General features: G+C 32.3%; 7 protein-coding genes and 1 long non-coding RNA gene across 12 annotated transcripts; 3 read left to right on the top strand and 5 right to left on the bottom strand.

The window, feature by feature from the left end:
* The first annotated feature begins 8,857 nt into the window (after positions 1-8,857).
* On the top strand, positions 8,858-13,953 carry LOC139523241 (NADH dehydrogenase [ubiquinone] 1 beta subcomplex subunit 9-like). The gene is made up of 4 exons (XM_071317090.1): positions 8,858-9,016; positions 11,546-11,688; positions 12,174-12,229; positions 13,725-13,953. The coding sequence occupies exons 1-4, from the start codon at positions 8,904-8,906 to the stop codon at positions 13,857-13,859; spliced, it is 447 nt and encodes a 148-aa protein (XP_071173191.1). The 5' UTR covers positions 8,858-8,903; the 3' UTR covers positions 13,860-13,953.
* A 5,594-nt stretch (positions 13,954-19,547) lies between these two features.
* LOC139523240 (PSME3-interacting protein-like) lies at positions 19,548-29,937 on the bottom strand. Its single transcript, XM_071317089.1, has 7 exons — positions 29,864-29,937; positions 26,708-26,820; positions 25,958-26,050; positions 24,011-24,132; positions 22,629-22,750; positions 22,001-22,044; positions 19,548-20,065 (listed from the first exon to the last, which is right to left on the bottom strand). Exons 1-7 carry the CDS (start codon positions 29,920-29,922, stop codon positions 19,857-19,859), a joined length of 762 nt encoding a protein of 253 aa, XP_071173190.1. The 5' UTR covers positions 29,923-29,937; the 3' UTR covers positions 19,548-19,856.
* A 325-nt stretch (positions 29,938-30,262) lies between these two features.
* On the top strand, positions 30,263-32,003 carry LOC139523239 (guanine nucleotide exchange factor MSS4-like). Its single transcript, XM_071317088.1, has 2 exons — positions 30,263-30,434; positions 31,664-32,003. Exons 1-2 carry the CDS (start codon positions 30,279-30,281, stop codon positions 31,901-31,903), a joined length of 396 nt encoding a protein of 131 aa, XP_071173189.1. The 5' UTR covers positions 30,263-30,278; the 3' UTR covers positions 31,904-32,003.
* A 3,403-nt stretch (positions 32,004-35,406) lies between these two features.
* LOC139523238 (uncharacterized) lies at positions 35,407-42,518 on the bottom strand. Its single transcript, XM_071317086.1, has 13 exons — positions 42,383-42,518; positions 41,966-42,089; positions 41,354-41,556; positions 40,750-41,015; positions 40,291-40,485; positions 39,909-39,980; positions 39,609-39,663; positions 39,169-39,288; positions 38,737-38,816; positions 38,233-38,413; positions 37,441-37,544; positions 36,971-37,077; positions 35,407-36,776 (listed from the first exon to the last, which is right to left on the bottom strand). Exons 2-13 carry the CDS (start codon positions 42,078-42,080, stop codon positions 36,712-36,714), a joined length of 1,563 nt encoding a protein of 520 aa, XP_071173187.1. The 5' UTR covers positions 42,081-42,089; positions 42,383-42,518; the 3' UTR covers positions 35,407-36,711.
* Positions 42,519-48,348: 5,830 nt separating this feature from the next.
* Positions 48,349-51,172, bottom strand: LOC139523237 (uncharacterized). The gene is made up of 2 exons (XR_011664582.1): positions 51,096-51,172; positions 48,349-48,806 (listed from the first exon to the last, which is right to left on the bottom strand). It is a non-coding gene; the product is annotated as an uncharacterized lncRNA (long non-coding RNA).
* A 3,261-nt stretch (positions 51,173-54,433) lies between these two features.
* Positions 54,434-71,920, bottom strand: LOC139523236 (solute carrier family 66 member 2-like). 2 transcript variants are annotated; one of them, XM_071317084.1, is made up of 6 exons: positions 71,837-71,920; positions 67,953-68,260; positions 67,228-67,364; positions 66,451-66,513; positions 58,998-59,214; positions 54,434-58,021 (listed from the first exon to the last, which is right to left on the bottom strand). In XM_071317084.1, the coding sequence occupies exons 2-6, from the start codon at positions 68,186-68,188 to the stop codon at positions 57,847-57,849; spliced, it is 828 nt and encodes a 275-aa protein (XP_071173185.1). In that variant the 5' UTR covers positions 68,189-68,260; positions 71,837-71,920; the 3' UTR covers positions 54,434-57,846. The 2 variants fall into 2 exon arrangements, with proteins under 2 accessions (XP_071173185.1, XP_071173186.1); XM_071317085.1 differs by lacking the exon at positions 66,451-66,513.
* Positions 71,921-82,504: 10,584 nt separating this feature from the next.
* Positions 82,505-110,336, top strand: LOC139523234 (15-hydroxyprostaglandin dehydrogenase [NAD(+)]-like). Of its 2 annotated transcripts, none has more exons than XM_071317083.1 (7): positions 82,505-83,042; positions 96,626-96,749; positions 101,198-101,307; positions 103,555-103,651; positions 106,636-106,712; positions 107,484-107,632; positions 110,001-110,336. In XM_071317083.1, exons 1-7 carry the CDS (start codon positions 82,953-82,955, stop codon positions 110,134-110,136), a joined length of 783 nt encoding a protein of 260 aa, XP_071173184.1. In that variant the 5' UTR covers positions 82,505-82,952; the 3' UTR covers positions 110,137-110,336. The 2 variants fall into 2 exon arrangements, with proteins under 2 accessions (XP_071173184.1, XP_071173183.1); XM_071317082.1 differs by lacking the exon at positions 82,505-83,042 and adding an exon at positions 88,378-88,579.
* Positions 110,337-111,385: 1,049 nt separating this feature from the next.
* On the bottom strand, positions 111,386-139,546 carry LOC139523233 (regulator of G-protein signaling protein-like). Of its 3 annotated transcripts, none has more exons than XM_071317080.1 (20): positions 139,432-139,546; positions 138,105-138,187; positions 137,737-137,814; positions 135,641-135,773; positions 133,558-133,809; positions 131,392-131,922; positions 128,929-129,473; positions 128,271-128,333; positions 127,083-127,323; positions 126,096-126,206; positions 123,100-123,277; positions 120,553-120,746; positions 119,523-119,640; positions 117,716-117,845; positions 117,300-117,450; positions 116,985-117,114; positions 116,377-116,506; positions 114,535-114,659; positions 112,717-112,886; positions 111,386-111,874 (listed from the first exon to the last, which is right to left on the bottom strand). In XM_071317080.1, exons 1-20 carry the CDS (start codon positions 139,448-139,450, stop codon positions 111,402-111,404), a joined length of 3,855 nt encoding a protein of 1,284 aa, XP_071173181.1. In that variant the 5' UTR covers positions 139,451-139,546; the 3' UTR covers positions 111,386-111,401. The 3 variants fall into 3 exon arrangements, with proteins under 3 accessions (XP_071173181.1, XP_071173180.1, XP_071173182.1); XM_071317079.1 differs by having other exon boundaries at positions 138,105-138,211; positions 139,432-139,493; XM_071317081.1 differs by lacking the exons at positions 137,737-137,814; positions 138,105-138,187; positions 139,432-139,546 and adding an exon at positions 137,636-137,730.
* Between the last annotated feature and the right edge of the window lie 4,633 nt (positions 139,547-144,179).

The raw sequence follows: 144,179 nt of genomic DNA, 5'->3' as shown, positions 1-144,179 counted from the left end.
GATTGCTGATATGTATGTGGTATAATTACTGACATGTATAGTGTATCAGTACTGATATGTATGGTGTATCCTGACTGACATGTGTTTGGTATATTGTTGACATGTATGGTGTATCATTACTAACATGTGTGGTATTATTGTTGACAAGTATGTGGTATTGTTGCTGACATGTATGTAGTTACATAGCTGACATGTATGTGGTATTATTGCTGACATGTATGTGGTATTATTTTTGACATGTATTTAGTATCATTTCTGACATGTATTTGGTATCATTTTTGACATGTACATGTAAGCTGTATTATTTCTGACATGTATGCGGTATCATAGCTTACATGGATGTGGTACTATAACTGACATTTTTTTGTATCATTACTGACATGTATGTTGTGTTATTACTGACATGCATGTGGTATAATTGTTAACATATAAGTGGTATTATTGCTGACATGTATGTGGTATCATTACTGACATGTATGTGGTATCATTGCTGACATGTGTGTGGTTTAATTGTTGACATGTATGTGGTATTATTGCTAACACATATGTGGTATAATAACTGACATGTATGTGGTATCATTGCTGACATGTGTGTGGTATAATTGTTGACATGTATGTGATATCATAAATGACATGAATGTGGTATTATTGTTGACATGTACTTGGTATCATTACTTACTGGTATGTGGTATTATTGTTGACATTACTTACATAAAAGTATATAAGTGACCTCATTACTGAGATATATGTGATATAAATGATGAAATATAAGTTGTATTATTACTGACATGTATGTGATATTATTGCTGACATGTATGTGGTATAATAGCTGACATATAAGTTGTTTTTTTGCTGACATGTAAATGGTAACATTACTGACATGTATATGGAATCATTGCTTACATGTATGTGGTATCATTGTTGACATGTATGTGGTATCATTGCTGACATGTTTGTGGTATTACTGTTGACATGTATTTGGTACCATTAGTGACATGTATATGGTATTATTACTGACATGTATGTGGTATCGTTGTTGTTATGTATGTGGTATTATTGCTTAAATGTATGTGGTATAATTGTTGACATGTATGTGTATTATTGTTGACATATATGTGGTATCATTACTGACATGTATGGGGTATCATTACTGACATGCATGTGGTATTATTGCTGACATGTATGTTGTGTTATTGCTGACATGTATGTGGTATTATTACTGACATGTATGTTGTTTTATTACTGGCATGTATGTGGTGTTATTGCTTACATGTATGTGGTATTATTACTGACATGTATGTGGCATCATTACTGACATATTTGTGGTATCAATGTGTTATGTATGTGGTATTATTGCTGACATGTATGTGGTATCATTGCTGACATGTATGTGGTATTATTACTGACATGTATTTGGTATTATTGCTGACTTGTATGAGGTATCATTGGTGACATGTATGTGGTATCATTGCTGACATGTATGTGGTATTATTGTTGACATGTATGTGGTATTATTGTTGACATGTATGTGGTATCATTACTTGCATATAAGTATATAAGTGACATCATTACTGATATGTATGTGACTTTATTGCTGACATTGATATTCAATGTCTGTGAAGTTTTCATACTTATATTGCATACTTATCATAAAAGCCTTTCATAAACAATTTTTTTGTTTTCCAACTATTTAATTTTATTTATTTTAATTTTTTTGGGGGTGGGGGGGGGGGGGGACTTATGTGGCATTATCATTAAATGTTTAACAACAAACCGGTGCGAAATAAAATATAATCCAAATCAATATTTCTAAAAACTTTTAAAAGATTTGGCAATGACTCATGTGATCATGTTTGATCAGATTAAAAAGAAAATTTTGCTTTAATGATAACTTTCTTACCTGTACTTTGTGTCTTTTATTTTTTTTGCAAGTGAAGTATAAATTCCCTTAAGTTATACCAATCTGTCCGTTTTCAACTTTTATCAGATGTCTCTATAGTTTTCGGTTTGATCATTTCTGGTTTTGCTAAAGCTAGAATGGTGACATGTATGTGGTATCATTGTTGGTATAATACCACATACATGTAAGCAATAATACCACATCTAATGCAAAAAAAAAATGTGTGATGGTTATATATATAGTGTGATGAATTTTATGCGACTATTATACAAATGAGAGGTTTAGCTAGCTTTAAACCCAGGTTTAATCCACCAGTTCTACATACGAACATGCCTGTACTAAATCAGAAATATGACAGATTCGTTTGACGTGTTTGAGCTTTTGATTTTGCCATTAATTTACGGGCTTTTCGTTTTTGGATTTAATCGAAGTTCGTTATTCTTATTAGACTTGTTTACTTTTTATAGGGATGAGTTAATTTAATCAACATATCATATCGTGGTGGAAAAGTATAGATTCAAACTTTAAATTAAATATCATATTTAGTAAATGGTTTTATGTGTCTGTCCCAGACAGGTGCCTGTAATTCAGTGGTTGTCGTTTGCTTATGTGTTACATATTTGTTTTTCGTTCATTTTTTGTACATAAATAAGGACGTTAGTTTTCTCCTTTGAATTGTTTTACATTGTCATTTCGGGGCCTTTTATAGCTGAGTGACTATGCGGTATGGGCTTTGCTCATTGTTGAAGGTTGTACGGTGACCTCTAGTTGTTAATTTCTGTGTCATTTTGGTCTCTTGTGGAGAGTTGTCTCATTGGCAATCATACCCGTGACATCTTCTTTTTTTATATTATCTATATAAATGACTTTACAATGTCCTGAAGACATGCCATCGATTCAGAACGATGTGAAAATGGGACACCCTATATGATCATATGTTACCACTTATATTGGCTCAAGGCATGATCAAATCATAAAAACATAAAACACATTTTAGAGAACAAAATCAATCTCTGATGGCAGAATTTTAGAAAAGTTATATTTACTAAAAACTTTTCACATGAAGATTGATGGTGCTATAGAAATTTTCATAGAAGCAATTTTGTATGACCCTGGGCACAGTCAATAACCGACAAATGAAATCGTATACACGCTGTTCTTTAAATTTGTTTCAGTCATTAGATGTGTTAAAAAAAATCACCGTATTCATGGGGATTATTTTCAAATGTCCTGTGTCCTTTGAATAAGTACTTTTCTATTGTATTTTTTTGTATCATAGTGATAAATTACATCTCGTGGAAAACGTTAACGCATATAGACAGATCAAAATGTAGAATATAAATATTTTCTTTTTCTTACTCAACAGAGCAAGTAACCATACCAGGTTTATTTAGAGTGAAAATGTGGAATGTAGTCGGTTACATCAAAACAATTAACGCTCTGAAAAGTAGTTCATACGTTTCAATTACCGCGCTGAAGTAACCGGCCTTTTTCTCCCAACAAACGATCACGTTTTGACAGCAATTGATTCTGTAAAAAAAAAATAGATAAGAAATTCTTTACTTTTGTGCAACAAATATATTTCGTGTTTTGGCACAAAGATAAATACCGTGTATAAAATTGTAATTTTATTTTTATTTTTTTCATGAACTATTTCAATTTTTGATTTCGTTTTCTGTCAAGCGTACTGAAGGAGGATGTCGATGGGGTTAACAGAAATTCAGAATAGACAATATTAGTACATGTAGTAATGGGCAAACAAAACAAGGAATAGAGAAAAATGTGTAAAATATAAAGAGTAGAGAATATTGGGGTGATATGATATAAGGAATAACTGCAACAATTAAAGAATTTGGTAGTAAAACTAAAATGATTACAAAAAATAACACTGTCTAGAATACGTTATTAAGTTATTACAGAAAAGCATTTTTTTCAAAGATACAGAAAATTGAACGAAAAACAGCAACGAATACAGAAACAAAAGCCCCACATTCATTCTCTCATGTAGAATAACTCATCTTTTGTAGACTCGGGACGATTTAGAGCTTGACATTGTGTTTAGATACTTGTCTTTTTTCTATGTTGCTTTTATATGTCCTATTGGTTTTTATGTAGTTGGTTTGCTATCTTATTGACAAATGGACACATCTCCTTTCACTAATAATCTAGACATATTCCATAAGCACGTGTCGTATACACGGAAGTCAGTTTTACCCTTCCAAGGTCAAATTGTTTTCAATAATATACCATGACTCCCAAAACTGTTCTATCTTTCCATCATGAAAAGAATTTTCCAGGCTACAGGCCAAAGATTGAACTATTCCTTTCATTCATGATAGATTAAAAATCTAAAACTCATTATTTAAATAATTATTATATAAATTAAAAGAAAAAGATACTTTTACATATAACTAACAACTCAATTTAAGTTATGAGACAGTTTATGTATCTCTGAGACTGCTATTACAGTATTCTCAGGTTACGGGATATGTACTGGATGGTTCGTATTCGTATTCTTTTACGTTCTTTAGCACATGGTAATTTTTAAGTAATCGGTTAAGTAAAAATGTCTGTAAATGGTAACAGGTCACACGTTCTATTTAATCACTCTTCCCTTTGTCAATGTCGCCTTCATTGCAACAAGATTGCTCGTGCACTAAGTCGCAGTTTATAAAAAAAAGTCTCAACTTTGTTAGTTAGCAAGTAATGAGTAAAAGTTAATTTAAGAGGGTCACACAGATCAACACAGTTATCACACATCTTATCTCCTCTGAGGCCCGTTGACAAATCAATGTAAAATACAATATAACATACCTGTAAAAAATGTAAAGTTTTTAAAATTGTAAAACTGTTACAGTTAATAAATTGATACCCCTCTATAAGCCAATACGTTTTATACAACATCAGGAAACCAAACAGAACTAACGTTTGATATGTCATAATCTGCAGATGGCGTGTATATCGTGTGAAACTATAACAGCTTCACATAGCGAAAAATATGTATATTTGTGTGTTTCTTTATTCTACATTGGCTAGAGGTATAGGTGGTTGAGATTTCACAAAGCGTGTTTATCACCGCCGCTTTTTGCGCCTGTCCAAAGTCAGGAGCCTCTGTCCTTTGTAATGGCCGCGTCACACTGTCCCGATTTTTATATACGATGGACACCCGAATGCGAAAATTGTAAGTTCGTACGAAGTTGGTCCCGATCTCGTTAAAATACCCAAAAGTGACCGAAGCAAGTACGATGAATAACGAAGTCTACACGAGGGTGCCGAAAGTATATGCGATAGCAAAAGATGGACATACGAAGGTTAACCGAAGACGGTATTTAAGCTTCATATCTCAGCCGAAGCCTACAAGATGGATCACGAAGGCTACACGATGGATTACGATGATGGCGCGATGGCCATACGATGTCTAAAAGACGTCCGTGTACAGCTTACGATGCATTTAAATTATATGCCGAAGGCATCACGCGTTTTAAATTGTTTGATCAATATTGAATATATATTATATTGTACATTTAATTTTTGGTTTAAAGACTGTGGGTATTTCCAGTTACTGAATAATTTGGTTGATTTCTAAAAAATAGTTTATGTATCAAATATGCGTATTCAATTTACAATTTTCTGCATGTGTCATATACAAATATAGTGTCCATATTTGTCCCCAATATGTTACATACGAGGGGATGCCACGCTCGGCATTGCCTTCTTTGAACTGTAAAATGTGTGCACTAGTCTGAATAATCACCCATAAGTATGCCCATGTTTACTGATCTATCTTAAAGATAAGGTAATGGGTTCGTTGATCCCTTTTATTCAAATAGAGCTCTTTCCAGGAGAATATCATAATAATATAGACGAAAGGAAGGATGTGGGGAAAGCAACTAATGCGGCAAAATATGACATATAGAAAACAAAATGTTTATGGAGTAAACATTCGTGTGACAACAACTCAGACAATACATAAAAATCAGAATAATGAAGAAAAATTTGGTTTCACTATATACGTGTACCTGCAGTGTTGGTATACGAGGCGCGTTTATGATTTTTATTATGTTATTTGATATGAAAAATTGACAAAAAATAATATTTTATTTGTAAAAGTAAATCCTGAGCCTGTAATACCTGCTCTTCTTGTTCCATTTGAATTAATAGAAACAACGCTGTCGCCTTTCTTGTTCTCATAGAATCATATGATATGAGGTCAATGTTTTGTGAACGTCTTTCTTAACTGTCGTATTAGACTGACCAGTGCATATCGCGCATGGCACTTTAAATGTATTTAAGCGCGAAAATTAACTTACATTTAGTTGGATTTATTGCCGTCGTAGTTCCATCTTGTCACCTTCGTACTTTTATTCGATGGCATCACGACGGATTAACGAGGTCTTCACGAAGTCGTGTTGCCATCGTAAGACCTTCGGTTAGCTTCGTGATTCATTCGTGTAGACATCGTAATGTAAAAACTGCCCGATGGAAACGATGGAAACACGAATGCAATACGATGTTCAAAGATGCATTCCCGGTGACATTACGATGGATGGTGATACGAACTCAATACGAACCCTAAACATCGGACGCACCTTCGGGGATTTTTTAACATGTTAAAAAATTTAGAACCCTTCCCGAAGTTGTCCCAGAAGGCTAGAAAAAGTGGCCGATGGTTCTACGATGGCTAAAGATGGCACTACGAATAGCCCGATCTGAATACGATCAGTCCCGATTTTGAAAATTTCTATAATCGTGTTGCCATCGGCGTAAAAATCGGGACAGTGTGACGCGGGCATTAGTCTAGTATCTTTTTTTAATTTTATTTCATTTATATGTTTTGGAGTTAAGTATGACGTCCATTTTAGTACACATTTTTATTTAGGGGCCAACTGAGGCCCAGGTGCGGGATTTCCCCGCTGCGTTTAAGACCCATTGGTTGACTTCGACTGTTTAATATCTGCTCTTTGGTCGGTTTGTTGTCTCTTTGACATATTCCCCATATTTTCATTCTCAACTGTATATATACAATGCGTTTTAGCTAAATTTTGGACAAAACAAGTCTTCTTCTTTTTCTTCTTCCTTGCTAAGGACTGGATTCTTTAAAAGAATGTTATAAGTCCACTAAACGGAGAATTAGACAGCAATTCTCCTGTATCTATTTACAAATAAAACATTCCGAATATATACAATTTTAAACTATGTACACTTTGTTGCTGTCTATGGTGTTGGTTTCTTGGATGCACTATTGTTGGATAGTGCAATCTGGAACCCCTCTATTGTCAAATTTTCTGTTATAGCTGTTGGGAGGTGGTTCCACTCTTGTATAGTACGTGGAAAGTATGAGTACTTATATATACTCTCTGGTTTGCTGGTGGTTGATATAGGCGTTGTGTTCCTCTAGTTGGTGGATCGTTTTGGACGTAAGATGGAACTGGCATCCATGTCCACTAGCTCATGCTGGATCTTGTAAAGCATGACGAGTCGATGGTTACTTCGTCTGTTAGCTAGTGTTTCCCATCCTAGTTTCTTGACCATAGTTGTAACACATCCAGGTGTTTTATCAGTGTAGCTGTTTGTTACAAACTTGGCGGCCCTCCTTTGCACTTGTTCTAAACGGTTTATGTCCTCAGTGGTATGAGGGTCCCATGATGCACTTGCATATTCTAGGGTTGGTCTGACCAGTGATGAACATATTAAATAAACACTTGATAAATCACACGTGAAAAAAAAGTGTATTTGGAATTTTAATTCATAGACAGATATTCATGACATTGTTTATTGATAAATCCACAACGAAAAGTTGGTGGTAGATTGTTCCATGAAGTTATACGTGCTTGAATTATGAAATGTTTTCTTCGTAAAGTTAAGTTTTATTACAGGCACAAATAGATTTTCATTCGTCGGAATAATAAATTTAAGTTTGATGAGATGATAATCTAGAGAATGATTTTCAATACATATATCCCCTTATTCACCTCTATGGCATTCATATTTTTTTAAATTATGAACCAGCCAAGTTATTGAAATATCCAAGCAAACGAAACCACATGTTTTACTGCGAGCTTCTGCTCTCTGATGATACCCCTGCCGAAATATTTCGGTATAAAACAGGAAGTTGTTGAGTGATTAATCTGAAGAGCACCACACAGTATAGCTGACTTATATAAACCCTGAAACCAAATTTAAGAAATCCTTCAATTGTAGTTCCTGAGAAAAATGCGACGAAAAATATCCATTGGAAGGACGGACTGACGGAAGGATGGACAGACCGAGGTTAAAAAGTTTACCCCGACTTTTTTAAAGAGGGGTATAATTGTATTTGCAGCGCCTCATTTTGCAGACCTAGCTGAAAATAAATAATCTTCCGCAATACAGGATGAAAGTAGTTACAACACAAAATCACAGATCTACATTTATTGTCCCTTTATTTAAGAATTGAATGCTCCTTTTTATAAATTCATTGGGAGGTAAAATCGTTGACCAAAGTACATTTTGGCGCATCATTCTTAAAATTTGCGCAAGGTCAACGCTTTTACAACCCTGTGCAATTACTGAATAGTAATCTGTTCTCATGATCATAGCGAAAAAATGTAACTATAAGTATTGAATGCTTCTTTTAGTTATTTCATAGAGTTGTAAAAGCATTGACCGTGTGCAAATCTTAAGAATGTAGCGCTTCTGCGCTTCATACAAAATGTACTTCGGTCAACGCTTTTACACCCCAATGAATTTACAAAAAGAAGCATTAATTTCTTAAATGAATAACCCTTACATAGATTATTTTCATTCTTCTTTTATTCTGAGTCCGATAACTTAAACAAAAATATAATGTTAAATATAAATGTGGACCGTTTACGGGATCACTGCAACGTTGTTATACATTAATTTAAACCAATCAAAAATGTTGTGCTATAATTTGTTCGGTTATTCCAAATGTACTGGTTTTCGGTTTCTTGATATTTTTCTTTGTTTAAATTGCGTTACGGTTACCAGTCGCCTGTTCGCGATGTCCTTTCTGCAAACAGAGTTGATTTCCCATGCAAGACAAGTCAAAACTCTGTACAAGGAAGCACTCAGACAGTTAGAGAGCAAATATTCCGAACATATTACTTACGGAAGGTTGAAATTCTTTTAAATATAATGCTAACATTAGCCTAAATAAACAAATCACACTAAACACTGCTCAAGGACAAACAAAATTTGTTAGTTGACACTGGACTACGATGGTATCCGGTCCATTCGCCCTGTGTTGATTCTCCCTTCTTTCATTATAAAATAACAGTATTATGGGCATTAAAGTGTAATAAACTTTTTCGAATAGTTCTATGCTGGAAATTAATGAGAAAAACATGGAATATTTAAAAATTAATTGCTTGTTTTGGAGCATAATTTGTTGTGAATAGCTATGGATGGTACCAGTGAGATTCGAACCCTCAATCTCGGGATCTAAAGGCAGCGCTCTTACCAATTTAGCTGAAGAAGAGCTTCCCTAACTCAACTAGTTAGATAGTCAAGCTGGGGCTGTGTAGTCCAGGATTACTCTGACGTGCTACGCTGTTTTGCCAGACAAGCTTGGGCCGTGGGACGTCAGAGCTCGTCTCATATCAAAAAGTGGATATTTGCCCACCCAAAATAGATGCACTGCTTCGTCGCTTCTGGTGCCGATTGAGGGCCTCGGAATTATATAAATCAGGCATCAATCTGTACATTTTTCATTTATCTCTTCATTTATGTAAGTTTCACCTACCTGCCAACCTTTATTTTTCCATATTTTAACAGTTTTCACAGAGACCCATCGATTTCTGCATTTTGACTTTCATTTTCAAAGATTATCACGTGACCACGAGAAAACAGTGAAAATGACCATAATGTAACACCTCGTTCATTTACGACGCAAGTTATCTAAATGTCTGAGAGCCTCCGATTGTTATTGTGGTCGGAACTACATGCTTAATACCGATCTCCTGTAAAGGAGGTGAAAAATAGTGGTTGGCTTCTAAATGTTAAACATCAATCTCCTATAAAGGAGGTGAAAAAATATAAATATTTGCATATTTGATTCTCGAGGCCACGAACTCTCTCGTATCTTGACGTCCATTTGAATGTGAAAGTCAAAATTGCTGTGGGACGTTAGAGCTCGTACCATATCAAAAAGTGGATATTTGCCCATCCAAGTAGTAGCCAACCACGATAACAATCGGAAGGTCTAGGACATTTAGATTACATTGTACTTGCATCGAAAATGAACAAGGTGTTAGATTATGGTAATTTGCATAAATCATCACTTTTTTCTCGCGGTCACATGCTAATCTTTGAAAATGAAAGTCAAAATGCAGAAATCAATAGGTCACTGTGAAAACTGTTTAAATATGGAAAAATAAAGGGTGGCAGTGAGGTGAATCTGACAAAAATGAAGGGATAAATGAAATATGAACAAATTGATACGGGATAAATGAAATATGAACAAATTGATACGGGATAAATGAAATATGAACAAATTGATACCAGATTTAAATAATTCCAAGGCCGTTAGCTGGCACCAGAAGCGACGAAGCAGCGCATCTATTTTGGACGGGCAAATGTCCACTTTTTGATATGGGACGAGCTCTCATGGCCCAAACAGCCGTTGGACATCAGAGTAATCTCGGACTACTAGTTAGACTACCTTTATATCTCCAGGTCTACAACAGCATTAATTGTTCAATGACATAATAATAATTTGGTCCATTCACGCCCAATACACTTTTGCTGCCTTCACGTTTGCACCTCCCACATTCGCACCAAAGGTCTGTTCGCACCCTTCACGTTTGCACTCAATTTTAAATCAAATTCCAGTTGAATAATCAGAAAATCATGATTGTTGTTTTAAATTGCTTTGATGTAAATACTGCATGTATTTAGCTTGGTATGAGCATGGAAGTAATATAAATCCATGGTATGACATGAGTAAAACATTGTAGACTTTAAATGAAAAACTCAAAAAATAATTGTTTTTAACGGCTTGGTCCCTTTGATCTGAAACAATGAAAACAAAAATTATAGCAATACACTGACGGGTAAACCAAAACATGATTAAAATCTTTTTAACACACACAAAAAAACTGTCAGAATCTTACTTTATTTTAAAACAATGAAAAAAAATTATAGCAATATAAACATAAACTAACCAAAACATGATTAAAATTTATTCAAAACCAAAAATAAATCGTCTATTTTTATTTAATAATTCAATATTATTTCTATTGAACATTATTTAATCTTGAGGTTACATGGTGACTAAACCTTGTACACAGATAAAATAAGGGGAGAAATTTGATTGGTTAATTTCCAGTGATGGTTAATTTCTTATATGCAATGAAATATTATGTCATTTTTTTTCTATAGTACTGGACAGAATAAAACTTTACTCGTGCCAAGTATTGCTTTATTTGAAACAAAGATAAATTCTATAGATTTTTTTGAAAAGTGCAAATTTAACAAAGTCTAATTGGGGAAAATCAATGGTGGTATCACACCTATACAGAAACCATGTCTACCATAATAAATTTTTGTGTACAATAATTTTAGCTTGAAAGCTGTGTAAGTAACATTTATAACAGTGTGACATGTATCATTTAATCATTGTCTAAGAGTTGTTATATTTTACAGATTACTTTATCGCTATCAAGCAGTGTGTCTACGTGCTGAGTTCGATAAAAATAAAGATGAAAAAGATATTATGAAGTCAAGACAACTAGTGAAAGATGGAAGAACAAAAATGCTTGCAGATTGGCATTCTGTACCATTAAAGTGTATGTATATTGTTAAATTGTAATATGTAAACTTTGGAAAAATTCTAGTGGTTAAGTCATTTTAGTGTTGTATTGACATGATTGAGGGGATATGTTCATAAACATGATAAACTCTCTATATATTTCTGCTTTTTCCAGTGATTTCCAAACTAGACTTATTTTCCTGAAACAACTTTCCATCAAGTCTGATATAAAAAATTAACATAAGAAAAAATATCATCAACCAAATTTTTGTAGTTCTTATAATTTTATTGTCGTAAACATCACTGTTTTAAGGGTATGCTTCAATATTGCTATTAAAATCTTTAAAGTTTAAAGGATGTATGAAAAAAGCTATGATGATGCAGCTTGGTGTACTCACAGTGTTACTTTAGTTGGTTCTTTTGGCATTTCTCACTATATATCAAGACAAATGGATTTTACTGAAATACTAAAATTTAAAACAGTGAATCCATATTGAAAGTAATTATCTTTGTTTTTTACAGTTGCCCATGCACCAGGTGGAGCAGCATATGACAGAGTTCCAGTCCAACCAGATGCTGTAAGTTGATAGGATTTTTTATCTGATCTGTCAAAAATGTATACCTCACCATTAGGAATTGTAGAATTGTAAATAGAAAAAAGAAGATGTTTTATGATTGCCAATGAGACAACTCTTTATAAGAGACCAAATGACACAGACATTTATAAGGAACTATAGGCCACGGCCTTGTTAAGTCAATGAGCAGAGCCCATAGGAGTAAAGTGCAGCGGCATAGTCACCTATAAGCATGATAAAATTTTAACAGTTCTAACAAGAAAAGTAATGGCCTAATTTATGTACAAAATACTGAAAGAAAAACAAATATGTACTTGAAGTTACACAGCAAAAAATGACAACTACTAAATTGCAGACTCGTGACTTATGTCAATTTAGATCTACATGATCTACACAGAGAATATTGTTGTTAATCGGACAACTAATTCTTGTTAATCCGACAGGTAATTCTTGTTTTACATTATATGATGTGGTATAAGATCAATGTGAAACTAAAGAGATGTTGATTGAACAATGCTGACACACTTTTAATTTTCTTAAGGAGACTCGAGGACACAAAAAATTAAACTTTTTTTTTTTATTAGAATTTTATTTATTACACTATCAATTGTTTCTTTGTCATATGGTACAAAAATCAACCACAAAAATTGATTTGTTTTGACTCCAGATGACTTTTAAAAATGATTATATAATTGAAAAAACTTCAAATTATCTCCCTTTGGTGAAAAAATGCATTTTTTTTGCATTGAAATTAAAATTAAAATCTTTTTAAACTCATTGACATTGGTGACCTATATATTTTATTATTATTTTCAAATAAACTGTACTTATATTAAACAAATGTAAAATTTAGGCGATTTCTTTAATTTAGTACTTTTTTTATTTCAATATTACTTACAGCATGTATATTTCTACTATTAGTTTAACAGGGAAAAAAAGTACCTTATCAAAAATGCATGCTTCTTTCGAAGGCAGATTGTGAGCTTAAATGAAAGGTGACCCCATTTTTTAAAATTTTATATATGATATAGTTCATTTATACGAGAAAATAGTGAAATCCTATATTTAATAAAAAAAAAAATCATATATACATGTACCCGCGAGCCCCCTTAAGAGTTAACTGGTTATAAGACATTTTTAATAAGCTTCATTGAAAAAAATCAACAAATTGACACTTTTTCATCTTCAGAAAAAAGGAGAAATTTTTTTAAATTGACTCAAGGGTAAAAAAAGACTTGGCAGGGTTAAGAGGAAAATAAACAATAATTTTTGCATGGACCAATGGCTAAATAGACCCTGCTAATTCTAGGTATGTAAAAATAAAGCTGTCTGACAGCCTGTTTGTGTATCTGGAAAGAACAAATCTTCCATAACATTTATATGCATAAGCAATGTTATCAGGCTTGGTCATGTTAGATTTTATTCAACTAAAAAATCAGTTTTAAGCTATGAAATTAGAAAGTCTTCTATTAAATGATGTATATACTTTTTCTTTTAGTTATTGGACATGTGGCACCCAAGGGAGAAGGCACTTTACCCAGATTATTTTGCCAGACGTGATATAAGAAAGAGAGAATTTGTAGAAAGATGGGTAAAGAAATATGGCGGCGGCAATGCTACAGAACAGTCTTAATTATATATTTATAGAATACTGACTGAAGTATTGAGAACTTTTAAATTGTTTTGTGTTATGTAAAAAATAAAAATAAAATCTTTATAGAAAAGAATGGGTTCATTTAATTATAGTTATGTAATTTCACTTTTGACTACAGAAACATAATGTGCTTGACCAGACCTAAACAAGTCTTAGTACATATTGAAATAAATAAACAAGATGTGGTGATGAAAGTGAATAAAATAAAAGTGCACATGTCATTACAAGTTAGCATATTGCTTTCAACAATGAGGAAATAAGCTCCTGGAAATGAAATGAGTTAGTTTGAAAGGATTAAAACTGTTAACATATTTGTGGATGCCAAACTTCTCCCTGTCAATCAAAATGGGAATGCTTTAACATCTAAAGAAATAAAAAGTCATTTACAATGAAGATTATCTTTCTCATATGTCAACTTCTAGAATAAGAAATTAAAAATTCTTACCTTCATAGACAATAATTTATGTTGTTTCATTCACTTTTTCTATTAAACCAATTTAGAGAACCATTCCTATATATTATCAATGTTGGACATATACTTTATTGAGTGTGTAATGATAGTCCAGTAACCAACATATAGCGACCCTACATTTAAATGCCAGGGTCATCAAAAATTTAGGTCCAGTCTCTAGTGAAATATTTTTAGACATCATTTAATGAGGTTTTTTTATTATCAAAAACAGTATCCAGAGTACTTTAATTTCATCATTATTTTATGTATTTCACTGATAAGTGGACTATCATAGTGTTGGATTTTTTTGCAGTAAATGTTTTAAGACAACAATAACTTTATCAAACCTTTTGGGAACTTTTAAACTCTCCTAAAATCAAAAAATACACAGGGTTCTGTGGAACCCATTCCAAATATTTTTGGTTTAATTTTTAAGCAAAAAATCTTGAAATAACAAAAAAAAATAAGATTCATTTATCACAGACACAATTTTGTTCTCCTTTCATTGTCTAAATTTGGCTTTCTACCAGATATATTTCCCCTGGTTATAGACCATATGAGCTTTTCACGAAGTATCCAGGTTAAGTTCGTTAACTTTTCAAAATTTTATCTTCTTGGGAATCATTGAACTGAATGATACAGGAAGTATAAATTAGAATTAATTGAGTGCAAACAAGACAAATCTCCATCCAAGTCACAATGTATAAAAAATTCACAATTATACAGCCTTCAACTCAAATCTTGGTTTACACTGAACAGAAAACTATAATGGGCCCCAACATGACTTGTGTAAAAGAATTTACACAGAAAAACAAATGGTCTAATCTATATAACAAACCAGAAATGTGAAACACTTATGAACCATATCAACAAATTTACAACCACTGAACAACAAGCTCCTATGTTTTCATATGAACTACTTTCGAGGACCTATATTTACAATTTGGGCAAAGTAAATTCAGGCTCTAGTTATTCTCATGATCATATTTAGGTAAGTAGGAACGGCTTACCCCTTCAGGAGCACCTGAATTTTGTCTCACCTGCAACCATATCTAAAGGAAATGAGACGTTTGGGTTTCTATCAGGTGTCATTATTTGTATTAAGCTTTAAATTTCAAAAGGTAGAAGACCTTGATGCTTCATACCTTGTATGTAGATGTCTTATATGTTATGAAGTTTCTGTCAGTCATATATATCCATTCTCCTTTACCTCATTTTTCAGAAACTGTTTGAAAAAAAAAAATTGTCATGTGATAAACTTACTTGTGATGAATATCAGGATAACTATATTTGGTATATGGCATCTTTGCAAGGTCAGACAGAGTTCATGAATAAAGGTTTAGTTTTTAAGGTATTGTCAATATTTCAGATACTACATTTGGGGTATTTATGTATGCATGGCTGACTGGCAGGTTTCTGACCTTGAACTCGTGCATGGTTCATTGGCCAATATAAAGTTTTTTTGCTATGTCTGTTTCTAAAATACTTTTAACAAGAATGTGTCCAAAGTACATGGATGCCCCACTCGCACTATCATTTTCCATGTTCAATGGACCATGAAATTGGATAAAAAATATAATTAGACATTAAAATTAGAAAGATAATATCATAGGGAACATGTGTACTAAGTTTCAAGTTGATCGGACTTCAACTTCATCAAAAACTACCTTGACCAAAAACTTTAACTCGAAACATGCACTTTCATTTTCTATGTTCAGTGGACCGTGAATATAATTAGGCATTAAAATTAGAAAGATAATACCATAGGGAACATGTGTACTAAGTTTCAAGTTGATTGGACTTCAACTTCATCAAAAACTACCTTGACCAAAAATTTTAACCTGAAACATGCACTTTCATTTTTTATGTTCAGTGGACCGTGAAATTGGTGTCAAAAGTTTAATTTGGCTTTAAAATTAGAAAGATCATATCATGAGGAACATGTGTACTAAGTTTCAAGTTGATTGGACTTCAACTTCATCAAAACCTACCTTGACCAAAAACTTTAACCTGAAGCAGGACAGACGGACGAACAGACGGACGAACGAACAGACAGACGGACGAACAGACGCACAGACCAGAAAACATAATGCCTCTCTACTATCGTAGGTGGGGCATAAAAACTTCATTTGGTGTATGGAAATATTGTAAAGTTCACATGTCTGTCTGGCAGGGTTTATCTGACCTTGACTTCTTTTTACGGTACATTAGCCAGTGTCAATATTTGATAGTTATATAAGAAAGAAGATGTGGTATGATTGCCAATGAGACAACTATCCACAAAAGACCAAAATGACACGGACATTAACAACTATAGGTCACCGTAGGGCCTTCAACAATGAGCAAAGCCCATATTGCATAGTCAGATATACAAGGCCACGATAAGACAATGTAAAACAATTCAAACGAGAAAACCAACAGCCTTATTAATATGTAAAAAAATGTATGTTTCTCTGATACTTACTAAAAGCAAAATGTCAAAAATATTTGGACACATGTTTAAAACTACTAACATTGATTTTGTGGCTGATAAATTGACACATAACTCACCAACAATGTGTCCATAGTACACGGATGCCCCCATTTTCTATGTTCAGTGGACTGTGAAATTGGGATAACAAGAGTGCACATGCTGAAATGTCTTGCCTTCTTTACTTATCATTGATATTATGTTGATAGTCCTAAATAAAAATCTTTATTACAACTTATAACCAGGGCCTTAAATTGACGGCCCTGTAAGGGGAGGCAGTTTATTATCGCCGAGCAGAGTGAGGCGAACATTTTTTGGGCCCATGTAGAAAGGGACATTTTTTGGGGGCCTTTTCCTTGTATGCAATGTTCATAACAAGAATACACGAATTGTTAATTATTTGTTACATTTCAATAAATATGCGCCTGGAATATATTAAAATAGTTATAAACCAGAGTTAGATTACGTGTCCCGGTAGAGTAAGATTTGTTTTCGCTTTATCCTGCTTTGTGACTCTATACAAGCTATTTTACTTAAGTTCAGGGAAAAATTTGCAAAGACTTAAAATGAAAGTCCCCTGAAGTTGGTCATTTTTTGTGGTTTATCCGGCTTATTTGGGTGTCCAAATCGAACTAATTTTGACTTTGTTTCAAAGGCACAATTTTCAAACCTTAAAATGAAAATTTTATTTATCAATAACTCATAACTTTATCTATCAAGTTCAAATTATTAAAACGTAGCAATGTTTGTATACACCAAAAAGTTTTATTCTGGCTTTGTCAAATGCTAAGGTGATTTTTTCTGACTGGACGAATCCCATCTTTTTAGCACTTCTATGCATTCAATATTGCCAACATTGTCACTTCTATGAATGCAGATGCAATAGTATTAGGTGGGAAAATTATATGTGTGCAAAAGAGTTGAGTTGGGTACCGACCGTTCAGATCTAAATATTGAACACACCTGCATGCCATTATGATTAACCACCTTGTTGTTTTAACTAACAACCAGTGCTATAAAAATAATGCATGATTTTACACAATTTTTCTTTTCAGTGTTTTTTTTTCTCCATTTATTATTTTTTTTGTCAGCCCGCAATAGGAGGCCACTGCCTACATGCCTCTATGTAATTTACGGCCCTGATAACTGTCACTAAACTTCACATTAACCAATAAAACTAAACATTGACCAATGCACCATGAACATGAGGTCAAGGTCAGATGGACCATGCCAGGCAGACATGAACAGCTTACAATTCTTCCATACTTACAAATATAGTTGACCTATTGCATATAGTATTAGAAAAAAAAACCAATACTCAAAAACTTAACTTTAGACAACTGAACCATGAAAATGAGGTCAAGGTCAGATGACACCTGCCAGCTAGACATCATATGTACACCTTTCAATCATTCTATACACCAAATATAGTAGACCTATTGCATACAGTATAAGAAAAACTGACCAAAACACAAAAACTTAACTATAACCACTGAAGCATGAAAATGAGGTCAAGATTAGATGACACCTGCCAGTAGGACATGTACACTTTGAAGTCCTTCCATACACCGAATATACAAGACCTATTGCTGATAGTATCTGAAATATGGACTTGACCACCAAAACTTAACCTTGTTCACTGATCCAGGAAATGAGGTCGAGGTCAAGTGAAAACTGTCTGACTGGCATGAGGACCTTGCAAGGTATGTACATACAAAATATAGTTATCCTATTACTTATAATAAGAGAGAATTTAACATTACAAAAACTTACAACTTTTTTTTAAAGGTCAAGGACATTGGACATGTGACTGACGGAAACTTCGTAACATGAGGTATCTATATACAAAGTATGAAGCATCCAGGTCTTCCACCCTCTAAAATATAAAGAAGTTAGCTAACGCCGCCGCCTATGTCAAGCTTTCTGCAACAAAAGTCGCAGGCTCAACAAAAACTAAAATTGGCATTAAAATTAGAAAGATCATATCATAGGGAACATGTGTACTAAGTTTCAAGTTGATTGGACTTCAACTTCATCAAAAACTACCTTGACCAAAAACTTTAACCTGAAGTGGGACAGACAGACGGACATACAGACTAGAAAACATAATGCCTCCCTACTATTGTAGGTGGGGTGTAAAAATGTATTGCTATCCAATTATGCAAACTTGTGGTCCTACATCCTTCAACTATTTATGCTCTCTTAACACTATCCCCATTGGATGTGTACTGATTCATACTTTGGTCTGGGAAAACATTATAAACTAATTAGTTGTTATTGAATTAGAAAAAGCTTCCAATAACTGTAAATTCCTTGAAATCAGAACTATGTCTTTTGTTTTTATACTTGGGATTTTGTGCTTTCAACTGGTTTTTGCAGACTATTCTTATGTTGTGCTGTAATACCACTGTCTCAGGATAGCAAAGAGTTGGGTTATCAAAACATGATTAACCCCACCTCATTCAATATGTGCCTGTCCAAGGATATAAGCCTGTTATGCAATGGTTGTCATTTGTTTTGATTTTGTTTATTTCTTATTATAAATCAGGTCTGTGGTTGTTTCACATTTTTCACGTTGCGGCTTTACAGTATGTGTTTTTTTTATTATTCTTTAAGGTGTATGGGGACCTATGGTTGCTTACATCCATGAAAATTGGGCTCTGATGGATACTTGTCTCATTGGCAATCATACCACACATGTATAAAAAAAAAAAAAAAACGTTTACAAAGCAAATAATTTAAAATAAACATTAAAACATTTAATGATCAACTAATTTATGTTTTAACAATTAAAATTAACATGCAATGGTCAGCATAAGATAAATATGTTGAGCTGTGGACAATGTCGACACCATTTTTTGTCTGATGGTGGATAACGTTTTCTATTTCACTGAAATCTGAACAAGTGTTTCATATTCTTTGCATATAAGAATGGTTCTGCATAAAGAAACAAAAACAGCTTGTCCTTTAATATAGGCAGTTTCAATATTTTAAACCACTGGTTTAAATTTGGAACCTTGTGGAACATTTAAAAATTCGCAACTGTCATAACTAATCACTGTGTATTAACTTGAATCTTTATTTTTTTCTGTACACTGAAATCACATTCTGAGTCACTACTAGAGGTTTCAGAATCACTCGTATCATTATCATAAGCACCAAGTCCTGGTAAAACTCCAATAATTTTGGCTCTTTGATTCAACAACTGCTCCCTTGCAATGGTATTTATTGCCCCTGTATTGCTACTGGATTCAGGTTCTCTATCTGAAAAAATGAGATTGAAATTAATGATAAATGGCATTAGAATAGCTATAGTAAACTTAAGAATGTTTGCTGTAATCCACATAAAGACAAATACAGGATTGTTAGGATGGAAATAAATGAAGATAGACAAATCTTAACCATTGTGAAAACAGTTTTAAATTGTGTGAATTTTTTCTTTCTTTCTACGAACTTTACACTTATATATCATACCCAAATGCATCTTTATTTAAATGTAAAATACATGAATGTAAGGGTCATTGCTTGCTGTATGTAATGATGAAGCTGGAAATCAGAAACTATGGTGAGAATTAGATTTATGCGAATAAAATGACTGAGTGAATATTGCAAAAATAAGAACTCACATTCTGATAACATATTCCCTTACGCAGATTTTCTGATAATCTCGACAATTAATCTTGCAAATATGTCCATTTTTTTTAAATCCCAATAATAAAATGAAGTAATTTACAGTAATCGAAATTGAAATGTTAGTAGAAAATTACACAAATACTTACTGATCTTTTAAAATTGAGGAGAACTTTAGTAATATGTTTACATATTTATATAAAAACATCAAATAAAGAAAAGTGTAACATTTTATTGGATTTTGACATGTAAATTTGTGAACTAAAAATAATTTTGAGTTTCTGTTTAAAATATTTCCTGTTTTATTTTTATTTTAGTATATCTTTTGGTTTTCAATTCTAGAGTTTATATTTAATAAATGTATTTTATCTCATACCTGGAATTGTTATTTATTTTCTGTAGTTGATCTGCAAACCCAGAATTAGCCAAGGCTTATCTGCTCACAGAATATGATCTGGTATTGTAAATGTCTTAATTTCTGTTTATAGAGGCCATTAATTGTTTGTCAATGCTGGTTTTGTCAGTCAAGATATGTTTTACCAGGATTTACACATAACTTGTCAGTCATGTTCGGCATAAAGCTATCAGTTGAATAAAATGAACATTGCTGTCATGAATAATAAAGATGAAAATAAATTTGGAGACTATTTGGGAATTTTGCTACAAAAATTGGCAAAAATGTCGGTTTTGGAAAGGGTTCGAATCAGGTGCATACTGGAACCTGTTGCATCAAGTAAAAAACATCTGTATGAGTAGTTGCAATTCATTGCAAATAACCATTAGGAAGGAAGTTTAATCCGAATTGCTATTTGCAGAAATCAGAGTTTGGTCAGACAAAACAAGAATGTGTCCATAGTACACTGATGTCCCACTCGCACTATCATTTTCTAAGTTCAGTGTACTGTGAAACTGGGGTCAAAACTCTAATTTGGCATTAAAATTAGAAAAATCATATCATAGGGAACATGTGTACTAAGTTTTTAGTTGATTGAACTTCAACTTCATTAAAAACTACCTTGACCAAAAACTTTAAGCTGGAGTGAGACAGAAGGACAGACAGATGCACCAGCACACAGACCAGAAAACATAATGCCCCTCTAATATCATAGGTTGGGCATAAAAAATAAAACTAGAGGCTCTCAAGAGCCTGTGTCGCTCACCTGACTCTACTTGGGGTTTTTAAATAATATCAAAAAAAGATAAAAATCATAACAGATACTTAAATAATGATTGAGGCCAAATTTGGTTTAATATTGCATTCCATTCAGTGGTTCTCTAGAAGAAGACTTGTGTATGCATTTTCCATAGGATCCTTTGTTAAACTAAATCCCCTGCTTACAGCCATCTTGGATGATGGATCGGCTACAAAGTAACAACACTTGGTCAATATCTCATGAGAACCATTCATGCTATGTTTGGTTTCATTCCATTCAGTGGTTCTCTAGAGTAAGACATTTGTATGTATTGTTTGAGTCTGCAGCCTATTTTCCAGTTGGTTGGGGCATTTTGTCCTTAGACTTTGTGACATTATAACCAAGATAACTGTAACTTAGTCTAAATAATACTCACTGTCAAGGCTTTTTCTTTTGTTACTATCTTCATTTTCACTTGTTCTGTAAAATCATAACATAAATTGTCTATTAAGTTTTATGCTTCATGCTCTGTATTTCACTGAATAACTTATTAGCCAAGTTAAGTGTCTATCAGTATATTCATGATATGACTGAATTAAGTTGTAAATTAATATAAATTCAGCATTCCAGCATTTTACTTTAACAACAGGAACCAAACTATAAACATAAACAAAAGGAAAAATTGAATAGACAGCATTGCTTTTAGAGAAGATTTCAATTGTATAAAACCATTCACATCATCAAAATCTTATATGTATTATAATTTATTGTATTGCTTGCATGCATGCATGTATGCATTGTAAATATTCTACCATTAGAAACTGTTCATAGGGAAGACTTTATAAGTTTTATTTACTTTCGTCTCACCCTTGTTGCATATTAATCAAAGCCACACAAATAAAATAACTATTTCTTTTTCATCAGCTAGCCGTTTTATTTTTCAAAATTCAAAGAACTACACATTTATATGGCCTTCTTCTCCTTCATTGTTTGGATTGGCCCCTGGCTATTTATTCTTTTATAAAAATAAATTATAGTTTTTATTATTGCTAAAGAATTTATACCCCTTTCTTTTGACTGCTCCTGCCAGTAGTGCTGTTTGTGATCTTTTATTAGTTTGTACTGCAGGTTTGGTAGATTTTTTCTCCTGTGATGACGAGGGTTGTACTGCTGATACTGAAGATTCCTGTAAAACAATACAACTGATTATCATATCTAGCAAATATACAGAACAAAATTCCATTGAGAGATTTGTATGTGTAGAGGCATTAAATTTATGAAAATTGAATTTCCTATCAGAATTTTAACTAGAGGCATGACAGGTTAGCAATACTTAAAGTACATGTACATGAAATATGAAAACCTTAGTAATTGGCAAACTTGCTCATAGAACATTTTCATTTCTACTTCTTTAAAATAATTTAAAAGGAAGATGTCTTTACTCCTTCTTGTTTTCTAAATACAAGTATTGTATTGAAAATGTAAATTTAGTGATTTTTGCACATAACCAGTTGAATTATCTCCCCTGAATTGAGCAATTTTTGACCTGCTTATCTCCTCCTGGCCAAATGTCTCATAAATGGTCAGTATTTACAATATATTGTGTATAAATGTTGAAAATTATATATCAAAATATTTATTAAAAGAATTAGATAATTTCTTTTTAAACCAATAACATTTCTAAGAAATAATAGTAAATTTTCCTTACAAATCATATGATATACCATGAATACAATGTCAATTCAGAAAAATTAACTATGCTTTTGTTATTATGAAAACTGTGAGGAATAGGTTTCCTATATTATGTATAATGTTTATATATAATATGAATTACATGACAATTCAAAAGTAAAACTGAATTATTACTTTTTGTATTTACCTTTTAGATAAAATTAGCACAAATCTATTAAACAACTGGACCAAATATTTTAAAGTATTTAAATATGAAAGGGGTCAGCTTATTTTCTGTACAAAAAAATTGATCCACTGTTATATATAATCTAATTGATAAGAATATCAAACATATCTAGTGTAAGTTAAAAGCAGTAAAAAAAAAAAATATCTTTTAGTCTACACATCATGTAAGTTTTCTTGTGGCACTTGCTCTCATATACAAAGAGATATGTCCCCATTGTCATCAGAAAAATCAGAAAAAGACAATCTAATAAAAAGCAACATTGCCAATTAACACAAAGATGCTGGACCATCACATAGAGGGCAGCACATCAAAATGATCTTCAAACTGAGATGTACTGATAGTTGTGAAACCTTGCAGAGAATATCATTGGTCTATCATGAGTTTTACTATCAAACTTACTCAAGCAGAACAATTATTGATGCCAACAAAGACGACAACTCTACCAGCAGAACAGCAACAATTATGTACTTTTGTCGCAGAAGGGACAAAACGGCTGAAAACTGAATCTATAGATACTGATATACAAACCTTTATTTCTTTGAATAAAGACTTCTCTTCATCTGACCTGGCCTTTTCTATTTCCATTTGTTTGTTTGACACAAATTCTAGAAAATGAGCTTCATCTTCATTTAACCCCTTTACACTGTTTTCTGTTTATAAAATAAATGTGTATTTAACAAATTGAAAACAAATTTCAATTACTTTTTACAGTGAGTTGACTGTTAGTGTTGCTCTCCACCAATTGCAACTCATTCAAAATTTTGACCAAATTGCAATTTGTTTTATTAAACCAAATTGTTCAACTGGTCAGAATATTAAACAAATTGTTCAGATAAAACGTAAAAGTGCAAGGTGATAAAATAAAACATACTTACAATCCTATAAGACTTTACCTCCACTTTAATGATGTTGTGACAAAATTAGTTTATCAGTTTGTATAGTTATATTATAGCCATTTCCATGCTGAAGAGGAACTGTTTATTTTGAATTGCTATAAAATTGTCCAAACTACGCTTTCATATAGTTTTTCTTTCTAAAAGTATTCTATATTTATAAGAATCAGATATCATTTTAAATAAAACATCCTATATTCAGTAAAATATGTGTGAAATAACAATATGCTATTGATAAGTTTTCAGGGGAGATAACCTAAAATATTATTCTTTTGAATAAAGACTTTTTGAAAGAAAAGTTATTATCTCCCCCATGGAAACTTCCTACAAACATATATTGCAATTTTACACATATTTTACTGAATATGAAATGTTTTAATTCACATAATGTCTGATTCTTATAAATATAGAATACTTTTAGAAAGAAAAACTATATGAAAGCTTAGTTTGGACAATTTAATAGCAATTCAAAATAAACAGTTCCCCTTCAGCATGGAAATGAATATAATATAACTATACAAACTGATAAACTAATTTTGTCACAACATCATTAAAGTGGAGTAAAAGTCTTATAGGATTGTAAGTATGTTTTATTTTATCACCTTGCACTTTCATGACTTGGCTGTGGTTTTCTACAGCAGTTGGTTCAAATTTCTGACCAGTTGAACAATTTCATTTTATAAAACAAATTGCAATTTGGTCAAAATTTTGAATGAATTACAATTGGTGGAGAGCAACACTAACAGTCAACTCACTGTAACAAAACACAAAATGAACTTACAACACATAGTTGATTATCATATTAACTTCAAAGTCTGTTACATATCATGTACAGTATCAAAATAACTCTTTGTATCAAAATAAATCTTCTTATTGTGTAAAATCACTGCTGCAAAAATCTATCAATGATACTGTAAAAGCAATTTGACAAGTGGCAAACAATTATACTGGTAATAAAATGAGCTGTAACACTGATCAGATTTATAATTGGCGGCAAAAAATATCAAAACTTTAATGTAATGTTTTCTTCCTTGTATGTGACACATTTTCTAGTAGTGGTGAAGAATGCTGCTAAGTTTCACTACCAAACTTTCATTGGTTGAACAATTAATTTGAGTACATATGCACCATTGTGCACAAGGGTGAGTTGAACAATGTTTTAACCACAACTTACTGTTTTCATCATTGTATCAATCATAAAAGTGAGAATGGCAGTTTGTGGTAAAGATTAACTATTTCCAATGAAATTACTTAGTTTTTGTCATTTTTCATTCTTTTTCAGATGATCTGAATTATTGTCATTAGGTTTTTCTTTTTAGAGATGCTATGCATTATTAGAATTTGTCACTATGTTCTTTCTATATGATCTGATTATTTCAGATAATCTTGCTTAGTTTTTGGTTATTTAGATCTCCTTTTTCAAATGATCTGAATTATATCAGACTTCAGATAATTTTACTTAGTGTATGTTATTTAGCTCTTCTTTGATTTCAAATGATCTGCATTATATCCGATTTCAGATGATTTGAATTATACCAGATTTCAGATGATTTGAATTAAATCAGATTTCAGATAATCTTACTAAGTTTGTGTTGTTCTTCATATTCTTCATCCTTCTTCATCTTCTGTTCCTGAAGTTTATCATACAGAGACCTATTATCTGCTTCTGGACATTCTGTTTAAAAAATCTAACAGGTTAAACAATTGCAAATATTTCTAATGTTTGAGGTCTATTCAGCATCAATGTATTTTTATGAAAATTTTATTCTTTAATGGGCCATGTCAATGATGTGTTACCATGCATTGGAAGAAACAGAGAAAAAAAAAAGAGTTTATTTCTTCAATGTAGAAATTAACCCTTAAAATTGAAGATTGAAATCTATTTTTAAGTACATGTAATAGCTGCCATGCTTGTTGATCAATATAATTTTGTACATCCTGATGACACCTTTAGCCCAGAAGTTCCACAGAAAAACTTCAAAATTTGAACACCAGACTATCAAGTGACTGTAGAATAGTGAATGATGGACACACCATTATCTTACAATGAAAAAGGTAAACTGAAACAGGGGATGTTGGTGGAAATCTACATATATCAATATATTGTACAGTTTAAACCATATGTATGTTAGCCTATAATGGTTTACTTTTACAAATTGTGATTTGGATGGAGAGTTGTCTCATTGGCACTCATGCCACATCTTCTTATATCTAAGGTACATTTTGTAACAACACAATAACACAGTACATTTTTTTGTAATACAAAAATCCATCTTTTTTTAAGTAAGATTATATTTGACAATATGGACATGATGGAAATAAAATAAAATACCCATAGGATCATCTGGTTTTCTTTTTTGTTCCCATTCTTCTTGTTTTCTTTTTCTTTTATCATCCACTTCAGATTGAGTGATAAACTTGTTTGATAAATCAGCCATTTCAATTCTAAAATAAAAGAAATTGGTCTTATTTTGAGAACACTTAAACATCAATATTATATATGTTTACATTGTATTGCAGCAAGATTTTGTTTTTCATAATTTTTTTCATTTACATTTACGTGAACATTGTACATGTTATATGATCATGATGATGGAGGGAGTTCGAAATAGATCTAAAATTTTAGCATCTGATTTAATTCATTATTCATGTTATTCATGTTATTAGCTTCAAATTTGTAAAGTCTTTTCTGTATGATCTTAGTTTAAATTGTCAGACTGCCAAGCAATATATGGTTCTAAAATGTAGCTTAAAAAATTTATCTTTACTCTTTAATAATCTTATTTTATTTTTGAAAAAAAAACCTAGACATTATAAACATCCATAATTCAATTTTGAAATCCTTAGTTTGAGAATAGTTTTGAACAATTGCAGATAAGAGTTATAACACTGATATGGTGTTGCTTTCATAAGCTTAATAAATAAAAAATTTGGAAGTGCCTCCTAGGAAATTAATATATATATAAATATTAAACAAAATTAATAAAAATAAAAATATGATTCGAATATACATGTATGTGTTTAACAGGCAGTCATATTTTTTTTACTTCTTCAAGTAAATAAAATACACTTGTACAAGTAGTACCCCTGACTGACAGGTTGGGAACAAACCCCCTGTATGGTGATTATACCTGTATAGAGGGGTCTTTTTGTTTACACTGGATTTAAAGCAAATTAGGGCAGAATAGCATTTTCTAGATATATTGGCTATAATCTCTAGCATTATATGCATCAGCATGCACTTTACTCAAAGTTGGGATGACCAGTTTTCTGCTAAAGTGACAAAACTTGCAATCTATTGTATACCTATCTGAACACCTGATCAACAACAAAAGGAATAGTTGACCTTTAAATTTCATGTTAAATCTAACAATAGAAAGTCTGTTCAGTGAGGCATAAGTGAGTGGAATTTACCTGATCATCACAGCTTTCAATCATGGTGAACAATAGATTGTATATTTAGTCAGATAAGCAGCAAACTGGGCATGTGCATATTAAAGTAAAACTAAGGACATCAATTGGTGCATCAACTGTTGCAGGTTACTGCCATAATAAGAAGAAAATGCCCTTCTGCCCTATTTCGATTTAAATCCAGTGTAAACAAAAATACCCCTCTATAGAAGGATTATCCCTCTATACACAAAGGTATAATCTAGAGGGTTTGATCCCAAACTGTTTAACTTTCATTTAAAAATACCCAAAACAGAGGTAGGCTGTGTTCTAGAGCACTTTTCCGAGGCTTATCCTTTAAGCTATTCTATAGACAAGATAATATTTTTAAATAAGTGATTAAGCTGAGGGTTTAACCGTTTTAATTCCAAAGACAATAACCCACATTACATAAAATAGGTATAATTTGGTGTTTAAATTTTTAAAATATTTAAGCGTTTTAATTTTTTGCTACATTTGTATAATGCGTTCCTACAAACACAGGAAAGCATCAAAGCAACAAAAAAAAAGTTGTTCAAGACGTCACAAACATGATATGGGGACGAAGCATACATGTGATGGACTGTAAAATTCAGATCAGGAGATTTGGAAATTTTGGTCAGGAGATTGGACCTCAGATCAGGAGGTTTTTTATCGACATATTTTTCGTCGTAAAACTAACTGTATGATGTGTTTTTTTCTTCAATCTTCCTTGTGAATGGCATTAGTTAAAGTCTGCATTATAAAGGAATAATTGAGAAGAATCTTTTTTTCTTTTATTTTACGATGAGAATATTTTTTTCTTTTATTTTACGATGAGAATATTTTTTTCTTTTGTTTTACATTGTTGATTGCTGATGAGAATCTTTTTTTCTTTTGTTTTACATTGTTGATTGCTGATGAGAATCTTTTTTTCTTTTGTTTTACATTGTTGATTGCTGATGAGAATCTTTTGTTATTTGTTTTTCATTGGCATTGGCTGGAGATATAAGAGAGATTTATGCTATACATTTATTACATAATAAATAAATAATAAATTAACAAACATTGTTGAAATTTGTCAAATATTTCTGTTGTTTTGAAACTGGTGTCTTTGAAGACGGAGATAACTGTCGTTTTGGCATTTTGAACACATAATGGTGTACAAAATAATCAATTTGCTTATATAATTTTTCAGTCAGCTTGTGTACATGGTGTAGCAAACAGCTCACATTGAGCTGAAACCATTCCTTTTTCCAGTATTTTCATCTCGAGATTTTCATATTCAATAAATGTTTTTCTCGGCATCAAAAAACTTCCGATAAATTTTTGGACAACAACATTCCATTTTCCATCAATGCCGGTATTTATCGATATTTGATCATTTAATCATCCTTAGCGTGTGCAATAAACAGAAGCCACATCGAGTAATTGATATACAAACACCTTATGATTGTTCAATCAAACTATTATCACTTGTTAATTAGCCTTTAGCAAGAAATAAAATCTCCACATGTTGCGTAATCAGGTAATGTCAGTTACACCGGATACGTTCGATAAACCTCATGTTTTTACGACTTCAAAAATCTCGGGTTTTTACGATCTCAATGATAAATTTTGTAAACAAAATAGTAAAAATGGCGACTGAACATTTTCATTCATGAAATTTTTTCTACACGGGATTTTTTTCTCTTCGACGGGAGGACGGGAGGGGACCCCTGAAAACGGGAGTTTTGTACTCCCGTCGGGAGGTTCACATGTATGACGAAGTCCCCAATTTCGGTAGTCCAAATAATTATGACGTCTTGAAAAGCTATTATATTTTTTTTCTTTGACGAAAATCTTTTCACAGGTCCCCATTCACAGGTAATGCATACCTCATATATATTAAATGTAATAATTAATTGAACTATTTTTTTAAAGTTCTTAACGTGTCTTGATTGCCACTGTTTCTGAATCTAAAGTATGAATTATAAAGTGAGGCCGAATCGGCTAAGGACGAAACAACTGTTTAAGCGTTTTCTGTGGCCGAAACGACTATGGCAGAACTATTAATTGAACAAATTTTCGGTGTACAAACATGGTAATCGAATGGGGCGAAACGGTCTTCGAAAGTAATCTTATTTCTCCATTACACATACCAGCTATAAGGCAATATTTCGTTCACAATTAATGATTTATTCTGCTTTCATAAAGTTTGTTTCTTCAGCAAAAATAAATTGTTCTGAGTCAGTTTGTTTCTTTGACAATATATTAATTTGTCCCTGTTTAAAGCGCTTTTAAGACTTTATAAAAACATCTAAAATAAGTGCTACATTCCGATATTTAAAATTATTTTGTCTGATGCTCATTTATTTGTTATCGATTTTTTTGTTGAATTTCAGTTATGTTGAAAAAATTGATGTATTTGCTAACATGATTTTTTTGTTTTGAAGAGTATTGACATCAAGACAAAATGGTGATGATTCGAAATCGGAACAATCAACCTATGTTTTATGCCTTTTGAAAAAATGGCAGAATTTGACACGAAGAACGATCCGTCGGAGCAAAATGACTTCAGCGAAGATGGAAAGAATCGAACAAAGATTTTTTGTGAAAGATGTTCATCTTTAATTCTTTTACCAAAAAGTGCAATGTTCTGCAAATCTGAGGTAATGAATCCTGTTTTACACAAGCACTTGTTTCTATCCATAATTTCTGGCATTCACCATAAATTATGTATTTGTCAACAAATGTATTGCAAAAATCAGAAACTAAGAAGTGACATAAATTTGACTATCCACACTTTGGCACCTGGTTATCCTGAAGTGTATGACAAGATTTCAAATAAGCTACCATAGCCGAATCTGTCAAACGAATTATAGTTAACCCGTACCAATGTAAACTCGTACCAACGTCAACTCGTACCACTAAAAAAAACTCGTACCACTGCTAACTCGTACCAACTTATTTAAATGCATTTGATTGGTGTTCACTTTACCATGTTTACGTTGGTACGAGTTAACTTTTTTGGTACGAGTTAACATGGTACGAGTTTCCGTTGGTACGAGTTAACTTGCTTCCTGTCAAACAACTCTTAACTGTTTATATGCCTAGGTTTGAGACAACCCATCAAATGGGGAACTGTTCCTCAAATGTCGTTGAAATGATTAGAAATTTGATATCACTTAACATTCTTTAAAACAACTAATCTTTGCATGTTACAAAGCTGACTCCATATGTTCGACAAATACAAATACAAAGCAGGCTTTTGAATACATGAAAAAAAATATAGCTTTACCTTTTCTTACACATGACATGTTACATGTGTAACTCACTGACTGGTTTTTATTGTTGGGGGCGAATGCAACCAGATAGCATGATTTATATGACATTATCACTTTGTCTCCTTTTGGTCTCAAACTGGGACCTCTGAGTTAAGGTTTGGCTCAAGCCAGGAAAAGTGGGGTATTCCCTGTTTTTAGAGAACACCCCAGTTTTTTTGGGTTAGAAAAAAACAGTTTACCAGGACTTCTTTTTTTCCTTTTCAATTTATGGTATGAAAACTGGGGGTTTTTAACCCCAGAAAACTGGGGTGTTCTCTGCAAACAGGATATACCCCACTTTTTCTGACTTGAGCCCAACCTGTACATGGCAGCATGTTTAACGACCTACATTTAGATAAAGAAGTACTTCCATAGCTCAACAGCTTTCAAATGGTTAAGTACAAAATATATCTAATACATATATACAAAGGGAAACAGACCTGTCACACATGTATTCGCTTTTACCACTGTCAGGTTTTCTTGGTATATATAACATGTACAATGTATAAGATTAAAATCTTCAATTCATGTCGTTAAAATGAATGTAAAATTATGAATTTCTTTCTATTTTTCAGTTCTTTATGCCACACATGAAGAAAAAGAAGGAAGGTATAGACTCAAATGGAGAGAAGCTATCAGATTTCTGGAAGGTTGGAGACATGTTTACATTTGAGAATGTTGGATTCTGTAATACAGTGGACAATATTAAATACTTAGTTTGTGCTGATTGTGAAGTTGGACCAATAGGATGGCATGATATTAGTGATAAAACAGCATATTATATAGCTCTAGATAGAGTTGTACACAAAGATTAGAAACATGTGTAATTTGTTATATTTTTAACTTTTTTTAATTTTTATGTACATGTGCAATTTGTTTACCTTATCATTCCTAATAAAAGGTTATATCTTTTGATGGAAGTCTGGAACTTTTACACTGTTACTGCCTTTTATACCACATTCGGTGATAGTGATTCCCAGAAGGTTTTTAAATTAAGGTTACTTTAATCACAAGAAAAGAATTGTGGTCTGGACATTTAACACCAACTCATCCATCATGTACATTTGTATATGTCTATCATTGACCTAAGACTATTTTGGCATCTCTGTTCAAGTTATGTAGATTTCAAATGTTTTACATATTTGACATTCCAATCTTCATGGTCTTTGGTCTCAATAACAAAAATGACTTCATGACTAAAGTAAAAAAGTCAAATGAGAAAACAAGGTCCTGATTTATGTACAAAACAATTAATGTAAAACAAATATCATATACAACAACAAATGACAACCACTGAATTACAGGCTCCTGACTTGGAACAGGCAGAGTATACAGAATGTTGTGTGTTGTACATGTTAGCGGATGTCCAACACTCCCCTTATCTGGGAGAGTGGTGTAACAGCACAACATATGAAGAAACCATGAAAATCAGTTAAAAAGGGCAACTCAACAGATTGATACAAAGCAGTAAAACAAGTATCAAAAACATATATAAACATATACATATATTTTTATATAGCCAACAACAAAAAAGACACTAAATTTACAGATCTGTATGGGTCAAAAACAAGTCTTTTCTAATACTTTGTTTAAATTGCTATTTCATGGTCAATTTCGCTAAGGTTTAATGACAAATCTTGAAATCTTGAACAGTTTGGGCAAATATGGACACAACATCTAAGCTTGATGGCAGATACAAGTCTTGATTTAAATTGTGATAAAATATATCACACAGCATACATACAGAAATTGAGAATTAATGATACATGTGATATCTGAGAACTGAATAAGTTGAAATTGGACATTTACCTTTCATGACCCAATATCCAAAATACATGGGTATATTCAGCATACATGTATGAAAGAACCACAAGAATTCATTTTTTATGAAATCAAACAAACATGCTAAGGAAACTGATGTTCAGTGGTTGTCGTTTGCTGATGTGGATCATAAGTGTTTGGCCCAAAAGTGGTCAAAATAAGTATTATTCTTGTTTTGAGACAATAACTTGTGTGTAAGTGTATGGAATATTCTGAAATTGTACCACAAGGTTCTTATAAAAAAAAAGTAGGTTGGGATTGATTTTGGGGGTTATGGCCCAAACTGTTAGGAACAAATTTGCGGTCGAAGATTGGCATCACGTAGTCGTCCGAGTTAGATGGTTTCCGGATAATAACTTTAGTATAAGTAAATAGAAATCAATAGAATTTTAACACAATGTTTATAACCACAAAAGGAAGATTGGGATTGATTTTTGGGGTTATGGTCCCTAAGGTTTAGGAATTAGGGGGCCAAAACAAGAATTTATCTAATGTTAGTACAAAAAGTTGTGTATAAGTATTTCAATTGTTCTGAAATTGTACCACAATGTTTAATACCATAAGTAGAAGGTTTGGATATATTTTGTGGGTTATGGGGCAAACAGTCTAGGAATAAAGTGCCAAAAAGGGGCAAAAAATAAGAATTTTTGTAGTTTCAAGACTATAAATTGGAGTTATCTTTCTTTGTCCAGAATGGTTGTTGAATCACCTAAAACCAATGCTTTATGAAATCTACTTTGAAAATTGGAGTTATCTTTCTTTGTCCAGAATAGTAGTTGAATCAACTTAAATCATTGCTATTATATATACAATATACAATGCAATATTCACTTTACTACCAACTGATAAATTAAAGCAGTCCTTACCATTCAGTGATTACAAGCACTTTGATTACCATACTAGGGTTATGCCTCTTTACGTCAAATGGAAAAATTGAAGAATTTTTTAGTTTCTGTTCTCTTAACTTAAGTTTGTCTCAACTAAATTTTATGAAATGTGTATATAATGCTTATTACCTCTAACTCAGTTTAAAGTCAATTTTTGGCAGCTTTACTTTTACAGTTCAATTTTTCTTATTTCAGATTTCAGGAAATAAAAATAATTTCTTCAAATATTTTTTGTTGTTGAGAGGATTAATATTCAACAGCATTAGTGAATTGCTCAAAAGCAACAAAAAAATTTAAGTTCATTAGACCACATTCATTCTGTGTCAGAAACCTATGCTGTGTCAACTATTTAATCACAATCTAAATTCAGAGCTGTATCCAGCTTGAATGTTGTTTCCATACTAGCCCCAACTGTTCAGGGTTCGACCTCTGTGGTCGTATAAAGCTGCGCCCTGCAGACCACTTGGTTGAGTATGGGCCCAGTTTTCAAGTTGGTCCATAATTTATTATGGATATTGGACCCCATAATAGGTAAATTTATTTGAAGTTCATTAGACCACATTTATTCTGTGTCAGAAACCTATGCTGTGTCAACTTTTTAATCACAATCCAAATTCAGAGCTGTATCAAGCTTGAACTTGCCCCAACTGTTCAGGGTACGACCTCTGCGGTCGTATAAAGCTTTGCCCTTCAGAGCACCTGGTTTTTATATAGATTAGACTTGGTTTTACAGTTTGAATGGTTTTACACTTGTCATTTTTGGGGCCCTTTATAGCTTGCTGTTCGCATTGAATGAATGTTTCGTGTTGAAGACTGTACATACTGTGACCTATAATGGTTTACTATTACACATTGTGATTTGGATGGAAAGTCTCATAAGCACTCATATAACATCTTCTTATATTTATTAAACATATTTTTTACATGATACCTAGAAGGTAACACTAACAACCTGCAGGAAGACAAATTCACCTGTCCAGTCAAACCATGTCCTCTATCTCTCCAAGGTAGTGATCTGTTATGTGACATGATCCGAGGTAGGTCAATCTTTGACTTCTATAATTGATAAGGACATTCTCTGATTTTGGTTTAAATATAAACTAGGTTTTATAAAATCGATGTATGGATTATGCTCATTGTTGAAGGCTATACAGTGATCTATTGCTGTTTTCTTCTAAGTCTTTTGGACCTAGTGGAGAGTTGTCTCATTGGCAATCAGATCGCATCTTATTTTATTACTAGCATTACTACATTGTGATGGTCTGTGACTTGTCAACAAGAAGTTTTTTTAAATGAAAATGTAAGAAAGGTAAAAGTACTGCTTATTTTTTGTCATAACAAAACTTGGTTCCCACATCTTTTAATTCTGGAAAAGTAATTTTGTGTCTACATGTAGGAATCATCAAATATCTCTCCCAGCAACTTCATTGATGGTATAATTTAGCACTGTAATAGCATTACCAAATAGATGATTGGCTAACAATCTCTGAAACAACAGATATTTGACCAATTTGGAATGATAATGATGTTATTTTTTTGGGGTACATACTTGATCATAACCATTTGATTTTTTAAAAATGGAACAAATATGAATACACAACAATTGGCAATGACATTTGTAAAACATTTTAATTCTAAAAGCATTTGTATGAATGTTAAATGATACAACAATGAATAAATAATATCACAGAAATGGTAAATTTAGTGGTCTATATATATAGATGTAAGTTAACAAATAAGTTAATATTAAAAAGTATGTTAAAACATTGCACAATGATATTGTTGTAAACATAAACATTCAAAATATAAAAAAAAGTAGGCAAACAAAACATTTAAAATCTTCATCTGACACATATATTATAAGTAACAAGATATTCTTATTATATCTGAATTATTGGTATTTTTTAGCGTAACATTATACATACAAAGTAGAATTAATGTAATATATATATATATATATAAAGTACTATAAATAATACAAGTAGGTACTAAACAAATCTGGATTTCATTGATGGTTCCATAAGATTGAACATTATATTTAGTGACTAAATCATCTTGACTATTTTTTTTACAAATTGTACAACTTAATACTATATGACTATGTAGTACACCAAGTATATTATTTAATTTCTTTTAGTGATTGTTTATGATAATGAGATCAAGAAGTTCTGATACATTTTCCATTAAAAGTCATATAAATTAAAATAGTATATAGACACTGTTTGAGCAATGCATCTGGAGTATAGTCTTCCCTTAAATCAAATCAGGGTTAGAATGTTTGTAACATGATATAAGATTATCACATTGAAATATGGCACTTGAAATAATTACGTAGTACCTCATGGCACTATAAAAATGACAATATTTAAAATGTCTAGTATTAAAAAAGTTATTTGATTTTAATGTAAGACAAAATATAAGAAAAATGTTTAACAGTACAAAAAATAAAATATGCATAAACAGATTGTCAACAATAATCACCCATCAACTAACAACTCTAACAAATGTATGATCACAACTCGTACGAGTAGATCTCAATCTACCCCACTAAAATAACCATTCTTTATAAATATAACAACAACATCGATATCCTGCTTAACCACACAATCTTACAATTTCATTTTCTACTGCACAAACAAACGTATTGTGACATCTAGTATTAGATGTACATTTCAACTCGGAAATGTAAACCACTCTTCATAAATAACACAACCATATTGCTAAATCACACAATCTTACAATTTCATGTTCTACCACACAGACAACACATGCCAGTACATACATTATATAAATATTAGTCACATTCTAAGTTCGGTCTGATACTCTACAAACAAGTCAGTCTAATTGTCATGGGAGATAACTCTGTAAATAGTCAAATGCTGCCTTGATGTTTATACTTCATTCATAGATGTTATTTATATATCATCTGGAAGTTCAGGGAGCTCTGCATCTTTTGGTTCTGTTGCATCAATTCTAACACCTGAAAAAAACAAAAGTTTTTGTTGTAAGCAGATTTCATGGATGTTTTATTTGCATATGGTACTCTCAAAATATAATTTATGTTACTCCTCAGAGAGTAGAAAAGTTAAATATTGTCTCCTTATTGAATATTCCTGGATTCCCAACTGATTTATATCAACAGAGAATGACTCTAAAAAATAAAATAATACTTACCTAAATATGTAGGAAATCTAGGACTGCCTGAGTTTGTATATTCCTGGAATTTGTATGTAATAATGGACCCAATTTTAGGTGGTCTTTTGCGGTCTTTGTCTGTCAAACTGAAAAAGTTATCTTCAATTATTTTATATGCATAATAGTCAACAGCATTTATTAATAAAACATACAGAAACTATCAAGATGTACATTATAGTAAATAGTTGATTATCTTACTAATGGTTTGGGACTAAAAACAGAAATTACCAAATCTTTCAAAATCAGTATAAAATTTCTGTTTGAAAAAATATAAGTCAATTTCAATAAAATTGTGAATGGTGACCTGGTTGCTGTCTCATAGACCTTTACCACCCCACTGTCACCTTTTACTCATATACAAAAGGAAAATAATACTCATATAAAAATCTGATATGCATTGGTAATATTTACAAATTACTGTAACAAGAAGATAAAAACATCATAGTTACCCAGATCCAACTTTAAATTCTTTCCCACATTCCATCCTGCATTTTAATGCTCCAACTGCTCCTGTAACACGACCTTTTCCTGCGTCGTAACCAATGACAACTGCCTGAAAATAACAGAAATAATGAGTATTAAATATTATAAACATTTAGATATAATTAGTTTATCATTAAAACCAATATGTGTCTATTTGATTTAATGCCAGTTGACCTAAATATAACTAAAAATTTGAGTTCATTAATTATTTCTGAACATTAAATTTATATGAAGTGTTTCATGGCTATGTGTTGTTCATTTCCATGGCTATGTGTTTTAGTGTTTCATGGTCATATGTTGCTCATTTGTTTCATGGTCATGTGTTTCTCATTTGTTTCATGACTATGTGTCGTTATTTTATATTATAACTATGTTTTGTGCATTTGTTTCATGGCTATGTGTTGTTCATTTGTTTCATCGCTATGTGTTGTTTATTTCTTTTATGGCTATATGTTGTGCATTTGTTTCATGGCTATGTGTTGTTCATTTGTTTCATCGCTATGTGTTGTTCATTTCTTTTATGGCTATATGTTGTCCATTTGTTTCATGGCTATGTATGGTTCTTTTTTTCCAGGCTATGTGTTGGTCATTGGTTTCATGGCTATATGTTGTCCATTTGTTTCATGGCTATGTATGGTTCTTTTTTTCCAGGCTATGTGTTGGTCATTTGTTTCACAGATATATGATGAAGGGTGCTGCCTCATCAGCATTTATAATATTGTAAATAACTCGCATCAACTTAACAAAATAACATATACCTCTGCATCATAAAATTTCTTGAGTTTGAGTAATGTTTTAGATCTACATCTCTCATACACAGATCCTGGCTCTCTTATCATCAGACCTTCTCCTCCCAGTTTTATCATCTTCTTCAGATCATCCTCCAATTGTTGTTTACTGGTACATTTATACTGATCACAAAATTCAGCATACTGAGGCCTGCAAAAAGAGCACCATTTTAAGAATGTGTAAAGTAGCAAATTAAGTATTAAATTAAAAAATGATCTTTTTATTTAATTTAAATAATAAATATTTGTTTTAAGATGCTTAATTTAGCAATTGTATACAAATGCAAAAAAAGAAAATAAATCAAGGTTTGTCCTGAAAATCCATGTTTACCACTTTTCATGCTAGGCATTTTCAAGTTTTGTTGTTACTTTAAGGTCTACAATATCTTATTTGTTCTGTTCATTAGCTTGAGGGGGCTGGAATTTTAGTGTTCTATTACTTTAAAGGATTTATACTTCAATGTGAACACTTACTTATTTGCATCAAACCAATCTTTCACTGTCTTTGTTCTCTTCTCAAAAGTATCTTTCCCCATATTTGGTGAATCAAAAACCTATAAAAAATTTATACCAATATTTATCAAAATGATACCTTAGACCTTCTGTAGAAAGAAGTATTTATATTTCAATGAAGGCAATACATGTGGAAATGTATCACGGATTAGAGAATCAGACTTAATGTCTTTCTTTAAGCCATTTATAATCCTGGTTTTATCAATTTGTACATATAATGAGTGCATTCCACATCCCTTTATATTCCCTGGCATTTTAATATGAAAAAGCTGTACTAATAATTTGTTATTTACATGTACTTAACCTTAAAGTACGTTAACTTATTATTATTTTCTCAGAAACATTGATATCCTGTTTAAACTTGAATAAATATAACCAAAATACTAAACCTACACAGTATTTGATCTTATTCCAGTCAGCACACTCAGCATTCTTCACAACTTTTATTGTCTGCTGAAATTTCTTTCGTCCTCCAAATAATTCACCATCTAAATGGATGTCTTTTGGAAGATCCTAAAAATAAAATAACAAATAAATGTACAAATAAAAAAAAATTTACACTTTTTTTGGGGGGGGGGGATTCATGTATCCTGCATATTATAATAATAATGCTTATAATTTCATGTGTCCAGCTTGACTTTCTTTCATGTTTTCATGCTAAGTGATATGTAAAGTAACAATTAGAAGTAGTTGCACAAGAATATTACATGTATCCCCAGCTTATAAATGATAAAAAATAATCTTATCCATTAAATGACTGTGCAACTAACCAAAAATTAAGGAGTGTGTTAAATGATCTTCTATAATTTTGACATAGTGTATTTTATTATTACCTTTGTAAACCACTTTGGTGCATAAAATGGGTTTCCTAGTCTTGAATAGAAACATCTGAAAAATAAATTAAAATAATATTAGTTATATACTAGGTGATTATTTTAATTTGATATAAGTTTATTTCAGTATATTACAGCTTTCATCATTATTTAAGTTGGTTGTTGATGCAATTTAAATTTCTTAGTTAGTTTCCAGTTCTTTTTCTGAATTCTACCCAAAAAATCTTTTGGTTTTGTGTGTATAGCTGAATATTATTTTTTTTAATAAAAGATGATTAACTGAGTATTTAATTTTCTTACTTTCCATTCCAAAATGCTCTGACCCCATCTAACTTCTCACTTATCCACCATCCAACTGGATTACTACAATTTCTAAAAGTAAGAAAAGCTCACTTTAAATTAGTGCCATTATAAATTTTACACTTCACAAGTTTAATAAAGAATATACAAGAAGTGATTCCTTTTTTATATTAAACTGTCACTTAAGACAAAATAATATTTAATGCATGTGTAAAATCATTACGAAAATATATTGTCTTTAATTGTTGTTTTATGAACAATACCTTTCCGTGTATATGATTGAATTAAACAAAAATCATTTCTGTCAAAAAGCATATCAGATAAATTATCTCCCCTTCATTTATAAAATTTTATTACCTGCTCTCTAATAATAAATACTTACTTTGCCTCATATTTATGAGCCAGCAGCAGACTAATAGTTATATGTTGGAAACGTTGACTTGGTTCAACAGGTTTTCTTTTTTCTACAGGAAGTTGTCCAATTCTGGCCTTTTCAAAGTTATCACCGAGATATTCCCGTAAATGTTTGCATGTTCTCTTATTTGTAGCATTTTTCTGTATTTTCCATCCAATGCACCTGATAATCAGATAGAAATTAAAAATAAAATGTGTAATTTAAAAAAAATCTAATCACTATCATGTAGATTTGGATAAACACATTAGAGAAAAAAATACACATTTTAAAAAGCAACCATTTCAACTATGAGTTTCAATACTTCACAAGTTCAGCTTTTTATCAGGTTAGCCTTGATTTTTTTTCTTCTATTCTTTAGTGTACTGGCACATATGTTTTTTAGTTTACAATTCTTTGACCACAACATGAACAGGTATAATAACTTACGTGCATGTGAAATCACTTCCAAGTCTTTTCAGTCGATAACCACCAGTTAAACTAACTTGAACTCCTTCCTCCAGTTTCTTTGCAGGTTTTGGACGGGAACTTTTTCTACCATCGCCAGGATGTCTGTACTGTTTGCGATGATTTGGATCTTTTCTGTAACATTCATCCCAATACTGACATTTTGGAATATAAACATCTTCACTTGAACCTGAAGCCACAGCATCATCATCATCTGTGTCTTTCTTTGAATCCCCACTTCCAGTTTTCTGTACAAAATAATTTATCAAACTTGTGAATTTAAAATAAGTCTATTTTGTGGTCCTCAAAAAAGTGATCAATCCATGCACAACATCTACTATAATGAAAATTTAATATTTGAACAGAAATACAAATAATCATGATTTTTAAGTTTATTGTTACTTTAACTCAACTGTTTATTCTAATACAACGTTCTACTTTTGATTAGATGATCCGTCTTTCACCAATTCTACAGTTGACAGTTTTAAATTTATAACTCAATTAATGACAACTGGCAATGAATATTCATGTCAAAACATGATTGTATAGCTATCATTATAATAACATAATCTGATTTTGAATCTACCTTTGTAACAGAAACAGTCTTTGATCTTAATTTCTTCACGGGTGGTGGTGATGGTTCATCATCATCTTCATCATCACTGATAACGTGTGTCCTATTTCTCTTTAATTTAGGTTTTGTCTCTTTTGTTTCATCATCCATCAAAATATCTGTGTCACTTCTCTTTAATGTCGGTTTGCTGACTGTCTCATCTTTCATTTCTACATCTGTATAAAATAATTTTATAAAATGATATGGTAAGGGAATAAAATATCACTCTTTAAACAAATGATACTATACATTCCATGAGGATGTTTTTCTTGTTTCCTAAGAAATGGGTATTATGTTGACTCCAAGGACGTATAACTAACATATACGTCCTTGGTTGACTCATTGGTCATTGTGACCACCCAGCACTAAAGGAAAAGTTATAAAGCCAGAATAATTCATATCATTTAAAAATTAACTTGAAATGTTTGATGAACCCTGCATGTTTTTAAATTGAACGTGTCAATATATATTAAAGAGCCTATATATTTGATAACCACACCAAGGATTTGTATAGTCAGATCTTTATACTATACAAATCCTTGACCACACATAACAATTTATACATATTATATATGAAATACACACCAGAACTTTTTGTGTCCTCTTTATCACCAGGATGGATGAAATCTCTTTTGTGAGCAGGATCTTTTCTGAAACATTTCTCCCAGTATTTACACTTTTCTTTTTTATGTGGTGCCATCTCTGTATTCTGCAAAAAGCATTATACTTCCGTTTTATAGAATGTAAAAACTGTTTTATATAATCAGATAAAAATCATATTTAGGTAAGTAAGTTTTAATTGTAAGTTTTGGAACTGATCGCTCTACATGCTTGATTCTACCGCTGAGATCAGCATATATTAAAGTGTGTGTTTGTGTGAGGTAAATTGTACTAAATTTTAATATGATAAACGATTAAAGATCATTAAATGTGTATTGATTAAATTGTAACATATCAATGCCCTCAAACTAATTGTTTAATAGTGCAGATGTTTTAGTATACCGTGAGTTAGTGTTGTCTGTTTCACAGGGTCGTCAATTATGCTTTCGTTTGCAAAACTTTTGAGATATATAGAAAAAATAACGTCATGTTTGTACTTGTTGACAACGCCCACATTATTTAATGATTGAAAAATCTAAACGTAACTCGAAAAACCGGATCTTCATTGTAATTTGGAAATAGGAAACAAACGATGAAAACGCCACAATATTCCGAGTGTACTCATTCGTCAGCCTGGGGTCCTGGTTATTAGCTCCGTAACATCGACGCACAATCTAATTAAAATTAAATCTCTCACTCGCTCATTTTTAATGCTTGGTCGCTGCGTGAGAGATTTAATTTTAATTAGATTGCATCGACGCAGTATGATTGGGCCAGGTATCCAGGCTACTCATTCGTTTTCTTCTAACTTCAAAGTGAATTTCTCCCAACTTAGTTAAAACTCTGTTTATCTCCAATATAAACTCGATAACTCCTACCTTCAAAATTTTAATGTTCTCGGCTGAAATATTTCAATCTTCCACATATTTTCTAATAAAAAATTCCAAGTGTACTAATACGTTTTCTCTCAACTTCAACTCATTTTCTCCCAACTTAATAAAAAAATTCCAAGTGTACTAATACGTTTTCTCTCAACTTTAACTCACTTTCTCCCAACTTCTCCCCCCCCCCCCCCCCCCCCCCCCCCCCCGATTTAAAAGTCGTGAACTCCAATCTTCAAAAAGGTAAATGTACCTCTGCTAAAATGTTTCATACCTACCAGAAGTCTTCCTGTAAAAAAAATCCGTGTGTAGTACTAATTCGTTTTCTCCTATATTCAAATTAAATTTCTCTCAACTTCTAACTCGATTTCTCCCAACTTTAAACTCTGGTTTCCCCAATTTAAAACTCGTTAACTCCGAACTTTAAAATGTCAATGTACTCTGCTAAAATGTATCATTCTAAACCAAAAGTCAAGCATTTCTAGTTCCAGATAAAAACTTGTGGAAACTCTCAGATTTTGTACATTTTCTCTGAAAGGAAAATAGTCTTTAAAATTGAAAATTAAGAACAAATCTTTCTTTTTTTTTGGGGGGGGAGGGGGAGGGGGCATACCTTTTTAGGGAGGAATTGTTTCCCCTAGATTTCCATTTTTACATTGATTATTACTGATAAATATATAAAAGCAACAAATACTGATATGGCAGGAGATACACACACCCTGCCCTGCTTTCCAGGTTTGAAGGGTCCAACATTGATATTTGTTTGATTTCATCTTAAATTATAATAATCAAAATTATAATACTAGCTAAATTAAATGGCTCATTTAAAACTTTTAGGACCACATTTATATTGTCAGAAATTAACCTATATCATGTCAAAAACTTGATCAAAATCCAAATTCATACAGTATCAAGCTTGAATATTGTGTTCAAACTTACCTGAACTGTTCAGGGTTCAACATCTACAATCGTATAAGGCTGTGTTCAAAGAAGCATTTTATCAAAACTTTATATCCCAATGATGATTGTGGCCAAATAGCTTAACCTCAGCACAGGAAGATGACAGTCATCATATGTTGGGCCATGTCAGCTAAAAAATAAGTCCAATAAACTAGAGGCTCTCAAGAGCCTGGTTCGCTCACCTGATTCTACTTTGGTTTTAGAAATCATGTTAAAATATACCAAAATCATAACAAACACCCTAATAATGACTGAGGTCAAATTTTGTATAGTATTTGCTCCGTAATTTAATTAAAAACGAAAGACTTTTGTTAAGTTTACAGAAATTACCAATAAATTTACTGAAATGGTAGAAAATTACTTTATTTAAAAGTGCAATAACTGCAAGCAGATGTCAATTGACAATTGTGTATAAAGTATAGATCTTCTTTTCTGGTTTCAATCTATTCAGAGGTTCTCTGGAAGAAAACATTTGTATGTCTTTCCCATACTATGTCATACTATGTTAAACTTACTCCCAATTTACAGCCATCTTGGATGACAAATCAACTACATGTACAAAGAAACAACACTTGGTCAGCATCTCAAAACATTCATTCCATGTTTCAATCCATTAATAAGTTTTCTAAAAGAGGACATTTGTATATGTTTACCATAGGGTCCTATGTTAAACTAAGTACCCTGCTGACAATCATCTTGGTTATGGATTTCATCTTGGTTATAGATTTGCTACAAAGTATCACCACTTGGTCAGCTGCTCATAAGGAACATTCATTCCATGTTTCTGAATCAATCAATTAATTGGTTTTTTTAGAAAAAAAAACCCATTATATATGTTTGCCATAGGGTCCATCGTTAAACTAAGTGCCCTGTTGGGAGACATCTTGGTTGATGGATTTGCTACAAAGTAACAAAACTTGGCCAGCTGCTCATAAGGAACATTCATGCCATTGAATGTATTTCCTATAAGGTACTTTGTTAAACTAAGTCCCTCTCTGGCAGCCATCTTGGATAATGGATTTGCTACAAAGTAACAAAACTTAGTCAGTTCCTCATAAGGAACATTCATTCCATTCAGTGGTTCTCAAAAGAAGACTTTTGTATGTATTTCACATATTTGTTAAACTAAGTTCCCCTCTGGCAGCCATCTTGGATGATGGATCGGCTTCAAAGTAACAACACTTGGTCAGCTGCTCATAAGGAAAAGTCATGCCATGTTTGGTTTCATTCCATTCAGTGATTCTCTAAAAGAAGGCATATATATAATGTATTGTCCATAGGGTCCAATGTAAAACGAAGTCCCTGCTGGCGGCCATCTTCGATGCTGGATCAGCTACAAGGTAACAACACATGGTCAGCACCTTCTAAGAAATATTCATGCAATGTTTGGTTTCATTCCATCCAGAGATTCACTAGAAGAGGTTGAAAATGTCAAAAATTAGAGACGACAACGAACGCCAAGTGATGAGAAAATCTCACTTGGCCATATCGGCAAGGTGAGCTAAAGAGAGAAAAACACCATGACCAAACTAGAGGCTCTAAAGAGCCTGTGTCGCTCACCTTGGTCTATGTGAATATCAAACAAAGGAAGCAGATGGATTCATGACAAAAATGTGTTTTGGGGATGGTGATGTGTTTGTACATCTTACTTTACTGAACATTCTTGCTGCTTACAATTATCTCTATCTATAATGAACTTGGCCTAGTAGTTTCAGTGGAAAATGTTAGTAAAAATTTACAAATTTTATGAAAATTGTTAAAAATTGACTATTAAGGACAATAACTCCTTAGGGGGTCGATTGACCATTTCGTTCATGTTGACCTCTTTGTAGATGTTACTATGCTGAACTTATTGCTGTTTATAGTTTATCTTTATCTATTATAATATTCAAGGTAATAACCAAAAACAGCAAAATTTCCTTAAAATTACCAATTCAGGGGCAGCAACACAACAACAGGTTGTCTGATTTGTCTGAATATTTCAGGGCAGATAGATCTTGACCTGATAAACAATTTTAACCTGTCAGATTTGCTCTAAATGCTTTGGTTTTTGAGTTATAAGCCAAAAACTGCATTTTACCCCTATGTTCTATGTTTAGCCGTGGCGGCCATCTTGGTTAGTTGGCCGGGTCACCGAATACATTTTTTAAACAAGATACCCCAAAGATAATTGTGGCCAAGTTTTGATGAATTTGGCCCAGTTGTTTCAGAGGAGAAGATTTTTGTAAAAGATTACTAAGATTTACGAAAAGTGGTTAAAAATTGACTATAAAGAGCAATAACTGCTAAAGGGGTCAACTGACCATTTCGGTCATGTTGACTTATTTGTACATCTTACTTTGCTGAACATTAATGCTGTTTACAATTTATCTCTATCTATAATAGTATTCAAGATAACCAAAAACAGTAAAATTTCCTTAAAATTACCAGTTTAGGGGCAGCAACCAAACAACGGGTTGTCCGATTGATCTGAAAATTTCAGGGCAGATAGATCTTGACCTGATAAACAATTTTACCCCCATGTCTGATTTGCTCTAAATGCTTTGGTTTTTGAGTAATAAGCCAAAAACTGAATTTTACCCCTATGTTCTATTTTTAGCCGTGGCGGCCATCTTGATTAGTTGGCGGGGTCACCGGACACATTTTGAAAACTATATACCCCAATGATGATTGTGGCCAAGTTTGGTTTAATTTGGCCCAGTAGTTTCAGAGGAGAAGATTTTTGTAAAAGTAATGTGTTCTCAACTAAAATTTGTAATTCTCATATGCTTAAAGAGAATTTTTTGACAATTTTTGAATTTTTAAGGTAAAATTATGTTGTATTCTAATAAATTTTTCAATGTCCAGAGAAAATGTTACGGCCATGTTCCATATTCAGAATATTTCTACTATATTGCATTTGTTTAAGTATCAACATATGCTCATTTTACCAAAAATCATAAAGATTCATTTATTTCTATGAATAGTAGATGTTACATAATGAATTTTATTGGGTCTTAAAGATTATGGATGCTCTCTCGATTATATTAACAACTTTTGTAGTTGTGAAATTGTTTTGTATAAAAAGCACTTCTTATTTCTGTACATAGCATATTTCAAAAATGTGTCTGCGGATAATGAAGAAAACGATTAAAATAGCATCTTCGCCTTTGATAGATGCTGATGTAATTCTTTTAATTTCATATTGAATACCTCAACGTTTGGATGCCGGCTTCCAATTATTTATAGATTCTGGCATCCCAACATATCCGGAAACTGACATCCCAACATATCTGGATGCTGGCATCCCAAAATATCCGGATGCTGGCATCCCAATATATCTGGATGCTGGCATCCCAAAATATCCGGATGCTGGCATCCCAATACTTTTGGATGCTGGCATCCCAAAATATCCGGATGCTGGCATCCCAATATATCTGGATGCTGGCATCCCAAAATATCTGGATGCTGGCATACCAAAATATCTGGATGCTGGCATCCCAAAATATTCGGATGCTGGCATCCCAATATATCTGGATGCTGGCATCCCAAAATATCTGGATGCTGGCTTCCCAAAATATAGGGATTCTGGCATCACAACCTTGCAGACATGTACCATTTTTCCATTATGACACGAATTTAAATGCTGCTTTCTAATCAATTGGATTTTAGTATTAATCCACCAGTATATCACGCAGTACATTTCCTAAGGTTTTGATGTGTGTTGAATGCATATGAAAACAATCAAGTAAACATAAAAAAAAAGCTACTGATGAATGCCGGGAAGATTATATTTTTAGTCTTTGTTCATGTCCAGTCATGCCAGTGGCCAGTTTAATGCATATTGAGAATGTGACATCATAGGTCAGAGTGTGAAATGTATACTTGACCAACAAACTGAGTCTGAATTGTAAAGTTCTAGTTGACCATGTGAATGCTGATGTCAACAATTTGATATTTATAAAACTATGTCAATGTACTACCGGTAAGTTTCCAATAATTAGCCAATTTTAATGTTATTTTTCTGAATTTGATTACCATTATGTAAGACATGAGGTATACATGTTATTGACTATTGTGGTCTCGAGACAATACATTTATATATGATGACATCAGGACTATAATTTTCAAATCTGATATGCTCATGTTTCGAATGTTCATAGATTTTTTTTTTTTAAATAAGCTTAATGCAATTGCCAGCTGAAATCATATCAAGTTTAGTAGTTTCCAAGGCTTTCAGAAATCAACTGGAATTTTTTTTTTAAAATGCTGCTCATCTTGTATGGCATTTTATCAATCAAATGAACTTGCCCAATGACCATCAACCTTGGGAATTTCTGATGAACTAAGTCATCCAGGACAAACACTCTACAAAACGGATTGGTGACTGTACCTTTATTAAAATGCTAAATATGAGGTGCGTTATATTTAAACCTGCATAATAATTTTGTTTTGTGTCTATGAGAAACCCCATTGGCATCCAATGTATAAATTGAGGAGATTTGTTTCCTGCAATTGCCTGTATACAATAAAACGTGTACCACAATGCAATATTTAAAAATAATCTATTATTGATACTAGTGCACAGTGTCTATGATCTGTACGTACTGGATATTGTCAGTATCTCTGGACTTGCTGTATTCATCTTCCAATGAGTCAGTACATCATGTCAGGATCTTCTAGTACTTGAGCCTTTCATTTTATTAACAAAACTTACATTTTCTTTATTACAATCATTATTAAACTTGTATCTTTTTTCTGTATTTTAAAATTTCAATATTTGTTAATCATTTAATCAAATCAGTTACACGAACTGGAACTTTCAAACTTTCTATTATCATGTATTGCTAGTGATCTGAAATCAGCTGGAATCACAAAAGATCTGGTGCTGTTTGGATGATTCGTCGTCTGAGTTTAACCTGTCCAATAACTATAAAGTGTTGCGATACATTAATACACAACACATGAATAGTAACCAGAAAGGTGAAGCCACTTCTTTACAAATGCTGAAAAGAGAAATAAATAATTATATGAAATATTATCAACAATAAATTTTCGTTGTAACATCACACCACTAGGGAACGAAAAAACGCATTATTATTCGAAGAAAACCTTCATTTAAACTTCTTTTAAATTAAGTTTTCCACACAAATATATGCCTGTTGTTACTATTCAAAACACATACATTTGACATATGAACCACTAGTTCAATTGATTTTTTTATGGAACAACATCCAGGTCTATACTGTACATTATGAAAGGGAGAAAAGTGGTTTTTTTAGAAATACATCCTACATGTATTTATAGACTTTCGTGAAATTTAATTCCCATCTAAGGGTGTATTCGGTTAACACCTTTTTTGAATTTGTGTGTTTTTTTTTTATTTTAGCCTAGTCCTGGAACACAAAACTCTTGTAGCGATATTTACATTTTCCTTAATTTTCGTATTTTCTTTTCATTTATTTTGCAAATTTGCTATATATATGCATTGCTTTTATTATCAAGCTTCCACCGAACTTCGTTTAAAAAAAAAGAAATAAATCATGAAAATATCAGCTTAAAATCATTATGAAAAGATGACTCCGAGGCATATTTGTAAGACTAGCTTGACCCATAAAACTATACATGTAACCTATTATTATTAATTCCTGCCAGTAAGCTAAGTACAAAATGTATATATATTAGAGTAAATTTATTTTGAAATCGGTAAATCTGTTATGTATGATAAGCGTTTCTTTCTTTTAAAACATAGTATTTCAAATTTTACATTCAATCTGATTCATATATGACTATGCAGTATGAGTTTTGTTCATTGTTGGAGGCCATATGCCGACATTTAATTGTAAACTGCTTAGTCATATTAGTGCTATATTATTTGGTCTCAGTCCGGTGGAGAGTTGTCTCGTTAGCAATCATACCATTACTCAAATATTACTCGGACTCCAAACGGCTGTTTTGCAAGACAAGCTAGGCCCATGAGCGTAGGAAGTCAAGACTCCGAGTAATCTCGGACGGGCACAAGTTAACTGGTTTTAGACCCTTGCAAAAAAAAGGCAAACACATTCAATTTTCTAGACCGAAAATAAATCTGAAATTAAGTTTTTCATACTTTATTTTTCTTGAACTCAAAGGACTCTTACCAGTGATGCATTTTAATGGTTTTCTTATAGGTTGTCTAGGGGTAAACAAATTAGTTTTGCGGACCCAATATTTTTACTGACCATGGCCATATTGATGGTGGTTAATCGTCTCGGTGGGGTTTATGTCGATAATATTTTTGTCAAAACTATTCATAACTTCATGAAAAAGTACATATTTCCATAATGCAAAATAAAAAAAATATATGTGTATTTCCTATTTCCATACCTTCCCTAAAATAGAAATAGTCTTCCTTCAAGTTTTTTGGTAATTTGGCCCTAAGCACTGTTACAGTCATAATTTCTCTCTCATAGACTCGATGTAAAAAAAAATGGTAAAAACTCTCATAGTCATATTAAAGTTAGCTGCGGAACCGGAGCTCTTAGGTCCTTATGTTATTTTTTGACTATTTGCGGACCAGTAAACACTAAAAGATGACTTTAGCTGGTCCCTTTGTTATGGCAGTCTTCCTTCAAGTTTTTTGGTAATTTGGCCCTAAGCACTGTTACAGTCATAATTTCTCTCTCATAGACTCGATGTAAAAAAAATGGTAAAAACTCTCATAGTCATATTAAAGTTAGCTGCGGAACCGGAGCTCTTAGGTCCTTATGTTATTTTTTGACTATTTGCGGACCAGTAAACACTAAAAGATGACTTTAGCTGGTCCCTTTGTTATGGCAGTCAGTGCCCCCCCCCCCCCTCAAATCCCATTTATAGAAAGTTCTGGAATCACCATTGGCTACCACAAACGGATCGAAGTGCATCGGTCTCCCCGACAACATGGGAGAATCTGGCGACTGACATTAATCATTGTTGCCTAACCATTTTTCCCTCTGGAAGTAATCAGAATTATATTATCCGGCTGGCGTATCAAGTCACCGAAATGCGTCCGAGCCGAGATTGCTCGGACTTCAAACTGAAACATCTGTTTTGCAAGACAAGCTAGGCCCATGAGCGTAGGACGACAGAGTAATCTCGGACGGGCACAAGTCAAATCGTCTCCTATAGAAAAATTCGACATCTGATAATATATATATGAAACCATTACAGACATACAGTTGTCGAGTTGAGTAGAATATTCCTTATGAATGGCTAAATCTGAGAAATCTCGGACTACGAAGTGCATGTAAAATATAAGCAAATCTACTTTGTCTTACCTGTATGAGTAGCGTTCTATTGCGTATATGTTTCTGTTATATCAAAATGATAATAAATTGCGGCATACTGGCCAAAGAAGTCCTTCCCCTTGCAACCATGTCCACTTCGCCGATTTTAAACATTCTTTTTACATGACGTCATGCGGGTGGGATTTGCCGCAATAAGCGTAGAAAAATAGTGCAAGCGCTTTCAGTATTAAACAAAAGAAAAACTAACAAATAAGAGAATATTAAAAGGGTTACCTGTTTTTATTACTTTTCAAAAAAATAATTTATATCGGTATAAGTGATTCTTGAGATTTGATTTCTTATCATGTTTACTGTCTCTGCATGAATCTCTACGCATGATGGCAAAACACCTCTTACGTCATAATATCCCTGACGTCATTAGATTGTTGTTGTTTTATTTTTTGCATTACACAAAATTATGCAATGGAGTACATCTATAGAAATTCGGCCAACAGTATATCAAACATAACTTGTAGGATTACTGCATTCGGATATTTTGCGATGTCTGCACTCCTACAGTTTTGGATGCCAGCATCCAGCTTTTTCGGGATGCCAGCATCCCAATATAACGGGATGCCAGCATCTCAATATAACGAGATGCCAGCATCCCAATAAAACGGGATGCCAGCATCTCAATAAAACGGGATGCCAGCATCTCAATAAAACGGGATGCCAGCATCTCAATATGACTGGATGCCAGCATCCCAATAAAACGGGATGCCAGCACTCAATAAAACGGGATGCCAGCATCCCATTATGACTGGATGCCAGCATCTCAATAAAACGGGATGCCAGCATCCCAATAAAACGGGATGCCAGCATCCCAAAATAACGGGATGCCAGCATCCCAATATGACTGGATGCCAGCATTTCAATATATAGGAAATCCAGCATCCCCAAAAAATAAAAAAATATTTAAAAAAAAATATATGCAAAACTAGCATCCTAGTAAAAGTAAGATGCTCCAGTACATTATTATTTTAACAACAGCATCTACATCAAATTTTAATGCTGGAAGCATATAAAATCAAACAGACAGCATATGTACTATAAAAAGATGCTACCTTATACAAAATATGAAAGCAATTAAAAAATTGAGAAATACTTTGACAAATAATTCAAAATTAGCATCTTTTCATTGACATATGCTATTTCCTAGTTATTTCACGGAATGTATGAAAAAAACTGTACATGAGAATTTGAAATTTTAGTTGAGAACGCATTAAGTTAACGACAACGGACGACGACAGACGACGACGGACGCAAAGTGATGGGAAAAGCTCATTTGGCCCTTTGGGCCAGGTGAGCTAAAAAGAGAAATGTGAAAAGAAAAAACTTAATATTCCACAAAATACTTCACTGTAAACTAAAGATTAAACAGCAGAAACCTGACTTAAAACTTGAGATGAACTCAGTTCTCAAGATGGTTTATCAGTTCCTTATCCACCAGTGGCACCTGTCATGTTACTCTTGTTGGTCTTTCTTTTCTAACCATGGTGTTTATTTTTCTCTTATAGGTTTGAATGTCTCTCTAGTATCTTTCGTCTCTCTCTTTACTCATTGCAAGTAAGAAAATGATTAGAAGTCTAAATCAGCGGTGTCAAAAATGTGGAAGGAAATGAGGAGGGGATTTTGGCTATGACAAGTTGAACATATGTATGGTCATCAGTTTTACAGAGGTATAATATAGTCCAGACCAAATATATAATTGTTTCTTATGAATAAAGCTGAGATAAAATGAGAGGCAGATATAATTAAAATACAAAGTATTGACAAGCAGCATGTGCATGCCAAGCAGATCACAAAACCATGTTACTGTGATTTTATTATTATTTTGCTGAATACAAATTTTCGTGGGTTTCGTTGGTACATGTGAACCACTAAATCAAATGTTCAATGAATTTCAAATTTCCTATATGCTTTGTATGCAGAAATTGGCAAAACCACAAAATCAAATATTCATGAAAATGAAATTTATCGCCAACCCACAAAAATAAATGAATCCACAGTACACCTCAACAGGAAAGAGTTCCAAACCACATATCAAATAATTCAACAAGAAAGAGTTCCAAACCACATATCAAATAATTCAACAAGAAAGAGTTCTAAACCACATATCAAATAATTCAACAAGAAAGAGTTCCAAACCACATATCAAACAAGTGAAACTGCGAGCTACTGCTCACTGATGATACCCCCGCCGCAAGTGGATAATATTAATAGTGTAAAAATATGCAAGTGTTCGGTAAACAGGAAGTTGTCGAGTGATGAATCTGAAAACGCATCACACGGTATAGCTGACTTATATTAATCCTGAAACCAAATTTCAGAAATCCTTGTATTGTAGTTCCTGAGAAAAATGTGACGAAAATTTTGAACTTGGTTATCATGTGTAAAATCATACAAGTGTTCGGTAAACAGGAAGTTGTCGAGTGATGAATCTGAAAATGCATCACATGGTATAGCTGACTTATATAAATCCTGAAACCAAATTTCAGAAATCATTGTATTGAAGTTCCTGAGAAAAATGTGACGAAAATTTTCAACTTGGCTATCATGTGTAAAATCATACAAGTGTTTGGTAAACAGGAAGTTGTCGAGTGATGAATCTGAAAACGCATCACACGGTATAGCTGACTTATATAAATCCTGAAACCAAATTTCAGAAATCCTTGTATTGTAGTTCCTGAGAAAAATGTGACGAAAATTTTCAACTTGGCTATCATGTGTAAAATCATACAAGTGTTCGGTAAACAGGAAGTTGTAGAGTGATGAATCTGAAAATGCATCACACGGTATAGCTGACTTATATAAATCCTGAAACCAAATTTCAGAAATCCTTGTATTGTAGTTCCTGAGAAAAATGTGACGAAAATTTTCAACTTGGCTATCATGTGTAAAATCAGACAAGTGTTCGGTAAACAGGAAGTTGTCAAGTGATGAATCTGAAAACGCATCACACGGTATGGCTGACATATATAAATGTTGATACCAAATTACAGAAAGGGTGGATGTGTAGTTCCTGAGAAAAATGTGACGAAAGTTTCATGGGACGGACTGACTGACGGACGGACTGATGGACGGACTGACGGACAGACAGAGGTAAAACAGTATACCCCCCCTTTTTTAAAGCGGGGGTATAATAATTCAACCAGAAAGAGTTCCAAACCACATATCAAATAATTCAACAAGAAAGAGTTCCAAACCACATATCAAATAATTCAACAACACAGAGGCAGAAAACAAGGCAGGAAAAGTTTGGACTGTTGTCCATTGTGAGTGAGGTTCTCATAAGGTATTTCTAGGCTGAAAAATGACAAAAGTCGTCATAAAAAACATTGTTTTATTTCCCCCATTTTATAGAGATCATACGTGTCATTACTTTAGTATAAACAAATCTGATAAGAGCATTACTTGATAAAAATAAAAACATGTATTTTTATTGTTGGTCCCGGTGTCACAGCTGAATTATTCATTGACTGTTGAATTAAAATAAAAATATGAAAGATAAGATAAAAATTATCAGCAATCAACAATTAATCAACTCAAGGACAGGCTACAAAGCTTTAGTTAATAATTGTACAATGGGGAAAAAATGTTTGCTTCAAATGACAAACATGATATAACCTCGATGTTTATGTTTAATTTCTTCCTTAAATTTTTTAATTTATGGTTAAGAATATTAGTTGTCTGCCCCAATTGAGTGGCATACCAGTAAATAAGTAAAAAATACTGATATTCTCTACATTACCCCATGTGTTCTATATTTTCTATATATGCTTTAAATTCTAAAAAAAATAAATTATCTCTCGCCGCGATATAGCCTTTTTGTGCTAATGCGGCGTAAAGCAACCAACAATCAATCAATCAATCTATATTTTTTAGAGCAACGTGTTGAAATTATGTATGAACTGACAGAGCTTTGCTAGTATATGTCTTATTCATTCATAATATGTAGTACATGTAATTCCAGTGGAAATTTAGATCTTGACATGGGTATAATTTTTATATGATTCACAATGGCCACAATAAATTCTGAACACAGTGTAACAGAAAATACCGTTTATATAAAAAAGATCATTTCATGAAGTACTAGTAACCAATCATATTAATAAAATGCTTATTTAATGTGATTTATACAATTGATTTGAATTCTATAAGCTGATTTCTAAAATAAAATAAAATAAGCATACATATACAATATAATATTGAAGTCCAGTGGCAAATAATTCATGAATGCTCAGGACGAGCATATTATAAATAATTAGTCTATCCAAATTTCAACATTGTCGTGTATAATGTTGATCAACAGTCTTCAGTGTTATACTCTACATTAATGTAACTTTAAGAACACATAGTTATATTTATAATCCCAGTAGAAAACACATTTTTGCATAATTTGTAGTTAAACAAGTAAGTTTAAAAGACAACAATGAACCGACTTAGAAGCAAGTAATAATTTGTATTAACAAATTCAGGCACTTTTAAATTAGCAGCAACAGAAGGCATACATCATGGATTATGTAATTTTAAAGTGTAATAAAACAAATGCAACAGATTTTTATAAAGGATTTCAACACATATATTATTTATAACAATTAACAGATAAAACAATATTAAAAGATAAAAAAATAATTTTGAATATCTTATCTCCATACTTCTAACAGTTCAATGGATCAAGTTTCTGCATCTTAAAACATTTATACAAAAAATTTAAGAAATTTTACATATTTCAACAACATTTTGAATGAAGATTTTCTTCTTCTTTTTTAAATGTTGCATTTATCTGGTCAAAGTATTTTGGATGCTCTCAAAACCCAAGTAAGCACACCACATCAACAATATTAATTTAATAACATGCAGTGCAAATAACTATTTTTTTTTTTGGAAATCCATCATATATAAAACATTTTTTTGGCGTGCAAAATACAGACAAATTGTGTATGAATGATAAAACAAACAAACAATAAAAAGGTGATGATTTTTAACTCTATATATTGACCACAAAAAATAAAGTATTTACCCGTTAACTTACTAACAAAATAATTCACATACCAATGTTTTAAATAAATGAATTCAGAAATAACACCGTAATGAACCTTTATCTAATTTCCCAAATATGATTCTTGATAGTATCATTACTATATATTTAATCTTAATAGATATGATTAAAATATTTACACCATGATTTGATAACTTGTAATTATGTATCCTGCATTTAGCATTTAATTTAAAATGATTTAAATTCTTCTAAATTATTTTAGACAATTATTTTGTATTAGCCATTTATTAAATACATGAATCTGAAAACTACCAAAAACAAAATCTGCCATTGATTTATACAGAGGCAAAATATAAAAATATATTTATATGGTATGTAAAAGAATCTTTCATGTTTTAACATAAAAACAAAAATATGATTAAATGCTATTGTAGAGACAATCTTTAAATGATGCAAAACTATTAAACTGATAAAACTACATTACTGATTCTACTTTTAAATAACAATGAAAATAAATTGATTTTTTTCTTCTTCATATAAGTTATAACAAATTCAATATTCTAATATGGCACACCTATTTCAACGAGTAATTTTCAATAACTTTAAAATCCACTGTTAAATTAACAAATTTAATGTATGTCACTGTATTACCAGTTTATTCATTTTCTTAAAAAAAAAACCACCATTTAGATCTTTGGAAAAAGCTAGTTTACATTTCCAACAATACAATATTAGTCTACACCGTTACCTTACATTGAATTAAATAATTTTTAAAAAGAACATGTAGTTGTGTTCTTACTTTAAACATATGTGATATTCAAAAAATGATTCAAAAATATGATATAAAGAAGCACTATCTCTTATTTTGATATCTAATAAATGAATTTTTTTTGGTTATCTCCCCTTTAATTTATGTTTTTTTTTAAAATCTACACTTAATCCCAATTTTTATTGGTTTTCTCCATTTTATTACCGATTTAAGTAAAATTGTGTTCAGGTACACATGTCCTCCATACAAATGTTTAAATATATTCAATTCATAAAATGTAAGATTTTCGATGATTTTTTGGTTTACATATTTGAAGAGCTAAATATAGCTTATATAGATGCAGCATTCAATTAAAACACCACTTTTAGTAATAGTCAATATTGTAGTAATACATACTGCACAACTGTATTGAGTAATCTTAAACTATTTTTTTTTTTAATTTTAACTAAAACACAATTAACAATTTTTTATGAAGGTGATTCAATAATGTTAAAATAATATATACAAACTCTGACTAGACAATCAAGAAATAAGTAGTAATATGAAAAGAACAATATATCTCAAATGAATTCCAGGAGCACAAATAACCAAAAGTCATTTAGAGGTAAATTTACCCTTTATACATGAGCTTTAAATCGTCTAGATCCTAATTAGTTATGAATACAATTAAAAGATACTGTAAAAATACAGGGCTCCAGAAGGGTACCCCTTGGGTCATCAGTTCACTTTCAAAAAAATTTAATGTACCAGTAGTCAGTTTTGAATATTTATAAATTTCACAGATCACAGGCCATGTTAAATGAGACATTAGGTTGTAAGGTCACTCACAAAACCACAAAGATCACAGGTTGGATTTGACCATGTTGAGCCACAAAGAGTCACATAAATCTGTTTTCAAAAAGATAAAAAATAAAATTTATTATCAATGTGACACCCAAAGTTTTGACATGAACAATTGACTAGAACAATATTCAAAGCTTGGATTTGGTAGATAAATTACGATATATATAAACTTGTAAAAATATAGATATATCTATTGACACTTGTAACATTCCACAAATCCAGAACTGTGGTGGAGCTTCTCGTACTATAAAATAACCAGTCTTAAAAATATCTCCCATCGTCCAAAATCCTACCATCTTCTTACTGAAAGATAAAAAAATCAAATAACTAAATAAATGCAAACTATAATAATAGTAAAATATCATATATGTAGTATACATGTATGTTCTAATACTTCATTTATAATGAGTAGACAGTAAATAGGAATTCATGATACTTATTGTAATCAAAGAAAATTTTAATACTGGGTATCCATCATTTGAATTTTATAGAAAGGAGTAGGTTCGATGAGGCCCAAAAATGGCCCTGTTTTTTAGCCTAAATTTCAAATTGGGATTTATTGACCAATATCACAGTGAATAATAGCTAATACAGTGACTAGATAGGAAACAAGTCTTTTTGTTGCAAATTCACTCCTGCGTTTTATTCATGAAGTCACAAAAAGTACTCATTTTGATTTTCTACGAAAAACAAAGAAAATAGTTTAAATTTCCATTGAATATTTGAACATAGAGAGCATACGTCAACAAAAAAGACCTTTGACAATAATATTTGTAATGGCATTCTACATGTTTAACTTGAATATTTAGGTTGTTGACGGCTGCGCTCTATGTTTCCTGATCTTAAATTTGGCTGAATCCTGCCAATTTTGTCAAATTTCACCACAATCCCATATTTCAACCCAACTGGGATGACAGAAATTGTTCTATAAAACTTTCTCACATGTCTTTAAGTCAACTTTTTTATCTCGTAGCATTGAACTTTATAATTGGGGGCAAATATGACCCTTACCGAACATATTCCTTTGTTTGATAAAATAAAAGTTGTGAGTCATTAATCAGCTTCTTTCAATCACTTATGTTACTGTTTAAGTTATTCCCATCTTTTTTTAGACTCATGTCAATACAGAGCCTGACATATTCTAAAATATCAAATTTTAGATGATTTTAACCAGAAAAAGTTTAAATGCAAAATAATTTAAATAACACAGGACTAACAAAAGCTAGAGGTTCCTGACTTGGAACAGACACATAGTATAGTAAAAACAATCTGGCCTTACCTCATTCCCTGAGTGGATTTATTTGTAAAATTTCTATAAAACTGTGGTGCTCCTAACATTGCCTCGGCAAAAACTGCTAAAAATCCTATTGTCTCAACAACATACATATTGTACAAAAATAGGTAAGTTATTAGTCCAAACAAAGCAATAAAGGCAAAGATAAATTCTACATAACTATGAAAGTCTGTCCACATCCAAAAATAATCCCAATCAAAATCTGAAATAAAAGAAAAGAAAATCAATATGAGTTCAGATAAACCGTAACTTTGTACATCCAATAAGTATAAAGTTCATTTAACAAGATTTTTCTTGTTTGAACTGTTTAATGTTTTGTAATGTCCAGGCCTTTATAGCTTATTTTACAGCATGTGTTTTGTTCATTGTTGAAGGTTGTTCAGTTACCTTTAGTTGTTTATATTTACATGTATATAATTTGGTCTCTGGTGGAAAGTAGTTGCATTCGAGAGCATTTCTGCAAAAATATTTGATGGAGATTTAAGTTGATGGCAAATGTCAGTAACAGTCCAGTATCTCTAACCATGGAAGTATTATATTGACTATATAATACTTCAACACTCTTACAAATCTATATTAATAAACAGGGTTAAAATAATGAACAATTTTTTCTTTTTAATCAATATTTACCTGTTACTCATTACTATAAATGGGGATGTCGCAATTATTATTAAAATTGATAAAAGCAAACCAAGCTTAGTGTAAAATGGACTATGTGATATAATTGTACTCTATGAATAACCATAAACAATTATAAATTATGTGACAATATAATGCATCATAAACAAGCAATTAACTTTACTGATTAAGGAACAAAGCATGATTATGTTTTATGTGTGCAGGACACATTTCTGGCCAGTTATTGCAAAACAAACTTATAGTATGGTGGTGTCAGGTGGATGGGGATAAATATGTGTCCATTATAGACCCTTCTTTATTAAAGAACGTTATGTACATTAAATGATTGTCTGGTTGTCTGAGATTTCGGTACATTTTTTTAGTAACCTTCTTCATGTACCATGTGCAATGATGTGTACTAGCATGACCAAAAGTTGTGAAAGGCAACATTTATTATTTGAGAGCTAAAACAAAGAAGATCATTCCAATTCTGTTGGCAGATAAAAAATAATACAAAAGAAAACTTTCAAACTTGTGCCTTTACATTGTCATTATGCTATAGTTATTAAGTTACTGTTCATTCAATCATTTTCACAGATAAAACTTCAATGGGTCAACTGACATAACTCATTCATAAAAAAAAGAATTCAAAATTACTGAAAGTTCAGAAATTATTATTGCAATTTAAAAACCAGATGCTCCGCAGGGCGCAGCTATATACGACCGCAGAGGTTGAACCCTGAACAGTTGGGGCAAGTATGGACACAACATTTAAGCTGGTTTCAGCTCTAAATTTGGATTGTGATTAAATAGTTGACACAGCATAGGTTTCTGACACAGAATGAATGTGGTCTAATGTTCTTAAAATATATTTTTTGCCTTTGAGCAATTCACTATGCTGTTGAATATTAATCCTCTCAAAAATATGTTTGAAGAAATTTTCTTTTTATTTATGAAATCTGAAATGAGAAGTATTTAACCCCCCCCCCCCCCCCCCCCCCCCAATTTTTTTCACATCCCCCTTTTCCTTTTTCCAAAACTGATCTCAATTCAAATTTCTAATGGCCCCTAGCAATAACTTCTCATTTAAATACATCATAAAATATTAAAATGTAAAATAAAGTGCTTGTTATCACTGAATGGTAAAGATTGTTTTAATTTATCAGTTGGTAGTAAAAGTGAATATACATTGTATATTGTATAAAACAATGATTATAAGTTGATTCAACTACTATTCTGGACAAAGAAAGATAGCTCCAATTGAAAATTTCTTGGTATTGCACAATATTGTGCAATTAGATATTTCTTGCTATTGTGCAATACTGTGCAATTGAAAATATTTGCTATTGCACAATACTGTTCAATTGAAGATTTCTTGCTATTGCACAATACTGTGCAATTGAAAATTGCTTGCTATTGCACAATACTGTGCAATTGAAGATTTCTTGCTATTGCTGAATACTGTGCAATTGAAAATTTCTTGCTATTGCACAATACTTAATATAATAATTTTGGATCCTGATTTGAACCAACTTGAAAACTGGGCCCATAATCAAAAATCTAAGTATATGTTTAGATTCAGCATATCAAAAAAACCCAAGAATTCAATTTTTGTTAAAATCAAACTTAGGTTAATTTCCGACCCTTTGGACTTTAATGTAGACCAATTTGAAAACGGGACCAAAAATTAAGAATCTACATACACAGTTAGATTTGGCATATCAAAGAACCCCAATTATTCAATTTTTGATGAAATCAAACAAAGTTTAATTTTGGACCCCGATTTGGACAAACTTGAAAACTGGGCCAATAATCAACCAGATGCTCCGCAGGGTGTAGCTTTATACGACCGCAGAGGTTGAACCCTGAACGGTTGGGGCAAGTATGGACACAACATTCAAGCTGGATTCAGCTATAAATTTGGATTGTGATTAAATAGTTGACACAGCATAGGTTTCTGACACAGAATGAATGTGTTCTAATGAACTTTAAATTTTTGTTTTCTCTGAGAGCAATTCACTATGCTGTTGAATATTAATCCTCTCAAAAAAATGTTTGAAGAAATTTTCTTTTTGTTTATGAAATTTCAAATGAGAAAAATTGAACGCAATTTTTTTATTCACATCCCCCTTTCCCTTATTCCAAAACTAATCTCAATTAAAATTTCTAATGGAGTTTGCAACAATAACTACTCATTTAAATACATCATAAAATATTAAGATGTAAAAAACTGCTTGTTATCACTGAATGGTAAAGATTATTTTAATTTATCAGTTGGTAGTAAAAAGTGAATATACATTGTATATTGTATATAACAAAGATTTAAGTTGATTCTGGACAAAGAAAGATAACTCCAATTGAAAAAATTCTTGCTATTGCACAATATTGTGAAATTAGATATTTCTTGCTTACTATTCTGGACAAAGAAAGATAACTCTAATTAAAAAAAATAATTTGCTATTTCACAATATTGTGCAATTAAATATTTCTTGCCATTGCGCAATACTGTGCAATTGAAAAGACTTGCTATTGCACAATACTTAATACAATAATTTTAGGTCCTGATTCGGACCAACTGGAAAACTGGGCCCATGATCAAAAGTCTAAGTACATGTTTGGATTCAGCATATCAAAGAACCCCAAGATTTCAATTTTTGTTAAAATCAAACTAAGTTTAATTTTGGACCCTTTGGACTTTAATGTAGACCAATTTGAAAACAGGACCAAAAATGAAGAATCTACATACACAGTTAGATTTGGCATATCAAAGAACCCCATTTATTCAATTTTTGATGAAATCAAACAAAGTTTAATTTTGGACCCCGATTTACACCAACTTGAAAACTGGGCCAATAATCAAGAATCTAAGTACATCTTTAGATTCAGCATGTCAAAGAACCTAACTGATTCATTTTTTGTCAAAATCAAACTAAGACTAATTTTGGACCCTTTGGACCTTAATGTAGACCAATTTGAAAACAGGACCAAAAGTTAAGAATCTACATACACAGTTAGATTCAGCATATCAAAGAACCCCAATTATTCAATTTTGATGAAATCAAACAAAGTTTAATTTTGGACCCTTTGGGCCCCTTATTCCTAAACTGTTGAGACCAAAACTCCCAAAATCAATACCAACCTTCCTTTTATGGTCATAAACCTTGTGTTTAAATTTCATAGATTTCTATTTACTTATACTAATGTTATGGTGCAAAAACCAAGAAAATGCTTATTTGGGTCCCTTTTTGGCCCCTTATTCCTAAACTCTTGGGACCTAAACTCCCAAAATCAATACCAACCTTCCTTTTGTGGTCATAAACATTGTGTTTAAATTTCATTGATTTCTATTTACTTAAACTAAAGTTATTGTGCGAAAACCAAGAATAATGCTTATTTGGGCCCTTTTTTGGCCCCTTATTCCTAAACTGTTGAAACCAAAACTCCCAAAATCAATCCCAACCTTTCTTTTGTGGTCATAAACCTTGTGTCAAAATTTCATAGATTTCTATTAACTTAAACTAAAGTTATAGTGCAAAAACCAAGAAAATGCTTATTTGGGCCCTTTTTGGCCCCTAATTCCTAAAATGTTGGGACCAAAACTCCCAAAATCAATACCAACCTTCCTTTTGTGGTCATAAACCTTGTGTTAAAATTTCATAGATTTCTATTCACTTTTACTAAAGTTAGAGTGCGAAAACTAAAAGTATTCGGACGACGACAACGTGATAGCAATATACGACGAAAACATTTTCAAATTTTGCGGTCGTATAAAAATCTAAGTACATTTTTAGATTCAGCATATCAAAGAACCCCAAGGATTCAATTTTTGTTAAAATCAAACTTAGTTCAATTTTGGGCCCCTTATTCCTAAACTGTTAGGACCAAACCTCCCAATATCAAACCCAACCTTCCTTTTATGGTCATAAACCTTGTGCTTAAATTTCATAGATTTCTATTTACTAATACTAAAGTTATGGTGCGAAAACCAAGAATAATGCTTATTTGGGCCTTTTTTTGGCCCCTAGTTCCTAAACTGTTGGAACCAAAACTCCCAAAATCAATCCCAACCTTCCTTTTGTGGTCATAAACCTTGTGTCAAAATTTCATAGATTTCAAATTACTTAAACTAAAGTTATAGTGCGAAAACCAAGAAAATGCTTATTTGGGCCCTTTTTGGCCCCTAATTCCTAAAATGTTGGGACCAAAACTCCCAAAATCGATCCCAACCTTCCTTTTGTGGTCATAAACCTTGTGTTAAAATTTCATAGATTTCTATTCACTTTTACTAAAGTAAGAGTGCGAAAACTAAAAGTATTCGGAGGACGACGACGCAAGACGACGACGCCAACGTGATAGCAATATACGATGAAAAATTAAAATTTTTGCGGTCGTATAATAAAGTTAACAAACATGCCAGTTTAATTATTGCAAATTTTAAAGAAAAGCTACATACAGCTAAATATGTTTCAGATGTCAGAGCTTTTATTATTGCAATACTCATGGACATGATGGAGTCTCATCATATGCATTTACAAAAACCTCACAATAATTTCAAAATCTACAGTAGTCTATAAGACAGCAAGTGCAACCAAACAAAATTGACCTTGAGCAAGAACTTCACGAGTTCAGAGATATACATGTAAACATTTGTGTGGAAACATTTACATTTAGTTCTCATAATGATGGACAAAATAAGATTCATGGAATATGTCAATGAGACTGAACTAAAAAATATGACAGAACTCTTTACTTCAGCATAGGAAGCAACAGAGTCAGAGACTAAAAAATGGCATGAACAAAAAGATCAAACTCAATCAAGGACAAAAAAATCAAATTGTTAGCAATTTAGCATTACGAAACAAATATTTAATGAAAGATTAAATGTTGTCCTCATGCTAGTGATGGAATATCAATAGATCATCTGACAGAATGTTTGTTTCAATACTAAAATAAACTAAGGAAGTCCATGCTTTGCTAAGATAATACCAATAAATTGTTCAAATTAAAAAAGAAATCGTATACATCTAAAACTAATTTTCTGACCTTTCATTTATCTTACTGATTGTGCATAAGGTGATAATAATACATTTTGCTAAAGTGGGAAGTCAATGTTTTACAATCTGACACCCTAAATACCAAGAACACATTTGTATTTTAAAACACTTGACTGCAGACAGAGGTTGCTGTTCATTTCCTAAAGGATTAAAATACATTTTTGATACTAAAACATGTCGAAATAGTCTTTTAAACAAAAAAACTTTCATCCATTATTCACAATAAAAGTGAGAGCAATATTTAAATTGCTCATAAAAACGAGAGATTTTCCACATCATGGATGGAGCTACATATTCACTTTATAAAATTGTTGATAATAAAATTGGGAAAGGAAATTGGGAATGTGTCAAAGAAACAACAACCTGACCATAGAGCAGACAACAGAAATCTATAAGTACATTCAGCTTCTATGCACAACAAATTTTGTATTAGATTGTATTTATAAGCTAGAGCAAGGGAAATTATATCAGAAATTTGTAAATTCATCAATTATGAACTACAAGGATTATGCCATTGGCTATGTATGTGTATTAGAATCTGTTATTTAATTGATTTTCATTACCATCTGCTTTGTATAAAATCCTGCACTACCTTATTTAATTATTCAAATAAAGTGAGGCTAACGTGTTTAAAATGGAAAATGCAATTAAAAAGTACATTTCAAGTGGGAAAATTTGGTGAAGAGATTTACAAGATTTAGACCAAATGACATCAAGAAAAATAGTTCTAATTTTAACCTCAAATTATGTCATTTAAGGGCCTTGTATAGCTGACTATATGGTATGAGATTTGCTCATTGTCATTTGTTCTAGTGAATACTATATCTTAGTGGAATTGAACCACATATCCTTATTTTTATATTAGTTAAACTAAACATAAGTAGGTAAAGAATTCATCAACATCCAATCTTTACGAATATCCATATATGCATATACAATAAGTCTAAAAATACACATGAAAAAGTAAACATTATCAACCAAAATAAATTCTGGATTTACATCAAGTACTAACGGTAGATGAGTAATTCTCATTTCTTAAATTTTAAACAGAAACTAATCTGGGTTTGAAATGTGGTGTTTAATTACTTTAATAGTCTGTCTGACTCCTAGGAATTGGGAATTAGAGAACCTTATTCAAACCAAAAATTGACTGTAAATTTACCTTTATTACAATTAGAAAACCATTTGTAAATGGGTGTCAATAGGTGCATCCCTATCTGAACTGGCACCTGCTCTTTTTCCTTGAAACCTCGGTTTAGACGTTAGGAGGTATATGAATGATAGTGTGTTTATTGAAGGTAATGAACTTGATGTTTATGAAACCATGTGTATGTAAAAACCATAACCAAAAGGTGGTCCTTACAAAATTTCTCAGTCAAAAGTCAATCAAAATGTTGAACAGAATGGGAAAATGTCTCATAGCAGTGTGCTCTCTTGGAGTGAGGGAGGGAGGTCATGGGGTCTGTCTTTTGTCTATTCATATATGGTTTAAGGATGATGCTAAAATGAGGTTGGGGTAGGCATGCATGGAAATAGTTTCATATGCATCAGGAAATGTTGGTATATCTTTTATTTACTAATTTTGCAATGTATGTTTTAATTGTCAGTTTCACGTCTGAAAACTGTTAGGAGTGTTTATATTGTCCATGTTGTCAGAATGAATCATGATTGCCAAAGCACAAAATGCATTTTTTTTTCAGTTAAAAGTAGCATGCAAGTGAGCAGGAAGTACAACACTGAAAGCCATGCAAACATAAATTACGTACCAAAAAATGTATGTTCAGGGGGAGCAACTCCATGATGTGGAATGTCTCCACTGTGGGTAAAATCTGTGGTAATGATTTTATCATTATATTGTGAGTTACAATGTTTTACTACTTGATGGAATTGATTGATATATCAGCAAATTGTCATTTTTATGTTTGTACAGGTAAAACAAATGTATATTACATGTTGTTGCATTGAAAACGTGTAGACACACTGTACAACAAAATAATATTTATAAACAATACGAATAGTTCATCATGAAAACTATGAATTGAATCTTTTTCAATTCAAATATTTTCTGTAAATTATATTCTCTCCTTTCATGCCAAGACTAAATATAAATACAGGGGAAAACATGAATACAATAACTGTACAATAGTCAAACATCTATTTTTGGCTCAGTAAGGCTCAGTAGGAAGAATCATGTGACTTTTTCTGTCTAGCAATGGCAAGAATTATCCTAAAGTTGTGTTAATTAAATAAAATGAACTTTATTGTGATGAAAAGTTTAAAAAGCTTTAATTGGTCATATTTTTTCTAACCTTAAATGCCAATACTTGAGCCTGATGTATGATAGACAGATAAACAGAGGGACACATAAATCAGAGGACCAAATGACTCTACTATACTAGGCACTGATTTACAACAGCTTGTAAATTAAGTTTATTTGGTCTTTCAAAAATGACATTTTTATACTACATGCACACATTGAAGGAATATTATATTTTGAATAGCTACAAAATAACATAGTAAAAAGTGTCTGATGGATACCTTACCTGTAAATTTATGTTGCTTAGCGACTATAATCTCTGTTTTTCTCCGAACATGAACACATAGATGAACTAAAGCCATCATTGCAAATAACATAATTATACTCTGTGCTAAAAGTGGTAATTCATAATGTTTGCCAAACCTGTAAATAGTAACATAATTTGATTCAGACATTTTTTTAAAAAGATGTATACATGTACATGTACATATACGAGTAGAATAAGATAATAGGCAATAGAGATGATCAATTTAGAGCCGATAATGCTGATGTTTAACTTATGAATTTTATATTTTTATATGAATAATTTTTAAGAAATTAACTAAACTTCAATGTATAAAAATCATAATCTCTGGAATGTCTGTTCTGCAAAAAACATACCATTTTCTGACATTACATCTTATAAAGGAAATGTGTTTCTATATTTCATTGACAATGTTGGCTTTTAAAATGTAGGTATTTTAGTTTGGTTATAAGATATAGCATGTTTATTGTTTAAAACTTAAGGTTTGAACTTTCCAGCCTACATTGCATGTATAACATGTATAATAATGAAACAGTGATGAACAACAGGCATGACATGAAAAACTAAGTTTCTGTTGAGATTCTGTTTACATGTACAAACAAAATGTATATATGTGAAAAGTTTGATGATCCACATGTACAGTTATATATAAAAGTTATGTTGCTACTAAACATGCTAAAGGAGGATTCTAATCATATAGTACAAACCAAAACATTATCCTGAGTATGTTTGCTATTAAAAGTGTCAAACAAACAAAGGGAGAGAATCCATCTGCATTCCCTGATCTTTGAATGTCTCTGTATTGTGGAATAAATGGAACAACACCACCAAAAATCATTGCTGCCGAACATCCCCAGCTGATGATGTTGAGAATGGTGAATTCTGGGAGTTCTATGCCTCCAAGGAGACCTGTTGCACTCAGTACCATATTGTCACTGCCCATGGTATATCTTTGTTTCTATAAATTATTCTGATTTCTCAAAAATCAATTCATCTCTTTACTGGAAATAAACCTCTGAAAAAAACACAATTCAAGTAAGTCAACTACCTGTACATATATATCAGTCAGGGGACTTACTTAAACAAGTGATTTTCTAAATCACTGATTCAAGTAACATTATTTCCATAAAGGTTGGAAGTTAGAGTTGTCTTTCTTTAATAATCACCTATTTAAGTAGTACAAATTAATCACTAGAAGCAGTGATTTAATATTAGTGTAGCTTTAAATATAGAATACTAATGATCCAGGGACTAATTATGTTTCTAAACTTATCAGAACCAACATCTGTGTTGTCTAGGATGACCAGGTCATTCCCCATTTCCATTCTCAATTTTATCATTTCAGGTGATGACCTTGTACTGAATCTAGGATAATATTGACATAAAAATCACTTGTTTAAGTATCAGACCTCAATTTCCTTTCCCAAAAATCACTTCTTTAAGTATCATTCTTTTAATAACCCCCACTAATTTCAACACCCCCGAACAGTGAAATTTTTATCGCGAACAGTAGAATTTTATTACATAATCTGAAAGATGAAACCTTGAACTTCACAGGAAAAATACTCCCACTGCTGTGAAAAATCTTTTAAGAAAGTATCAGTTCATTATGTAAAGCCATTATTATAGCCTTTTTTCAACTAAAATAGAATTTTCAGGTAAATGATAACATCAAAGGCATAAAACTTGCTACTTAAAAGAAGCAAAAAGTTCATATTTTTTGATTTTACTAATTAAAAGATGTTATTTAAACCTATGTGTTTAAAATTTTGAAAAAACTACAAAATCCCAATTTGTGACAAAACCTCGAATTTGCTACTCAAATAAGTGATTTTAAAATCACTTATTTCAGCAAGTCCCCTGACTGTATATAGCATGTCTACAATCATTGAATAAATTTTTACTTCATTGAAATATATTTAAGTACATGTATGATCAACACAATCAAACTATGTCCTGTATGTATAGACGTATTAATAGTTAATAATTCTATTTTCAGTTTTACATCTGGCTTTACATTTTTTAATATAAATAGGTCGTTAGTTTTCTTGTTTGAATTGTTTTACATTGTCATATCGGGGCCTTTTATAGCTCACTATGTGGTATGGGCTTTGTTCATTGTTGAAGGCCGTACGGTGACCTACATGTATAGTTGTTAATATCTGTGTTATTTTTGTCTTTTGTGGATAGTTGTCTCATTGGCAATCATACCACATCTTCTTTTTTATATTATAAATTCCTCCAAAATTGAATGATTCTTTTATTGATCATATGGAATGAAATTACAGGTGTTTTAAATCTTAACAATAACATGAATAATGGTGTATAAATTTGTCAAACTCAACTACAAATGTATCACAGTAGAACTTCGAGAATTTGTACCATATAAATATCTGTGTATAATCTGAATAACTTTATTAAGCTTTAATAACCAGTAATATAAATATTTTTTAATTAAAGTAGGCAGAATGAACAGACTCTGTTGCCCAACAAACTCAGGGTGAACATGTAAACAGGGGTAGTGTCCCATTAAGTGTATGACTTGGACAATTTGGGATATTTTTTTTAAAACTTGTTAGCCAGAATACTTTTATATCTTGGCTTAAAATCGTCCATATCTCCATGTTCTCTCTGAAATTTTGTCTGAAGAAGCAAGCTGTTGACCTGAGTCACACAGGTTTTATAAAATTAGCCTGGTTTACTTTCAATACAAACCCCTAAAGAAAAAAATGTTCTGGGTTTGCATGGATAGTATAAACCCAGCAAATTGTAACAAACCCCTGTGCCTTATATATGAAGGTTAAGGTTAACGCCCTTTACCATCAGGCGTCAGACGGTCATTTTCAGCTACCGTAGCAATTGGTTAAATTTTTACTGTGATTTGTCAAACTACCCTTATCGTTATTTGTCATAAGTGTCAAATAATTATTGTTACCGTCATTTTTTGGGGAAATTTTAACATAGTTCGTCAAAATTAGTCAATTTTCTTATCATCTAAAAGAAAGTGTACATTTTAATCATGTTAATGTCATACACCAAAAATTACCATTAACATCATTTGTGACGATGCGGAACTTTAACAAAGGCCTTTGCAAAGTTCATCATTACAAGGTCTGTTTGTGTATTTGAATTGTTTGTGGATTGAAGTTCTTGTATGAAGAAGAGAAGTTGTGTCTCGCAAGACCGAGAGCGCCAAAAGCCATGTTGGAGGTCATACAAGATGTTTTTTGATTCGAGATGTTTCATAATATGTGATGCTACTATATGTTCCATAACTTGCAGCAAATACAAGTTAATGAGATAGATCTATAATTGACCGGTTTATGCTTATAAATCTCCCTTTTTATATGCTGATGCGACTCTAGCGTGTTTCTAGTTGTTAGATGTAATACCAGTGTTGTAAGATTTGTTAAAAATTAAGCATAGAATTGGTGCAATTTCTGTCAGCATTTTTTTCAGTAAGTGGCCAATGATGCTATCTGGGCCGGCGGCTTTATGTGGGATTGATCTTATTTTAGAGCTTTTCGATCACGTTTGATATTATGTGTAATTCACTGATTTTAGGATGTAAACTGATACCTTTGTTTGGTATTGGGTCATTTATTACTGGGGTAAATACAGATTGAAACTGTTCGTTTAAAAGATTTGCCTTCTCTGTAGTGTCTGTAATGATGTTGCCGTCTTTCTTTTGTGCAGAGATGCCAGATTTGTCAGTTCTTATTGACTTGATGTATTGGAAAAGTTTTTTTAGGTTTGCTCTGATTTTGTATTTGAATGTCTGGTTCATTGAAGGGAAGATCACATACGAGTTTTTTAATATATTCCCAGTAGGCTTTCCTTTGTTCTTTTTGTACCTGAGCTTTCATCTTTTTATGTTTCTCAGTGTATTGGATGGTTTTCTGCCTTTTGAAAAGTTTGTTTTTCCTGTTAATTTGCCGTCTTAATTTATCAGATATCCACGCCAGACCAATGTAATCGGTGTTTGTTTCGTAGGATCTTTGATGGAATATTTTTTTCTACAGAACTGATGAGTTTGGTTTTAAATAGTTCCTATAGCTCATTGGTGTTAAGAGAATCATAGTTGTCAATGATTGTTCCTTAGATGGTACCTATGTCAAGTTTAATTTCGTCCCAGTTGGCTTTATTGTACTTGTATACTTTTTGTGGGGTTTCTCTTATTCTCTTAAGCCAGATGTCTGACAATATCATGCCAGGTTGCCATGTTGCTTGAACCTATTGGTGGTAGTGTATTGACAATTTGATGTAGGTTTGTGTCATTCATCATATCTAAGAGATTTTGGTGAAGTTGTATGTCAGGTTTGCCTGGTATTGTGCTTGATGCACGCCCCCCCCCCCAATAATATAAACGAAGGCTATGTAAACCTGCAATCCTATTTGATATTGAGCTTTGGTTATGTACAAATTATGCAGAGTCCAAGAAGTCTCAAGTCAATATCAGAATGAAAATACGCTGATACGTGTACGACTACGTGTATCTGATTACTGGGAATGGTAATGTAGCACCCATTTGTTCCAGTTATTCAAATGTAATGTTGAGTATTATATATGATTTCTATATTCAAAATTATACCTTTTTTATATACTTTTTGGAAAAGAATAAAAACTGAAGAAAAAATAAAACCGGAAGTCTTATGTTTTTTAGGAACATAACAAATATTATATACTGGAGTAAAAATCCGAACCCATACCCAAAATATAATTATTAATGAAAAGGAAAAGTAAAAGTAAAACCCAGAATAAACAAAAATTCCATATTTCGGAGCCACACTAAGTCACTAAATAATGGAGAGAAAATCATAGAAACTGCCTTACAGATCTACAAACAATAAAAGGTAGATTGGGTGTCTTGTTGCAAAAAACTTGTGCATGCCGAGTTACTCATGTTTTCAATAGAACTGGGAGGAGCAATAATTAAAATAAAAAACCGAATAAAACATCTATATCCTGTATAATAACAAAACATGAACGCACGAAATGTCTATTTAAAGTCAGATGTAAATACAATAAAGGCAATCCTGTTACCTAGTCTTTATATCTTCCTCCTCTAGCAGGAGCTTCGCTTCTATAGCGTACTTCTTATTTGCACCCTAACCCTTACACACGGGGCACTCATAAAATCAGTATACGTAATTATTATAATTGATAAAAGTAACATATATACAGCATGCGGACTAATCCATCACCATGTAAACCAAGTTAACTTTATATATTACACAGCCCAATCGTCCATATAGCCGGTTCACTATTCATATCTCCATATCACATAGGCCAAACAATTGTACATATATAACACTCCTGCCCTCGCATTAACGTTTACTGTTCAAACACTATCCTTGTTATCTTGAAATCTAAAAACTTTCAAATGTTCATTTGGTAAGCAATTATTCCATATCTAACACGCAAATAACGTATTTAAAATCTAAAATCACTTGATATCTTACAAGCCTTGGATACGAGTTTTCAGTTCAAACACTATCCATCTCATAATACTGCAGAATAAGAATCACTATATAAATCCTGACACAATCCAGTAAAATGCAAATCAAATGCATATATGTATATCGAAATGTTATCTAATATGTATTATACTTTGGTTTTCCTTTATACCGCCTTTACTGAGAATAAATTTACTCAGACATTAAAAGTAAACGTTTGTGATATAGTTTGTAACACAGACCTCTGGTTAATGTCTCTATACGGACCTGTTCCTTATAGGTAAGAAAATGGTATGATGTACAGTCTATAATTAGATGTAAAAGATTCTTTTCATTATCAAATAGTTCTTGTATTAGCAAAGATTGCTTATTACAATCTACGAGAAAAGATTTCAGCTCTTGGATAAAGCGATTTCTTATGCTTGACAGCTTTTCACATTTCACAATCAATGAATTAAACACAACTGACAACAACAAACAACAACAAATAACAACAAACAACAACAAACAACAACAAACAACAACAAACAACAACAAACACCAAACACGCTGACAAAGGAGCTGACAAAATTAAAATAAGGTAATCAAACTGATTAATTTGGAAAATATCGATAAAAGTCTCCATTGAATTTATTCACAAATAGTTTTTTTTCAAATGGAAAAGGGCCGGGGATTCATTGTATACACAATTGACTACATATTGCTAAAGATGATATACTCCTTTATTCATAAACCAATTAGAAAGACCAAAATATTCAAACCTAAGTTATGTAAAAATAAATATTCTGGGAACTGCTCACTATCATAATATTACAGATATTCTGCTATAAAATTAGCCCAATTGGTTTTCATATGAAATTTTATAACTTGTTAGTAATTGCTTTTGTATGAAAAAATACTTTTTATTTCATCGAAATGTTGATGAGCAATCTGCTTTCTGGAGTTTGGTCAAATCTTGTATTTTCTTCAAGAACTGTTCAGCGTTCTTCACCGCCTTATCTTACACGCTTAAGATATAGTTACGAAGATATCATGATATATATATTGAATGTCATCCTTACAGATGCAAAACGTCACGGTCTTTTACCTAATGATTCGCATACCACAGTATGTCGCCTTTTGTGGTTACTTCTTCTTTATTTTGACATATATATATATATATATATATATATATATATATATATATATATATATGAATTTGAATTTGGGTGGTGTCAGTTATACCGTTCTAGAGTTATGCCCCTTTACAAATGTTAAAATTGCTGATTGTTTTTCGTTTCCGTTATTGTACTTTAGTTTGCTCAACCAACTGTTATGAAACTTTTACACAATACTTTTAACCATTAAACCAAGAAAAACTAGAATAGCAAACCCTCAATACGTCTCTTAATCAATTCTTTTCTTGGGTCCGTTTCATTAGCGATATTAGCATGGAATGGATCAATACTGAACACCAACCATTCTCAATAAAATTACTTATCTAATATCTGCCTCTAAGATCACTTCCTTTTAACAATGCTACTTAACTATAAAAATGGAATCATAATCACAGATCTGTTTTGCAAGCTTAAGCCCACAGATAATCATCAACATCTCAAGTTCTCCTCGGAGTTGTCATAAACAATCCAAGATTTTCGTCAGCAGGCTCTTGTAAGGGTTGTGGGACGAATTAACGATGCTAATACTGTAAACCAAGACTTTTAACAATCACTACTGTGGAACGAAATAAATCATATTTTGCAATGTTACTTACACAACTATAAATATTGTGTATCGTTTACAGTGTAAATGTGATAATAAGTATATATGTTGGAGAATCAGTCATTTAACTAAAGTATATATATATATAAAACTGCCTTAATTTGGCAATACATTCTTCTTAGTCTCAGTCCTCTGACCATACTATGGCATACCTCATTCAATTGGCTATTGCCATCATTGACCACAACACTGCTTGGTTTAGATAGTATTGAATCACTAGTGAACGATTTTGGATAAGAACATTATAAACGTTTGCACCAAATGTAACTAATGAAAATGTGCAGTTCAGATCCAATCGGTGCTAATCGAATATGTCAGTCTCATTTTGAATGCATAATAAGCAGCTAACATTCTTAATACCGATCCGATCAGTAATTAATTTGCATAGCATTCAAGATTGTTTTAGGAAATTAGCATATGTTGATAAGATTCATCTATCTTCATACTGATGAAGGATATTTGTAATTTGAAATATCCATAGATACATGTTGCTATCTATTGGTCCTTTTTTATTTTGTTGCTGTACTTTTAAGTCGTTCACCCTTGTATACATCAGGTATAAATAAAGAAAAACGCCTTTTATTCTATATAGAGGGTTTGGACGATCTATCTTTCTCAGATTACCAGTATAATTTTACAAAATCATTTGTTTATCAAGTTAAAAGTCTTTCTTTAAAAAATTCTTTACTGGCCCTGTTTGAACTTTCAATAATGCATGCACATGTTGTTGGTAAACAGACCTTTTATAAACGTAGAAAAAATACATCGTTTAATCAGGTTACTAACAAACGATGAACAACGAACTGTAGACGCATCTTTAGCGAGTGCATAGTTTGTCAAAGTTTATGTTAACTTTGCAAACGTATGTAAGAAACAAATAATCAAAACATGTGCGCGCTTAGCCGTTTGCATCGTTTGTGTTAGAAAGAAATGCACTCATGGTATGATTGCAAATGAGACAAAGACAACAATACTGCAACATTAATTAATTTTCATCCAAAGTAGGGGAATGTGTCAATCCCCATATACCGGTACTTAAAGTCGGTAGAGATGTGTCAATCCCCATATACCGGTACTTAAAGTCGGTAGAGATGTGTCAATCCCCATATACCGGTACTTAAAGTCGGTAGATTCATTGTAAAATATTAACATGTTTAAAACATGTCCTAAGTTAATCAGTTACCCCCATAGGACAGCTATGCGTTACGGTCTACCATAGCTAGATAATTACATTGGATGTATGTTTCAAAATAATACGTTATTCTGAGTGGCTAACTGCACATCACTTGTTATTCCTTAAGCAATTGCATTACTCAATAAAACTTTTCATTCATGATAACACGAGGTCCCACAATAAAGTGCACAGGTGAATTGATATTCGTGTTTTCATGATCCTAGCTAACAAAATGTAATTATAAGTATTGAATGCTTATTTTTGTAACTTCATAGGGTTGTAAAAGCGTTGACCGTGCTCATATTGTTAGAATGAAGCGCTAAAAATGTACTTCGGTCAACGCTTTTACACCCCAATGAAGTTACAAAAAGAAGCATTCAATTCTTAATTAAAATATAAATTAAAAATTTTACCCAAAAATTTATAATACTGCATTCAAATTTCGATGAATAATAAATGAAACTGAGCAACATACAAACATATTGATTGCATCAAAGGTGACACCTCTTCCGCAGATCAGAAAGATAAACAGAGGTTACGTGACACTCAATATAGTGTTTCAGGTACAAACAGGTAGTTGAATTGTTATAATCATGAACATTGTATGTTTCGTACACTAATTATATACATGTAGTTTACGCACTGTTTTTATTTATATATATATATATATATGTAAATTGATAAAACGATACAATAATTGAATTGTCCCATTTTATTTCACATTATTCTTAAATGACACGTACATCAAACACACAGAACAACGTTCATTCTCATTTTTCTATTGATTATTTCTGAATGATATTCTGTCCTGTAAATACTAGTACATAAATCAAAATTTGTAAAAAAAAAAAAAAAAAGGTCAATTTAGCAAACATTTGAGTTTGTTTTGTATATAATTCATGATAATAGTAATGACATTAGGGAGAAGTAAGATAAACACATGATAAGTATTAGGAGAGCAATAAAACATGTTTTAACCTAACGTATCCACCATTAATCTATCAACCTCGGTATTGGTTTATCTTGTTATACTCAGGACGGTAAAAACAGCAACAGTTGTATATTGTTGAGAAATAATTGTATACGACGCTTGTTTAATTTAGTTAAGATGAAAAGTTATAGTAGCTTTACATGATATAAAAAGGAAGATTTGGCATGATTACTAATGAGACAGATTTTCAAAAGATACCAAATGACACATATTTTATGCCCTTTACCGGCGCGGGACGTTTGCGCTTTTTCATAGGACATTTGCGCTTTTAATTTTGGACACTTGCGCTTCAAATCATAGGACATTTGCGCTTTTTAAAAATGTACATTTGTGCTTTTTACATAGGACATTTGCGCTTTTGCAATATTTGTTTTTATGACTTCCTTCCTCTTTTATACTGGCTTGGGACCGACAAGTCATATTTTTTTAAATGTTTAAAAGTTTATATACAGCTAAAAGTTAACATTTTAAAACACATAAAACACGAACAGTCATCACAGTTCATGTTTCGCTTAATATCTGAAGCCTAAAGAGTCAAAATAAGTAGCTCTTGTTATCTATTCTGACTGGTATTTTGTCCACATTTCAAATACAAAAATCAAGTTTTTCTTTCTCAGTTCTTGACTGGAATGCCTGATCATCAATATAATGAATCTAAATGTAATTCACTGAGTGTTGTTCAATGATACTCTTCAACAAGATAAACATAGCAGGATGAGTCAAGTAAATCGTGATTCAATTGTCACATAATTTTTGCAGATAGTCTGCAAATTTGGAACATCCAAGTTCACTTATACAAAGGTAAAAAGCGCAAATGTCCAATCAATTTAATACAGGTGAATCAAAACATAAAGCGCAAATGTCCATAGTATTTGAAGCGCAAATGTCCTATCGTTTTACAGGTAAAAAAGCGCAAACGTCCTGTGCCCTATTTTACAACTACAGGTCACAGTAGCTGTACGGTCTTCAACAATGAACAAAGCTCATACCACATAGTGAGCTATAAAAGGCCTCGAGATGACAATGTAAAAGATTATCGTAAAACAATTCAAACGAAAAAACTATGTATACAAAATGACGAACGAAAAACAAATATGTAACGCAGCAGAAAAACAAACGAAAACCACTGAAGTACAGGATCCTTACTTAGGGCAGGCACAATCTTAAAGGGTTTTACAAGGTAACAAAACATTTTTTCAATACCAACAGAATTATAAAATATCTCATCAATTGTGTATATCAAATAGAAGTCCCTTGAAATAATTAATGCTTTATTATCAAACAATTGTCAAATATTTGGCAAGTTATCGTATACTCTTAATTGTTCTTTCAAACACGCAATAAGATAATTAAGGTACTGGTAACCGGATGTAATTCTCATCATAAAAAGTTTTAATTCTTCTTGTTTTCTTCACCATGACGTGATAAACTCAGTCAAATTGTAACCCGAATATATCCAGGCGTTATATTCAGACCACCCCATTGTGACTAGCTATGTCTTCAAGCCTTCGAGAAATGTTAGTGGATAGAGGGTGCTGAATTAATCGAGTTAGTCAAAAAGGATTTTTTTGTGTATTATGCAACTTATTTGTTGAGAATTTCGTCGTTTGGTGGTCAATAACGTCGATAATTGACATCTTTGTAACCATACCTATACAGTTTAGTCGCATGTATTGTAAATTTATTTCTTATAAATGAGAAACGTTTGCTTGATCTGTAAGCATTATGACTCTTGGTTTGATCTACTTGCATTATGAGTGTTAACTTAATCTGCTGAAATCATGACTTTTGGCTTAAATCTACTAGCATTGTGACTCTTGGCTTGATCTAATACCATTATGACTCTTGGCTTGATCTACTAGCATTGTGACTCTTGGTTTGATCTACTAGCATTGTGACTCTTGGCTTGATCTACTAGCATTGTGACTCATGGCTTGATCTAATATTAGTTTGACTCTTGGCTTGATCTACTAGCATTGTGACTCTTGGCTTGTTCTACTAGCATTATGACTTGGCTTGATCTACTAGCATTGTGACTCTTAGCTTGATCTACTAGCATTATGACTCCTGGCTTAAACCTTCTAGCATTATGACTCTTGGCTTGATCTACTAGCATTGTGACTCTTGGCTTGATCTAATACCATTATGACTCTTGGCTTGATCTACTAGCATTGTGACTCTTGGCTTGATCTAATACCATTATGACTCTTGGCTTGATCTACTAGCATTGTGACTCTTGGCTTGATCTACTAGCATTATGACTCTTGGCTTGATCTACTAGCATTGTGACTCTTAGCTTGATCTACTAGCATTATGACTCCTGGCTTAATCTACTAGCATTATAACTCTTGGCTTGATCTACTAGCATTATAACTCTTGGCTTGATCTACTAGCATTATGACTCTTGGCTTAATCTACTAGCATTGTGACTCTTGGCTTGATCTACTAGCATTGTGACTCTTGGCTTGATTTACTAGCATTATGACTCTTGGCTGGATCTACTAGCATTATGAATCTTGGCTTGATTTACTAGTATTGTGACTCTTGGCTTGATCTACTAGCATTGTGACTCTTGGCTTGATCTACTAGCATTATGACCCTTGACTTGATCTAGCATTATGATGCTTGGCTTGATCTACTAGCATTATGACTCTTGGCTTTGTCTACTAGCATTATGATTCTTAGCTTGATATACTAGCACAATGCATTTTGGCTTGATCTACTATCATTACGTCTTTTGAATTTATATACTAGTATAATCACATTTTGCTTAATCTACAAGCATTAATACGTTTTTCTTGATCTACTAGCGTTATGAATTTTGACTTAATCTGCTAGCATTGTGACTTTTGGCTTAGTTTTCTAACATATTTTATGACTTTTGACATAATCTACTAAAATTATAACTTTTATCTTGAACTACTAGCATTATGATTTTGGCTTGTCAATGAAATACTAACAATAGGACCTTTTGCTTGACCTACTAGCATTATGACAGTTAGTTTGATTTATTTGCATTATGACTTTCGACATGATCTACTAGCATTATGACGTTTTGCTTTGTCTACTAGCGTTATCAGTATTGACTTAATCTAATAAGCGTTTTGACTCTTGGCTTGATCTTATAACTTTACGATGTGTTGCTTGATCTACCTGCATTAATATGTTTTGATTGACTTGGTTATCTAGCATAATGACGTTTGACTTGATCTACTTGCATTATGATTTTTGACTTAATCGACTAGAATTGTCACTTTTTGCTTGATCTACTAACACTATAACTTTTTACTTGAATAATTACCAATATGACTTTTGACTTGATCTACTAGCATTGTGACTTTTGGCTTGATCTACTAGCATTGTGACTTTTGGCTTGATCTACTAGCATTGTGACTTTTGGCTTGATCTACTAGCATTGTGACTTTTGGCTTGATCTACTAAAAATATAACTTTTACTTGAATAACTAGCAATTTATGAATTTTGACTTTTGACTTGATCTACTAGCTTTATGTTTATCATTTGGCTTATTATTTTTCTGTAGCGACAGTGTTGCATGCTGCCTTTGCCAACATCATGTAAAGCGAGTACTTTGAACATGTATTTTTTAAGTATATCTATTTAATTTATCTGTTCCTTGTGTTGTTCGTTATTGTTTGTCTTTGTTTGTATGTCTGATTTGCGGAAGAGTTCGTGTTAATGATTGGTTTGGTCTGCTGTACTGTTTTACATTTGGCACACCTCGGCAGATTTAACAATCTCGAATAGCGGAATCTGCCGAGGTTTTCCGACTGTACTGTTTTACTGTATGGTATTTTTTTTTAAAGATTACTCTTGTACTTTTTATGTATTGTATTTTTACGTAATCTGTTGTGTCCTTCTTGTTGTATAAATGATAAAGGTAAAATATACGTTCTACCTAATCATATTGTTTTGACTGTTTATATGCCCTCAGTTGACATAAATTGGCCAATAAATAAAGTTCCATATCTGATATCTGTCTCAAAATTCTTTTGAAACTAAGAGTCCGACACTTTTAACCTGCATATGATAAAACAGATGACAGGACTCAAAAACATTTAAAATATATCTATATGTTATCCAAGAGAAAACAAACTGGATCAAAATCTGAAATATTTAATGTAACAGCCTGGATTAAATTCAAAATGAATAAAAACGAAAAAAAAAAGGTTTAAAATGACAATTAAGTTGGCAATGTTTTAGTTCATAACCATTTTCACATACAATATTTAGCACTAGTCTTACTAAATATTATATACTAGTACATAAAACAAGATTACCGTTTCAAATCTGATTATATAGAAAATTTTGGGCATTTTGGCATTGCTTTTTTCTTCATTCAGATTTGTCGCTTCTGTATGTTAATTGTTGTGGGGTTTACATTCAAGGAAAACAAAAACAGGTGATACAACTATTTTAGGTTTGAATTTTTTGGGGTTAATGTGTTTTATTAATCCTAGAAAGGGGGTGATTCTAAATCGCCTTTGTTTGTACGATATGTTAGAAAATTTCTTCCTAAAATAAAGAGGGCAATAAAATTTGACAATGAAAATGGAAAGTCAGTATACAAAGCCGTAATGTGCATACTATATTTACCATCACACCATAATTCCATTCCGTATTTTATTTTACTTCACGATCAATACAATGGAAGCCTCTCTATAACCGAGTCCTGCACTCACACCAGAACTTGCCCCGCACTGTTCATCTATTTGATAGATGCTAAAGTCATATAAGAATTAATAATTTTAAAGAGGAGGCATGCTGTCAAAAATAGTATTATGATTAATATTAATAATCTATATTTTTTCTTTCTTTCAATGATACATGTTTGTAGTGTTTAATGTCTATCGTTTTGTAATTAATATGCCTGTCTGTCAGTTTGGTGTTTTTTTTTGTATTTTAGTAACAATCCTTTTGTTTGGATTTTACACTAATAACATTCTTATTCTCTTATTCTCTTATAAGCTTGTTGGAAAGCTAATATTTGTCCTTTTATCTATTGATCCACGGAACGGAACAGTGATTTTGATCAAAAGATCCACACGGAAATGCTGGAAAACACGGAACATATTTTAACCACTCTTAAAGGCTGAGATCTAAAAAAAACAGGTAAATTAAGCCGTTATAGGTTTTTCGTTTGAATTGTTTTACATTGTCATTTCGGGGCCTTTTACTGCTGACTATGTGGCATGGGCTTTGCTCATTGTTGAAGGCAGTACGGTGAGCTTTAGTTGTTAATTTCTGTGTCATTTTGGTCTCTTGTTGATAGTTGTCTCATTGGCAAGCATATCACATGTTCTTTTTTTTTATATATCAACCCCGCCGCATTTTTTAGCGCTGAAACCTATGTCATTTTTATTTGTTTAATGTGTTATTGATATTAGTTCATTTATATATGTCATGGAGTTAATTTCGCTGAAGCAGTATACACTCGAGAATATACATTTTTAGGTGACCAGCTGAATCCCACCTTCGGTGCGGGATTTTCTCACTGAGTTGAAGGCCCATCGGTGGCCTTCAGTTGTTTTCTGCTCTTTCGCCGGGTTGAACTTGTTGTCTCTTTAACACATTCACAGTTTACATTCTCAATTTTATTTGATAAAAATGTATTTAATGCATGATATAATAATTTCAAAGGTTTCCGACATGTCCGAGGCGAAACAAAAATTACAACCGGAAGAGAATGTCCATTGTTTTAATATCAATAGAGCGGCGATGTCATCTGTGTTGCACAAACTGATTTATCCATATTAGGACTTATTTGATATAACCATTTAATGAATTAAAAACAAAGCAGTTAAAAAAGTTTCGCTCTCTTTGACGTTCAGTATAATTGCGATATTATTAGAATTTCATTTATATTTGCAATGAAGCAAATAGATAGTAATTGTTGATGTTAGTTTATAACTAATGAGACTCTCGTTAATCTCGTTCTCACAGAATCAATATAAGTAAATATTCACCGTGGGAATATACAAGCAATCTGCAACAACAAGATTTATAAATAATTCTATAATTACATTCGAATTATGCTTGTTTATATGTTCTAGTGATCTAATTCGGACAATCATCGTTGTTTACGTGTATAACTGTTACTGCCACATGTCGTCATGTTCAAGTGATATAATTCGGACAATCATCTTTATTTACGAGTCTAACTGTTAATGCCACATGTCGACAGGTTGTAAATCGGGGGTTTTCCAATCTACCCTGACAGTCGAAATATGAATCCTGGCTGATACTGAATGTTTACATAAATCTATAAAAGAATTGCATTTATTTACAACAACTCAGGGAAGAAAGATGCTTACGGATAAAGTTGTTCTTATAACTGGAGGTGCTCAGGGCCTAGGATTAGCATTTTCTGAGATTCTTTTGGAACAGGATGCGAAGGTAATATAATTTTATGGTTAATTAATTTGTATACATTTGCGTAAATGATTACTTGATTGCAATAACATGCATGTTAAATGCATGAATGTTACCTGTAATATGTATCGCTTTAAAAGAAATCAACGAAACCATCTGTACAAGAACTTATTTATAGTATTTTTCCTTGCACACTGTAAAGCCAAAAACGTCATTTACATTTGATATTTAAAATAAAAACTTATCTGATAATGAATCGTAAAATCAAGAAAGGCTTATATCATGTATATTGTCGAGCGTAAAATTGAAAACACTAAATCTTGTAAGATGATTTTTGCAGAAAATGATCAAAGTGTTCCTCTAAATATTTTATGTTTTGACTGCATTAACCATGTTAACATGACATAATTCAATCAACATACGTAAAACTGTATTAGCGGACAGATTATATTTCAGAGTTATGATGCAGACAATAACACAATTGATTTTTATGAAATGAACAAGCTTATCATTGATACCGCAAACCATATAATAATATTGATAAACAAATCCATTAAACATAATGAGCATTATTATTGCACTGCAACATCAAGATGACACGACCCCTCAATCAAAGCTATTAACGTACATTATTGTCACTACAATAGACAGTCTGTAAATAGCTATTAACATGCAACTGTTTATCCTGACAATAGCAATAAGATCTGACCGTATTGCACAAACTATTTACATGCAACTGTTAATAAAATTTGACCGTATAACACATTTACCCCCCTCCCCCCCAAAAAAAAAATGTGTTGACGGTAATAGGGTAAGAAGAAGGGGACACATTATTGATGGTTGAGTAATCGTGTTTTATACCTTTGCCTAATATCTTCTCCTGTTATAAAAAAGAACTGGTATAATTGCCAATGAGACAACTCTCCACAAGATTCCAAATGAAACAGAAAGTAACAGCTAGAGGTCTCTGTACGGTCTTCAACAATGAGCAAAGCCCATACTGCATACTAGTCAGCTATAAAAGGCCCCGAAATCAAGAATGTAAAATACCTCAAACGAGAAAACTAACACCCTAATTAAAATGTGCAAAAAAATTAACCATGCATGTTTAAACATCTACTGACTGACACAATATCATATGTACAGCTACATATGTAATATGGAGGTCTTATCCACTTGTGACATCTGTGAAGGTGAATTCCATAGCTTGGAATGTAAGCTCATTTAATTTTTCGATTTTTTTCATACTGCTTAATAAAGTACACACATTATCGTTTCAACTTTAATATATACAATTACTGTCAGACTAATAACGAAAGGACATAATCAAAACTGAATATAATCAGCCTAAACAGGACAATTTAAAGTTTACAAAGGTAAAAAATGTAGTGAATTCATTATAATTATTGGTTTCGTGGGAAATAATTTACTTATACTAACTTATCTATACATTAGTGTTTTAAATCTTGTTATCAGATTACTAAGACGTGACAAAATATATCAATTGAAATATAACATATGACCTATTTACTAACTGTCAGAAACGGGTAAAAGATATTGATAAATTAACCCATGATCTACAATTACTCGACATTTTAATCAATGACAAAGAGATTAGAAAGAAGACCAAACCTGATTCCACGTGACAATAATACAATTTAGAACTCCACATTTCTGTTTCTTTATATTTGAATATTGTACATCAAAGTGATTACGAATTTTTATACGACGGGTCGTATATTGGTATCACGTTGGCGTCGTCGTCGTCGTCCGTCGTCGTCGTCGCCAGCGTTCGAAGACTTTTGGTTTTCGCACTATAACTTTAGTATAAGTTAATAGAAATCTATGAACTTTAAACACAAGGTGTATGACCATAAAAGGAAGGTTGGGATTGATTTTGGAAATTTTGGTCCCCACAATTTAGGAATTAGGGACCAAAAAGGGTCCAAATAAGCATATTATTCTTGGTTTTCGCACAATAACTTTAGTATAAGTAAATAGAAATCAATGAAATTTGAACACAAGGTTTATGACCATAAAAGTAAGGTTGGGATTGATTTTGGGAGTTTTGGTCCCAACAGTTTAGGAATAAGGGGCCCAAAGGGGCCAACATCAAACTTTGTTTGAATTCATCAAAAATTGAATAATTGGGGTTCTTTGATATGCTGAATCTAACTGTGTATGTAGATTCTTAATTTTTGGTCCCATTTTCAAATTGGTCTACATTAAGGTCCAAAGGGTCCAAAATTAAACTAAGTTTAATTTCAACAAAAACTGAATTCTCGGGGTTCTTTGATATGCTGAATCTAAACATGTACTTAGATTTTTTATTATTGACCCAGTTTTCAAGTTGGTCCAAATTGGGGTCCAAAATTAAACTTTGTTTGATTTCAACAAAAATGAATCCTTGGGGTTCTTTGATATGCTGAATCTAAACATGTACTTATAATTTTTATTATGGGCCCAGTTTTCAAGTTGGTCCAAATTGTGGTCAAAAATTAAACTTTGTTTGATTTCAACAAAAATGAATCCTTGGGGTTCTTTGATATGCTGAATCTAAACATGTACTTATAATTTTTATTATAGGCCCAGTTTTCAAGTTTGTCCAAATTGCGGTCCAAAATTAAACTTTGTTTGATTTCAACAAAAAATGTATATATGGGGTTCTTTGATATATATGCTTAATCTATCCATGTATTTAGATTTTTGATGTTTGGGCCCGGTTATCAGATTGGTCCACATTGAGGTCTAAAGGGTTCAAAATTGAACTTTATTTGATTTCATCAAAAATTGAATTCGTGGGGTTCTTTGATATGCTGAATCTAACCATGTATTTAGATTTTGGATATTGGACCATAATAGGTAATGTCCAATTTAAAATTTAAAGTTTTAAGTTTAAGTTCTTAGACCACATTCAATATGTGTCAGAAACCTGTGTTCAGTCAACTTTTTAATCACAATCCAAATTCAGAGCTGTATCAAGCTTGAATGTTGTGTCCATACTTGCCCCAATGTTCAGGTTTCGAACTCTGCGGTCGTATAAAGCTGCGGGGCATCTGGTTGATACTTGATTTTTTATTAGTCGTTATTGGCTTTGAAATAACTTTTTGTAACTGCGAGTACTCTTGTTTCGATCTGATCCCTCAGCATGTTAGTAAGAAAACGTGCATCAAATTTAAAGTATGAAAACAATCTGCCATATCGACAGTGTTAACTTTATTGAATCTAAACAGATTATAATTTAGAGTTGAACATAAATGTTGAAGCCTTGCTAATAAAATTTCGACATTATGTGGTATTTATTAGTAGAAAATATCTTGATTGGGAGATGGAAGTTTGTTAAGCATATAACTGTCCAGCCTATTACTATGTCCAGCTTATAACATTGTCCTGCGTATCTATGTTTCCAGCATCCTACGTCATGTACGTTAAGCATTTCACCGTGTCTGGTCTATTACTATGTATAGCGGTCATGTGTCCAGCATATGACTGTGTCCACCAAATTCCCTTTTCAGCAATTTTCTATGCCCAGCAGATATCTGTGTATATCAAATTACTTTGTCCAGTATATTCCAATGTCTAGCATATTACTGTGTCCAGTATATTCCAATGTCTAGCATATTACTGTGTCCAGTATATTCCAATGTCTAGCATATTACTGTGTCCAGTATATTCCAATGTCTAGCATATTACTGTGTCAACTTATTTTTATGCCTTGTATACATTATGTGTCCAGCAGATATCTTTATCCAGTATTATGCTGTCTCCCCAAATTACCATATTAATTTGTCAACCTTAATTTTATTATGTCTAGCAGATATCTTTATCAAACAAACCATATTACTTTGACATTTCATATCAGCAAATAAGTGTAGACTGCTGGGCTGGTGATGCACAAATCTCCACTCGTCGTGTAAAAAACAAGCTGCATATTGCAGCTATTAACAAGATGACCACTTTCTACTTTTTGTGCAAGGAAATGATGACGACAAATGATTAGGAGAGCAGGTTCCAAATATGCTAGCTTTTATACGGGAAGTTAAGTTGCATCATTGATTTTATTGGTTGAAAACTGTCGCTGCAAAAACGTCAAAATCGGAAATAACATTCTTGTATCCAGCACAACTGAATCAACATATTAAGTTGTCCAACTTTACAACTGTCTCCAGCAAAACATATTTGTACTGAAACAATACATTCCCTTCCTTTCTTTTACCCTTTGTTCGACTTTTCCATGTATCATGCTGCGAGCTTTTAAAATATTGGCGGTATTGTATATGACACTGCTCACACCTTATTCAGTTTAAATCATTATCATACTTTGTGATTAATAAAGTTCCTCTAACGAATGTATGTCATGAAGTTTTTGTTGAACAAAACACAATGTACGTTCATCTTTCCACGAAGAATTCTGGATAGTACGGTATTCACATTTGCCAAAACAAAAACACGGACACACTCAGTAAGACAGGATCTATGACTTCTATGTAGACTTATGTGTTATAAAAAATGTGTAGAGCCAGGATATATGACGTATAGGTAGACATATATGTAATAACTAACGTGTAGAGACAAAATATATAACCTTTGTGTTATAACAAATGCGTAAAGCCAGAATACTAGTATATGACTTCTATAGGTAGACGTACATGTACAATGTATTTGTAATAACAAATGTGTAGAACCAAAATATATGACTTCTAGGAAGACGCATGTGTTAAAAAAATGTGTAGAGCCAGGATTTATGTATCTAGATAGACGCAATCGTAATAAAAATGTGTAGAACCAAAATGTATGACTTTTTGGTAGACGTATGTGTAGAGCCAAGATACATGATTCTAGGTAGACGTTTTTGTAATAACAAATGTGTAGAGCCAAGATATATGACTTCTAGATAGACATATGTGTAATAACAAATGTATGGAGCCATGATATATGACTTCTAGATAGACTTATGTGTAATAACAAATGTGTAGAGCTATGATATATGACTTCTAGATAGACATATGTGTAATAACAAATGTGTGGAGCCATGATTTATGATTTCTAGATAGACTTATGTGTTATTACAAATGTGTGGAGCCATGATATATGACTTCTAGATAGACATATGTGTAATAACAAATGTGTGGAGCCATGATATATGACTTCTAAATAGACTTAATATGTGTTATAACAAATGTGTAGAGCCTGGATTTATGATTCTTGGAAGACGCATGTGTGTCAACCTATATATAAAAATTATAAAGAGTAAATGTAAACCATATCACCATCACATCAATCATTTGACATTTCCTATGAATAATCTTGCAGATTAAAGTGATATAAACTTGAGCGACTGTCAATTTCCCCCCATCCATTCACTTTAAGAGAAATAGAAAAAGGAAATGGTCACTTGAATAATAATAAAAACTTGTGGAGGTGGCTCTGTTTAGATGTTTTATTTACATAAATGAAGAGTAAACATGCGTTCTCTTGAGGGTAAAGTTGCTGTTATATCTGGAGGGGCTTCGGGAATAGGATTGGCATTTGTAGAAACTTTCCTTCAAAGAAAATCAAAGGTAAGGTGTTACTGTAAAATATTGCATCCGTATATATCAGATTGAATATTAAAAAAGTGTGTTGATATTTTTGTTAACATTTGTAAATTCATTGTAATTTTTCAATTGATAATGAGTTAAAAATATATATACCGAGTGATTGTATTACTAAAACTAGAGTGAACATGAAGGATTTGTCGTTGTTGCCAAGTGATCCCCGAGTAATCTTGAAGCTTATGTGAATAATATACTACCAACTTTAAAACTTTCATATCACGTCATTCCAGTCAGCTATGAGGTATTTTGAAAAATTAATTCTGCGTCGCCATACTTTTTGTGTATGTGTTGCATTGTTTGAATATAATATATTGTACCTTGTTTTATGGAGTAATCTTACATATGCTTTGCCTGTTATATACTATCCAATTAGATTTATTTGAATCAAAAACTGTTTAAACTGAATCCATATCACGTATGTGTAAATAATTTAGTTTAAAATAATATGTTCAGAAAACTATATAATATGTATAATACTATTTATTCAGGATAAAATTAAAATGGTATCTTTTTCTAATGATCGAAAGCTAATAATTTTTGTATACTCTGATTGCAACTTAAAAGGCCAAACACTATTTTAGATGCTTAATTACTTCTTTTATGAAATGGCATATTGAATTGAATGAAACCAAGACAAGACAAGACAAGACAAGACAAGACCATACACTTTATTTTAATTTCACATATTTGTTTTCACAACGACATTTGTTATGTTTTGTATTTGTTTTGTTTACATTTTTGTCATAAGGAAGATAGAAAGCTTTCATATATGATCAGGAAGGAAGAACGGAGGTGGATGTATACGTGTGAAAATTATATGAAATACTGAGAAATGGGTCACATACAAGTACATGCATACCAATTTTTTTTATAAACTGTTTCATAATTTAATTATAAGAGAAATGTATAGATTCTTTTAGGGCGATATCTTTTTTGCGCCAAAAAGTAACTCATTTGCGCCACAACTTAATTGCGCCAATACTTCTTTTGCGCCACCTAATTTTCAAAACTATACGTATCATTTGCGCCAATAAAATAATCATCTAATTGCGCCAATTTTATTTATTTTTATTTATATATAACAACTAAATGATTGACTACCCCTTTTATCCGGGCTTGGGACCGGCAGTTTACAAACTGGCGGAGTTAAAGTCATTCTAATAACAAAAACAAGAATGTGTCCATAGTACACGGATGCCCTACTCGAACTATCATTTTCCATGTTCAGTGGACAGTGAAATTGGGGTCAAAACTTTAATTTGGAATTAAAATTAGAAAGATCATATCATAGGGAACATGCATATATATGTGTACTTAGTTTCAAGTTGATGTGACTTCAACTTCATCAAAAAGTACCTTGACCAAAAACTTTAACCAAAACTTTAACCTGAACTTTGCACTATCATTTTCTATGTTCAGTGGACCGTGAAATTGTGGTCAAAACTTTAATTTGGAATTAAAATTAGAAAGATCATATCACGGGGAACATGTGTACTAAGTTTCAAGTTGATTGGACTTCAATTTCATCAAAAACTACCTTGACCAAAAACTTTGACCTGAAGCGGACAGAACGAACGAACGAACGAACGGACGGACGAACGGATCCACAGACCAGAAAACATAATTCCCCTCTACTATCGTAGGTGGGGCATAAAATTATGCTGAACTAAATATTTCTTTTGATGACCGGTTTTCCTCTATCAGACTCTATTTGCTTGAATGGTGTCTCATTAGAAATATTCTATTACTAAACTATTTATTTTTTGGTGAGTTTTCTTAAATTTGATGAGTGTTCTACTTAAATCATAAGTGGAAAGGTTAATTATGGTACATGCATGTAGCTATAGGTTAAACAGATTCCAGATTCAATATTTTATTAAACATGTACAGGTTATATATATGATATATTAGGTAAAAAATATTTACAGGTAAATGTGGCGCAATTTCATTTTATTTATAGGCGCAATTAATACCATCAAAGTAAAAGAGAGTGGCGCAATTAATACCTTTTCAAAACTGCAAATGGCGCAAATGATTTTCAGAAGTTACAAGGCTGTTTTGTGCTTTCACTTGACAATAGCTCTAATAACTTAATAGTTGATGGTCCATACCAGTAATAGTTTTTCTATTTTGCGCGAAATTTATCAGTTTATCTATATATATATATATATATATATATATATATATATATATATATATATATATATATCTTTATTCTCATAAACCAAAGTACAATGGTACAGAGACATATACAAAAAAATTAACATAGTATAAATTTTAAATACAAATGTAAAATAGAGACATAAAGTGATTACCCAGGAGATTCTAGGCATTTAATAATAATTCTTATAAACTTGCACAGATTGTTTAGTTCAGACGGGTTGCTACTATTCATTAGACATTGAAATTTTAAAATATTAGGTCTGTTTATAAAATGATGCTTTAGTAGCAGTTGTCTACTATCGTCTATTGCCGAGCATTCTAAAATATAATGGAACTCGTCGCCAATGTCACCGGAATTGCACAAAGTACAAATACGATTTTCTCTCTGAATGTTTTGCCATCTACCAATTTCGATAGGAATTTTTGTGTTCAACGTTCTAAATCTACAAAAAGAAGCAATATTTTTGTCATCTAAAATATCAAAGTATGTTTCGAAATTTATACTTTTTTTGAATAATTTATAATTTAGAGCTTTTGGAGAATTCTGTACAGTAGCATACCATGTCTGTCTGAACTGGTCAGTTAATCTTAATTTAACAGTATCATACAACCAGTTTTTACTTATAAAATATTTAGTGTTCCATATATTTGATAGCCCACAATTATCAAGCACAGATTTTACATTCTTACACCAAGCTATATTTCCATTATAACTACCAGTAACAAGATTGTATAGAATAACAGGAAGTTTCTTATTTTCCCCAGTTACAAGCTTTTCCCAATAATTAATAGTACGTAATTTAATACAAATATCCAGTGGGAATCGGCCAAGTTCCCCATATATCATATAATCAGGCGTTGATTTTTTAAGATTAAGCAGTAATTTACAAAATTTTAGATGAACACGTTCTATAACAGAGGTGTTGCCCATTCCCCAGACTTCACACCCGTATAATAATATAGGCTTAACTACTTTGTCAAATAATTCTAGTTGACATTTAATATTCAAATTATGTAATCTCCCCTTTTTAAGAATATCATACATAGCCCTTGTTGCTTTATCAGCCTGTGCCTTTTTTGCTTTTGTGAAACTTCCTGTTCTAGAAAACAATACACCAAGATATGTAAATTCTTCAACAATATCTAACTCAATATCAGCATATTTAAAACTAACATTTTGTAGTGGTCTACCTTTAGAAAAAATTACTATTTTGCTTTTAGGGACGTTGACTTTTAATTTCCATGTATCACAATATTCTTTTAAAGCGTCTAATTGTTTTTGTAGATCTGCTTGTGTTTCTGACATAAGTACAGTGTCGTCTGCGTACAATACAACAAACAGTTTTAAATACATACTTAGTTCGTTCTCTATTTGATCTGATAAAGATTTCAAACCATTTACATTTTTGTTCTGAAAAAAGTTTTCTAAATCATTTAAATAAATAGAAAAAAGTATGGGAGATAAATTTTCTCCCTGTCTTACACCTACATTACATGGAAAGTAGTCTGAATATTCCCCATCACTAAAAATTCGTGATTTCACATTTTTATACATATTAAATATAGTGTTATACATCTTCCCATTCACTGTATGTAAAATGAGTTTTGACCAAAGACCAGATCTCCAAACTGTATCGAAAGCTTTAGCAAAATCAATAAAAGCACAAAAAAGTTTTTTCTTTTTTTGTCTCAGTAATTCAAATAAAATATGCAGAGTAAATATACTGTCTATAGTGGAATAGCCCTTTCTGAAACCAAACTGGTTTTCATTTAACAACAAATATTCTTCCAAAAAGTTACTCAGTCTTAAATTCAAAATTGACGTAAAAAGTTTACCCATACAGCTTAATATAGTTATTGGTCTGTAGTTTTGTGGATCTGACTGGTCACCTTTGTTTTTATAAAAAGGTATAACATTACCAACAAGCCAAAGTTCAGGCACTTTTCCAGTATCAAATACAATATTGAACAGTTTTACATAGATTGGCATGAAAATCTGAGTGGTGCTCTTAATATATTCATTAATGACGAAGTCATCGCCACAAGCTTTGCCATTCTTAAGATTTTTGATGCATTTAAAAATTTCATTTTCCGTAATAGGACTGTTTAATAGTGAATTAAGTTCGTTATTCTCATCTATAATAATTTCTTCATCAGCGTCAGGATCTGACGAATTTAAATTTTTGAAAAATTCAAAAAGTATATCAACAGGAATATTATTCCTTTTTTTTTCTTTATACGAGTTCAATATCTTCCAAAATTCTTTAGAATTACTATTTTTTAAAACATTCATCTTTTTTCTCATGGCTTTTTTATGCTTGTTAATAGAAATGTTCATTTGCCTCTTATATTCACGTTCTGTATTCTTCATCTCCTCTCTTTTTAAACATGTTTTATTGTATTTATATCTTCTTTTTGATATTCGAAAGCACCGCCTTTTCCCCCAACATATTTGGTCAAACCAAGGTTTAATAACTTTTTTTCGACATTTCTTTTCATGTCGTTTATAAGTAAAAGACCCAAACACCTTCTCGGCTGAATCCAGCATTAAACCATTTACAGATTCAACTATTTTATTAATATTTTCTTGAGTCAGTATACTGGTATTCAGCATAGTTAAATTATTATTTAATTGATCGATTTTATTTCTATCGATATTTTTCAAAAATTCAGCTTCTTTTTCACAATCCCATTTTTTGAAGCCTTTTCTTTCATGACATGCCAAATCGTTTATTAAAATGTCATCGCATTCGACGATGTTATCAATCGAGTTGAAGACTAGCTTACAGTTCAGAGGCGAATGAACATCGGAAAAAAGAGCAGAAAAATCAAGTACAGACATATTTACAACACATGATAACAAATTGTATGTACAAATAAAATAGTCAACCACACTAGACTGGCGACAAGTAAATAAACCTTCTTTATCGCCATCAACCCTTCCGTTTAAAATAAACAGATTGTTATTTCTGCACATTTCTAAAAGTAGATTTCCAAAGTGGTTTTTTGTCTTGTCGCAACTATTTCTAATACGTAGCATATGAAACTTGTGTAAATTGTTTGAAAAATCAATATTAAAATTATCCGATGTGTCATGATTGGTATTTTTTATTTCATAGAAGTCTAAATTGGCAGCAGTTCTGCTGTTAAAATCACCAGTAAGCAAAATAGACTCATGGTTGGCTGAAAATTTTAAAAATTCTTGTTCAATTATATTTATTGAATCTGGTACCTTATAAGTAGAATTTTCGGGTGGTATGTACACTGTACCAATCATAACATCTTGTTCTGTTTTTAAATAATTGGCTGAAATTTTAACCCAAAATACTAAATTACTCTCGGATTCTATTGTTTGCACATAATTTTCTAATTCATTTTTATATCCAAATGCAATACCACCTGATTTGACTTTTGATTTAGTTTTTCTATTTTTCAATTTAAAAGTATAACCTGGTATATCAACATTATCAAAATCATCAGTTTTTGTTTCTGTCAAGCAGATAAAGTCATAACGTTTAATGAGTTCTATAAATTCGGGATATTGCATTCTGTTCATAATCCCACAACAATTGAGCGACAATATATTTAAGTCTATTGAACTGTTAACTTTTTTAGAATCTCCATTGGAATCCTAATTGTATGGGTTAGGAGTCGAAGATATGCGTCGGCGTCGTTTCCGGTCTTGATGGTGGTCCGGTGTGCGCATTTGAGATGTGAGACTGTCAGTGGGTTCAATTTCCGAAATTTGGTCGTTGTACATTTCACCATCTACATACAAAATGTCTCTAACTAACTTGACAGTGTGTCCTTCTTCGCGTTTCTGTTTCATAACTGGGTATAGGCTTTTGCGTGCTTGTTCAATTATGTCAGGAAACTGTTGATTAACACCAAACGGTTTTCCTTTAAGCCTGTACGTATTTGAAAGCGATCGTGCCAGATCTTTGTAATATAAAAATCTGGCCACAATCGGTCTAGGGCGTCCGCGTCTACCTGGTTTGGCACCATATCCAAATCTGTGGACATTGCCGAATTCTATCCTGTGTGTTACATGTAGGAATTGCTGTATGAAATCTCTGATAACTTCTTCAGTGTTTTCTCCTTCGGTTTCCGTCAAACCAGTAAAAACCAAGTTATTCTTCATTGATCTGCATTGAAGGTCAATAACGGTGCTCTGTAGAATTTCGTTTTCTTGTTTTGCGTTATTGACGACTGTTTTTATTTCATTTCTTAGCTCCGACGTGTTATCTGCAAGGTCATTTGCTACTTTACTAATTGATGATTTAACCGATCTTACATCTTTAACGTTGTTTTCGTGATTTACCTTGAAATCGTCCATGAAGTCGCTAATTCCCTGTAGGTTATTATTAGCATCAGTTTGATTTTTTTTCATATTTTTAACTTCTTTATCTAGTTCAGTGTGATCATGTTTTAACTGGGACATTTTTCCATCGTTGCTATCACATTTACTTTTTAAGTTTTTAATTTGACATTCAACTATCTGCTACATTGTAGAATGAAATGAAATTCATCCTCTATCACTCTTAAATTACAAGACATACAATTTTGTTAATTACTATATATATGAGATAGAACATAACATACAGTTTAAACACAAAGGTTACGTTAAGATAAATAAATCCTTGCTATACATTTACGAAAAAGTATATACAGGATACATGGTTGTAAATAAAATTGCTTATTTACACTTTGTTACTACAACCACAACATACCTTGATAGTTATATAATCTGCACTTTGTAGAATTAAGAGTCTAATAAAAATGTAACTCTTATTTAGCTTCAGCTGGGATACTAAAATATCATGAAATATAATGATATATACTTTCTGTGAAAGTATTCTTAGACATTAAAAGTTGAAATAGAGATTTTTTTTCGGCACAGGCGTTCCATTTGCAGTCAGTTTACAGTTGATGTTAATAGTCAATAGTTTGTTCGCTAAAGTAAGCGGAGTTTATCGCAAAAGTCAGTACAGCTGTCAATATTATTTTCTTGCGTAGGAAAAAAAGCGTTCTATGCACGAGTCAGTTTTATTTTTCTTGTGAGGAGGAGGATATTAGCGCAATTGGCGTCTTTGTTTACAAAGCGTTTCGTGTATGGAATACTTGCTATAAAATATAAATTTAAAATATAAACATTTTCGTCTGCAAGAAAAAAAAACAATGTCTGGTAAAGAATTTTTCTTTATACTGAGTTGAGTGAAAAAAAGTTAGCATGAAATATCATCCGAAATAGTATTGAGTCGCTCTCAGTCGGCATTTTACGGAAATGTACAAGCGTTAAGTTTCAATGGAAATAAATATTAGGAAACCACGAATATAATTATATTATGGAAAATACAAATAAAATAAAGCAATACATTGTTTTCAAGTTATTTAACGTACTGACAACTCTTTAAAAGTATATAACATATTTGTACGTTGTGCGTTTAAGTATTTTACGGTGTACTCCACTTCATAGGTTGTTGCTTTGCAGTATTAATCTAAGAGTAAATGGTTGACATATTTTTTAATAAAAACATTTTTATTCAAAAATAATATTTTTCAAAAGTGAAAGTATACGATAAAATGATCATTGTATTTCATTTCCATATCATATGTTTTACCAGCACTCAGTCGATATCAACACTCGAGGCGCCTTTGGCTCTTAGTGCAATCCAGTATCGTTGCTTTGTAATGTCGCAGAAGATCTTAATGGTTTAATTTTATAAATTGTGCCTTGACCTATAATGGTTTACTTTTACAAATTAAGACTTGAATTGAGAGTTGTCTCATTGGCAATCATACCACATTTACATGAGCTAATAACAGATATTTTCTTTGTTTGTTTAGGTTTCATTCTGTGATATTAATGATGAAGGAGGGAAAGAAACTCTACAAAATCTACAAAATAAATATGGCGAAAGTAAAGTGATGTTCCAGAAATGTAATGTCACCAGTCAGGATGAAATGGCAGGTTCGTATTAACTTAATATGACTGTCAAAAACCATAGGACACATTATGTACCATTCACGATTGAAAAAAAGAAATGCCCAAAGTACACGGTTGGGTTTACGGTAACCAACAAAAAATAACGCACGTTGTTTTTAATGGGTATATTTTCCCACCCGACATGAAGTTCCGTATAGAGATATGTTGAATCACCTAACTAAAATTTTCGCCCTTTCGAAATGCTACCAATATTTTGAACCACTTCCAATATTTGATCGAAACTTATCACACAGCTGGATGGTCATATCAATAAATTACAATTTATAATGCGTAAAGAAATTAAACAATAACAGTCATAATTTGCCCGATAATCTCATTGTGGTAAACGGACAGAAAGTCACAGGACAAAAAGTCACAGGACATAAAATCACAAATTTGATAGGACAAAAAGTCACAGGACAAAAAGTCACCGTGAATTAATTTTTTGACACTTTTTTGAATATATAAGAGAAAGATCTTGAAATATTGTTTTTTTTTAATTACATCTATTCATTTTAAAGTGTATGACATTGTTCATAAGCTTTGTTAAATGAAACTTAATTAAATTTTAATCATGCACGGAAGATATTTCTTGGCACCATGAAGCCATTTAAGTACCAAGTCACGTTGACATTTTGTTTTCATAACAATTATTTGATCGTTATTGATATTTATTGAATAAATTTTAATAAAAAAATTGCTTTATATATAACAGTTCAAGAAAAAAACAAAATAAATATTTTTTAAATTATTTTTTCTTGTTTAAAGAAAAATATTATAAACACTGAATTGTGACTTTTTTGTCCTGTGACTTTTTGTCCGTGACTTTTTGTCCTACATTCTCTCATTGTATCTCATTGTTTTATACAGTAAATTGTATTGTATAGTGTAGTTTCTACATATGAATAAATTCAGATTTGTGAAAATGCTTTATAGTTTTAACGAAAAAAAGTATCATTCAGTCTGTTTGCAAAGAAATATATTTTACAATACGAAAGGGTCTTCATGCGTTCTCTTCCAGAGTACGTGGCGTCATTTTCGGTTTTCGTGGTATTGGTGTTGCTGACAATTTTAATAAGAAGAAATAATTAATTGTTCGACTGTCGTCTAGTCTTGTTATGTAAGAGTTGTGGTATCGCTCATTCCTCGTTCTCTTGTTTCCGATTTCGACCACCTTTGGAATAGACGGTTCTGTATCTATTTCAAAGTATATAATATATTATTGCAGGGGAACATATATGATATTTCATTAATTGCACATAAGGGAGCTTTTGTATTTCATAATTATGTATCTGGACCAATTTCACTCAGCTGCACAAGACGACGAATATATGAGTCATAAAGAAAAATAGAAAAACAACAATATTTTGTCCAATAAACTGAAAATCCTATCTGCAGTCGGAGTCTTTATGAGCTACTTTAAACATTCGTGAAATGTGTACCTATATTCATTATCTATTATTTTACTAAAAAAAAAATATGCTTTTGAATTCCCAGTGCATGGAATGGAATTACCACCCTGTATAAATGTAGTGTAATTTACAAAAACTGGAAAAAGCTCATTTGTAATCTGACAGTATAATAAGAAAAGGTTGTTCTAACAGAAAGAACAAATAATTTAATATCTTCTCCTAAAAGTGCCTTCTAACCATTTAAAATTCTGTCTGCATTATGTAAAATGCAGAATTATCAAAATGAACAGTATGAAAACAACACGCAATGCAATTTAATTGACACGATTAAATGTCTAAGTTAGCTGAGAAAGATTACTTTTCTCATAATATCAGATTAAAACACCTTGAATAAAGCCTTTGAAATTTTAAATGTACCAAAATATTTTACTGTGTAAATTCTCAACTGTCAGATTAAGAGAATAGTGTGATAGGTTTCAAGATTTCAAGATACCAAGATATTTCAAACATCTAAACACTTTGTTGGATCCAGCAATTTCGTTTTTAGATGCTCGTTTACGTGACGTATTATGGTATATAGTATATACCGTTGTCCGTCTGTTCGTCCGTCCGTCGTCAACATATCGGACTTTAACTCAAAAACGCTTAAACCAATTTGAATGAAACTTCGGTGAATTGTGTATATCTATTGTTGTAAACTCCAATTTTATTTTTTTTTAATTTTTGGATTTTACTTTTCCAAGTTATGGGATTTTATTCATAAAAAAATGGGGATTTTTCAACTTTTCGGACGATAGCCTTTATGTGCTTTGAGCAGTTTTCATTAAATTTGGTGACTGATTTATATCTATCAAGTAAACCTCCCGTTAGTTTTAGATTAATTTTCTATATATCATTGAGAAGTAATGGAACTTTTTTCTTTGAAAATATGACGGGCGTATCATGCGCTCATGGCGATGCTGTTAATTTTAATTTGAAATCAAAATTTCTAAATCACTAAAATAAGGAATGTTAACAAGTCAATAGTCCGCAGATGGACTATTACCATATATATTCAGACACTTTTTCGGACTCTGAGTTGAGGCTAGAATTTAGTCATATACCACCCCAAAGATATCATTGAATTTACTTGAAACCCGAACTATAAAACGATGAGAATCAGTATGAATGTATTCGCCACATTAATTTTATTTGGACACATACATGCACGTACGATCAAACAAAAGTCTATTTGTTTCTAAGGAATGCGATGTAATCATTATATTCATTAGGTCCCGGATCCTTAAATATAAAAATAAGAATCAAAACCCTTTATGAGACTTTTCAGTAAAACATAGCTTATCAGAAGTGTCTTATTACAATAACAACGACTCTTTTTATTTTACTTTAAAAACACGGCACCTGTGCGTTTTACATCCTGAATAAAACACTTTGTTATAAAGGAGCGAAATTTCTGAAATGTAAGAACACGCCTTATTTTTTTTTACATAATATATATGAACTAAATGTCTATGAATAATCTGGCTTTAAAAAATAGAAATAGTATACTTTTTCTTCTTTCAGACATAAACAGAATTCATTAAACTGTCAAAAGATATATCTTAGTTGTCTGCCTATGCATAATTCAACGAACTTATTTTTTCCCAGTTATTTTTTTTGTTAATTCACTGACAGATAACTGACACCTTTCTGTCACAGGCTTCAACTATTTTTTTCAGAGCAATATATTGAGATACAATAAGATGAAATGTTTTTATTTCAATCAAAGGACCAATGATGAGCAAAGTAATTTAATACTATGTGTTTTTTTTATAATAATTTTGACATTCATAATATACCAAAAATTACGTCTGTGATCTGAGCAAATTATCTTCCTTGAAAGAATAAACTTCGTTTTAGTATACGACATTCAGACAGCTAACCAACGACAGAACTAACCAACAAAACATGTAATGATCTAATATTAGGTGAACATTCAGTCTTCAGTAATAGACAGATTTGTATTAAACATGCTTAGTTCTAAATCGACAAGGGTTTCAAATATTGTAAAAAGATATAATTTTGTTTCATGGAATATATTTATGTTTATGTATAGTGTCTCAAACTTGACGTTAAAAATGTTCGACTCCTTCTTGAAATATTCCACAGTCAATCTCGACTGGTTGTATAATAATGGCTTCAACGTAAACCATTATTTTTTTTGTCGAAACGAATTCTTTCCATTTATCTTGTTAAATTTGAAACATTTCTTCCAGATATTATCTCATGGAAGTAATCTTGACAAAATCTGGCATTAAAATAATCTTTCTGGTAATCAAGCCATAGGCGCGTGCTGAGAGCGCGTGTGACCCTAACTGTTTAAAAGTTTACTTTCAATCTGGCACATAGATCAGCCAATCACTGCTATCTTGATTGACATTTACGGATGCTTTGAATCAGATAATAATATTTTAAAATATCTATAGAATTCCATCATGATCTGGAAAATAAGACTTTTAATGATAAACTAGCGTTAGTTGCATTATATCAGGCAACACTATCTGTAACGTCTACTTTTGACCCCGTTTAACAAACAAACATGAATTTAACCAATTAAATGAGTTAGAAAATCAAATGAAATATCAAGACGTGGAAAAACGTGCTATTCGAACAATTGGCCTTTTGAAAACAAGAACTTTTAGAACATAGATTTGCAGTGCTAGTTTGCAAATAAAGATCATGGTATATATATAGTCAGTAAATACATCATAAATTGAAGGGAAATAGTAAAATAACACGACGCCTCTCAAATGTCGCCAAAAAGCATTTTCTGCTATAAATGTATACACGATATCTCACTTATGAAACTCTTCCATTAAGACTTATATTAGAACTATAAACTCAATGTATAGACAAAATACCAAACACAGCTTCTTTTTTCATTTTCAGTAATGAACTTCAAGAAGAAAACTATAAAAATGAAATGTGTATAAATCTTAGATTTAAAATTGACTTGTATTAAAATTTGTTTCTCATCTTCAGCCTTCTTCAAAAGTACAAAAGAAAAATTTGGTCGTTTGGATGTTGTGATAAATAATGCTGGTATTGGCGGGGAAACAACTTCTTGGGAAAGAACAGTTGATGTCAATTTGGTAAGATATTATTTTATATAGCATAATGAAAATTATGAATTATTAGCCTGTAAAAATGATTGAAACTCTAGGGTCGTGTAAACACCTGATTTAGACAAAAACCAAAGCCGAAAATACAAAGAACTATCTTACGGTACTTAAAATTACAATGAAAACCAAATATAAGCAATACCATAACTGTGTGTACACCCATATGCTGTTCTGGAAGGGAAGGTTATCCTGTTCCAATAATAGTACCTGACTTTTTGCGTATTACAAGTAATTCATTGAACAGTTGCATTTGGTGATGTTTTAAACGGGTATAGTGATAGAGTAAATAATTATAACAAAAACACACGGACCATATCCCTACTTTTCTGTTATTATCCTGCATAGGGGGTAATGAATTGAAACAAAGACAAATGAAGCAGTTCTCTACTAATCTGTTATACAGAGGACAGGGGTAATTTTAACAGACAAGTGAACATATCCCTACCCAGCTGTTATAAACGAAAATAGGGATAAGGAATGGTAACAGAAACAAATGGAGCATATCCTTTCTCATCTGTAATAAACGATCGTAAAGAGATAAACAAAATTGGAACAAAGCAAAGAAGTATGTCGCTAATACACATCTGTTATACACGAGGATTGCCTTGTTATATTCTAAAAATATTTATACAATAAACTTTAACCAGAAATAAAAAAAATGTTTGATAACCTACGAACGACTTGAAAATCAAACAAACTGTAGGTGTCGTTTGTTTTCTATGTTGTCGGGGTGCTGTCTCCTTGACGAAGGTATCATATACCCTAATAATCATATTATCAACTTCACAAAGCGCATGTTTTCTCATAAACAATAAGGATCTGTAGTTCGAGTGATCTTGTCTCTTAAGGGGGTTCGCGGGTCTAAATCATTTATATAGGATTTCTCTATATTTTTCTATAAATGAACTTTATCTTATAGTTAACAGAAAAATAAAATAAAAAAGTGGGGTCACCGTTCATTTGCGCTCACAATCTGCCTTCGAAAGAAGCATACATTTTTGTAAAGGTGGTTTTTTTCTGTTGAAGTAATAGGAGAAATAAAGGTAATATCGAAAAAAAAGAAAGAAATTTATTACAGAAATCGCTCAAATTTTACAATAATTTAGTTTAAGTACAGCTTATATGGAAATTATATTAAAAAATATAGGTCACCGATGAGTTAAAAAAGATATTTCAATTTTAAAGCCAAAAAATGGCATTTTTCCACCAAAGGGAGATAATTTGGAACTTTTTCAATGATGTATACATTTTAAAAGTCATCTGGGGCCAACACGAATTGTTTGTTTTGAATGATTTTTGTACCATATGATAAGTAACAACTACAAAAGGTAACAAATAAAATTTGAAATGAAAAACAAATATTTATTTTTTTTCTGAAATTTTTATACCCTCGAGCCTCCTTAAATATAAGCAGGCGGCTTGGCTATCCATAAAACAAGGTTCAATTCAAAATATCATATTTGTTTTCTCTCAATCGATTTACGACTTTTGAATACTGGTATACAACTGTTGTCTTTATTCAAATATAAATAAGGTTAGTATATAGTTATCAAAGGTACCAGGATTATAATTTAGTACGCCAGACGCGCGTTTCGTCTACATAAGACTCATCAGTGACGCTCATATCAAAATATTTATAAAGCCAAACAAGTACGAAGTTGAAGAACATTGAGGATCCAAAATTCCAAAAAGTTGTGCCAAATACGGCTAAGGTAATCTATTCCTGGGATAAGAAAATCCTTAGGTTTTACAAATATTTAAAGTTTTATATTCAGGAAATTTATAAAAATGACCACATAATTGATATTCATGTCAAAACCGAAGTGCTGACTACTGGGCTGGTGATACCCTCGGGGACGAAACGTCCACCAGCAGTGGCATCGAACCAGTGGTGTAAATAGTTATCAAAGGTACCAGGATTATAATTTAGTACGCCAGACGCGCGTTTCGTCTACATAAGACTCATCAGTGACGCTCATATCAAAATATTTATAAAGCCAAACAAGTACGAAGTTGAAGAGCATTGAGAATCCAAAATTCCAAAAAGTTGTGCCAAATACGGCTAAGGTAATCTATTCCTGGGATAAGAAAATCCTTAGGTTTTACAAATATTTAAAGTTTTATATTCAGGAAATTTATAAATTGACTACACAAGTACAGCTGTTGCAGTATGAAGTCTCTTTTATTTGGATATACTAGTATATTCTTTTATTGTAGAAAGGAATGATTAGCGGGACATTTCTTGGTCTGGAATATTTGAAAACAGACAAAGGCGGGAATGGTGGAGTGATCATTAACGTATCGTCTGCAGCAGGTAGGTTCAGATAAAGGCGGGAATAGTGGCATGATCGTTAACGTATCGGGTGCAGCAGGTAAGTTCAGACAGAGGCAGGAATTGTGGTATAATCGTTAACGTATCGGGTGCAGCAGGTAAGTTTAGACAAAGGCGGGAAGGTGGCGTGATTGTTAACGTATCGTCGGCACAGGTAAGTTTAGACAAAGGCGGGAATGGTAGCGTGATCATTAACGTATCGGGTGTGTCTACAGAAAACAGACAAAGGCGGGAATGGTGGAGTGATCATTAACGTATCGTCTGCAGCAGGTAGGTTCAGATAAAGGCGGGAATAGTGGCGTGATCGTTAACGTATCGGGAGCAGCAGGTAAGTCCAGACAATGGCGGGAAGGTGGTGTGATCTTTAACGTATCGGCTGCAGCATATAAGTTTAGACAAAGGCGGGAATGGGGGCGTGATCGTTAACGCATCGTCTGCAACAAGTAGGTTCAGACAAAGGCGGGAATGTTGGAGTGATCGTTAACGTATCGGATGCGTCTCACTCTACAGCAGGTAAGTTCAGACAATGGCGGGAAAGGTGGCGTGATCGTTAACGTATCGGGTGCAGCAGGTAAGTTTAGACAGAGGCAGGAATTGTGGTGTAATCGTTAACGTATCGTCTGCAGCAGGTAAGTTTAGACAAAGGCGGGAATGATAGCGTGATTGTTAACGTATCGGATGGTCTACAGCAGGTAAAAATCAGACAATGGCGGGAAGGTTGTGTGATTGTTGACATATTGGCTGCAGCATATACGTTTAGACAAAGGCGGGAATGGAGACGTGATCGTTAACGTATCGGCTGCAGCAGGTAAGTTCAGACAAAGGCAGGAATGGGGGCGTGATTGTTAACGTATCGTCTGCAGCAGGTAGATTCAGACAAAGGTGGGAATGTTGGAGTGATCGTTAACGTATCGTCTGCAGCAGGTAGGTTCAGACAAAGGTGGGAATGTTGGAGTGATCGTTAACGTATCGTCTGCAGCAGGTAGGTTCAGAAAAAGGCGAGAATGTTTGCGTGATCGTTAACTTATCATATGCGGCAGGTAAGTTTAGAGATAGGCGGGAATGTTGGCGTGATTGTTGACGTATCGTCTACAGCAGGTAAGTTCAGACAAAGGCAGGAATGTTGGTGTGATCGTTAACGTATCGTCGGCAGCAGGTAAGTTCAGACATTCCTGTTGGAATTTTCTTATTTATTTTGCAACTGAGTATACATATAAACAACCAAAACTTAAAAGACTTCTTCTGTACCATACGTATAATATACATTTTACCAGGTAAAAACTGAATCACACCCTTGAAATTTTACAGGTAAGTTTTAAACTTTAAAAGTCTGTACTTTCTGTGTCACATGAGCTTGGCGACTAGATAAAAGTACACATCACATTTATTGTCTCGCACTTTTGCTAACGTTTTTCATGAGAACTTTGTAGTAAACTCAACTGTTTAACTATAACGTATAACAGCTAACTGGCTCTACCACCCGAGGAGCGAACGAATTTGAATAATATATAATGACTCCTGGACTAGATCGGTATATCTGGGCATTTAATATTCATAAAGAACAATTACCGCTTCAGCCATTGCAGGATCAGTTCACGAACAGTCCGCACCGGAATTCGACAACATGGCATTAGACCCAGGAGAACATAGTTTGGTGCAGTTTGGACTCCGTTTAAACGAGAAAGAGTCTGAGGATCCTATTGATTGAGAGTTTGGACATTTCGCAACTTGCGAAGGATATGGTTCAGCGATGCAACCCATTTTCTGCAGCAGAAATGAGATGGAAGAATTCGTGTTTACCAGTGCAGGAATGAACGTATAGACCACTAGCCCGTGTGTCCAAGAAGGAGGTAATGTCATGATGTGTGCGCGCGTCTATTTGTCAAGACCGTTAAACAGAACTGATATATCTTACAGGTAATGTAAGGATTCAGTGGTTCAAAGCCGAAATTATCCAACCTCACCGTATTCGTGTTATAGACCGACAGAAGGATTTATTCCATCAGGACAATGCTTGGCTTCATAAAGTGAGCTTATCAATAAACCACCTTGTGCAGAACAACATCAATGTTCTTATTAAGCCCTTTAAACCACCGGACTTGAATCCGATTGAACACCTTCAAGACTAACTGGATGAACATTTGCCTACATAACAGCCACATACTGTTGATCATTTTCGATGAATGTTACAACATGAATGTGTTACATTTAAATGTTGTGTCGTTGTTCTCCTCTTATATTTAATGCGTTTCTCCAAGTTTTAGTTTGTAACCCAGATTTTGTTTTTTCTATCGATTTATGAGTTTCGAACAGCGGTATACTACTGTTGCCTTTATTGAGCAATTTCTTGCAACATCGGAAGAACATTGATAGAGTCTATGCAAAGGAGATACAGAGCATGGTTGGATGCGTGAGGTGGTCATACATGGTTCTAATTTTAATGTGACCGAAAGTATTCCTTATTGTGATGACCTGAATTTTATTCGCCAATCTCGAAGGAATTGCCTATTCTCTTTTCAATCAAAAAAGTTTTGAGTGAATATCTTAATTCGTAATTGTCTATTTTTTTGTCTAAAATAGGTTTATTCAATTTTAAAACTTCTATTTTGCGTTTCTTTTTTTTGCAGATTATAGTTAAGTTCGATTTTAAGGCAAATGGTACAAAGTTATATATTTAAACTTAGATACAAGATTTAGAACAGGAAGGAAAGGTTTGGGAATATTTCAAACACAATATAGTTCATTTCCGTTTATTTTAGAAAACAATGACTAGTTAAAATTTAACGGGAAACAACTTATTATAGTTCAAATGGTCAAAATTAGCTCACTTGTGAACAAAAGAATATGCTAACATGTATAAAATCTTTTATTAAAAAATATTATTGATTTATACCTGAGATTAAATAAAGAAAACCACAGAACAAACAACTCTTATGAGATCCTTAATTGTATACCATTTCTTACAGGTTTAAGAGCCAATCCCTTAAGTCCTGTTTACTGTGCCAGTAAATCTGGAGTAGTAGCGTTTAGTCAGAGTTTAGCTGTAAGTACGTTGCTGCATTACCATAGTTAGTATGGGACTAAGTGTAAAAAGTAAAATAACAACAACAACAAAAAACGAACTCCATAGAAAATTCTAAACAGAACGTCTCTAATCAAATGGCAAAATCAAAAGCTCAAAGATATCAAATGAATGGAAAACTACTGTCATATTAATTATGTAGAAAACGGCGGAATAAACCTGTTTTTATGGATAGCTCAACCTCGCACCTGTATGACAGTCGTATACAATTCCATTATATAGTCAACAGCGTGTGAACAAATACACAGGCATACAAGGTAAAAATGTCAAAAATAGTAGTCAATATAATGTAAAATCTTAAACACTATAAAACAAACAAATATGTATGTTGCAAATAAAGGCCACAATAAACTTTTACATACATTTCTAAATGTTTTTATTTCAAGTTTATTTGCAATCATAGAAAAGAAAGGGTATATTGTATCCATCTATGACAAACTATAAGTTACTGCATATGCACAGCTAAAAACAAAACAAAAAAGCAAAGGAACAGGTTTTTTGATGTTCTTCCTCATTTCAAAGATACAGTGAAGCCTTATTCGAAACTCTGTAATATTAAAAGCTTCTAAACTTGAATACACTACTTTTGATATCATTTTCCTTATACGTTAATAATCTATTTATGCAGAATAAGTATTTTAAAAAACTTTGCCATAATGGCTACTACAAATCAAACCTGACAGATAATGATTTGATATATTAATTTAGGCATATATTTCTTCACTATAACAGTGTAATGAAGATGTAATCAATGGTGGTGTGCGGATAAATACCATCTGTCCAGCATTTGCTGACACGGCTTTAGTCAGAGACCTTTACAAAGACAACAGTGTCAATGGCAACAGAGTCACAGAATTTGTTAATAAAATTGGTATTATGACGTAAGTTTAGCATTATGACATAAGTTAAATAAAATGAAAGAATTCGGTGTTCTCTACTTAGTTTAGCAATATTCATTGATGTTGCGAAATAAGTAACTGAGAATACTAAGGATTTTGTACCTCACTTATAGAGTATATAGAAGCTTCATCTTTGTTCTTTTTTTCAGCCTTTTAACCTTTTTTATTCGATCGTCACTGATGAGTGAATGCTTGTAATTTAAGCGCGCGTCTGACGTATCGTTTGTTATCTATGAAGATTTTTTTTGATTACAAAGCAATTATAGTAATTATTTGGATTGATGTATTGATTATAAACTGTACAGCGTGTATCTTAGAATCCCAATTTTTGGCCCGTTTAGGCCATATAGTCTTTCTTTGGGCTTTGTTTAGCCATGGGTTTCAAATTATTCTTTTTTTTTAGGATGTTGGATCACGTTTTCAATCCCATGAATGGGAAAAGGAATTAGATTGACGATCGCAAATAGACATATAATATGAATTACACATTGACTTTCGACTTATTATTCAAGTTCAAAGCTACAATTTATATAAACGATTAAGAGATCCATATCACCTGACAATATACAATATCATTTTAGTTCGTCATTTCAATTTTATGTAATAGGTTTTATATCTAGGTTGTAATTGCTTCTTCTCTATTATTCATATATATTAATAATAGAGATTTGGTGTAGATTTAACTAAACGATAACATAAAATACATTTGTTCATTCTTTACTATACAGAATGATGCTACTTGTACTGTAATAAATTACGACAACCTTCAATTCTTCAAGAAAACAAGTTTTGTTAGATAAAAAGTAATTAGTTTACTTGACTGAGATTCTTTGAATAAACGATGTAGACGTGCGCACCATCACATATTAAACATACTTGTTTAACTGTTACTTGCTTGACATTATATCTGATATTAAAAAGGTATATAATATATAGTACTAGACTACTATTACATATTATAGGATCTGTTTATTATTCCGGAGATTGTTCACAGGGTTTGGATACGGTTCGTGTTGTTTGGTGATGGTCTTTTCGCCGTCTTTCGTTTTTTGCCACGCTAATTTAAGTTTCTCTTCGAAGTACGAGTTTTAAGTAACCCCTTTGTATTTGCCGCCTTTATATATACTCAACAGTTAGATCAAAGTCTTTCTAACAGTGTATGTATGTGTGAATTTTTTTTTCGTGAGTGTTTTTATTGTAGATGTACGTTTGATAGTCCAGTCATTGAGATTAAAAGGAAGAGGAATAATATCTAATAATCTAAATTCACCCCGCAAAATGTGATACAATCTATTTTGTTAAGATATAATTGTTCTGACCCAATAGACAACTTTCGAGTTCGTTGCATTTCCGTCAAAAACTCTGGTTTTAGTGAACGTCATTTGTGCGTTTAGGGGCGTCGTCACTTCCGTTTCAATGTTGAGCGAGTGGTTGAAAAACCATAATTCTATATTGTACGAATTATTCAGCAAATTAAATTCTCAAAATTGACAATCAACACTGCTGTCATTAGGGAATTGTCATTAAGTACCTACAGAACAACCATTATTTCTAGTTTATCCTGCACAATGACGATCACTAAGACGTTTGATGAACGTAAATAGTGCAGGGATACAGGCGATCCCCTCAATCTGGTAAATGACGTCATAAAGGCGCGCATAATTGACGAGTTTTTGCCGGTGACGGATGCACTCGAAAGTGGTCTATTGAAAATAAAGTCACATATAGTAAGGTTCAAATGTTGATTTCTCTATTATGTTTGTTGTCTGAATGATCTTGTCAAAAACAATTGAAATATCTGTTCTGTTTTAAGTTTGATACCTTTCTTTTTGAAATAATACCAAACTTTTTTTCAACGTATAGCCTATACATGGGGAAAATTAGAACATAAATTGCACTCGCGGGCGCAAAGACATTAACATATCACTGGTATCATACTTTTATATGACTAGTCTGTACCACAACTCAATATTGGACCATTTAAACCACAGGGTACCATCAACTCGTATGTCAATTCTTTTGTATTTGTATTGGTAACATGCCAAGAAATTGCCGCCGTTGAAATTCTGCAAACACCCCATAGAGCAAATCACATGGATGATTAATATTCACCATTTGGTATATGGCCGTGTTCTAAGCGACACGTACATGAAGGTCATGAATTAATTTCTTGAATGAAATCAAATCTTTAGCTACTAATGACTGCCGTAGGAGGTCGACCGGAATTTTTAGCGAGGATTTTTTGGCATGGTAAAATATACATTTTAAATGTTAACTACACACCCAACGATTGGCCTTAACACTTTGTTTGAATAAAGTTTGTGAATGTTTATTGCATTTCTTGTTACAGGACACAAGAAGTAGCAGAAGGACTTCTAGAATTAGTAACAGATGAACGAAAAAATGGCGCTATATTAAAAATGTCGAAACTTTATGGAAAGGAATATGTTACTATGGAATATAAAACAGTAAATAACATATTGTAATTGATGATACTTGATATTCTTTTATCATATATACATTTTATATATAAATACACATTTGTAATGCATAAATGCACACAACTTAGACGTTTGGTTCCTTACAAAAGGACCAAAACTCGATTTGTGTAAATAAATGGCATATTGTATATTAGAAAAAAATATTAACACTTTTTTGTATATAAATAAATATATAACGAAATCATTGATGGACTCCATTTCAACAACAAAAAATCAGATATTTTTAAGGGATGATTTAGAGTTTTTTTCTCCTTCTACTCAACTCCTCACGGAATTATGATTAACAACCGCGAGCTTAACAGGCTGCTGAAGCATTATTAGTTGATATCCCTCTTAATTTTTATAATTGTTCAAATTTGATGACAAATCAGAATATGGTATGAAGTTGTTGAAGTTCAACGGACAACCCAATCTTGTTCTCAATGTTTTACAATATCTGATAATTTTGTGAATTTAAAAATTGACCTTAAGGTGTCTATTGTAAATAGGTATATCAACGTCCAACCAATCGACAGAGTTCGGTACATTATTTTTTATCACAACATCCATTCGATCATCGCATACATTTATCTAGATATTAAAGGATACGTTGCAAAAATAAACAATTTACGTAATTATAAAACCTGTGTGTTTTTAAAACTTTTACGGAAACGGTTTTTATTTTGTCTTTCCTGTACTATCACTCCACCACGTGATTAACAATAGAGCAATGACAATAATAGTTGATAATGGAAACTCGTGCATGCGTCCGATATGATATACTTTTCAGCAACCTTTCCTGAGGACTTCATTTTCTCAGTCTCAGTTTAAAACGCAGAAAAAGAATTTTATTTGAATGATCAGATCATTACAAAGGTATGTCGACTAGTGAATGATGAATGGTGCAAAATTGTTACTACCAGTATCTAGACGAATAAAGTGGGAGAGAAATATTGATATGATATTTCTATAAACACAATAATAAGTTCCCGTTTTCATTCGATCATTTATAAGCGTTTTCTGTACTACAAAGTTATATAGACGTAAATTTGGAAATAACTAAGAGTCTTGACAAGTCGTTATACTATAAACACTGTGACATGCATTTTCGAAATGCGTATCTGGTGCATTACAATTGGTACCATTTATGTTAGTCTAATGTTTGAAATTCACGTGTTTTCTAAATTTCCAGACGATATGTCTTATCATAGAATGAGGAATGATAAAAAGATATTTAAGAAAAATGAACCCACTAAATTTTTGATATAGCTTTAATCATCACCAAAAAGATCTTCATCAATTTCATCTTGAACAGCAGCTGAAACAAGATCGTTCATTTTTCTAACCCGATTTGGGGGATGTGCCGATTTCTCAATTAGGTCATCTAAAGAATTGGCCTTATCACTGGCTGGAGATTTGGACCCTGGACTTCCCTCATCAGCTAAGGCTTGCATTTTCTTCATCAATGTTGATATAGATTTTGATACTGATTTCTCTTTTTCTTTTTCTTTTGTTGGAGATGTATCACTGATTGTAGTCTCACTACCACGGATACTTTTAGAAGACTGTTTCATAGAAAGACTCGTACGTCTTCCCAATAGACTAGGTCGCCTTCCCATCATACTAGTTCGTCTGCCCGTTACGCTTCTACGGTCTTTATTATTCAGTTGTTGGACTTTAGGTACAGGTATAAACTTCTTACAGCCATCAAGAAGTGAGAAATTAATGATAAACTGTTCATCACCTGAAATAAGAGGAAAACTAGTTTGTTATTGTTTGTCGTACAGACGATAAGAACTGGAACGCGTGTATATGTCTATGCCAACTACAAACAAAAACACACAAAATCAAGAAAAAAGAAAAAATCTATATGCTTTAGTATTTATTTCAACATTATTATTTAATGTTCTAGTAAAAAGTAAAATCATAAAAATACTGAACTCCGAGAAAAATTCAAGCAGGAAAGTCCTTGAATTTTTCGAAAAACTAAGGATTTTTTTATCCCTGGAATAGGTTACCTTAGCTGTATTTGGCACGACTTTTTGGAATTTTGGGTCCTGAATGCTCTTCAACTTATTACTATTTTGGCTTTATAACTTTTTTTATCTGAGCGTCACTGATGAGTCTTATGTAGACGAAACGCGCGTCTGGTGTATTAAATTATAATCCTGGTATCTTTGATAACTACTGGATCAAATGTCAAAACCAGAAGCTCAAACACGCCAAACGAATGGATAATAACTGTCATAGCCCTGACAATAAATAGAAAATCCCAAAGTCTACATATAGCAGTTATGACAGTCTATTGTTTTTATTATGCGAAACCCCCTTTTCACTAATTCGGAACAATATCGTTGCATATTGTAATAAGTTAATTAAAATGGCCTGCGTGTATCATCAAACCAGATATTGACTTTGACGAGGTGCAAAATGACAAGTATAAGAACCAACAATCCAAAGATCATTTTGATGACCCAACTAAATAATTTAGAGTATCATCATATCATAAAAGCATTTCTTACGAGATATCTCTCCTCAACACATTAATAATTTTTCACATTTTAAGAACGTTAAGAAACGCTTTACCTGGCATAAATTGGGTTGCAATCTTCATCTGTGATTCCCTCAATCTTAAGAAGTCCGGAACTTCAACACATTTGTTTGGGGTTGTTGGTTTCTCTTGCATTTTGTTTTTCTTTTCTATTAAACCTATTAGCTCAGACGCAGTATGGTGTTTCAGCCATTTCCTTTGACACCTACATGAAATAAAAGACAGATAAATTCGATAGTTTGAGTCAATTTACAAGTATTTAGATCTCTTAAATGGAAACGGCAAATGCTAGAAGCTCTTGCTATAAATTATAAATAGTTGGGCTCATTATTAGCTATAGGCAGTAATAGAAATAAACTATATGCAATTTTCCTTTACTGTAGTAGCACATCAACAACAAATATATAAAACAGACAGACAAATAAGTATTCGACAAACTGAAAGGGTATGTGTGATTTATCTGAAATGCATTAATCGCTAAAGAAAGATTATTTAAAATAGACTCAGGAAGCTCGTATGAAATTTAATGGAAAAATGCGACCATAATTATACACATGGCAAATATTTGTAAGAAATCACGAGTATTTGGTAGGTTTACCTACAGGGGTAACTAGTTATCAAAGGTTTAAATATTTCACTTTAATACGCGTCCGTTTCGTCTACATAAAACTCTTCAGTGACGCTCAGATCAAAATAGTTATAAAGCCCAAAAAGTACAAAGTTGAAGAGCATTGGGGACCCGAAATTCCAAAAAGTTGTCAAATACGGCAACGGTAATCTGTTCATGGGATAAGAATGTCCTTATTTTTTCGAAAACATAAGTTTTGTCAACATGAAATTTATCAAAACGACCTACTTAGTGCTGACTACTGGGCTGGTGATACCCTCGGGGACGAAACATCCACCAGCAGTGGCATCGACCCAGTGGTATAAATAGTTATCATAGGTACCAGAAAACTTTTAAGCCAATAAAAATCATTTAACTTAAAATGCGTACAATTTTTTTAGTACCAATGCTACTGTAAAAAGGGCATACTTTTTTCCCGTCAGTGATGTACGAGGCCAAAATAACGAATAACGTACGAAGAACCGTAAAGAAAGTAGTGAAAGTTTTCTAGAAGTAAGCTTTCAAGAAGTTCCTGTTCCAAAATATGAAATGTTTTGCAGAGAAGCAATTATTTTTATTTATAGACCATGGGTTCAATCCCTTATAATAATAAACTCCAACAATACATATGATAACAGCAGTGATTCATATCATCGTATGAGATTAATTTTGTTAACTGTACCTTTATCAAAACAGATTAGGTAGTTACAATAGTAACATTGTTTGATGAATAATACAAAAAAGTTTTTTTCAATAGCATTGCAATATTTTTATAGACCCTTGTCGTAGAGTTTGTGTTTGATATTAGGTAATTCAATTAATTACAAAAACATTGCATATACTGAATGGTTCAGTATCAATAATTATATCAGAAGTTTTCAGTATGTACTTTCATCAGTTAAATTGTCCCTACCAACTCTGATATCAAAAAGGAAAATAACAAAAATACCGAACTCCAAGGCAACTTCAAAACAGAAAGTCCGTAATCCAGTGGCAAAATCAAAAGCTCAAACAGATAACAATGATAACAACTGACATATTCCTGACTTGGAACAGACATTTTTTTATAGATAAAATTGTTGATTTAACCTGTTTTTGTTGTTAGCAAAACCTTTCACAGTTAAATAGAGTTCATCTTCTTGTTATATTGACGACTGTAAAATTTTGACCATTGTACTTATGTTTTTAATGGGTTTAAATTAGTCTGTTTTTGCAAACAAAACCCTTTATTTGTAAAAGTACTCACTGTCTCCAATAATGATAAAGTATAGGAAAAATCAAGATAAAGGCATCGTGGAATAGTCCTCTTGTTGCTCCTTCATTTTCTAATGATAAGATTATAGTTTGTGCTAATTCTTCTGGAATGTTAAGCTAAAATAGAAATTATTGTATGATGCAAAATATCACAAATGAACAAATGAAAATTGATAAGAATGTTTGATGATAAGATAAAATTGAGAATGAAAATCTTGAATCTGATCACGAGACAACAACCCGACCAAATGTCAGAAAACAGCAGAAGGCCACCAATGGATATTCAACGCAGCGAGAAATTCCCGCACCCGGAGACAGGCCTCAGCTGGCACTACAATGTGTACTAGTTCAGTGAAAATGGACGTCATCCTAAACTCCAAAGAACATAAATTAACAAACGTTGACATATTAGTAATTCGTCTCCGCTGCAATACTGTATATTTTTTTACAGGCAGTTACCTCTTCAAATGAATTCAAATCATTGTTCATATGTAAAGGCGCAGGAATCATAATCTGACATGAAACCCAAATAATAGCAATTAAGTTGATTATCAGGATTGCTCGGTCACGCAATTAGATAATTTGATATTTGAATTCTTGGACTAGTTATATATTTTTACTACATTAAAATGTATCTCTTTAATAAAAGATAGTATATTCCCCCATTTAATTTAATGAAACATCGTCAACGTTGTATGATATGGAGACTCAGATCTATTCCATGTTTATCAGCATGATATACTGGAACCAATCCAAATAACATCTATCGTAAAATTATCCTGTACAGTTTCTTAGAACACAACTCATCCTGAAAATTTTTCGCTCGGCCACAACAGCAGCACGTCCTATGTACTATTAATTGTCTGTTTGTCTTTTTTTTAGCCATGAGTTTGTCAATTTATTTTCGATCTTTAAGTTTGACTGTTCCTCTGGTTCATTTCTCCCCTCTCTTAGACAAAGGACATTTATTAGAAGTAAACATCCTTTTCGCACACCATTGTTTTTTGTCATCGATTGTGACATCAACGAATGAGACTTAATATCGAAATTATTATTATAATGAGCAAAATGATTCATGTCATATGGCAAAGGATCTGCTTATATTTCCGGAGCACCAAATATTAGCCTGTTGTTGGTGGGTACGTTTTGCGTTTATATTAGAGTTGTTAAAGGAACAAGGAAGCTATTAAATCAATCAAGATTTCCAACTGGTGAAGTTGAAATCATCTCTTCGTAAATTTTACGGACGTCATCACGAGTTTGTTGACCGTTATGGAATAACCGTTTCACAAATGATATTGGATAAATTACTTACGTCGTCACTACAATCCCCTTCCCTTTCATAAATGTGACCTACCGAATGAGACTATTTACAGGATTTGTTATCTCATAAGCAACACGACAGGTGCCGCATGTGGAGCAGGATCTGCTTACCCTTCCGGAGCACCTGAGATTACCCCTTGTTTTTGGTGGGGTTCGTGTTGTTTTTTCTTTAGTTTTCTATGTTGTGTCATGTATACTATTTTTTGTCTGTTTGTTCATTTCATTTTTAGCCATGGCGTTGTCAGTTTATTTTCGATTTATGAGTTTGACTGTCCCTCTGGTATCTTTCGTCCCTCTTTTAATGTCGTTTATCCTTATTTTGGACAGTTTTCTTCTTGTTTGTTTTCGCCTTTGTGTCGTCTATTTTTCTTATATTTATCACAGTTGATTGGCCCTTTATTCTTCGGCTGTATCATTTGATATTGTTCTGAAATTATGGCTCGTCATACATTTGCGTATAACACGTTGAAGCATAAACAAATTCGTTTTGTAAAATAAAAACTACAAATACCTGGTTTCGAGGAAGTATGTCGGAAACTAAAAAACAGTTGACCATTTCTCTTGCTTTGTTATTTAAAAAATCCATGCTTTCCTGTGATATGTTTTCAAGTGAATAAATATGATCCACCTGTCCAACATACCTGTAACAGTAAAAACATCAAGCTAGTTTTAGTTGCAACAAGATCAATAATGTTATGTTACTAAGTCAGTTTTTATAAGGCAGTAGTTACTAATACTCTCCGTTGTTTCAATAATTATTATCGTTTTGAACATGTATAGACTATTTGCAACCGGATGTTAAGCAACCAATAACATGTTATTTTGTCTTTTATAACGGTTGTGTTTAATTGATTTAGTCATTCTTTTAAAATGAAAGGGTCATAAAACAATTTAAAAATACCAAGATCACGTAAACAAATATAACTGAAGAGATCAACAAAAGCAAACGCAAAAATGTGTTGATTATTTCAAAACATCAAATACGTTAGCTAAGACAGAGGGCAATGCATCTTATATTGGACTATTTGCCTCAATTTCTTTTAAGGAGTCTCAATAATCCGTTTGAAATATTTGACTGAATTAGTACAAAAAATGGCAAAAAAACAACAGTCAGCTTACTTTGTAACTTCACCAAAAAATCTCAAATCACCCGGTAATTTGTCTAAAATTACAAGTCTGTTCTTCAGTAGAATTCGAGCTTCAAACTGGGCATTGGACGGATTAACTTTCTCTTTGTCCGCTTCATTTTCTGAAAGATTAAAATTTTACTTAGCACTTTTCTCTTTGGGCCAGGTGAGCTAAAAATAAAAAGACAAGCAGACATAACATAGAAACTTAAGACGGAGCAACACGAACTCCCACAATAATTTATTACATTACAGATTTTATTTCTTCTAATATTAGTTTGATACATGTAAACATATTATTACTCACTGAATAGAGCTTGATATTGCTTCATTTGTCGAATCAATGCCCTCTGAATTTGCTTTTTCAAAAATAAATTCAGCAGTTTTATCTCATCATCTTGTCTTATTGATTTCAGGAAACCCATGATAGTTGACACAAATTTCTGCCACAAAACAAGCTGAAATGATCAAATTCTAAAATTAGATTTCATAAAATATAGTTTGCGTTTCTGTTATAAACATCACTGTAAATAGTCGTTTTCTTGGACATCGATTATGTTAACTAGTATTTTTTTTATTAATATATAGTTAGAGATATTTGTTTATGTTATATGAAACATAGAAAAATATACCAAGAATGTACTAGGAAATGAAAGATGGAATATTTGGTAATAACTCAAACAGAACATTCAAGGATCTCTTGTATAATACCATAAAATATACCGTTTTTTGTTTCTTTTTCTTCTTTGGTTTTTCTTCTACATTTTCTAAGTTATCCTTACTTAGGGCTTGGATTTCTGGCGGCGCCTCCTCGCCAGGATCTGGGGGATATGTCGCTAAATACCTTGGAAACCTATGAAAACAATAAACATTCATTAGGTTTGTATAAATGAAGAATTAATATTTGTTACATATCAATTGCACGACAGATCTCTAAGAACTATCATGCGGACTCGGACATGTTCGTTGTCAAACTTTCATCAAATATGCCAACGCGCGTGTTGTCTTCATCAGATACACATACCTATTTGAACAGTTAACACTTGTGCAAATGTTGACAAACTGACATGTCTCAAAAATGATATTATGTTTAAAAGTCTTTAAGATAATGGTTTAACTACAAGTCGCATATTTACTAATATCAATGATTCATGTGAATGAGATCAAGACTAAAGAACCTCGACAGACAGACATATATACCAAACAACCGTTCATAATACCAAATATACCAGTAGTTACACTTTTACTTACAGCATCTAAATCTTAATAAAAAAATCATGTAAAAGAGAGGCGAAAGCTACCAATAGGATATTACCACTCATCAAACTGACAATGCAATGGCAAAAAATGTGAAACGACGAAACTGTAATAAAACAGTATTGTCATCTACACATATCGACAAACATTTGAGACATTTGATATATCCTTTGGTGGGCGTGAAGAGAGATACAAGACTATGTCACGGAAGAAAAGAATGGCGGAGACATTTGATGTATTCTTTGGTGTGCGTGAGGAGATATACAAGACTATATCGCGGAAGAAAAGAATGGCGGAGACATTTGTTATATCCTTTGATGTGCGTGAAGAGAGATACAAGAATAGGTCACGGAAGAAAAGAATGGCGGAGGCATTGGATATATCCTTTGGTGTGCGTGAAGAGAGATACAAGACTATGTCACGGAAGAAAAGAATGGCGGAGACATTTGATATATCCTTTTGGTGTGCGTGAGGAGAGATACAACACTACGTCATAAAAGAAAAGAATGGCGGAGACATTTGATATATCCTTTGGTGTGCTTGAGGAGAGATACAACACTACGTCATAAAAGAAAAGAATGGCAGAGACATTTGATATATCCTTTGGTGTGCTTGAGGAAAAATACAACACTACGTCATAAAAGAAAAGAATGGCAGAGACATTTGATATATCCTTTGGTGTGCTTGAGGAGAGATACAACACTACGTCATAAAAGAAAAGAATGGCAGAGACATTTGATATATCCTTTGGTGTGCGTGAGGAGATATACAAAACTGTCACCGAAAAAAAATGAATGGCGAAAACATTTGATATATCGTTTTCGTGTGCATGAGGAGAGATACAAAACTATGTCACGGGAAAAAAGAAGGGCGGAGACATTTGATAAATCATTTTGGTGTGCGTGAGGAGAGATACAAGACTATGTCACGGAAGAAAAAAATGGCGGAGATATTTGATGTATCCTTTGGTGTGCGTGAAGAGAGATACAAGATTAGGTCACGGAAGAACAGAATAACAAAGACTTTTGATATACCCCCCTGGTTTATGTGAGGAGAGGACAAATTTTGTGAGGAAGAAAATAATGACGAAGACCTTTCATATATCTTCAATGTGCGTATGAGGAGAGATAAAATACCTTCAATGTGCATATGAGGGGATATACAATACCTTCAATGAAAAGTTTGATAATCTCTCTCCCACTCCCCTAAAGATAAGTTCAAACAATCATAATAACGCAAAATTTCGATGTATCCTATGTTAACGTAATCTTACCACTTCTTTTCCATAGACCTGTAGACACTAGCCTGTGCACATTCTAGGACGCTTATTGGAACCTTTTCCATGAATGGGATCTGTTTCACAATATCGTCATTACAGTCTAAAAATGCACCTAAAAAGAACAAGCGTCGAACATTATAAAACGGTTTTGATTTCGATGTTTTAATGAATATACAATAAGACTAGATTTGTCCGAAGCCCTTATTGTCGGCGGAAATTAGATAAGCGGAACCAACATTAAATCGATCTGTAACTCATCACAATAGAATCACATGTAAAATTCAGCCCAAGAATACTCTAATTGGCCACGACTTGAGTCGGCGGTGCCATAACAATCTTGTCCGTTAGAAAGTGAGTGTAATACTATATAAATAATAATAAAGATTGATATTTGTAATAAGATGCTGGATTGATTTTCAAGTTGGCCAGCAACTCAAAGATACAAACATAAAAAAGACGATTTCTACAATAAACCTGTGTCGTTTTGCAGTATGTCAAGGTACATGCCTTGATTTTGAACAGATATATGCCCATATGGCGGAGGAGTTAAAAAAAAAGGTAGTTAAACATCTCAACAATGCCATATTTAAGTATTTCCAACGAAAAAAAAACTGGTCTGAGAAATCGTGCACTACAAATCAGTAAAAAAACCACTATAATAAAATAATACTTACGTCAAATGGACTATATATCGGATTCAACTAGGTGATAAATAAAAATCCTCATAAGAAAGCAAAGCGTGCTATCTAAAACTTTGAAGGCATGTTCTTAATTGAATTCCAATGTCTGGTAAATTAAAAATGTTGGTAACATATGATCTTATTTTCAAATACGACAAATACGGGGTGGAAAAATTTCCCATTAATAAATTTATTCCGAAACATACAAAAAAGTGTATTTGAAACGCTACTTAAAATATTTGTAAAATTCATATTTCAATTCCCAAAGGCGAAGTTTTCAATGAATATTCTTTAATTATTTCTCCATACACTTATTGTTGCTAGAGTTCGCTTAATATAATTACCATGTTTTGCTTTCTTGCTAAAGTTTCTTCTAAAGATATTTCTGGTTCTAGCTCCACGCTTGCGCCCAGGAGGCATATCTCGAAGTTCCTCGATACTTTTCCAGAATGAAAGAGGATGAATCGTATTCTCTCCAATCATAAATCTTTTAAAAAATTCATAATGAAGCTGAGAATTCAATACTTCTGAAAATGTTCTGAAAAAAAAGACCAGTGATGTTTTGTGTGTAATAGTCAGCAAAATGTTGGATATAATTTGAGATCTGGTATTACGATGAATGTCAAGTGTGATCATGACCCTTGTAAATAGCGAATCAAAAATACACTGTTTTGTGGTATACCCGAGAGAAGCGACACAAAAAGATCAGGTAACAGTCATGCCGTTGATTTGTGACATATAATTCACGCCATTGTGTATGATAATGTATAGAGATCTGTATATGCTCTATATCTCACATCTAGAACATGACTGAAGAGATCTTGAATGACTATAACCTTAAGGTCTGAACAGTATTAAATTGACCGCAGTGATTAAGTGCGAAAAAATGAAAATTACATAATCTTTTTTCAATCGTTTATGAGATTTGTTTAATCAAAACGAACGTGGCAGAATGAAATCCGTTTCATTTGTCAGTGCATTCTGTAAAATTCAGTTCAAAAATAGAATACTGATATTACAGGGTATGTCCCGTCATTCACAGTCTACATATTTACTATAAATTATTGTTTACTTAGAGAATAATACATGGCAAAATCCGTATCATATGTCGTATCATCCCGAGACACTAATATCAGCCCAAGGGCCTTTAGGCCCGATGGATGATATTGGTCGAGGGTGATACGGCATATGATACGGATTTTGCCATGTTTTATACGCTTTATCATATATTTCAACAGGAGAGTTATATTATATGAACTTTTCACTGGGTTACCTTAAGTTCTACTTTTGTCTTGTTTTAAAAGCCACTGCTCAATTACTTATCCAAAGCACCTGGGTTACCTTACAATTTGCATGCTGTTGTTTTAAAAACATTTTGTTTATTATTGTATTTTTTTTGTGTGTTTTGTATTTTTTATAGTTGTATTGAGTGTGCCAAAAAATATGAAAATTTGACGTTCGTGACGTCACATGTACATACCAAACAATGACGTCATTTTATAAATTACGTCACGCCCGAATGACCATACCTTTTTTGAGGGAAAATATTTCTTAAGTTTACATAATTTAATTTTGGATGTAACGCATCTTCTGATTGGATAACGTTATTTTGTTATCAGCCCATAGACATAATTTAGTCATGTGACCGTGACGTCATCAAAGTTTTTTTCATGGTTTTCTACGGTTTAAAATGGAATTTAGAAAAAAATTAGAAGGTTACAAGAGCGCAATTATTCGTAATGCATTTTCCATAGGGTACCACTGGTGTTTCGTATTTTTTCTCGAAGACTACACAAACTAGGGGAAAACGGGTAGCAGTTCCTGTTACTAGAAATGCCAGTGTTGCATTACAATCAAAAAACTATATAGGGTCATGCGGCTCAAATTAACTTAAAATGCAGTTGAAAAAGATCGTCTATTTTTTTCGCTTAATGAAAGAGGCATATTTTTAATGGCTCCGACGTGCAGATATGGAAGATATTTTCTATACTTCGTAAAATGTGAATATGATTTTCGGCAATTTTTACACCGAATTGGATAAGCTTTCGATTAAATGTAATTCCAATCCTGTATCATCCAATCAGAAGCCGTATAGGATTCTATTCTGAGTACCATCTTAGGGAAAAAAAACTTGCCGGTAAAATGTAAACAAATAATTGCGCTCTAAAAGTCTTGTAACCATAAGAAATGACTGTAATATTTTTTCGTTCTATTCCAAATAACATAAAAAATGTGGTGCACACTGTTAAATAACCTGCTACGCGCGTTGTTCAGTCTATTCAGTGTGCACCAAATTTTTTATGTTATTTCTTCATAGACAGAAAATAATACAGTCATTCCTTAAATAAATAAAAAATAAAAACTGACTTCATGTAAAAAAAAACAAGAAAAAAAACAAAAATGTAGGGGTGTGATAAACGTTATGCGATAAAGGGTGCGCATCAAAGTTGCGCGATATGGATTAAACAGCAGGCTATTTATCAAATATTCAAAACTACTGTATTTACTACTAAACATATGATAAAGAGCGATATAATGTTTTGTAACGGAATTCAAATTTTGCCTAATGTAGATGACTCATTTGATTCACGTCAAATACCAGGGCTTCATTTTTCAAAACATCTTGAAATCTGTTCGTCACTGGTAAGTTTTGTGTAGACTGAACATACTTCTGGCGTACACCAAATTAAGCCTATAGTATCTTTGATGAAATTCTTAATTAAAATCAGGAACACGCTTAATGCTGTCAGCCCTTTAAAATCTCTATAAACAGCAATACGTTCCTGTTTTTTAATCTGACAAAATTTTCAATACGTTAGTGCTACAATACCGGATCACGAAAATACATTATCAATTAATAAATCGAATGCAACGTAAAGTATAATCAATACCGTGGTTTTGCAGGTCTTTCTATTGCCATTCCTTCTCTCCTGATAAGACGTCTGACACCCTTCGGTTTATCACATTCAGCCCTTCCTCTAAAACCTTTTCCCTCCAGAAAAACCTGTCTTGATACTTTTATATTACCTATGTTTATCTTATGTTTACTTGTTAACTGGTTAAGTTTCGCTACAAGAAAAAAGGAATCAAAGTCTCAAAAATTATTTACGATAAAGTGTAACCTGTCTTATCCGACACCTGAGTATTCTCATAACCTATTCATTTTCATGGTTCCAAAATATACATATCCTTGCAGAAAAAAAAATCTGTATTCCAACACCCTGCTTCATCCGTCATTTTTTTCTGGTCCCCTAATGTGTCGGTTAACACAGGTTACACTGTACAAAACAGGGAAGGTTGTACGATAGCCATTGATAAAAGTATTAACCTGAGACCAACGATATGTATTTAGAAATACTTGATTTATAGAAACGATATTCTACTGTTTATGCAAGCCATGATAATGAAAACAGAAAATGTTGTATTCACGTGATTCATACATAATAAATATGAGGGGGCCTTTGTGGGTTATTTTCGTTCTTCGTGATCGGCGCATTTTCGCTATCGTGATCCGTTCTTCTACAAATTTTTTTTTATATTTTCGTGATCCGTGATCATGGAATTTATTTTCTGTGAATCGTGATAGACTAAGGGCAATAACTCTATAAAATCGTTCAATATGCAAAAAATAGATTGTACATCATGCATAACAACAAACAATACCAAACATATAATCTGGATACGCATAATTTCGCCTACAAAAGAAAAATTAAATTAAATTTAAAACGTAAAATACCAAAAATACCAAACTCCAAGGAAAATTCCGAACGAAAAGTCCTTTACCGAATGGTCTTAAAACAACATAAAAACAATACGTATGGTTGAAAATAGAGGTTAATGTCTTCTACAAAACAACATAACCTAATATTAAGGAAATATATCATTGCTTTTCTTTTAGTCTCTTATTTGATTATCAAACCTTATGTTTTATTTGATTGTAGATCACATCAGCGTAATTGTTAATAAGTAGAAAGAAACAAGCAGGGGGCGAGGGGTGGTGTCACCAAGAAAGATGTGCATTAAAATGTAATTGGAATTTACCATATTATGCAAACAATTTAAACTATTATGATAAATTTGTGACAACTAATATAGTAGCATTTAGTGTTGATCGGAAATATTGAATCCAACATTGAGTGTCTACATTCTATTATATAATATAATGTCGTCCTTGGGATTTTGACAACAAGTATTCGTATTAACGATTGCTTTCTCACCGACAATCGTATTTAAAAAAAGGAATTTGTGTGTCAACAGAAAATATTATATATTTCTTTTTAGACGTGTCTGTCAGTTTATTCCGAAAAATAAAATAATGTCCAATCATCGGGCTTTTAATTTTACAAGAAGAATTTAAAGATGGGAATCTCTTCTTTAAAATGGAAATGATGCACAATTAAAAATGAAACATTTAAGCTAATGATGGATCCGATGAGGGTTCTTTGTGTACATTTTATTTGTATTTCTCTTCTCAAAAGATGACTGTTGTGAATTCAGAAGGTATTTTCCTACCTAAATGGCACTTAACAGCCTTTAATTTTATATATGATATAGTGATAATTAATTGAACGTCATTTATCATCTTTAAAACGTGTTATACCATCTTTTCTTTGTCTTTGTAAATTATTACTTTTACTGTTTAGTTTTATTTTTGGTAATATTATTATACATCATTGTGTTATTGTGCTAAAGTATCTTTTTGTAATTTCCAATAGCTAATGTACTTTGTCTATATGCATTTTTTTCTTTGTTGAAATTTCGTTTTCTTTGTTTTTTTTAGTAATTAAGATGATAATACAATGTTGACTGGTGTACCCCTATTTGTGACATTTTTTTACCTATTATGTGTGTTTGTTTTGTTCACCATTTGTTGTCAATATAATGGAATTTGATGCAACTGTCAATTACGCGAGAGGTTTAGCTAACTATAAAACCAAGTCTAATCCCCAATTTTTTATAGAAGGAACATTAATGACTGTACAAAGTCAGGAATATGACAGTTGTTTTCCATTAGTTTGATGTGTTTGATGTGTTTGAGTTTTTGGTTTTGCCATTTGATTAATTACTGAGTACTTTCCGCTTTGAATTTTCATCTCCGTTCGGTATTTTCTTTATTTTACTATTTACTATACGGTATGATATTTGCTTAAGTAATGAAATGTGGTTGTTTATATCCACTTCCTTTGGTCTTTGGTGGATAATTTTCTCATGGCAATCATACCACATTTCATATGTTTACATTCAATACATATCAGTGGAGTGTCCTTTACATATAAATAGCAATGGTAAACCGCCAAAACCAGGTTCAACCCACCATTTTTTTCTTAAAATGTGCTGTACCAAGTCGGGAAAATGGTCATTGTTATATTATAGTTCGTTTCTGTGTGTGTTGCATTTTAGTGTTGTGTTTCTGTTGTGTTGTTGTTCTCCTCTGATATTTGATGTGTTTCCCTCAGTTTTAGTTTGTAACCCGGATTTGTTTTTTCCTCAATCGATTTATGAATTTAGAACAGCGGTATACTACTGTCGTCTTTATTATAAAACTAAAATTCAGGAGTTAAACGATGAGGAGCAGGTCAGGTAGTTAGGCGTTGTCTCCATATCTATCTTTCGGCAGCAAAATGTGTTATTTTGATGATAATGATAACACATTTACTTTTAGATAAAAGAAAATGTGGTATGATTGCAAATGAGACAACTCTCCACAAGAGACCAAACTGACACAGAAATTAACAACTATAGGTCACCGTACGGTCTTCAATAATGAGCAAAGCCCATACCACATAGTCAGCTATAAAAGGCCCCTAAATAACAATGTAAAACAATTCAAACGACAAAACAAACGGCATTTTTTTTGTTAAAAAAATCCAACTTAGTATTTACTTACTATTTCTAGTTGTTGCTACTTTGTGAATGTGAAGACTGCCATAGTCACTATACAAGACATCTATTATATTAGATATATCGGGAGTTTGGTAACTGAAAATACCAAGCCTTCCTGAAAAACAAAAACAAACATTCAGAAAAAAAGCTAAGTACGAAATTTCGTTGTGTTGAAGATTCATTGGTGGTATTCGGCTGTTTTCTGCTTTTTGGTCGGGTTTTTGTCTCTTTGTCACATTCCCTATTTCCATTCTTTATTTTAATTACGAGATTAGCTGAACTTTAATCGAATAGAATTGCAAAAACATATTGAAAACATATCAAGAAGATCTCTGTATTGTACTTTAAGCAGTCTTGGATTTGCAACTTCAAATTGAGTTTTTAGCCTACTAAGTGATGCTAGATAGACAGACACACATATTTCGTCTCATAAATAAGAAAACCCCAAGTGTAAGGTAAGCACAACCGTACTATACGTTTAGCTCCATTCTATTGTTAACTACTGGGCTGGTTTTACGAGCTGAGACAAACGAAATAAAACAGTACCATCGACCCAGTTGTTTTAAAAACTGATCAAAGATACCACACTGATAATCTAGTACACCAGACGCGCGGTTCTTAAAAATAAGACAGGCTAGTGGGGCTCAAATCAAAGCAGGTTGAAGGTCAAATCAAATATAAGGTTGAAGCGCACCTTTAAAAAACGTTAACTATAAATGTACCTTATCAGTATTCTTGGGGGTTTTAAACAACTGTATTTTGAATAATGCACCATTGTCGTAACAGTAAAGTAAATATAATCCGGATACCGATGAGGTTCTGCACAAATGAAGTGTTTTGACTAAGACCGATGACCATGTCGTTATCTCAAACCTACTCTGCTTTCATTTTCAAGTTCTGCTAAGTAATATAAAAGAAATGAATATTGCATAGTTACAGTCCTGTATTAAAATAGATTTTGTTTAAACTTAATTTTAATCAAATATTTTACCGTATTCTGTTAGTATAACAGTGAATTCAAACGCTTTCATGATATGTTCATCTGTAAGTGTCATAGGGATTGACGACTCGGACGCTCGGCTCGGTAATCGTCCATCAGATACATGTGCAATCTTTGCGCGACTATCTTTCATTATAATGTCTGGAGTTACACCCTGAAATGGACTGTGTTCGTATTTTTCCATATCTTCTTCACATTCAGATACTTTTCCTAGTAAACGGCGATCCATGCGCTAAAACAATTATTAATGGATACAAAAAGCAGTTCTACAAGGGCAATTATGTTCATCAGGAATATTGTATTTACATATTACTTAACATTTTCGGCTATTGATAAAGCAGTTGTTATATTAGTCAAGGAGGGACATCGCATTCAAACTTGTTTAACCCCGCCACATTCTGTATGTCCCAAGTCAGGAACCTGTAATTCAGTGGTTGTCGTTTGTTGCTGTGTTGCAAATTTGTTTTTCGTTCATTATTTTGTACACAAATTAGGCCGTTAGTTTTCTCGTACGAATACTAGTAGTTATACACTTTTCATTTCGGGGCCTTTTATAACTGACTATGAGGTATGGGCTTTGCTAATTGTTGAAGAACGTACATTGACATAGTGTTGTTATTTTCTGTGTCATTTGGTCTCTCGTGGTGAGTTGTCTCATTGGTAATCATACTACTTCTTCTTTTTAAAGTCGAGCTGTAAATTAAGTTAAATAAAAATGATTGTTCAACTACACATGCTACATAGATATAGGAAGATGTGGTGTGAGTGCCAACGAGACAACTCTCCATCCAAATAACAATTTAAAAAAGTAAACCATTATAGGTCAATGTACGGCCTTCAACACGGCTCACACCGAACAACAAGCTATAAAGGGCCCCAAAATTACTAGTGTAAAACCATTCAAACGGGAAAACCAACGGTCTAATCTATATAAAAAAAAACGAGAAACGAGAAACACGTATAAATTACATAAACAAACGAAAACTACTGTACATTACATGTATTTAATAAATTATAAATTTCTCCATAGACAAAAAAAAAGATTCATTTAACAATCAAGATGTGATTTCAAATAAGTAGCTGTATAAGTACGGAAAATTAATGTACATTATTCACAAAACCATTTCACAACCGAATGACCATTAATCAAATATTAAAATAATTAATCTGTTTTCTTACCACAGCTTTTCTAAAAGCCTTTCGTTCCGCTGTCATAAACTGTTTGACTGTATCTTTTAATCTCTGAAAATAATAAACAACAATAAACTAATGAGAATTATGTGCTTTATGTTTGGTTCACAAAAAATCCTGAAGTATCTGTCTATCCCTGAAAGCCATACGATGGGTTGTACTTATAGATGTGCACTTCTCCGTCTTAATTTGAATAATTGCCTAATTAAAAGTACTTCGATGTTTATCTTTATGTTTGGCATTCTTTGATTTCTGCTTTTTGGCTGTCCCTAAATAATTTTTTTATTGGGATAAAAATGAATAAAAGAACATTTGTATACACTATATTAATAACTGCTTACTACTGATAGCGATTATGATAGTGTGCACATTGATTCTTGCTTTGTACAATATTTTATTTTTGAAGCGAAAATTCTAAAACAGAGCAAATCAGTTTTGATTTGTAACGCTCTTAACCCTTTTTTCACAACTTAAAAACTTTTGTAAAACTCTAATATTCTGATTCAACTTCTGTAACCTTACAGAATTAATGCATAAAGAATGGGATTTATTCAGAAAATTTTGTTCTATACTCATTAGATTTTTAAACTTCGTTGGACCTTATACATTTGTAGTATATGCCTTTATATGTTGTTTTTTTTCATACCTCAGTAACAAAATCTTGAACAGAACAGAGCAGTGAAGCATCATCCTCTCTAGTAATACTCATGAACACCGTCATTTTCATAGCCTCTGGCAAAACATTATAACAACCGGCAGACAGATACTGATTAAAGATCGTATGAGCTAACTTCCGCCTAATCGAATGTCCAAATTCGTCTCTATGTGAATCGTCTGCATCCAAATACTGTCTCACGACTGTCCAAAACTCTAGCAATCTTATTTCTCTAGTTTTTCTTGATTCATACAAATATGATTGTAAAGGATTTCCCGCCAATTTTTCCGCTGCAAGGGCAATCATAACTTTGCCTGTAGCCTTCCGACCAGTGTTAATATGTTTCGTTCCACTGATGTAAGCTGACATAGATGGCGGTATTTTCGGCAGCGGACCAATAAATGTAAATGGTGGTGTCACTGTTTGAACGGACATTGTTTTAAATGAAGACGTGAGATCTCTTGGGTCAGCACTACTACCGAAATCTAATGATTGCGTTTTTAGTGGCGATACATATCTCTTTTCCAATTGACCTCCTGCAACGTACAAAACAAAGACATCTGAGTATTTCGTATTTTATGATTTTGTTTTATCAAGCTTAAATGGTTTTATAAAACAGTTATCTCTCCCAATACATTCATTTATCCTGATTTAGAGTAATTTCTCGCAATTTGATTGGCTGATATTGTCCTAATAAATTTCAGTATAATTTTTTATTACGTCAATAGGAATTATCTCCCTTATTTATTACGTCAATTGGGATTATCTCCCCTATACCATTGACCTAATAAAAAAATGAGTTGCTTCATAGTCCTAATATTTTATTTTTTCACAGTTTTAGATTAAATATCTAAAATATAATTGGTTGATATTGTCCTTACATTAAATTTAAATATTATAATATGCAATATAACAAAATCAGGATAAATTCGTTACACAGTGTTCAATTGTCCTAATACAGAATTTATCGGGTCAATAAAATTCATATCGGGTTTGGCTTCGCCTCACCCGATATGAATTTTATTGACCCGATAAATTCTCGTATTAGGACAATTGCACACTGTGTAACTATTTAAAATGGCATATTATTAGTATATATAAGGGAGATAATTCCTATTGACGTAATAAAAAAATATACTGAAATTTATTAGGACAATATCAGCCAATCAAATTGCGAGAAATTACTCTAAATCAGGATAAATGAATATATGCCATTTTAAATAGTTGATGAACACCCTTTTATTTTTTATAAACTTATCAATAATGAATATCAATAAAAATAATTTAGAAGTGTGTTCTATCCCAGGACGGATCACACCAGAAAGTTGCAAAAAAACATTTGCTACTTCTCCGAAAAACACTCGACATTCAGCGGTAAGAGCAAATACGAATCAGCTTGGAATCAGAATAAAATTTCCGAAAAGGGTGATATGTCGACCTGTGGTGTGTTATCAACTTTTAAAAGACTTTAACTATTTTTACTAAATATCACGATAATAAAGACTATTTGGGAAGTATGTTTCCAACACCGGAATTTTATAAAAAAAAAAGTGACTTACATACCTGCATAATACTTTAATATAATCTTTTACGAAAACCAAAGACCTACGGGAGTGCCTTTTATTTGATTTTGTCTTTTGGGGTCTTGGGTGAAAACATGTATACTGCTGTTTTTCAGTCATTGAGTCTGTTATATTATTGCGATGAACGTCAGCTGTCTATTTCATAGCTTGAAGCAAGCCATACATAATTCTTTAGTTCTCTATATTGAAATTATGTATAAATATATCTTAACTTTGGACTGCAAGGTTATCTCTTCTTCACTTGTAATGCATTTCTGTATAAAATATACACCAACACAAAGCTAATCTGTGATTTATGATTTATGACTTCTTACTTTCAGCAATAGTATGAAAGTAATTACTTTGTGACTTTTTAGTTCTTGCTATACTTTTGACCTTTGTACTTTGACCTATAATGGTTTACATTTTCTAATTAATTGTTACTTGGATTGAGAGTTGTCGTCTCATTGGCACTCATTCCGCATTTTCTTATGTCTATTATTAACATATTCACTTTGCTTTATGACTTCTTACATCCGGCTATCATCAGAAAATCACTGTGCTTTATGACTTCTTACCTCCGGCTATAGTCAGAAAATCACTTATGAATTCTTATCTCCGGCTATAGTAAGAAAATCACTGTGCTTTATGACTTCTTACCTTCGGCTATAGTAAGAAAATCACTGTGCTTTATGACTTCTTACCTCCGGCTATAGTCAGAAAATCACTTATAACTTCTTACCTCCGGCTATAGTCAGAAAATCACTTATAACTTCTTACCTCCGACTATAGTCAGAAAATCACTTGACTTCATACCTCCGGCTATAGTCAGAAAATCACTTATGACTTCTTACCTCCGGCTATAGTCAGAAAATCACTTATGACTTCTTACCTCCGGCTATAGTCAGGAAATCACTGTGTTTTAAAATTTCTTCCTGTTCATCATGATCAGTAGGTTCCTCTTCGATAAAAGAATAGTCAACGGATGAAGTCGAGACTAATGTATCTGATAGACTGGATTCGGTTAGAGTTGTATCGGATCGTTCGGATTTAGGTGTTTCCTGAACTTCCGGCATTTCTCCGGCAACGTTGGACTCAATTACTTTTGTCGGAGTCAGTTCTAGCTTTGTGGTATCTGTCGGAAACAAGGACCTACACTTCATCTGCTGCTGTTTTTCTATGGCTATTCTATCATGTGGCGTCTCTCGATTCAAAACTTGTAGGTAATGTTTAGGTGCTGTTTTCATTAGATGGATTTTATATCTTGGTACCCAATATACTTTCATTGCAGAGACAATTATATTTTGCAAGTCCCGAAAGGCCTCGTCTGAATTCACACGATAAATTACATTTCCACTTCCGAATGTTTTAATAAGTTCCGTTTGTATATGTGATTCGGGTATAAAATCAAAATTCAGTTTCCCTGCAACAGAAAACATAGGTTTGTTATTACATTATAGTTAACGTGATATGGGCTTTGCTCATTGTTGAAGACCGTACGGTGACCTATACTAGTATTTGTTAATTGCTGTGTCATTTGGTCTCTTGTGAAGAGTTGTTTCATTGACGATCATATAACACATCTTCTTTGTATATGATGATTTACTATAGGAAACATACAATGACTGCGAAAATGGCAGTATAAGAAGTCCCAAACTATTATACATAAGAAACTTTGATGTTTATAATTCAAATAAGTACAGAGAAAATTCATTAACCATACCTATTTCCTTTGATTTCAGACGCAGATCAATACACTCGAGTCAATTGACAGGAAAACATGTATTTCCGAAAACAACTTTCTATTGATGAGATTCATTAAATTGTATGGCTTAAGTACTTGCATGATACTAACCATACACTGTTTGTTTAATAAAAGTGTCACGTACTCGGGGTAGTGACTTCTGGGTATCGTACCAAAGTTTACCCCTGGATATTGGAAGCTGCACCGTTTCTTATATTTTTATCTTTAATTTGTTAACTTTTGCCTCTGACACACAATAACAATTTGTGGGACGTGTTGCTGTCTTTGAACAGACCTTGTGTTAAGCAACAACCAGTGCTAGCCTGTGCACTATTCCAAACCTTGCTAATGTCTACCTATGCGCTACTATCCTGTGCACCGCTATCCTGTGCACTATCTGGCTTATTCAGCCTGTGCACTGCCTAACCAGTGCACGTATTTCCGCACAGTCGCCTATGCACCTATTACCCGGTGCGTAAATACAACTTTAATACTCCTGCAACCTTATTCAGGTACGCAGATAGATTCTTATTCAGATTCTATTAATTCTTTTATAAAGTGTAAATAATTACATTTTCCCTTCTTTAAGGCGTCTGGATTATCCATCAAGCGACCCTTGTTCTGACAGCACATCAGCTTATATACTAAGGTTTTGGACCATACCATTTAATTTGGACGATACCATATGTCTTATTCATATGAGTGTTTATAATTACCTAACCCTTAATGCTAAAACGTTTGAATGACGGCCCTTATGTTTACGACTACCGATCGGAATATTTCCGGTTATACTAACCACGACCGGTCCGTTACTGATTCTAAATATTATAAATATCCATAGCAATGTAAACAAAACAAAATCGATAGTAGACAACTGTTCAACTTTCAAACATAACGAGTTCGTATAACAATGTTTCAGCTTGATAAAAGAAATAAGATGAACCCTAGTAAAATAAAACTGATGAACCATGTTCATCACAAAAGTAAGGTTGCAGCTGTCTCAGGAAAGGTTGACCTAAGACAGATTTTGCTGACCTTTTTAATCCTTTTTTTCTAACTACTCAAAAAGTTTTTTATTTTTAATTTTCCGAAATTTAAACATAGAGTGCAACTGATTTGGGTTAATTCAGAAAAAGCTAATCGCGCGTTCTAATTTAGCATCATACGGTTGTTTTGTTCGTTTTTTTATAATGTTTAAACTGGTTTGAATCTTGTTTTGACCCTTCAATGTACGTACCTCATTGATAACAAGAAAATAAAATCGTAATATTATCATTTTTGTCCTTAACATTATGAGTGACAAAACTAAATTACCTTCAAAAACAGCATATTTCCCTGCACTGTCAAGTTCATCTGGAGCGCCATCTGCAAGATACATGTTCCGTACATACAGCATCAGTTTCCGGCGTTCATCTCCATCAGGCATGCGTCGTATCCTTTCAAGGTCGAGCCAACATCGATAACATTTTTCGCCGGCAGTTCCAATTAGAAATTCACGAAAAAGCTGCATGCCAACTGCATTGCCAAGAAGGTTTCTTGTAAATATTCGGTCTTTGGAATCGCATTCTAGATGAAAAAAACCAACAATAAGCATTTTCTTCTTAATGATATGCCATACATTGAAATGCCAATCACCACCAACGTAAGTAATCACCTTCACAAATTTGATACATTACAAATCAAAATAAGTTGTTAAAAATCTTTAAATTATATTGAAACTTACAAAAGAACAGAAAATAAATTATCATGTCACAAGATAGCCATAGAATTCAACACCTCAGTCTTAACATAAGACACGCTCTCTGTTTTTGGTAATTTAAAGTGACCAGAAGAAGGTTGCACAGTAGTGTTCAATTCCAACGGGAAGTGCAAGAAATAGTCCATTTACAATTACTAAATTTGACAATGTGAAAAACTCATCAAATAAAAAAGCACCAATCTCTGTGGTAAAGTAAAGAACAATGCCAGGGACCAACGGGAAGTGCGAAAAATAGTCCATTTACAATTACCAAATTTGACAATGTGAAAAACTCATCAAATAAAAAAGCACCAATCTCTGTGGTAAAGTAAAGAACAATGCCAGGGACCAACGGGAAGTGCAAAAAATAGTCCATTTACAATTACCAAATTTGACAATGTGAAAAACTCATCAAATAAAAAAGCACCAATCTCTGTGGTAAAGTAAAGAACAATGCCAGGGACCAACGGGAAGTGCAAAAAATAGTCCATTTACAATTACCAAATTTGACAATGTGAAAAACTCATCAAATAAAAAAGCACCAATCTCTGTGGTAAAGTAAAGAACAATGCCAGGGACCAACGGGAAGTGCAAAAAATAGTCCATTTACAATTACCAAATTTGACAATGTGAAAAACTCATCAAATAAAAAAGCACCAATCTCTGTGGTAAAGTAAAGAACAATGCCAGGGACGACGCTAATGAGATAGTAAAAATGGAACTATTTTTAAAAACCAAGAAAGAATTGTTCTTTACATTTCTTTACAAATATGTTTCTCAATAGATGCGCGATTTCGCCACACGCGTTTTATATATATAATGTTGCATCAGAATTTTAGGTATTAACTTAGTGCTCCCAATGTATGACGTTCTTTTTACATGTTTATTATACGTAACCGTAACTTCCTAGTACAAAAGGAAGGTCAATTTCAAAACCAATGCGATGGATAGTACGTGTAGCAAAATGCCTATATTTATGTATAGAGAAAATTTAGGAAAACTTAGTATTAGCTTTTCAGGTGACCTTTAAGAAGGAATTTTCAAGAATGCGTGGCTGATTTCTCCATTATGATTCCCACGTCACGTGATTGTTCAGACGATTGACGTTTTTTTTAATATGTGGGTGACATAACCGTGAGATAGATGGTATGTGCTAGGATAGACCGAGGAGTACAACGGCACAAGTTGGCTATACTTGACGACCGGACTTCAGACGGTTAGATTATAAAATTAAATAAATTAAACGAATACATCATGGTCTGTAAGGATCATCGACAACAGTATTTTGCTGAAGACTTTTTTATATGTGTTATTTTTCAATTTTGACAAGTAACATCTGAAATTATATTGACCTTAATGCCATTAATATTCGGTACGGTTGTAAAATCTGTCGAAACGGTAGAAAGCATAAAGGACTCAAACATTTTAATATTTAAGAAAATATATTATGCGGATATTATTTATTGTCATCGGACTAAAAATATCGGTAAATTGTGATTTTTTCTGATACCATGGACTTTTTATTCAAGCAATGTGTTTCCACCTGGACTGATTTATCTCATGATTACTATTTCACTTAGAAAAATACGCACACTTTATACTCTTCCATGACGCAGTTTCATCATAATGATAAAAGTTAGAAGTAAAGTACGAACATACCTTTTAGTTCAAGATGCTGTACTATATCTCGAAGTCTACTACTGAATACATATTCTCGGAAAAGATATGATTTCAAAAATCCTGGATATCTATGTATACGTAACCAGCAAATAACTTCTCGTCGGTCGATATACTGAAAATTGAAACATGTATTTATATTTAAAAAATAAAATCATGCAGAGCATGTATATTCAAGACGATACCGATAGCTTTTTCGCCATTGTATATAAAATAAAAAAACAAAACAAAACAAAACAAAAAACAAAACCATCGAATATTAATCATATTTTTTTTCTATCCACATGTACATACAATGGTTTTGATATTTTTCATCTAAATTTAAAAAAAAAAAAACTGTAGAAGAAAGTCTTCTGTTCAAGCAGTTTGTCGTAAATGTTATGTTTTCCCCCTTAAAAAAACCCGCAGTCTGTTAGGGTTTCTTGGTCTATTTGCAATGATTTACCAATTTAGGAAACAACATTTGTCGTAAATGCATTTCTAAAAGAGGCATTTGCTATTCATACCATTTTTTTACAATGTAAATATGCTATCCTGAACTGTGGATTAGGTGCACGATTTAAGAAATAGATGAACTATCATGTTTGATACTTTCTAAAAGAATTTCACTGTTAAATAAATATGTCAAAATAAAAATGGAGATGTGGTATGATTTCTCCTGATTGCCAATGAGCAACTTTCCATAACAGTTCAAATAACTTTGATTTAGACAACTATGTAGCTCCTTTAACAATGAGCGTAACCAAAACAATACTGGAAGACAGTGTCATGACAAAATGTGTACCCATTCAAACGGAAGAAAAACAACTGTCCAATTTGGGACAAAATTATAATGAAAACAAATTTGACCGAAAGCAACTGCGGCATACGACGGGCACATACATAAATATTTTGTGAGTCCTCAACTCTCTCCTTTTTCAAGACAACGATGACAAATCTCAACAGAAGAAAATAAGAGGGTCTGGATTTGGGGGGGGGGGGGGAGGGGGTGTTATTTTGTAAACATTTAATATTCACCCCTTTTTTCTCTAATCTTAAAAAAATTAACTCTTCAAAAAATTAGACCACGCATTTCTCTAATTTTCATTTTTTTTTTTGCCCGTTCTTCTATAATCTTCATTTTCCACGGGCATTATTTTTTAATCATTTAACCCCATCCAAAAACCTCACATAACGTTACAATAGTTGAAAATGGCCTAATAAATCAGATTAGTTCCAATTTAAGAGTATTTGCAGTTACATAAAAACTAGTTCAAAGCATTAACAACTAACAACAAATTAAAACATGTTCTCCAAGTTCAAATGTACAGATAAAGTAATTTTACTTTGCTTTTAGAAGATTCCAGAATTGGCATGTTTCATTTACAATAATGCATAGTGGTGGATATTTATATATTTAGTGAGAATGACACATGCTATTTAATTACTTACAAATAAGAGTAGATTAAAATAGAAATTAATCAGTAAAACTATACTCCAACGTTATAACTAAACCGAGTTTAAGCCTAATCTAAGTTTATAATAAACCACCTTTATGAATACGGGCCTTATAATTGAAGATGAATTAATTTTAAATTTGGTGTTACATAATAGTCAAATAAAACTTCGGTTGTATACAAAAAATGATAGTTTCATGATATATTCCAAACTCTTTGATGAGAAAACTTGATTAATTTCTGTCATTTGCTCGGCGTGTTTAACGTGTTTTAAAGAGTTTTAGTTAGCCGAATCATTTAAAAAATCAAAGTTTCAAGAACCGTTTCTGGAGTTGAATGTTATATATAGAGTTTACAGAATAGAGTATAATGGGATCAATGCTATAGAAAAACTAGCAAAAGAAGAAAAAGAGAGAATAAAAGGAAAATAAGTATCCAGAATAGAGAAAAATAACTTGAATTTAAAAAATACAGAAATGAATGACCAACTCCCTCTCCCCTCTCCCTCCATCAAGACACTCTGCTATAAAGGAACACTTACATATCTCTCCTTCTTGATTGGTGGCTCGTAATAATACAGAAATGAATGACCCCTCTCTCCCTCCCCCTTCATCATGACAATCTGATATAGGAAACACTTACATATCTCTCCTTCTTGATTGGTGGCTCGTAAGAAAATTCTTTCTCGATGAAGTTATATATCACATGCTGTCCAAATATCTAAAATAAATGGTCAGCAAACAATTAAACATAAATATCGCTTATCAAATGATTTAAAAAAAAATGATGTTTATAAGGGACCCGTATATTTATTACACCAAATCATATTGATTCTATGAACATTCAAACATCTCTTACAAACTGTCAAAATTGTCTTATTTTGTAATATCTGATATAACATATGGACATCAATTCAATGTCTTTAACAATGTTATACAAAGACAGGAAGATACTACTAGTATAAGTCGAAGCAGTGATGTTTGATATCTAATAGTTTAACTTTTACCTACCGGAAGACTTTGATACAAGTTGAAGTAGTCCACGAATGCACGGTCCTCTAGTAAGAGTTCAAAATCTTCTTCGGATATTGTGTCTTCAAAATATTGATTTATAAAAACTAATTAACAAGATAATAAAATAAAAAGTAAAAAAAAAACAAAAAAAACACCGTTAGTGTTCTCAATTGAACTTGTTTCCTATTTTCATGTCGGGGCCTTTTATAGTCGACTATACGGTACAGATTTTTCTTATTGTGAATTTTTTTAAATAAAAAAGAAGATGTGGTATGATTGCCAATGAGACAACTATCCACAAAAGACCAAATTGACACAGACATTAACAACTATAGGTCACCGTACGGCCTTCAACAATGAGCAAAGCCCATACCGCATAGTCAGCTATAATAAGCCCCGATAAGACAATGTAAAACAATTCAAACGAGAAAACTAACGGCCTTATTTATGTGAAAAAATGGCAATCATACTACATTTCCTTATTTTTTATATTATAAATAAAGTTAATACTTTTAAATGTACTTTTAAGTAATATTGAATTGTCGAAATAATAAATTCACCCCATAATTTTTGAATTTATAGTATTTATTATTCAACCAAATAATGTATTTCCGTGATACTGTATGTATGTATTGGGAATTATTCAACTGAATTGCAATTGTATAGTGAGTGTTATAATCTACTTCAACTTTTTCAGTTAGCACCAGGGATTAAAGAAAACATTATATATACATAAGCAAGTAAGTATATATAAATAATATCAATAGTCGGGATATATATACAATTACTACTAAACATGAGCTTTAGAAAGCGTTGGCAACAGGTTACAAACAATATGCAAAACATCACAAGTAAAGATTCACATATGACTAACGCACACGAAAATCAGAAATATTAAGCACGCATAATTATCGAATAATATAGCACATATAAGCATTCAAATGAAATAAAACCTTTTAATGGTAGTATCAGAAGCATGTTAGAACTTCCATTACTTAAGTAGGTATCTCAATATGGTTTTGATTACTTATAAGGAATATGTATTCATAAATATGGGAACCAAGACCAATTTTTACAACTAGACTTTCTTTTACTTCAAATGACCCTCTACCTTTAACTTGGATTAAAAATCCCAAATTTTAAGTGCATGCAAAATAAAGGTTATTCACACTAGAAAACTTGGGTAGGTATATATATTTCGTAAGTCTAATGTTTGGTCAAATAATAGAGATCATATAAAAAGACAATATAAAAAGGTACACATTGTGTACAAAGTAATAGAATAACCAAACTTCTTGAGGTTTGTTTTCGACAATTAACGTACCGTTGTAGGACATGTCCATGTTTAAAACATCCGCTCTGATACTTTCTGCATGGCTACTTTCTTAACGACGTCGTTGTCGGGCAATCCTGAGTAAGATTATGACGTTAGCGTCTCTTGTATATCATAAAACGTAAACTATGATGTTTTGAACACCGGATGTTTTATCTATATCAATTGTAGAAATAAGATAATAGCATCAAACTTTGTATGATTTCTTTCACCAAACATTTACAGGAAAACAATTAAAAAGCTTAAAATCATTTTTCCTGACTTGGTACAGGTATTTTATTACATAGAAAGTGTTGGATTAAAACTGGTTTGATAACTAGCTAAACCTCTCACTTGTATGACAGTCTCATATAATTCCATTATATTGACACCAATGTGTAAAAAAAAACCCACACCAACAGACATAAAATGTAAATTTCTATTGTAAATTAACGAGAGCTAGGTCGTCCAGTTCGAAAGGTTGTTACTTTTTCGGAATGAATAACTTTTATACAAAAATACGCGAATTGTTTAAGAAATGTAGAGTTTTCATGACAAGTGTGTCTTCATTTCAACAGAAGCCTACGTAATTGGTACGGGCGTATTCATGTATATTTAGTAAATCCATCAATATGAAAATAGAAGATTTGGTAATAATGCCAATGAGACAACTCTCCACAAGAGACCAAGCGACACAGAAATTAACATTTATAGTTCACAGTACGGCCTTCAACTATGATAATTTCCTATACCCTATACTAAGCTGTAAAAGTCCCGAAATGACAAATGTAAAACAATTCAAATGAGAAAACTTACGACCTTATTTTTGTACAAAATAATGAACGAATAACAAAGATCAACACAGCATCAAACGACAACCACTGAATTACCGGCTCCTCACTTGGTCCAGACACATACAACATGTGGCGGGGTTAAACATGTTAACGTGTGACCAACCCTCCCCTACCCTGGAACAAAGGTGTAACAGTCAACATAAGAACAAAATATGAAAATTAGTTGAAAAGGGCTTAACTCATCAGATGGATACAAAAAATGAATACATCTGATAAGCAGCTTGGACGTGTCTAGCCTAAGGTACTTGTACCCCCCCCCCCCCCTCACAAAAAAAAAGAATACCAACAGAACAAAGCACACATTTTCTTTGTTGTTAATTTATACTAGATATGTATAAATATATATGAATATTTGTAAACATATATATGCAGTAAACGGCGGGAACATTTCTATGTTGGTTATGAACCTATGACCCCTTTCTTAAAATCATTGAACCTTTTGTGAATATGATGGAACATTGTAAATCTTTAATAGGTCAATAATCATTTATCTCTTAAATGAAAAAATAAAATCTACAATTCACCGAATCACAGAATCACGTCAAATTAAGGAAGACAATTAATACTCTTTCCAACTGATGTTTATCGTTTGTTCTTATGTTGTGATGTTACACCACCTTTCCGTGTTAAGAGAGGATTCAGCATACACAAAGAATGTTACCCCATCCCCAGGTTTCCTTGTGTGCCTCCTGTCCCAAGGCAGATGCCTATTCAGTGGTTTTCGGTGGTTGCTGTCAACAATATTTGTTATAAGTTTTTTGTTTCATTTGAATTGTTTCATATTTTGTCGCATGGAGCATACGGGTTTTGGTCATTGTTGAAGGCCGTACTAATTCTTACAGTTGTTTACATCCTTGCCGTTTGGTCTCTGGTTGATAGTTGTCTCATTGGCAAACTTACTATTATTTTAAAGAAGCCAATGAAACAATATTAACATTTTTCTTCTTCTGTCAAACAAGATATTTTGTTTGAAAGACCGAATATAGCAATTTCAATTATAAAAGTTTAACAGTAACTTTTCTTCAAATGTGAAGCATTTTTTGGAATGGGGGGGGGGGGGGGGGGGGGGGGTTATAAACTTTTGTACTTACTAGTATCACCGTTGATTTATTGTTCACAGACTACTACAATGTATGCTGGTAATCGTTGGAATGGTGATACATTGTGATACATTTACTTTAGTTGACTCTAAGGGATTATCATATCATATAGAATGTTGTTCATTGTTAAGCAATGTATGATGCTATTAAGACACTTTTCTTTTCCCTCACAATCTCTGCAAGTCGATTGCCTCGTTGGACACATACACTTTTTGCAAAAATACGTTTTTACAAATTAACCCTAAAATTCTGATAGAACAGATTTTTTGTTTGTGGATCCTAGAATAGTTATTCAATTGTAGGTCCATCGAATTATTATTATTCCATAGTAGGTTTTGTTCTTATACCATATATATATTTATATTCAGTGATTTGGTTTTCATATCTATAAAACAATTGTGGTTTCTTTCAATTTTAGTTGAATTGATAAAAATATATTTTAAATAGAAACGCAAGCCCTGGAAGAAAATATGGACTGGTTTATCTATTTTTCATTTAAAGTCATATGAAATCTCAAATTTAAAAAAATGATGCACATGTTTTTTTTTATAACAAAATGGATAGTTTTCATTATTAAACTTGTGTATATATAAAATTGAGAATGGAAATGGGGAATGTGCCAAAGAGACAACAACCCGACCATAGAAAAAAACAACAGCAGAAGGTCACCAACAGGTCTTCAATGTAGCGAGAAATTCCCGCACCCGGAGGCGTCCTTCAACTGGCCCCTAAACAAATATATACTAGTTCAGTGATAATGAACGCCATACTAATTTCCAAATTGTACACAAGAAACTAAAATTAAAATAATACAAGACTAACAAAGGCCAGAGGCTGCTGACTTTGGACAGGCGCAAAAATGCGGCGGGGTTAAACATGTTTGTGAGATCTCAACCCTCCCCCTATACCTCTAGCCAATGTAGAAAAGTAAACGCATAACAATAAGCACATTAAAATTCATTTCAAGAGAAGTCCGAGTCTGATGTCAGAAGATGTAACCAAAGAAAATAAACAAAGTGACAATAATACATAAATAACAACAGACTACTAGCAGTTAACTGACATGCAAGCTCCAGACTTCAGTTAAACTGACTGAAAGGTTATGATTTCATCATATGAACATCAGGCACAATCCTTCCCGTAAGGGGTTTAGTATCATACCATCATAACATATATGAGAAGAACATAACCCGTGTCATGCCAACAACTGGTTTTTGAATACATGTGTTTAGTTCCGATGCAAAGACCCTATAAGTGAATCAATATTAACGCCAAAATATGCAATCTTTAATTACCTAACAACAGTCTCGTAACTATATCCCTTCTTAATAAGTCTATTCAAAGGTTTTGTTAGTTTTTGAGGTGAATACTGACACCTTTGTGCTTTATAAAGAATATTAATTTTTCCATAAAAAATTGGATGTGAAATACCTGAACGTATAAGAAGTCTGCATGTTGAGCTATATTTACGAATGATGTCCTTATACCGATGATAAAATTTAGTAAATGTTTTGACTAGTTTGTGATATCGAAAACCCTGGTGTAATAATTTTTCAGTAATACATAAATTTCTCTCGTTAAAATCTAAAACATTGTTACATACACGAGCTAATCGTACAAGTTGAGATATATAAACACCGTAAGATGGTGACAAGGGAACGTCACCATCTAAAAATGGATAATTAACGATAGGAAATAAAAAATCATCTCTTTTATCATAAATTTTAGTATTCAGCTTTCCGTTAGTGATATAGATATCAAGATCGAGGAAAGGGCAGTGGTCATTGTTAGTATTAGCTTTATTTAAAGTAAGTTCAACAGGATAAATTTCTGTAATATACATACTGAAGTCGTCATTATTGAGAGCCAAAATATCATCCAAATATCTAAAAGTATTATTAAATTTGTTTATAAGATGTTGTTTCGATGGGTCTTTGCTTTTTTTTTCCATAAATTGTAACTCATAGCAATACAAAAACAGGTCCGCAATAAGTGGTGCACAGTTAGTCCCCATTTGAATTCCGATAATCTGACGATATACGGAATCCCCAAAGCGAACAAAAATGTTATCTAGTAAAAATTCAAGGGCATATATAGTATCAAAGCATGTCCAATTGACATAGTTTTTTTGTTTATTGCTACTAAAAAATGACCTAAAAGAGTTTGAACATATATATTCACATTCTGACTTTTTAAATGCCGATTTAATTAGGTGTGTGAATTTTTTCTTAACGAGAATGTGAGGCAATGTGGTATACAGGGTAGAAAAATCAAAACTTTGAACAGATTTAAAATCACCAATATAAGCATGCAATTTATCAAGTACCTTTTTAAAGACAATTCTTTAAATTGTCCACATTTAGAAGAAGTTAACTTTTTTTAATTGCTTGCTTACAGGAAGCAATTTGCCGATATATTTTCCGTATGCAAAGTGACCATAGTGTGAACCTCTTGTAAAAATCCGGTGATCGAAATACGCATGAATCTGTCACTGAAATAAACTTTTATCTGATTTTATCGCTATTTTGTGCATTTTTCCTTTGATCTTAAATTGTGATTATTTTTCATATCATGCTACTTGTTTGAGATGGAAAATTATCACTAGAAACTAAGGAGGCACGTGGCGTTGCTAATGAAATTGACATGAAATTGACACCGTCGTCATAGGTAAAATAAACAGATTATCATTGGTCATCTCAACTCGATTGCTTTTCTCGCTTTCGCCGTACCGACTTAAGCGAGAAAATCAATCTCGTTGAGATGATCAACGATAATCTATAAGTACATGTTAAACACGTGCTCAATA

Source organism: Mytilus edulis, chromosome 5 (genome assembly GCF_963676685.1).
Source record: "Mytilus edulis chromosome 5, xbMytEdul2.2, whole genome shotgun sequence".
Taxonomy (NCBI): domain Eukaryota; kingdom Metazoa; phylum Mollusca; class Bivalvia; order Mytilida; family Mytilidae; genus Mytilus; species Mytilus edulis.
This window is presented reverse-complemented; position numbering and strand designations above follow the sequence as displayed.

Excerpts from the sequence above, each read along its gene's own strand:
- LOC139523239 (XM_071317088.1), top strand. The coding sequence starts at position 30,279 with ATGCCTTTTGAAAAAATGGCAGAATTTGACACGAAGAACGATCCGTCG. Across the intron at positions 30,435-31,663 it reads CAATGTTCTGCAAATCTGAG|TTCTTTATGCCACACATGAA; the intron begins GTAATGAATCCT and ends TCTATTTTTCAG.
- LOC139523238 (XM_071317086.1), bottom strand. The coding sequence starts at position 42,080 with ATGGCACCACATAAAAAAGAAAAGTGTAAATACTGGGAGAAATGTTTC. Across the intron at positions 39,289-39,608 it reads CACCAAAGTGGTTTACAAAG|GATCTTCCAAAAGACATCCA; the intron begins GTAATAATAAAA and ends TTTTATTTTTAG. Across the intron at positions 36,777-36,970 it reads TAGATTTCCTACATATTTAG|GTGTTAGAATTGATGCAACA; the intron begins GTAAGTATTATT and ends TGTTTTTTTCAG.
- LOC139523241 (XM_071317090.1), top strand. The coding sequence starts at position 8,904 with ATGTCCTTTCTGCAAACAGAGTTGATTTCCCATGCAAGACAAGTCAAA. Across the intron at positions 11,689-12,173 it reads GCATTCTGTACCATTAAAGT|TTGCCCATGCACCAGGTGGA; the intron begins GTATGTATATTG and ends TGTTTTTTACAG. Across the intron at positions 12,230-13,724 it reads TTCCAGTCCAACCAGATGCT|TTATTGGACATGTGGCACCC; the intron begins GTAAGTTGATAG and ends TTTTTCTTTTAG.
- LOC139523233 (XM_071317079.1), bottom strand. Across the intron at positions 129,474-131,391 it reads TTTCCTGACTATAGCCGGAG|GAGGTCAATTGGAAAAGAGA; the intron begins GTAAGAAGTCAT and ends TGTACGTTGCAG. Across the intron at positions 123,278-126,095 it reads AGTAGCAACAACTAGAAATA|CGAAACTTAACCAGTTAACA; the intron begins GTAAGTAAATAC and ends TTTTTCTTGTAG.
- LOC139523234 (XM_071317082.1), top strand. The coding sequence starts at position 88,484 with ATGCGTTCTCTTGAGGGTAAAGTTGCTGTTATATCTGGAGGGGCTTCG. Across the intron at positions 103,652-106,635 it reads TAACGTATCGTCTGCAGCAG|GTTTAAGAGCCAATCCCTTA; the intron begins GTAGGTTCAGAT and ends CATTTCTTACAG. Across the intron at positions 106,713-107,483 it reads CGTTTAGTCAGAGTTTAGCT|TGTAATGAAGATGTAATCAA; the intron begins GTAAGTACGTTG and ends TCACTATAACAG.
- LOC139523240 (XM_071317089.1), bottom strand. The coding sequence starts at position 29,922 with ATGTGTAATGGAGAAATAAGATTACTTTCGAAGACCGTTTCGCCCCAT. Across the intron at positions 24,133-25,957 it reads TGAAGAACAACACAAACTTA|AAAACAGTGTAAAGGGGTTA; the intron begins GTAAGATTATCT and ends TTTTATAAACAG. Across the intron at positions 20,066-22,000 it reads CAAAAGAAAAAGCCTTGACA|ATAGAGAACCTGAATCCAGT; the intron begins GTGAGTATTATT and ends TCATTTTTTCAG.
- LOC139523236 (XM_071317084.1), bottom strand. The coding sequence starts at position 68,188 with ATGGGCAGTGACAATATGGTACTGAGTGCAACAGGTCTCCTTGGAGGC. Across the intron at positions 66,514-67,227 it reads TAAGCAACATAAATTTACAG|ATTTTACCCACAGTGGAGAC; the intron begins GTAAGGTATCCA and ends TCATTACCACAG. Across the intron at positions 58,022-58,997 it reads AAATCCACTCAGGGAATGAG|TAAGAAGATGGTAGGATTTT; the intron begins GTAAGGCCAGAT and ends TTTATCTTTCAG.